This window comes from Gobio gobio (genome assembly GCF_949357685.1).
Source record: "Gobio gobio genome assembly, chromosome: 18".
Lineage (NCBI taxonomy): Eukaryota > Metazoa > Chordata > Actinopteri > Cypriniformes > Gobionidae > Gobio > Gobio gobio.
In genome coordinates, this window is record NC_137111.1 from 36,170,041 (window position 1) to 36,314,219 (window position 144,179).

The 144,179-nt window shown below is 38.3% G+C and overlaps 9 protein-coding genes across 15 annotated transcripts in view; 3 read left to right on the forward strand and 6 right to left on the reverse strand.

Moving 5' to 3' along the window:
• ube2d3 (ubiquitin-conjugating enzyme E2D 3) overlaps positions 1-1,104 on the reverse strand; it is an 11,417-nt gene extending 10,313 nt beyond the window's left edge. For 3 of the 4 annotated variants that reach the window (XM_079842158.1, XM_079842157.1, XM_079842156.1), the window contains exon 1: positions 779-1,098. In XM_079842158.1, the coding sequence (XP_079698284.1) occupies positions 779-802 (24 nt within the window). In that variant the 5' untranslated portion in view covers positions 803-1,098. Of the gene's footprint in view, positions 1-778 lie in introns of all 4 variants that reach the window. The other variant, XR_013818385.1, reaches the window with a different exon arrangement.
• An 890-nt stretch (positions 1,105-1,994) lies between these two features.
• Positions 1,995-12,875, reverse strand: LOC307142273 (RING finger protein 145). Its single transcript, XM_079842974.1, has 11 exons — positions 12,696-12,875; positions 11,976-12,305; positions 11,775-11,883; positions 11,597-11,688; positions 9,930-10,171; positions 9,682-9,851; positions 9,472-9,612; positions 9,217-9,399; positions 7,720-7,867; positions 7,246-7,602; positions 1,995-3,861 (listed from the first exon to the last, which is right to left on the reverse strand). Exons 2-11 carry the CDS (start codon positions 12,142-12,144, stop codon positions 3,400-3,402), a joined length of 2,073 nt encoding a protein of 690 aa, XP_079699100.1. The 5' UTR covers positions 12,145-12,305; positions 12,696-12,875; the 3' UTR covers positions 1,995-3,399.
• A 9,857-nt stretch (positions 12,876-22,732) lies between these two features.
• On the forward strand, positions 22,733-45,621 carry sufu (suppressor of fused homolog). Its single transcript, XM_079842186.1, has 13 exons — positions 22,733-23,078; positions 23,327-23,461; positions 26,034-26,170; positions 29,736-29,878; positions 30,110-30,195; positions 30,611-30,683; positions 32,066-32,222; positions 32,352-32,454; positions 37,261-37,299; positions 37,885-38,019; positions 38,472-38,610; positions 43,575-43,643; positions 43,743-45,621. The coding sequence occupies exons 1-13, from the start codon at positions 22,927-22,929 to the stop codon at positions 43,830-43,832; spliced, it is 1,458 nt and encodes a 485-aa protein (XP_079698312.1). The 5' UTR covers positions 22,733-22,926; the 3' UTR covers positions 43,833-45,621.
• Positions 45,622-47,233: 1,612 nt separating this feature from the next.
• Positions 47,234-82,296, forward strand: trim8a (tripartite motif containing 8a). Its single transcript, XM_079842621.1, has 6 exons — positions 47,234-48,835; positions 74,280-74,375; positions 76,489-76,722; positions 77,297-77,328; positions 77,424-77,539; positions 78,672-82,296. Exons 1-6 carry the CDS (start codon positions 48,242-48,244, stop codon positions 79,298-79,300), a joined length of 1,701 nt encoding a protein of 566 aa, XP_079698747.1. The 5' UTR covers positions 47,234-48,241; the 3' UTR covers positions 79,301-82,296.
• A 12,576-nt stretch (positions 82,297-94,872) lies between these two features.
• arl3a (ADP ribosylation factor like GTPase 3a) lies at positions 94,873-98,412 on the reverse strand. Of its 2 annotated transcripts, none has more exons than XM_079843577.1 (6): positions 98,343-98,412; positions 97,619-97,762; positions 97,202-97,318; positions 96,417-96,467; positions 95,897-96,082; positions 94,873-95,793 (listed from the first exon to the last, which is right to left on the reverse strand). In XM_079843577.1, exons 1-6 carry the CDS (start codon positions 98,343-98,345, stop codon positions 95,746-95,748), a joined length of 549 nt encoding a protein of 182 aa, XP_079699703.1. In that variant the 5' UTR covers positions 98,346-98,412; the 3' UTR covers positions 94,873-95,745. The 2 variants fall into 2 exon arrangements, with proteins under 2 accessions (XP_079699703.1, XP_079699704.1); XM_079843578.1 differs by having other exon boundaries at positions 94,874-95,793; positions 97,619-97,742; positions 98,343-98,372.
• Positions 98,413-98,968: 556 nt separating this feature from the next.
• On the reverse strand, positions 98,969-104,536 carry npm3 (nucleophosmin/nucleoplasmin, 3). The gene is made up of 5 exons (XM_079843579.1): positions 104,378-104,536; positions 104,058-104,143; positions 100,021-100,140; positions 99,818-99,911; positions 98,969-99,701 (listed from the first exon to the last, which is right to left on the reverse strand). The coding sequence occupies exons 1-5, from the start codon at positions 104,448-104,450 to the stop codon at positions 99,592-99,594; spliced, it is 483 nt and encodes a 160-aa protein (XP_079699705.1). The 5' UTR covers positions 104,451-104,536; the 3' UTR covers positions 98,969-99,591.
• A 3,563-nt stretch (positions 104,537-108,099) lies between these two features.
• On the reverse strand, positions 108,100-124,127 carry oga (O-GlcNAcase). Its single transcript, XM_079842116.1, has 16 exons — positions 123,420-124,127; positions 123,160-123,211; positions 122,831-122,928; positions 122,606-122,736; positions 122,344-122,515; positions 122,139-122,237; positions 121,781-122,065; positions 121,199-121,357; positions 120,469-121,100; positions 119,223-119,397; positions 116,155-116,240; positions 115,051-115,155; positions 113,826-113,917; positions 113,537-113,729; positions 110,243-110,402; positions 108,100-109,915 (listed from the first exon to the last, which is right to left on the reverse strand). The coding sequence occupies exons 1-16, from the start codon at positions 123,574-123,576 to the stop codon at positions 109,779-109,781; spliced, it is 2,733 nt and encodes a 910-aa protein (XP_079698242.1). The 5' UTR covers positions 123,577-124,127; the 3' UTR covers positions 108,100-109,778.
• A 1,842-nt stretch (positions 124,128-125,969) lies between these two features.
• Positions 125,970-138,649, reverse strand: pprc1 (PPARG related coactivator 1). 2 transcript variants are annotated; one of them, XM_079842082.1, is made up of 15 exons: positions 138,514-138,649; positions 136,584-136,721; positions 136,346-136,498; positions 136,154-136,219; positions 134,292-135,969; positions 133,749-134,099; positions 133,628-133,681; positions 132,428-132,488; positions 132,094-132,161; positions 130,728-131,406; positions 130,430-130,633; positions 127,316-127,391; positions 127,099-127,220; positions 126,862-127,013; positions 125,970-126,444 (listed from the first exon to the last, which is right to left on the reverse strand). In XM_079842082.1, the coding sequence occupies exons 1-15, from the start codon at positions 138,592-138,594 to the stop codon at positions 126,344-126,346; spliced, it is 3,984 nt and encodes a 1,327-aa protein (XP_079698208.1). In that variant the 5' UTR covers positions 138,595-138,649; the 3' UTR covers positions 125,970-126,343. The 2 variants fall into 2 exon arrangements, with proteins under 2 accessions (XP_079698208.1, XP_079698207.1); XM_079842081.1 differs by having other exon boundaries at positions 133,749-135,969.
• Positions 138,650-143,191: 4,542 nt separating this feature from the next.
• The window catches only part of gng2 (guanine nucleotide binding protein (G protein), gamma 2), an 18,300-nt gene continuing 17,312 nt past the window's right edge, over positions 143,192-144,179 (forward strand). Inside the window, exon 1 of one of the 2 annotated variants that reach the window (XM_079843197.1) lies at positions 143,192-143,526. The gene's annotated coding sequence lies outside the window, so the exon portion shown is untranslated. Of the gene's footprint in view, positions 143,527-143,652; positions 143,790-144,179 lie in introns of those variants that run through there. The other variant, XM_079843196.1, reaches the window with a different exon arrangement.

The following is a 144,179-nucleotide window of genomic DNA, read 5'->3' on the forward strand; positions in this document are numbered from 1 at the left end:
TCTGTTGGGTGGGAAGACACCTGAGGGTATTTCATGACAGGGGGGGGGCAAACTGTCATCATTCTAGAGCTTTTCAATTGCACAACTACGGGCAGGTTTGAATTTCCCAACACACTGAAACACGGGAAAATGTATCGTTTGATAGGTTTACTTCATAATGTGGATACAAAACTGTTTAGGATCCCGAATGAAACCTTGCAGTCCCTAAAGGTCAACTAAAAAGGGGTAGTGTAAAGGAGACATGACGTCAAAACTTGACGTCAAAACTTTTAGATATTGTCATATGAAAAAATAATCAAGACCAGATTTACAGACACGTTTAGTTTTTGTTTCGTTTCCTTTCATAAGACTAACTGGTAAGAATTTAATATCCACATCACTAGACAAAGCGCCAACGCTCCAGTAATCATTTTAATAACCATTATTATTAGTTTAAATATCGATATTGTGAAAGATTTGTCAACTAATACTACTAATTAAATATTTTATAATACGACGTATGGCATCGAGACGGTCTTCGGTGAATAATTTGTAGCTGTCAAGCCATGTATTCACTCCCTGATAATGGCATTAAAAAAGAATAAATAAAACGACAGGTTTGATATTCTTATTAATACACATACCAACAACTCGTTCGTCGCTTGTATTAAGAATAGGCACACACTCGCTTTGTAAGCAATACGCCAACACGCTGCTAGATGACTAAAATAATTAACGATTCCCTGGTTCATAATATGTCTGGCATATATATTTACACTCGACATAATGTCCCACTTACCTTTTGGATTCGTTTAAGCGCCATCTTCCCACAGGGTGTAGTGGCTCCTGAATAACTAGCGCCCTAAATCTCGCTCTCTTTCTCAATATGTGAGCTAACCTGAGAGCTAGCCAGCTGCCTAGATAAAAACTAACATTAAAAATGTCAGGATGTCAAAAATAAAGCTTACATTCAACGTCTAAAAATGATATGGCAATCAAACGTGTGAATACAGACAGGCCCTGATCCCTGTCGGTGACTGTAGTGCTGATGTGTGTACACTTCTCTTTCTGACAAGATGTCCGTGAGCTTGTTGTTAGCCACTTCTAGCTCCTTCTTCTAATCGTGCGGATTAAATGGCGAATCAAAGAGCAATAATGAGCCGAGCGCCACCGTGAGCGCTGGATGACAACCTTAGCAACGTTGAAATGGTATAAATAAAATAAAAAAAAATTATATATATATTTATAAATCATTATTAAGACAATGACAATTGTTATGTTATTCCTTGGAAATGAAAGATTTCTTTTGGACTACATGAAATGTAAAGATAATGGTCCTGGTACAGTTGAACCTAGACAATGCGGTATGGTTGAGGTCTAGATAGGAAATTTGAGAAAGGGAAGTGACTTCACCATTGAGCCTTGGAGAAAAAATACTTAAATTACAATTGTGGTATCAAATGATATGCATTGTATATTTGATGTCATGAAAGACCTGTGGTCATTTGGGATGAAGGGAGACCACTACGGTCACCCATAACATTTTGATCTCAACCTTTTGTTCTTGATTAACTGGATAAGGATTAAGGATAAGGATTTTTCAAAAATACATTTTACTCAAAAAACTACAATTTCTACCACATTAAATATTTTAGCTAGGCATAACTATAAACAAATTATATTCATTATAAAAATGTCCATGTAGTTTTACGATTTTATGATTAATTTACAATTTAATTAGGCTCAGCCAGGTTTTGAGGGGGTGAATTAAAATAATTTATATTAAGAAATGTAAAATTACAATAAGGAATGTCTTGATTTTTAGTTGTTCTGGCTTTTTAATGCTCGTTTTAAATCATCTTGAGGCTTTGCGCTGCGCGCAAGAACCACTGCGCTGTGGGATTTTTTTTTGGTGATGTACTGGTATTCAGCGAACACCATATTCACTGTAATCACATGCTACCTCAAGGTACAAAGAAAGTATAGTATTACAAGGATGAATATACACAAAAAATAACATATTCCCAGATTTTAAACACCAGGATTTGTGTGTAATTGCAACATACTGGGCACGTATAAGTTCAATTACAAAGTAGACAAAAACTCAATTGGCATTTATCAAAGTGTCGGTGAAATGGATTTCCCTCATGATGGGCCCTAATGGACCTTAGCATTGACACCATCTTTGCCTGGTTGATAAATTATTCCAAATATTGTGAAATGTAAAGAATACTGATGCTCATTTTCACCACAAAATAAAAATTAAAAAGGTAATTGCGACTTTTTATCTCACACTTCTGACTTTATTTCTCGTAACTCACTAATTTGACATGATTTCTCAAACATGTGAGATATAAAGTAGTTATTGCAAGTTTTAAAGTTTAAATTGCGAGGATTTTAATTTTTTATTCTGTAGCAGAAATAAGCTTCCATAAAAGGCGGCAATGCAATATGATATGAACTCAGGAGTCTGCAAGTCATTGTGAGTTCTTTAAAAAATCCACCAAGAAAACAGCCAACAATGACTTCAGTTGTTTTAATTATCATACACCATTAAGGCAATTGAAGAAACACAAAACTTGACAGAACGGTCTCCAAATCACACTGACTGGTTTTAAACGAAAACAACGTTTTAATCAGTGTGATTGTATAAGTGTTTCATCTTTATTCTCTGCTCTGTTAAACGTAGTCTCAACTGGAATCTCCCTGTTAACAACGATCTTCACTTTGTGCACACACAACTTCATTGATGGTCTATTATCCATTCATTATGGCAGAACTCATCCATAAACCATATTGTAAGTGAGAGAATAGTCACCATGACTTGGACACCTTCAATACAACCACATAATTTCAGTTCAAATAAAAACACAATTGAGCGATTCAGAAAAGTCAGAGGCACCGATATTAACAGTTCTGCATCACTAAGATTGATATTCACCGATGTATCATAATCCGTTTCTGAAATAACTCAATCAGAAAAGTCCTTTAGATGCCCAAACAACACATAAAAAACTTAGTTACCCGCCAACGTGAATTTGCTTGTGTGTGTGCAATATCTCTCATGTCTTCCCCTGATGGACAATCATCACCAAATCATCCAACATTACGTCTTAACAAATGTCAAGAAAAGATTTTTCAAAATGAATATCATTTGGTATCTATAAACTAACACTGTTGAGGTGCTGTAATAGGATCAGTCCTAGCACACAATCATCAGGACGTCTTCTGAGTAAATCGTATACCTGCAGTCTTTTCCTGCATTTCTGACAGTTATTTGTAACCCTCTTCTGTTATCGCTTCCTTTGTTAGATACCACTTGCTTTGAGCTTTCCTACCGAAGATGATTTCTGCCACTGTCAGACTGTCTTGATGCAATGGCAGTTTCTCTGTTTATGCTTCTCTGGCTGAGCTTATGTTTCAGTCCGCTTCCCTTAGCTCCTGCGAAGCCACTTTAGAATCCCCATCTGATGAGCAGCTTGGTACAGGATCTGCCACGCTTTGGGAATCACCATTTGCACCACACTGCAAGTGTTGGAGACTCTCTGTGCTAAAATTCCTCTCGAAGTTAGAGTTCTTCCTGTTAGACCTATCACAGTTCCTCTCTGGAGAGCAAACATCATCTCCATGTGATCCCTGCTCCTCCTCCTCCTCCTGCTCCTCCTCCTCCTCCTCATGGGACTCAGGACGAGGGTGTTGCTCTGATGGAGGTGGGTTTTGGTGTGTTGGCTGGGCTTCACCTGCCGTAGTCGTCGGATTGGCCGAGGAGGGTTTGATGGAGGCATGGCACATGGGGCATGTCTCTTGCACATAAAGCCACTTTCTCAAACAGTTGCCATGGAAGAAATGACCACAGTATGTTATCACTGCTGATGTCATGTCCTGCAGGTAAGGAAAAAATAAGTTAAAATAGATTTGATCATCATTGTGATGCAAAGTTTCATTTGATTACTTCTTAGAAGATCTTGCCTAGGATCCTATAATGTTATCATTTATGTTACCTTAAAAGTATAAAAACTAGGGATGTAACAATACACTTGTCACAATTCAGTTTCATACATGATACTGATCTCTTACTTTGAACAGAGCCAAAATAGAGTTAAAATGGAGTGCACAACAAATGGAGTTATTGTCTCCCAACAGAAAGACGCGATTCTGAACGGCCTGAAACGAGTTGTCAGTAATTCCAGTCTTACTTCCTGCTCGAACCTACTTGGGTTTGTAACAAAAATGGTCTTTATTGGCTGTCTGCAGACAACAACGCCATGTTAACTGTTCATATCACTGTGTTTACAAGCATGGAGGAAGCTTCCGGAGCTGAAATACAGATATAGTAAATGGGTGTTTCGTTTCGTTTGTAAGTGGTAGAACAATCACAACAGACTGGGCCATCTGACCAATCCGAGCAAAGTAGGCTCTTAGGCCCTTTTTACACCTGGTATTAAGATGTGTTTAGGTAGATCGGATCACAAGTAGACGAGGGAGACACATTCACATTTACACCGGGTGTTTTAACATGTCTCTTTTGTCCCCTTTCAACCACTTCTGTCCTGATTTCTTCGAGGGGAGGGTCTATGAGCGGGTAAAGGTATGGGCTTTTTCAGATCTTTCAAGCTAATGGATGAAAAGCTCACAAAATTTACATATGAACGTGACCGGAGACAACAGAAAAACATACGGAGAGCAGCAGCTTTTGTTTCTGCTCTGATAGAACTGATATTTGACAGAGAACGCTGTAAATGCGTGTTCAAAATCAGGAATGGTAAGAGAACATTGTGCTTGGTATGTTTTTTGTCTTCAAACAAAATGTTACATCAAAGTTTAAAAACTAGTGCGCTTCCAATAACGTTTATGCGTTTGGTCAGTAGGCGGAGAGTGTTCTTCTGTGGCTGTTTAAACACATTCGACCACATGAGTCTACACTACTAAAGCTTTTTCAACTACCTCTGGAAGTGGTCTAAAGTGGACAAGCTCAAAACGTTTTAGACCCTGTTTACACCTGTATTTAGCGTTGTCCACTTGTAATCCGATCAACCAAAATGCATCTCTGGCTTTTGAAAGCAGGGGTTTTAAAGAGACCGAATCCTTGATCAATCTGTTTCAGACACTGTGAGAAAAGAGGCGATGCTCCAATGTATATTATGAGAACATTTAAGTGTTTCTTGACCTTGGTTGCATGTAAACCTATTACAGGTGACCTACAAAACAAAATGAGGAACTTTAAAATAGAATAATAGGTGCACTTAAAAGTACTATTCATTAAAATGCAAATTTGGTATTATATCAGGAATGAACTTGAATGGGCTTAGATTTGGTCCTTCTACCCCAAGCACAGGTCAATGGTGACACTGGAATAGGAATATTCATGATTCTGCCGCATTATGTTAAACCCGTGCTTGTATTGTTCCTGAATACATACAGTGAGGAAAATAAGTATTTGAACACCCTGCTATTTTGCAAGTTTTCCCACTTAGAAATCATGGAGGGGTCTGAAATTGTCATCGTAGGTGCATGTCCACTGTGAGAGACATAATCTAAAAAAAAAAAATCCAGAAATCACAATGTATGATTTTTTAACTATTTATTTGTATGATACAGCTGCAAATAAAAGTATTTGAACACCTGTCTATCAGCTAGAATTCTGACCCTCAAAGACCTGTTAGTCTGCCTTTAAAATGTCCACCTCCACTCCATTTATTATCCTAAATTAGATGCACCTGTTTGAGGTCGTTAGCTGCATAAAGACACATACCACCCCATACAATCAGTAAGAATCCAACTACTAACATGGCCAAGACCAAAGAGCTGTCCAAAGACACTAGAGACAAAATTGTACACCTCCACAAGGCTGGAAAGGGCTACGGGGAAATTGCCAAGCAGCTTGGTGAAAAAAGTTCCACTGTTGGAGCAATCATTAGAAAATGGAAGAAGCTAAACATGACTGTCAATCTTCCTCGAACTGGGGCTCCATGCAAGATATCACCTCGTGGGGTCTCAATGATCCTAAGAAAGGTGAGAAATCAGCCCAGAACTACACGGGAGGAGCTGGTCAATGACCTGAAAAGAGCTGGGACCATCATTTCCAAGGTTACTGTTGGTAATACACTAAGACGTCATGGTTTGAAATCATGCATGGCACGGAAGGTTCCCCTGCTTAAACAAGCACATGTCCAGGCCCGTCTTAAGTTTGCCAATGACCATTTGTATGATCGAGAGGAGTCATGGGAGAAAGTCATGTGGTCAGATGAGACCAAAATATAACTTTTTGGTCATAATTCCACTAAACGTGTTTGGAGGAAGAAGAATGATGATGAGTACCATCCCAAGAACACCATCCCTACTGTGAAGCATGGGGGTGGTAGCATCATGCTTTGGGGGTGTTTTTCTGCACATGGGACAGGGCGACTGCACTGTATTAAGGAGAGGACCGGGCCATGTATTGCGAGATTTTGGGGAACAACCTCCTTCCCTCAGTTAGAGCATTGAAGATGGGTCGAGGCTGGGTCTTCCAACATGACAATGACCCGAAGCACACAGCCAGGATAACCAAGGAGTGGCTCTGTAAGAAGCATTTCAAGGTTCTGGCGTGGCCTAGCCAGTCTCCAGACCTAAACCCAATAGAGAATCTTTGGAGGGAGCTCAAACTCCGTGTTTCTCAGCGACAGGCCAGAAATCTGACTGATCTAGAGAAGATCTGTGTGGAGGAGTGGGCCAAAATCCCTCCTGCAGTGTGTGCAAACCTGGTGAAAAACTACAGGAAACGTTTGACCTCTATAATTGCAAACAAAGGCTACTGTACCAAATATTAACATTGATTTTCTCAGGTGTTCAAATACTTATTTGCAGCTGTATCATACAAATAAATAGTTAAAATCATACATTGTGAATTTTTTTTTTTTTAGATTATGCCTCTCACAGTGGACATGCACCTACGATGACAATTTCAGACCCCTCCATGATTTCTAAGTGGGAGAACTTGCAAAATAGCAGGGTGTTCAAATATTTATTTTCCTCACTGTACATTTAAAACGTTTTAAATATTGTATTTTATTATTAAATAGCGCATTTTATTTTTACCATATTTGGTGTTAAATAAAATGTCTAAACTATACATGATGCATATTGTCGCTATCCTCAATAGAGGATTTCTATTCTCACAACTTCTCCTAGCACATCTGAATACGTTGTAAGTCAACCATGAGAACAAAAATTGATGCTACACTAACGTTTACACACAGAACCTCTGCACTTTGTGCTTGTTCTGACCTGGAAGCAGATGGCACAGACGTCATTGTGATCCTGTAGCTGTTCTGTGCTGGCCCGTGGCAATACATTGATTTTTCGAGCTGCTTCCTGTCTAAGCAAGAAGCTTTTCCAGCCAGCCTGGGCACGTAGCCACACATTGCAGTAGGAGTGGATGATAATGACCGACGCTCCCATCCAGCTCCACTCTCCCCACAGTGACTCCCACGCCCCGTATGCCACCACACACACAGCCACCGCAAACTCTAGTACTCGACACACTCCGTTGATGTAATAAACAATCTCATCCAAACCAGCCAGGGCTGCACCGCGCCACACCTCCACCATGAACAGGCTGTAGATCAGCAGAGTGCCTGTCACCTAAGAGACATATAAAAGATCACTATAAAAGCACAGCATGCTGGGATTTAACTCAAATAAAATGATGATAAAATGAAATTAATTATTTCATTTGTATCACAAGTTCACAGAGCATACCTGCAGTGATGTAAGCATGCAGCTAGAGACTAAAATCAGCAGCCAGAAATCCATGTTGAAAAACTGTGAGATCTTATAGGCCATGAATCCTGGAAACAGCAGCAGAAACCCACACATAGATAAACCACGCAAGTGCTTCCACACACTCCTGTGGAGAGAGAAAGATCATATTGTACGATTTGGATTTGATCAAGCATTAAAAAAACTGAAATCACAAAAAAACTATGTTAAACTCTTAGATTAAACAGACACCCAAAAGAACTCAAACAATTAATCAATCAATAAGTAACATACAGTATAATATTGGAAAATAATTTTTAAATCACAGTAACGGTGTATATGACATTACAGTAATTTTTTCTGGAAATCCGATCCCCAAAGATGCACCAAATTGATTAAACGTGAGTGACTGTAAAGTAACTGACATTTATAAGGTTGCAAAAGATTTCTATTTCAAATAAATGCTGTACTTTCTATTTATCAAATGTATTACTGTTTCTACAAAAAAATATTAGGCAGCAAAATCACTCAACATTGATAAAACATTTGGTGTTTTTTGAGCATCAAATAAGCATATTACAATCAATTCTGAAGATCACGTGAACTGGAGTAATGGCTGCTAAAAATTCATTGTAGTAATATTTCACCACTCACAATGTATAACAAAGTTTATTTTGATAATCCAGTGAATTAAATTCATTATCAGATTTTTTTTAACTTCATGGATGCAACCCAAAAGGAATATAGATACATTTATTCATTCATAAATAAGTCTAGAATCAGTGCAAAAACCGTCATTTATTATTATATAACAACTGTAAAGAGCTAGCCTAGAAATCTAGACGCACCCTAGCGGCAGCAAATCTAATTTCCAGCCAGGGTGTCTAGCAACTCTCCGTTGGCTTGCGAGCTGGAGAAACCAAACTCTGGCCTGGCCAATCACATCGTGTATAGAGTCGGTGGGCGGGCTTAACATAATGACGGCAGAGTTGCGGCGGTTCTGCGTGCTACTTGTAAACAAAGAAGCTGGCGAACACCAGTCTTTCAAATCGGCTTTGGCCGAAGACTTGGAGTTCAGCTTTTCTTTGAGAAAAGAACAAAGAACGGCATTGAGGTCATTCTTAAAAAAGGAAGATGTGTTCGGAGTTTTGCCGACCGGATACGGCGAAAGTTTAATCTATCAACTAGCTCCGCTTTAACCTTCTTCGTTGCTCTGGTTGGTTGTAGAGCTATCCTATTGCGTGCAGAAGGAATTAAAAGACAACCGTTTATACCGCCCCTCGGATTGAGCCCTGCCAATGGTGTGTTCCCAGACCCAACATCTTGATGTGGGTCTGGCTTGTCAGGCTAGTAAAGAGCCACATTTGAACAAATTTCACAAACGCATTTATATGATATTGCATAAAATGTTCTTGCATGTATCAAGGTTTATACTGTCATACCTCCAATCTGTCATTAATACTCTCATTTGTTTAGGTTGTTAATGGATTGACATACCTGTTTCTACTGGCTCCGAGCCCCAACACAACAGGCTCTGTGATCTCACTCATGCTTTGCAGAGTAGATGTGAGAACGATGAAGAGGATGATGAAGAGCAGAAAGCAGCGCTGTAGAGCTGCCATGTCCAACAACCCAGTCTGCAACGCCAGCAGCAGCAGAGTCACCCCCTCTGTCACACCCCTACAATATATAAAAACAAACATTTGAATTGAGCAAACATGCACACAATAAATGTACACTATATTCTCTTACCTGTGCATGACATTATGGTTCTGGAGAGCGTTGAATCCTCCAAGGTAGAACTTACAGAGACTCAGGATTCCCAGAGCCGTATAAGACACCACAAACGTTAGGCCAAGCAGGGAGTATGGGCTAGCACAGCATTCGGATACACTGTAAAACACATACACTTCAGATTCAATTCACATTGCATTATGGCAGATTGAGCGCACGGTCGTTTACCTGGTCAGGAGGTAGAGGAGCGGCCCCTGTTGGACAGTAGCAATACTGCCAAAATTAGTGATAAGTTGCACTCCGAACAGAACAAACCAGAAGACACTAAACAATACAGGCACAGCAAAGCCATGCCAAAGAGACACTCCGACTGCCATCAGTCTGTATAACTCAGTCACCTACAGAAACAACAGAGTTTGAGAAAAGAAGAACCGAGATGTTGTATGTGCAGAGATGCAGGAGTGTTAGTGTTTTACCTCTATTTCCATTATTTCTCTGTAAGTGGCTCTGGCCAGTCTGTATGGCACAAAGAGGTTGGCGAGGAGAAAGACAACAACCTCAACCCCTGTGATCATCATGGACACAGAGGAGAGTGTGAGGAGCCAGCCCAGAGGGACAGAAACCATACGTGCCAGAAGAGGGAGCAAGTGTGCTGAGAACAGCCACACACGTCGAGTCCGCATGAGGAATGCACACAGCGTACTGATTATTATCTGACCTGCAGGTGATCACACAGACACATACAGTAAAAGAGTCATAATCAATACTTACAAGCACAAATATTTCAAAGGTAACTGTGTAATTGCACAAACCATACAAAAATACAATAGAAATTTATTGTGCACTGTTTCTTAAGCACTTACGTCACATCTTTAAGGAAACGTAGCACAAGTTCACATTCTTTAAATGCATGCATGATATGTAAGTACATACACATATGTTTATATTTTATATACATATATAATAAATGCTGATAAATCGAAAAAACAAAAATGTGTTTTTACATATTACATTACACATAGCACAAACACACTTTTCAATCAAAACATTTCACAAAATAAAGGTTGTCATGTTTCAAGGCTTCATATGAAGTAATAGAGAAACTGTTCAAAATGAAAACAAAAACAAGTCTTACCAACAATTGCCGGTTTTGTGGAATATGTTTATTTACTGACTTCATTCAGCCATGAAATATTAAAAAATATTTTTAAAATTATTTTGAGAAGGGATCTAGCATAATTTGTTTGCAGATGCTACTCTGTTATTGTGTATTTAATGCAATACAATTCAGACATTTATAAGTATACCTTAATTGTCCAAACTTTTTGGGGGCCCACTGTATCATTACATTTTGTAATCTAGTGCATTTGAAAGAATACATATTCAAGAGTAGCTTAAAGGGTTACTTCACCCAAAAATTAAAATTCTGTCATTAATTACTTACCCTCATGTCGTTCGACACCCGTAAGATCTCCGTTCATCTTCGGAACACAAATGAAGATATTTTAGTTTAAATCTGATGGCTCAGAAACGCCTCCATTGGCACAATACACTGTACACTCTCAAGACCCATAAAAGGTACTAAAGACGTCGTTACAAAGTCCATCTCACTACAGTGGTTCTACAATAACTTTATAAAGCGACGAGAATAGTTTTAGTGCGCAAAAAAACCTAAATAACGACATATATAGTGATGACCGATTTAAAAACAATGCATCATGAAGCTTCGAAGCGTTATGAATCAGCGAGTTGATTCAGTGGTTTGAATCGCCAAAGTCGAATGATTTCAGCAGTTTGGAGGTTTGACACGCGATCCGAATCATGATTCGCCTCGCTGATTCATAACGCTTCAAAGTTTTTTTGCGCACAAAAACTATTCTCGTCGCTTTATAAAGGACTTTCTAACAACGTCTTTAGTACCTTTTATGGGTCTTTCTTGAGAGTGTACAGTGCATTGTGCCAATGGAGGCCTTTCTGAGCCATCGGATTTCAACTAAAATATCTTCATTTGTGTTCCGAAAATGAACGGAGGTCTTACGGGTGTCGAACGACATGAGGGTAAGTAATTAATGACAGAATTTTCATTTTTGGGTGAACTAACCCTTTAAGTGTCACAGTAAGGGTTGTTATACTCGTAACTTACTGGTGAGTGCAGTCACAAAACGGTTCAATGCTGGCGAGTCCAGAAAGAGTGCACCATCATAGCCATACTGAGCTTCACCTCTTACATAATCTCTGTTAACAAAACAAAACCCTTATAAAATCTTCAAACAAATAACTTTAAAAATGTGCAATGACCAAAATTACGCTCATATTTTCACCTGACAATCTGATGACCCATGTAAAGAAGCAGGGCACAGAGAACATGCAGGTAGAGCTGGATAATATGTCCAAGTGGCAACAGCAGCACCACGGCGCTCACGATGTGACCTGCAGGACAGACCCAACAACAATGAAATATATTGCATATTGAGATAATACTACAAAGTAATGTTGACTCATGATGATCACATAATATTTACCCAAGTAAAATATGTTCCAGATTACATATTTGTACTTGAAGAGCATGTCTTCCGTCCTCGCTTTGAGATGATCCGTGAAGCTGTCAATGTCACATTTATACAGCATGTCCAACACCAAGATACTGGGCACCCTGAGGACAACATTAGCTACCTCTTCTAGTCGTGGCATCTTAACACTGACACAATAACCACCTGCACCATGTAGGAAGTCTGTCACATTATGACATTTTCATAAGATCCTGATCTTGCATTCTGCTCCCTTCTGGCGGTCCTCTTGAAAGCCTAAAGGACATTTCTCAGTGTGGCTAATCAGTACATCCAATGTGAAAACTGTGGGAAGAGAAACGATGACAGATCTTTGTCTTTCAGGATACGTTTCTGATAGCTTGCATGACAAAACAATCTTGTTTTCTGACGTTCAGCAAAAAGACTGCATGCAAAAGGCTGAAACTAACACATCTTAAACTAGTCTTAGCTGCTCTCCCGGCCTACTCAGACGGGTTTTTGGGAACTTTTCAGCCCAAGTCAGGCAGGGAGACCATCTAGAACAACTGAAGACAAGCCTAGCAGCCAGTGACAACACCTTAAACTAGCATAGACCAGCAAAACTTCTTAATACACGATGTAATTCAATCGTGTTTTAAAGCAACTTGAGGGAAAATAACACGACCTGCCACTTTTTAATATCTCATTGTATTTTTAAAGACGGTTGCCTCCCACCTCCAGTGTGTGTGTTGTAGCAGCATGGCAGCTCGAGGTCTTTCGTCTCAAAACAAAAGCTTCTCAGCACAATTCATCCTCGCAAAATAAACAGTTCCCACACCTGTCACGACCACACACTGGTTGTACCGTCAACTGCAAAACATATGACTTCCTTCCTATCCTTTTTTCTTCTTCTTTGATTTTTTACACAGTGGATGAAAACTACACTACTGTGCGTTACCGCCACCTACTGTTTACATTACCTCCGCCTGCCAGCGACTATCTGTAGCTCGCCGCTGGCATGAGCCACTTGAGTCCATCACAGTCCATAGCTATAATAACTATACAATATACATTTGGGTAGTTGACAAATAAGCAATAAGGTTTTTTTGGTAAAACACCAATTTTGAAGAAAAAATGCATATTATTATGTATTGTGAAGTCTGATGTTTGAGAAAATATAAAGGGTCACTTTGTCAAATCTTTCACAGTTTTTTTGTAATATTTTTTACTGAAATGTTTCCTATGGTGTGACATAGAAATAATTAAGAATATAGGGGTGTCATAGAAATTAACACTTTTATAGTGGTTCAACAATTCTGAGACATAATTTTACCATGTGCACATGGCATGGGCTTCCCAGTAACATGACTTTGAATGGGGTTCTTCAACTATTAAACTTGATGGTGGAATTGCCCGATTTAAAAACAGGATAGGGTGTCGCCCCCTAAACCCTCATTCACTATTCCCTACGTTAGTGCACTAATACAGTTTACTTAAAGGAGTGGATGAAAACAAGTGAGTGAATTCGGACAGTAGGCCTACATCGGCTGTACTCGTAATTGTGGTGCAATGTGGGATTGAATGAGTGCACTCAATAACATCCACTTTGGTTTTGGACACCACTATAAGTGGCTGTCCCCTCAGATAATGCCTTATTTGAGGGTATAGGGGGCGATTTCGGATTCAGCCCTGGTTTTCAGTGACAAAATGTATCACGGTCCATTTTAGAAAAAAATGAATGAAAAAAATTATTGTCATTCACTAAAATAGACACTTGTAAAATTATGCCTGAGGTAGGCTATTTATTAACATTTGCATGTTTTTCTTTTTAATTTATAAAAGTTGTATTTTATTGAACAAGGACAATTTTGAGATTCGGCTCAAAAAATCTAAAGACAAAGCAGTTTATAGTTTATATATCAACAGGTCCATGTAAGACAAAATGCCATTTACTGCATTTTAAATGATGACAATATTTTTATCTTGTGTGACAGTGAAACTGTCAATTTCAACAACCCATTTTAGATTCTTCATTCTCCATATTTGTCACATTCTCATACTCAAATCTAACTGTCAAAAAATCCAAAGTTACCTCATATTTATTATCTGGAGCTCTGTCAACACACTCACAACAGCTACTTGATATCCTTCTTAAAATGTCTATAAATTTTAACTTTCAAATAATAACTGATTTCATACTGATCTAAACCGTTGGCTATCTATATCAGAGTCTTCAATTATAGGTCACCCACATGTCCCATGGCTTTTTTTTTATCAATTGTTCATATTAACATTGTGAAGGGCTACATACTGTCAATTTTAGACTTCAAAAAACGAATTGATTTTAAATACACTTATCATCTGCAGAGAGAAACTACCATTCAATTACATCAAAATATAACAATGAACATAAAAGCATCAGGATCATTCAAGATATTTCACTGGATCATTCAATACATTTTTAAAAAATATGTAAAACCCAAATAGGTTATTATAAGACCAGCTAGATAGAGGGGTAAAAAGCATCATATTAATAAATAACATAAAAATAATATTAATGAAAATAAACTATTATTTAAAAGGTTCTTTATAACAGGGTTATAATCATAAATTATAATCCCATCATAAAGCCTTAATTTAGGTAATCAATTTGGCTGTATTTACCGTAATATTAATGTCTTCCATTTTTTCTTTATTCCAATAATGCTGCGAATCAATCTCTGATCTGCTATGTGATATTTAAATATAAAATGTCAATTTGTTTTGCAACAATGTCTGCTTCCTCATTCCTCTCCACTCACATGAAATGTAAAGTACAAAAAAAATTTCTACCTCTACATTTCCTTGATGTAATATATTCAATATATATATGCTGTAAATGTAACCATGTTTCATTTATCTACTGCACGGTCTGCATTTTTAGTATGAATGAAGCTTATAAGGAAACTAGTTTTAGTCAGACTTCCATGGCACCATAGCACATGTGTAATGGTCCAAAACAAATTCATGAGAGCTTTAGTCATAACCACGCAAATATTTAAAGGCTTTTATTTATTCTGCTAGAAATTTCAATCGCTCATCTACACATCACTTTTATTCTTTCAACCAACCGAAGGCAGAATCTATTCATTTACATCTAATAAATTGCACAACATTTGTGAAGTTGTCCTTATTGTCAGCAGAACATTTCCAGTGTTTCCCTATTATTGAATTTCGGTTGTGTTATTTTGAAATTAAGACCAAATTAAGAGCCAAAGAATTCTGTTTAAATGGCAAGTTGTCAAAAAAATTATGATTACATATACAGTGAAAATAGAGTATGCAGCCACATAAAATTTCGAATGAATGAAATATCAAATGGGTAAATAAAGTAAACTGAAGTATTGAACATCACAGCATTCTTGCTGCGAATGGCATTAGAAATTCATCAACTCATGAAAGAAGAGGATGTTAATATAAGTTATGGGCTGACCACTAGTAAGTTTAAACAGGGGGAGCAATAACCAGAATTTCCGCAACCGCATTAACCTTACCGATTTTGCACAAGCAGTTTACAGGAAATAAAGGCAAGGTCCACTTCTGCTAATTTCAGTAATCTTCGCTTTCTTCTTAGTCATGCATCTCAACTGAGACATCAGTTTTTGGGAAGGCACCATCACACCACCAGAGACTGTACCAAATACATTGAACGCTGACCCCGGATAACCTTGACCTAAGGAGACCACACACATCGAGCGTTTTAGAATGGTAACTATTAAAATACAGTGCAGGTAAAAAGCAGTGGGTGCTGTAAAGGTCTGAGTCTCTGTGAGCTAGGGGGAGAGGAAATGGGCTCAGTGACCTTTGCAGCCAATTTCCCCTGTGTTCAAACAGCAGCATGAAAGCCAGGTCTGTTTCTGAAGTCTGTGCAAAATGTCAATTGCAACTTATCCCACCAGCAGAAAGAATTTGCTCTGAAAGTAGATTCCCTTATTGTGGCCGTCAGCTTTCAAGTCATTGCACATGGATGGTTTGACCCTATCCTCGCCCCTACTTAGTGTGTGTTAGATTAGGGGGGAAATTATAGGAAGCACATACAAATGATTTAGAGATTTTCTCAACGATGTTAAATTAAAAACACTTTGAACCATCCTCCATCCTAACTATATCTATAGAAAAAGTACTGAATATTTTCCATATCATCATTTGAAGTGATGCAACGCAGTTGTTTCCTTTGTGGAACACACAAGAAAAATGTCCAAAACAACTGTGTAAGAACAAAAGCATTTTTTCAAAATATCTTCTTTAATGTTCCACAGAAGAAAGAACGTCATACAGGCTTGGAAGAACACGAGGGTGAGTAAATGATGACAGAATTTTTGTTTTGGGGGTGAACTAACCTTTTAAGGTAACAATTGCAGGTTACCGCTATGCTAATAGCTCTGATTCCACCATAAATAAAACATTTCCATCATAATATTAGTAACTGAGCTGATGTTTCCTTTAGATACAAAATGAAATAATGAAAAACAACCATCATATCCGCAGAGCAGGCAGTTTAAATAGCGAGCCATCAATGAAACTATCCGTTTCAGTAAGGAGGGTGTGAAATGCTCAATGACTTCATTTTACAGTAAGCGATAGATGGAAGTATAGTGTGGGGAGTGGAACAACTGTACTCATGGTTTTGACATCACACCTCATTATGATGCAATATACATGTATCAATCAGCAGAAAATTCCATTTGACCATTTTAAAACTATTTTTGTCTGAGATTTTTGTATATGTAAACATGACTTTGCAAATGTAGGTTCCACATGTGCCATTTCCATTTCCTTTATGGAAACACGGCGCTCTGTTTCAGCTAGTCACTGCTCTTGTCATGAAACTGCTCTTTTGCAATAAGGGGAATTCCTGGTTCCTTCGCTGACAAGCCTTTTTTTCTCTCTCTCTCTCTCCGTCTCCCCTTTTCCCTTTTTTTGTTTTATGGGAACTGAGGGCTGAACCAGTGAGATGTTTTTCCTCAGAAGCGCTTTGTATTGATTCATTATGAGGGGGCGGGAGATTCCCTCCCACTGCTTCCTTCTTACTGGGAAGTGATTGCAGGCTTACGGTAGCATGAGGGAGTGAGTGAGTGAGTGTGTGTAAGAGGGAGATAGAAAGAGAAAGAGAGAGAGAGAGAGAGAGATATTTAAGCTGAGAGAAATCAGAAGTCATATATTCAGAAGTCACAAGAACGGCACTCATCTCTGGCTTTACATGTGAGTAACTGAAGACTCTAATGGCAAATAAGGATTGTGGATTTTAAAGCAACAGCTTGATCCATGATAGTCAGAATGAGAGATATGAAGTTGATCTTGACAAGCTGGGATAAGCGTGTCTTTCTCCTCATCAGATAAGTATGGGATGTTTGGTATGACATGTATTTTGGGAGAAAAATACTATGAATTATTATGAGAGATGTGTGTTGTGTAAACATTTTTTTACGGGCTCTATAAAATGTAAAAATCATTATTGTATTGTCATGTGATTTCTAATCATTTAACTGCAATGTCAGAGTTGTAAACTTACACACGTGTAGTTTTTATATCAATTCAAAATGTGGCATGTGTAGTTCATGAGAGAACAGGAAAAAATAATATATTTCTGGTACTTCAGAGGGGGTTTCCAACTGTGCACCCATCAGGGCAGTTCGACTGGTTCAGTGCCGTTTATTGGGAAGAGACAGTTTCCTGAAAGTCCTCAGGTGTGGCAGGTACACAGTTAAGGACATGACGTTCAATGCTTTTTCGCAGCAGTTAAGTAATGATCAAACATTAAACAAATATGTGATGGAGATAACATTGAGACAAAAATCTCTTTGGTTGGATTACTTCACTAACCCTTTGTCCTTCCCGGAGACAGGTGAATTTATAAGCTGTGTTTCTCATGTTCAAAGAAAGGAACAACAGCAAAAGTGTATCGAAAGTCTCTGAAATGGTCAAAAGATCAGAGCTTTCTTTTTTTAAGCTTTGTGGTTTGGGTTTCTGAATGGAATCAACATAGTAATAACCATTTTAAAACACTACATGGACAACAGCGTTTCTATAACATATGAGTGTAACTTGAAAGTTTAGTAAATGTTGACAAAGCATATTTTGAGCACTTAGCCCTGAGAACTGAATTCCATAGATGGTGTCCATAAAGAGTTCATCTATGGGCTCAGTTCTTCTGGCATTGTGTTTAATATCAACAAATAAAAATTTAATAAAAAGTACCAAGAAAACATTAAATACGTTTACCATACTTCAAATTTCCATTGTATTCTATCATTGTAAGAAGTGACTTTTAGTTTTATTATTTAGTTTATATATTATATATTCTCTACTATATATATATATATATATATGTATATGTATATATAAATATGGTTTGAAACAAGTAACTTCTTACCGTGCAGCAAGTTACAATGTCTTATTCGGTGGCAGACTTTTGTGAGATATATTTTTACATGTGTTCCAATAAATGTTTACAAATCATTCAAACCACCTTCTTGTGTTCTGTTTTTTATTTGTTTATTTGTGTATATTTTTTTGAAGTTTTAATGTATGCTACTCGTTCAAATGCACACACATTTATCAGACACTCTGGGTGTGCTTATCAAATGAACAAAGTCTGTCCACTGCTTCCGTGATCCATAAATGTCCCTTTTCAGGTATAGGGCATCTAAAGGTAACAACATAGGTCAAATGTTCAGCAGTGCATTTTAGATGGTGTATGATATGTATTCATCTTACTTATATGTCTATGGGTTGGATATAAATGTATTGCTAGACAACATGGCCAGATTTTCAAAAAAAGCCAGTGGTGAGCTGACGTATTCAAATGATGCACTGACTCCCACGCTGTAACCGCAGGCATGTCTTATCTCTTATTCCCAGCAAATGAGTCAGGATCAATTCTTTGGAAATCTGGAATAATGAACACTTTCTGGAGTCAACACAGTCTTTCAATGCAAAGACTATATCAATGGAGTGGTATTAGTGGCTTCTCCTGACATTATACCTCATTTTTAGAGACCTTATAATAATAGATAATTCTCTTTTTGTTTTATTGAAGGGTTATATGCTGATTTGCAAATTTGTTAAATATATATTTTCCTTGACAATAACAAATATACTAATAAAAACGATATCTATTCTTTTTTTAAATATTGAAAACATATTTTTGTATCAAAAGTACAGTATCATGGGCACTTTGACGATGGGAATATGATTACAGTATATATGTTTCACTGAAAATACTTTGGTGTAGGATTCACTATGAACAAATTTCCACTCAGAAATTGCTAAAAATTTCACAAATAATTACAAAGAAACGGCTTTAATTAAACAGGTTTAATTCAATGTGAAATTAAATGTGACATTCTGAAGCACCAAGGCTGAAATTTTTTTGTAAAACCGAAATTGTGCAACTCTCAGAATGTGACAGATCCGTTTACAGAATTTTACACGATATAATTTACAATAAATTATATTGATATTGTATAATAACATTTTTGTTATGTAGAGTTCTTGAAGTGGATTTTATAAAATTAATTCAAAATATCACGTTCTTGAAGTGGATTTTATAAAAGTAAATCAAAATATCACATTCTGCATCTATAAATAGTTTTATTTCCCAAAATTGAAGTATTCTTATTTACATACTACATTTATCCTCAACATTTACATCTAAATAATCACCCTGGATTTTTAAAAATCCCAAGTAAATAAGCTGACAGTAGATAAAGTTAAACAGAGACATTACAGCAATAGTCACACATAAGATCACTACACTCTCTTTTCCTCTTCATTTTCTTTTCTTTTATATAACTCAAACTACCCCTCTGAAGGACTTGTCTCCTTTCGTAGCACCTTCTTCTCCACCCTGTATTCTACTGTTCACTCACATTAGGGTTCCCTCCCACTAAAAACTCCCAGTTCTGATAGCTGATCCTCACAGCTAAGTGCCATACACCCGTCTTAGATCCTCTTTCAAAAAGTCTGGAAGCTCTCGGTTCACATCGAACACTCTCTGGAGTTTCCCCCAGTGCAGCTCACCCTTCAGAGTGAACCCTTCTGGGCATGCTTCACTAGTTATCTCATGGTGACTGAATCCTGGGGCTTGTTTTAGAGCAACATTTGGCAGAGAAAGCACACTTGATTGCTAGTAATACTAAATAGGACTAAAAGAGACTATTTGGTTTGTTCCATATAAATGGTGGTAATCTATATGCTCAGTTGTGTCCTTAAAGCTCCTGATGCTTTGTGTGTAAAGGGTCATTGGCCCCTGCATTTGACGGTAAACTGGAGGGAAAAAGTGGGTCGTCCAACGAGGTGCCACGGTCAACATGGAATAGCTCGGATGAAAGTTTGGATGAAATAAATAAATCCCAGGTGTAGAACAATTTGTCGTATTGTCTAAACAAAAGATCATACAATCTTACAACATAAACAAAATAAACATTGAAAAATAATTTGGAGTATCAATAAGAAACCAGTGTGATAGTTCTGAGTATGTAATTTTGGATTAAAACGTAAATCTCATTAAAACGGCTGCATAAGAAAAATTGTTCCCACTTTATATTAATTAGGCCTACTAAGTACTAACGTTTAAATTAACCATTTGATACAATGCACTTATTGTGTAAAGATATGTTTTTACATTATACTTACAGTATATTTTAAAAATACCTGAATGTAATTACAGCTGTAATTGATTTCAGTATATAATTAAGATTAAGTCAAAGTGAAACATTTAAAAACAAGTACTTAATGCAGTGTTAATGGGTTAGTTCTTCAAATTAAGGCTGAACCACTGTAGTCACATGGACTATTTTAACGATCTCTCTACTACGTTTCTGGACCTTGAAAGTTGCAATGACGTTGCTGACTATTGAGGGGTCTGAGAGCTCTCCGATTTCCTCAAAAATATCTTTATTTATGTTCCGAAGATGAACGAAGGGGCTTATGGGTTTGGAACGACATGAGGGTGAGTAATTATAATGACAGAATTTTTATTTTGGGTGAACTAACCCTTTCATATTATGAAAATGGAAAATAAAGTACTTACCCATGTCAAGACTCCATTTCTTTTCTGTGTAACACACATTACCTGCAACAAATGGTATAACAAAGGGTTTTGGTAGCCAAGCACCACATAACATCAACAAGATGTTGTAGCCTTCATCTTATCAGCATGCCATAAACAGGCCCGGGATACTGAGCATAAATAATCTGTTCTGACAAGCTGCAGTGTAAGTGAGTGGATATATGGTTGTTAATCTTACATTTCTTCTAATTTCCCTTTAAATGTAAGCACATAATAGAGTAGTACCAGGACCAGGATATCCTGTTGAAAAAAAAGAGCATGCTGGGTAGGTATGTTTTGAAGCATAGCAGCTGGTTTGAGCTGGTTATAAACTGGTCCTGAGCTGGAGCTAGTTTCTTGACCAGCACTTGACCAGCTCATGACCAGCATAAACCAGCTCAAACCAGCTGCCATGCTTCAAAACATAAATAACCAGCATATGCTGTTTTCTTTTTTCAACAGGGATACTAGGCCTACCAGGACAACAATATAGTAACAAAATATTAGAATGTATTCACCAACATACGCAGATATACTTATTTTAATAATGTGCATTATATTATTTTAGGAGGTGTAAACCTAAGGATAAATTGTGTTACATAAAGGATAAAACTGCCTGTAACACCAGTAATGACTAATACCACATGAGGCCGCCGCCAGATGAACTCCCTGACTGCTGCATTTGTGGAAGTGAATGTCATTACATTAGTTTCCAGAACTTATGACACATTGATCTTATCTTTCACCAAACAAAGGACAAGATCTAAATCTAATAACACAGAGCATTCATAAAACAAAACACGAATGCGATACAATTCCTTCTTTGGTTTAGATAAGCTCATTGTTAATTATGATGTGTATTTTTAATGAACGATACTAAAAGTCTTTTACATATATCGACTGAAAAAAAAAAATCTTACTTACAATATTGTATAGGCTATTATAAGGTCCAGAATTATTCCATAGTATGATACTTCTAGTCAGGACGACACCGCGTGCAGGAGTATGTGCAGTCAACAGTCTGTCCAGCAGGTGGCACTAAACTTGTTCTCACTTTGGAAAATACAAAGTAGCTAAACAATGAGATTAACAAACAAATGTAGGCATTAGCGATAAATACAACATAGATCAAATGAAAAAGATTTATGAAAAATATTGTCATATGATTTTTTCCCCCATAAACAATTCACAAAATACAAATAGCCTACACGCACTAGTAGTAGTAAATGACTGAAACAGTGAAATAAAGAATAGAGTAACTTAAACAAATCTTAGTGTGAATGAAATTAGATAATTATATATTTATAATTTATATATGAATATATATGATTTGTTTATGTTTATTGGAATGTTATCAGAATGTTATAAAAAATATTGAATTGGAAGACATAATGCATTTATAATTATTCATAATTATTCAGTTCACAATACATTATAAAAATAGGCAGATCGCTTTTAAATGTCGCAAAGCTAATAAATAAAAAAGAATAACAGAAACAGTTGTGTTCATGTGAATGGCATATTCCTTATGGATGTCTCTGAGCCCCACCTCCACATGGATCAACAGCTAACAAATTCATTGATCACAACAAATTCGTCCAACCGCATCGTGGCTTTCATATCATGTCTTTCTAACGGCTATTCTGATTGGTTTGACCAAGTGTCAGTCAAAGTGTTGGCCACGTCCCCTTTCTGGACATCAAAACCACAGAGGAAAAACTGCAACAGGGGCTAAACAGAGGGGAGAAAGTGTTATAAATCAAATTTCCAATATCAGTGATTGAATCGTCTTTTTGAATCAGGGAGTTAAAAAGAACACCCAATTTTCTTGCTTTTCGACAACTTTTTTTCACTGTTTGGTGCGGCCGTGTGGGGATGGATGAGATGCGGCCTAGCAGCGGAGCAGCAGCGCACCTCGGCATCGCCTCGCTCTTTCCCCCGGGATTGCAGGCCATTTATGGGGAATGCAGGCGCCTGTATCCCGATCAGGCGAACCCGCTGCAAGTCACAGCCATTGTGAAGTATTGGTGAGACGCCTGAAGCATTCCAGTTTTATGTTGCTGCTTGATACACACACACACAAAAAACAACTGAAACAAAACTATTTTTTTTTCTTGAGAATAGTTGTAACTTTATACTGAATGATGTTACAAAGATAAACAAGTTTTAATTGTAAGCAAGTTTCAGTCAGCAGAAGCATTACTAATAGGCAAACTTTTAAGTGGACTTTTTCATCTCAATGTTTTACTCTTTCCACCCATAATCCTATTTTCAGGTTAGGGGGTCCAGATCCTCTGGACTACATTAGTATGTACAGAAACATGGGATGTCCTGGACAAGATGTACCGGAGCATTGGCACTATGTCAGCCTTGGTCTCAGTGACTTGTATGGGGACAACAGAGTTCATGAGTAAGAATGACAGATTATGAGATGTTTACAACTGTTTCATGACATGATAATGCTGTTACAGACCATCAATTTATGTTCATATTTACCTGATGTACAAGTTTCAGGGTCATTCCGTGGCAACTCAACCAGAGGCCCCAGGCAAAATATTTTCATTTTGATCTTTTTTGTTTCTTGTGAAAGAAATGCATAAGTGAAACCAAAATATGAAATGTCATAGATTAATTTACTGAGTAATGCACTGTTTTGTAGAGCAGGATCTTGGATCTGAAACCAAATTTCAGGGAGTTAAAAATGACTTTAGAAAGATGGCAGCATCATTATTTTATATTTGCACAGAGATTGGTAGGTCTAATAGTAAAATCTGGTGACTTTAGCTATTTAATTATTATTATTATTTTTTTGCATTATATGCCAACATTTACTGTTCAAAAATGAGAAAAAGCATCTCAGTGTGGCTCCATGTCCAAATGTTTAATTTTACCCATTTTCAATGGTTGAAAACCTTAATGTGTGTCACTTTTCAAACAGATGATACTTGATTTTTAAAGAAGAATGTCTGAAAAACAAATAATACTTGAACTATCAAAACAATTGCACACAACTTGCCTCTCTGAGTACAACCCCCCCCCCCCCCAAAAAAAATCCAAAGTTTGCATGTGTGTAACTCGAGTAGCATTAAAGATATTTTAATACCGAATATATTTTAATACATTTTAGATTCTTGTTCCTATGAAACTTTTATTTAGGAATCTTCATTTCATCATTCAGAGATATTGTGATGTGTGTAGCTATGAAATTGCGTATTTTAAGAAGAAGCTGAAACTGATTCTAATATAGATTCTGATAAATACACTTTTGAAGTTAATGTGCCTCAATTTGCCCATTTCAGTGTATTTTTGGAGGTGTGTTCTATACGAAACAAGATACATTTCTAGTTTCAACATTATTTATTCTTCAGATATTCTGCTTCAAATGCAATAAGTATCAGCTGTATGCAAAGAGACTATAAAGTGAAATATTTGGTTTTTAACCATTGGGTAAAATTCAACAATTTGAACATGGAGCCGCAGTGAGATCCCCATATCTATGGGATTGAACCATATAGGGCCTTGAAAATGAAAATTTCAAAAGAAATGTTTAAGAACCAGAATCTCAAATCATATTGATATCTTTATTACTTTTTTTTAGTTACAGGCACACAAACTTTGGAAAAAGAATATTTATAGTACTCAGACAGGTTTGTTCTATGCAGTTGTTTTGAAACTATATTTGTAGAATATTATTTGTTCTTCAGCTATTCCTCTTTGGAATAAAACAGTATCAGCTGTATGCAGCGTCCCACATTTTGATTTTGACCCGTGAAAATATGTACAATGTAACAATTTACTCATGGAGCCACATCGAGATCCCAATATCTCAGGAATTGAAACAAATAGAGCCTTAAAAATATAGATACCAGAATAAAAGTTTTAGAACCAGGGACCCTGAAAATCTTCTTTAAGAAAGAAGTTAAGAAAATTCTTAAGATAAATTCTAAGAAGTTCATAATAATGTCCCCAGGTGCAAATTCTTAATAAAAAAATACAATGTTCTTAAGAAAAATGTTTGAGAACTTCTTTAGAAGAAAATGGCAGGCTTTGATGTTTGTTTGAAAGACCGGTATTGCTGAAGGCAGCAGTGCAGAATGAAAAACACCTCTTTTTGCACTGCCTGTGGATTACCGTAGTTATCATAATAAGCGCTCGGACACTATTTTCGTCATGACTGGTTTGGGAGTTAATCGCTCCGTCAGCGTTGTGATTTTTTTTTTTATGCACCGTGTCAAGTTATAGTTATTTTTAAAGTGCCTGTCTCAAGATGCAGCGGTCTTCCCCATTCATTTGCGCACCATCTTTCTTGCGCTCTCTCTAGAGTGAATGCGTCCTGTATCTGTGTGTGCTGTGCTGCCTCGCTAGTTCTAGCTGGAGTGAATACATCATTCATCAATGTTTTAATGATCGATCTGTGTCATTTGTCCGCATTCCTGGCACTAGTAATATGTAGCTTTTGTTATGTTGTAAGGCTTAATCTTTGAAACAACCCAATAAATTCATTAAATATCTTGCCTTTGGGGATTTAAGATAGATTGGAGGTTATCTTAACTTTAAGAAATTATGTTCAATTACTTTTAAGAACATTCTTTTCAGGAATATGAATACTTTTTAAATATTGTCTAAAAAGGATAGTTCACCCAAAAATGAAAATTCTGTCATCATTTACTCACCCATATGTTGTTCCAAACCTGTATGAGTTTCTTTCTTCTGTTGAACACAAAAGAAGATATTTTGAAGGTTGTTGGTAACCAGTTGATGGTAGCCAGTGACTTCAATTGTAGGGAAAACACTACTACCAGCAACTGTCTGGTTGTCTTCCTTCAGGAAAAAATATTAACAAAAATATGTAATTTGGTTGATTTGGCACCGAATGACCTGTCAGCTATTGAAAGAGTTATACGAGTTTAGTTATACGAGAAGAATTGTGTTGACGTAGGTTGATGGTGCTTGATTTACAGCTGTATTTTGCTGCTTTATAGATTCACAGGTCTAGAGGGCCCAAGTGGTTTTGGTTTTGAGCTCACCTTTCGCCTGAAGAGAGAAGCAGGAGAGACAGCACCCCCTACCTGGCCAGCTGAGCTCATGCAAGGCCTGGCTCGATATGTGTTTCAATCAGGTACTGTACCTGCACCCCGTCTAAAGGTGTTGGAGTCTAAACTTTTACAATTAATGGAAGCGTTTTTTTCTGTAACTGTAAACAATCCAAACCCATAAGTCGATTGTTTGTCTTTGAAACCCAAATGAAGGTATATTTAATGAAATCTGAGATATTTCTGTCTTTCCATTGAAAGTCTATTCATTCAAAACTGGTTCAATGATGACAGGTTGTTTAATCCAAGTCTTCTGAAGACGCATGATTGCTTTATATGATGAACAGATTTAATTTAGACTTTTATTTACATATAAACATTGATCAGCGAAAATATATGGAGAACTAAATTATGGTAAACAAAAGCTCAACCATACTTCCTTGACCCTTCGATTCATATGGATTTCTTTTACAATCTCTTTAAGAACGTTTTGATGCATCAGAGTTTTGGGTGAATACAGAAGGAGGGACAGAAATCTATCAGATTTCATAAAAAATATCCATTTGTGTTCCAAAAGTTGAACAAAAGACTTGGAACAACTTAAAGAGGTGGTTGATCAGGTTTTTTCGAAGGCTCGATTGTGTTTATGGGGTGCACTGTAACGGGTTCATGCTTCGTTTTTAAAACGAACACATCTTTTTCACATATTTTACCTTTAATCTACACCGATGTGTCCCTTGTAAAAACGTCCGGAACGCTTCCTGGTTCTATGAAGCCCCTCCCTCAGAAATACGCAATGGGCTCAGATTGGTTAGCTGGCCCATTGAGTTGTGATTTGCTAACCGCCTAGTGCACGTTGTCCAGAAACAACACCCCTTACCATTATGGTTTGTTGCATATGCTCAGGTGTATTGTAATAAACAATGGCGTCAATATCGCCTTATCTATTTGAGCCCAAATCAGACCCAGAGAATATTAGTGTAGAGGATCAGGCAGAACCTGTGCAAAAACAGCTGTTTCAGGACGTTTCAGAATGTTATGTTTTTTTTATTTGTAGTTGTCTCATACTTTATAGATACGCTGTTATTTGCAAATGCTACTAATGTTAGCTTTTGATATACGGTTAGCCTTTGTTGACAAATATCAGTGGCCATATCAAACACACAACCATGTTTAGCGTGCCTGCATTTACACTGATCACTTAAACGCCAACAAACACCAACATTCGAAGTTCGCTAGTGGGATTAAAAAGACCTTTGTAGGTGTTTGTCGGACTAAATTTGAATTTAGCACTTAGGTAACTAACTAGCTGAGCCAAACAGCATTTGCCTTTGTTTACGTCCTTGCTACAGCATAGAAGTAACGATAGAAACTGTTCATGGAAAACGCATCAACAAAGAATAAAACATACTTACAGCTTGTGGCCCATAAACAACAGCTTCCGCTTTTAAAGTGGGAACTGCTGTCCTCCGTAAAATGTGCAGCACAGAGCTATATTTGGATTATAATGTTCAGCGTTTCAACGGCATGGCAACAACACTACTCACGGTTCCTCATTTCAACATGGCCTTTGTTGTGTGTTCCCGGGAGCGTGGGTTTATGTACATTTTAGGGTTAGTGATGTCACTAACCCACGAGAAGCTTGTTGTAGCCCCTACCGGCCGTTTGTTGTAGCCCTTAAAAAGCAATTTCTTTCTTTCAAATTTCTTTCAAAATATCTCCCTTTTCTTTGAACTTTGAGCGTCGTAACTTAGCAGATGTTTATGCTCAAACAGCAACATTACACACCTACTAAAGTTTAAAAAGTGTAATCATTATCAACCATCCCTTTAAGGGTAAGTAAATGATCACAGAATTTTCATTTTTGGGCGAACTAACCCTTTAAAGTAGGGGTGTAACGATTCATCTACTACATCGATGTATCGATTTATTTTCCTAAGATCTAACTACATCGATCTGTGCTCGGCAAGTTGGCCTTCCGGACGACATATATCGATCTAACATCGTTTTAAAAGGTAATCAATCGATTGTATCGATCATAGGAAATAACGCATTGGATTTAAGCACGTCAGACTTTATATGGATATTTTTTCTTAGCACTTTTAATGATAAAGGCGTTAAACGTTACTCGATTAAGTCTGCCTATCTGTGACATCATCGCAACGCACCAGCAGCAGCAGAAGAAAACAAAACATAGCATGGCGGATGGCAGAGAAGCCAACGTGCGAGAAATGAAAGCCACCAGGAGGAAGAGCTAACGCTACCTGTACTTTCAACCCTTGCTAAATGTTACCTGTGCATTCCTGGCACCAGTGTGCCAGCAGAGCGAGTTTTTAGTACTGCTGGCGACATTGTGAACGCACAGAGAAGTGTTCTGCGGTCAGATCATGTTGATATTTTTGAAAAAGAAATCTGTAGAGTCATTGAAGAGTAGTTGGTTACATTTTATCTTTGTTAAATATTGTTTGTTTATTAAACTGAGAGTAGTAGCAGGTTCAGCCAGTTTATTCAACCTGAAGAAATGTTGATTGCACTTTATTTTTGATATTAATATTGTATTTGTATTATTTTAATGTTGTAAAACAACAGCAAAAGTAGCAGGTAAACCTACTATTAATTAAACCTGAAGAGTAGTTAGTTGCACTTTATTTTTTATACTAATATTGTAATATTTTTACGTTGGAAAACAAAAGCAGAAGTAGCAGGTTAACCTACTGTTGAAATGTTGGTTGCACTTACTGTGCTTTTATTGAAAATGTATTGAATATTGAAAATGAGAGCAGAAAAGGTTAACTTCCTGTTAATTCAACCTAAACTGTTGGTTGCACTTTATTCAAATAAAATTTGAATGCATTTGCCATTAATTGTTGTTTACTTGTTTGTTTGTATCCATAATTAATTGATACCTGATTCCCTTACAAGAAACAACAGGAATCTAGAAAACTTCACCTGCACTGAGCAGTATCCAGATATTTATTTCAGTCACACAATTTTTGGCTAAAAAGTTACTGAATCGATTTCAAGTCACTGAATCGTTTCGGATCGTATCGTTCTAAATGAACCAATATCGTCCTTGAATCGTATCGACAACCTCAAATCGTGATACGAATCGAATTGTTGTTAAAACGAATCGTTACACCCCTACTTTAAAGCCATATAATATAATTAATCTAAATGGGCTTCCTCAAAGGGATCATATTTAATTGCTTACAATATTAGTCATTAGTCATTTCTTTCTCCAAAAACCGGCAAAACAGGTGGCCTATGTCAGCATTTATTTTGTGTCCCGAGTCATGCTAAGTATTTAAATATTTTGTTAAGTTTTGTACAGATTTTTAGCATATAAATTTAGTCTGATGGGATTGCTGTTAAAATGGCCAGATTGTGCCATTCTGGTTTATTTAACTAGATTAGTTTAGTAGAAATGCAAACATGCAAACTTTTTGTAGTGTTTTAGTGTAAAAATAGCCAAATTTCTATTGTTTTTCCCATAATAATGTATGGGTAACCGTAGTAACCAGGATTTGTTGTCCCGCAGGAGGTGACTACACTCTATATTAAATATAGAGTCATCAAACTAAAATAAAGTTGAACATATTAATCTCTTGAAATTTTGCAAACCAATCAGACAAGTTGTTTTCTCTGTTACAGAAAATACATTCTGTAGCGGCGATCACATTTCGTGGCACAGTCCGTTGGACAACAGCGAGTCTAGAATCCAGCATATGCTTCTGACGGAGGACCCCCAGATGCTGCCAGTGCCGACCCCTTTTGGTCACGTCAGCTTTCTTCAGGTCAGGCACAACATGCTAGCAGTTTCAACAAGATTGTTGACTGTAGGCTAACGTAATTTCCACAGTAATTTAGTTTCTCTCTTTTTTTTTTAGCCCTTGAGATTGTTTCAGGATATGTTCATATAGCCAGCTAGGTTCAGTTTTGTATGCTACATTCATTAACCTTGTCCTCCTATTCATATATCTCCTTGTGATCAGTGCAAATTAAGTTTTTCCTTCTGTGCTCATCAGATTGTGGGTGTTTGCACAGAGGAACTGCAGGCAGCGCAGCAGTGGAACGGTCAAGGCATTCTGGACCTGCTGAGAGGAGTGCACATGTGAGTAATCCCGCAGCCAGCCACGAGACAGGCCAAGGACACGCTCGTGCTCAATTGGTGGGAAAACTGTGTTAAAGAAACTGCAGGACTGATTTAACCAGCTGAGAAACTAAATGAATTCCCTTGATGTATTACTTTGTCTCTCTCTTCTGGCTGAAAAGCATTTACAGATGGGTGAAGTTGTATGTCTGTACATTTCCCTACAAGCAAATGTGAAAATACGTTTGTCGTGTTACTTAATGCAGTTTCTTTTCTACTCTTGCTGAGGCATTGTGGGCATTGTAGATAAGAGCGCTGTACTTTGAATGCTGTAACTCTATAGTAAGTGGGTCAGGAGCTACTCTGAGATGCTTTGTGCTGTTCTTGTTTTTCATTAATTCTGAAATGTTTGTCTTTTTTGCTGTTTTGTTTGCAGTGCTGGGGGTCCGTGGTTAATCACTGACATGAGAAGAGGGGAAACCATATTTGATATTGATCCACATTTGCAAGTAAGGTTTTCTGTAGTGTGCTTCGTTCACTCACAAATGAAAATGCTTATTTATCCACCCTTTTATAACATTGTACATGTCTTTACTGACACTTTTGATCAATTTAATGCATCCTTGGTGTATAAAAGTATTCATTTTGAACTAGTTTCTGTCATCTAAAACAAGATATGTTTCCGTCCAAAGTTGCAAATTTAGCTTATGCACAAAATTAGAATATCACATAAAACATTTGCGATTAAAGCACCGTTTCCATCCAGTGAGCCAAAGAGAACAAAATCGTCACTTCCTAATAAACTGGCCCTGATATCTCTAAGAAAAATGAAAGTTGCTGCAGTAGGAGAAGCCACTGTATGTATACATTTTGTACAATAAATGACTTGCACCTCAGAGCGTGCAGACGAAACGCAATAAAGTTATCTTGCATTCAGAGGCGGATGCCTGCTGTTTGGGATCTGTCGTGTTTTGGGAGGTAATTATATTGAAGCACTTTGACGACAGACTTTGCTCAGGCATTTCAGGTGCTGTCTGCTGGTTAGTCCAGTTATGCCAACCCACTGCGCAAAGTCCCGTCTTTTTTGATGCGGATCGAGGAATTTAGTCGGTAAATAAGTTTCCATCGTAGTTCATGCGCATGTTTTCTAATGATAAAGAGTTTATCCGACTCAATTGAGCATATTTTTAGAGTTTATGCCCGTCCCAAAATCGCATAAAATGGGTGGATGGAAACATAGCTAGCTATTGACATAAAATCTTTATAAACATGAATTGTTTAATAACACTTTTAAATGTAATCTTTAGCAGATCTTAAAATGAAATGAATTGAAAATGAAATCCATTTTTCATATTGTACATTTATAATGTTGTTATGCCTACATATGCTTGGTTTTGATTGTTATTTAATGTTTTATTTTTAATTTATTTAAAATAGTTTAGAATTTTAATATCAGTCATTTGTTGGTTATTGACCATAACATAAAAATAATGATTGCAATGAATTTTAATATTGTTTTTTTTTGTTAATTATTCCTTAAAATGAAGGGCCTTGTTTACAATGTAGCCTTTCTAGATACTTCACTTTGTGAAGTTTATCAAAGCTAAATTGGTCTTATTTTTTTATTAAATTTTACACATTTTACCTCTCTCAAGTAATGAATGACTATCATTCCTGGTGATTAAGGTCATCTGATAAAGCGCATACTGTGATGCTTCAGGAGTGATGCAGCATGGGAAAAGGTGGAGTTAATTAAGTCTGTGGCTGTTAAACTCAACACCTCCACCTGCTGTTAGTCCTCTGCTCCCTCGCTCTCTGCTCCGAGACGGACACATGTCCAGCCATGCTGCTCCCCTACTGATTAATGCGTGTGTTGATTGCTCATTCCAAGCAGGAACGAGTGGATAAGGGCATAGAGACGGACGGCTCTAACCTGAGCGGTGTCAGTGCCAAGTGTGCTTGGGATGACTTGAGCCGACCTCCCGAGGATGAGGACGACAGCAGGAGCATTTGCATTGGGTCACAGCCACGCAGGCTGTCCGACAAAGGTGAGGAGTTCTAAGGACAGGTGCAGACCAATTTAAAAACAAGACACCAAACCCAGTATGCTTCAGAGAAGTTGTATTGGCTCAAATTACTATGTTGTTGTGTCAAGTATATGTGTATTGTTCATACAGACACTGAACAAATTAGAGAAGCCCTGAGGAAAGGACTGGAGATTAACAGCAAGTCTGTCCTTCCTCCCATCAGCAGTCAGAGGCACAGTCACGACCGGCCACAGTAAGTCCTGCCCTTTCATGACAATCAGAGCTTCAGGAATGCGTGATTATACTGGTCAAGCAGATGTATGGTTTACCCAGTGCTGTGACCTTAATTCTGGAAGTAGCAGGTTGAGGCATTTGTTTCAGGACACCAAACTGCTTTGGTTTGCTTTGCCACCTGTTCGGGACTGGATGGCATTGTTTGTGGATAAGAGAAAAGCTGTTTGGCGCCAGGGCTAGGTGATGTGACTGTATATACATGGTGTGCGAAGTGTGTCACCCGAATAGAGATTTTGCCATATTGTTTATAGCACACAGGGCTGCACAATTAATCACATAAAAGATTTGAGATTTTGATTATGGGTGCTGCGAATCATGAAAAGTGAGTTTCAGTTCATGTAGGTCTACTGCCATTGCATTATAGTGCAGTGGTTGAGCATTGTAACCAATCATAGACATTTTCTGATTTCTTGATTTCAATCAGTCATCATTTTTATGAACCAATTTTAATTCCTAAATCCCAAAATCAGTATTTTAGTCTCTTCAGTTGATGCATGAACAAAACTGCACATTTTTGCAAAGTTAACTGATCATGATATATAACGTTACGTGATACAGTACAGTTATATAAGATTTTAGTCATGCCGCCCACCCCTATTTAGTTTGGTGCTCAGATAAAAATGGCTTTTAAGCAGACCTGTCATTTTAAAGCGATATATATTTGTGTGTGTATATATACATACATACATACATGCATACATACATACATACATACATGCATACATACATATACAGTGAGGAAAATAAGTATTTGAACACCCTGCTAAGTTCTCCCACTTAGAAATCATGGAGGGGTCTGAAATTGTCATCGTAGGTGCATGTCCACTGTGAGAGACATAATCTAAATAAAAAAAATCCAGAATCACAATGTATAATTTTTTAACTATTTATTTGTATGATACAGCTGCAAATAAGTATTTGAACACCTGAGAAAATCAATGTTAATATTTGGTACAGTAGCCTTTGTTTGCAATTACAGTGCAGTTTGCACACACTGCAGGAGGGATTTTGGCCCACTCCTCCACACAGATCTTCTCTAGATCAGTCAGGTTTCTGGCCTGTCGCTGAGAAACACGGAGTTTGAGCTCCCTCCAAAGATTCTCTATTGGGTTTAGGTCTGGAGACTGGCTAGGCCACGCCAGAACCTTGATATGCTTCTTACAGAGCCACTCCTTGGTTATCCTGGCTGTGTGCTTCGGGTCATTGTCATGTTGGAAGACCCAGCCTTGACCCATCTTCAATGCTCTAACTGAGGGAAGGAGGTTGTTCCCCAAAATCTCGCAATACATGGCCCCGGTCATCCTCTCCTTAATACAGTGCAGTCGCCCTGTCCCATGTGCAGAAAAACACCCCCAAAGCATGATGCTACCACCCCCATGCTTCACAGTAGGGATGGTGTTCTTGGGATGGTACTCATCATCATTCTTCTTCCTCCAAACACGTTTAGTGGAATTATGACCAAAAAGTTCTATTTTGGTCTCATCTGACCACATGACTTTCTCCCATGACTCCTCTGGATCATCCAAATGGTCATTGGCAAACTTAAGACGGGCCTGGACATGTGCTGGTTTAAGCAGGGGAACCTTCCGTGCCATGCATGATTTCAAACCATGACGTCTTAGTGTATTACCAACAGTAACCTTGGAAACGGTGGTCCCAGCTCTTTTCAGGTCATTGACCAGCTCCTCCCGTGTAGTTCTGGGCTGATTTCTCACCTTTCTTAGGATCATTGAGACCCCACGAGGTGAGATCTTGCATGGAGCCCCAGTCCGAGGGAGATTGACAGTCATGTTTAGCTTCTTCCATTTTCTAATGATTGCTCCAACAGTGGACCTTTTTTCACCAAGCTGCTTGGCAATTTCCCCGTAGCCCTTTCCAGCGTTGTGGAGGTGTACAATTTTGTCTCTAGTGTCTTTGGACAGCTCTTTGGTCTTGGCCATGTTAGTAGTTGGATTCTTACTGATTGTATGAGGTGGACAGGTGTCTTTATGCAGCTAACGACCTCAAACAGGTGCAACTAATTTAGGATAATAAATGGAGTGGAGGTGGACATTTTAAAGGCAGCCTAACAGGTCTTTGAGGGTCAGAATTCTAGCTGATAGACAGGTGTTCAAATACTTTTATTTGCAGCTGTATCATACAAATAAATTGTTAAAAAATCATACATTGTGATTTCTGGATTTTTTTTTTTAGATTATGTCTCTCACAGTGGACATGCACCTACGATGACAATTTCAGACCCCTCCATGATTGGCTTGCTAGCTGGCCTGTTATTGTACAGCATATATATTTATATGCTGTACAATAACAGGCCAGCTAGCAAGAGTCAGCACTCATGAGGACAAAGATTGAAGGGACAGGCTGTGTCTGTATAAAATAGTGATATATATATAATATATATATATATATATATATAATATATATTAGATATATTGGTTAAGTATGTGGATAATTACCTGCAGGTATTTTGCAGACACAGCCTGTCCCTTCAATCTTTGTCCTCATGAGTGCTGACTCTTGCCAGCTGGCCTGCTATTGTACAGCATAATATTACTTGCTCAGGAAATTAGCTGCAAGTGCCGATAGTCTGCCAGTACAAATGTCCTTTTGAATCGGGTCTGTATTATATTATTTATTTATATTATTAATGAATATTATAATAATTTAAACTTTGCGAAAAATCAACAATTTAGTGCATACTACTTTGTTATTAAGGCCACGATGTTAGCAGTTAACTGGGGTGACTGTTTTAAGCACTCCATCCTCATCTCATTAAACGCTGTGCAATCCAGATCATCTTTGTGCATGGCTTGTCTGGGTTAATCTCACTATCTTGTTGTCTGCACCCACTTGTTTTGCTCATGCCCCCCTGCTGCTTGTAGCCCAGCCAGAGATTCAAACATGCATCCTGGAGCTCAGCCTGACTGTCTGCTGCATGTTGCCTAATCCAAATAATCATGATGAATGAAAAAACATAATGCTGAATTCAAGAAAATTGTGCTCACTTGAATTCACCCATATATGTACTAGTAGTCATTCTGTCTACCTAGATAATGGCATCCTGACACTATTTATTACTTTTAAGCAGTATTTGTCAGAATAAAGCTTTAAGAGAGTTTGGACTGAAGGTGGATTTTGTATCCAAGAAATTATGACAGCTTCATAATAAAGGAATGTAACCATCACAAGCATCACTTCTGTATATATTTTCCTCAATTTCGGGCTTCTGCAGTGACTTTTTTTAAATGAATGAATGGAGATTGGAATCATAAAGAATTTAACGATTCTGGTTCAGTTTCCGATTCCTCTTAGCGATTCCAGTTAACGATTCTTTTTGTACTTGTGATCAAGTTGTTGTGTTGAATTTCAAGTTGGACATGATGAAAATAATGGGAAATATCTTGCAGTTCAGCAAGTAATAAGTTAATACATTTTCCCATCCAACTGATTCATATATGTTTTGATTCAGTAAAAAATCATAAGAATCATTAGTTGGGGAAGCTAGCTGACTATTTTGCTTGTCACTGTATATTTAACTCTATAAATTCGGTAGTGGGGTTATTGTGAATAATAATACTACAGGGAACACTCTCAGCATTTTAGCATGATGTTCTGTCTTAACAACAGATATAGTCATTAACAGACCTAATAAAAATCATTTGATTCCTGTATTTTATATATTATTATCATTATTTAGTGTTTCCCACAGATTAGAAACTAATTTGTTGTGGCGGGCGGACAGGGGCATGGGATGGGGGGTTGGTGATTGGCACAAATATCGATTTCGATCTTGATTCAGTATCAATTCATATGTATATAGCCTACTGTACATATAAGGAAAATAAGTTTGCCTTTTTAGCACTATTCAACTTTTCTTTGGTTAAATTATATTAGATTACATTCATTAATATTCACTTGTGTGTGCTTATATAAGTATCATTAAAAATATTAGGATGTAACTTTTTGAAATTTCACATTTAAAGAAATCTAGTGTTTGATCATGTCTAAATATTTATTCAAATGCAAAACCTAAAAATAAGTAAGAAGTTATGATCTGCAATACTTTTTTGAGCAACCTGACTAGATACATGTATATTTATTAAAGAGCCATACAGGCACCTAGTAGGTAAACCATGGCTTTACAAATGAAAATGATTATTTTTCCAGCCACAAAATGACTCTAATTTGCCTCTTTGCATTGGAATTCTCTATTTTAACCTTAATTACTACACTAATTGTAAAATAAATAATACAAAATATTTTAAGTGGTCATTAATGGACCATAATTATTGCACAAATAGTAGGCCTATTTAGTACCAAAAGATATCCTCAAAATATTCAATACATATTATTAAACTAATTTTTTTTTTTTTAAATATGGATATAAAATGGAGGTGTGGCTTTGGAGATGCTCTGAAGGAAGGGTGGGATCTTATGATTTCAAAGCTAGCTTGCTATTGCTAGCCTCTCCAAAATTGCCTACCCTACCTATAAGTGTACCTTTAATGTGATTTTATGTAATCAGTTGATCAACTTGTTTTCTGCACTTCCTTCAGTTGCCTTCAGAAGCAACTGAATGACCAAATTTCAAATATGTAGATTCATTTAAAGGAGCTCATCAAACCTATTAAAAGAGGGAAGAGTTGCCTTTTTTCTGTTCTAAGTAGCTGTTGAAAGGAATACAATTGATTTGCCATTTGGCAGTAGTGGTAAATGCATTCATTCACTTCGCTGTGGTACAAATCTGCCCCTAATTTCTCCATAGACAATCAGTTGGACATTTCCAGACCCAGCAGATATCAAGGTAAGAGCCAACTACGAGTGAAACTGAAACTCTTTCTTCAGCAAATGGGCTATGGAGACAGTTCTTATTCCACTTAGAAAATGGGTGTTCAGTACAGTGTCTACTAGTTACTTTTTTGTTAGAACAATGAGGAGACACAAAGCTCTGCACTGCAGTATTTCTGTTTTTTTCTTTACACATTTACAGCGGCCTCAAAATGTATTTGGACACTTAAGTTACAAATGTATGAATTATTGCAGTATCAGTATCTGGACTGTTTCTGGTTGTTAAATGTTAGTGGATCATGCGATTTAATTCGATGAATGGGGTTACTCTTCTAGGACACCTGTGTGAAATTGAAAAATAACCTTAAGATTTTTGAAGTTCACTGTGAAAAGCTCTAGCATTATTTGTTTGCAGTTGCCATTTGAGGTTTAATATTTCATTATACTAATGCGATGACATTTATACAGTTTGATTGTGCCTTAAGTGTCCAAACGTGCATATTTGACACAAACTGGACTCAACTCACATTTCAAATTGATTTGTTAAACTGTCCCCCTTATTCAGTTTTTTTCTTATATTTTCCTATTTTCTATATCCCAGGAGTCGTAAGGACAGTCTGGAGAGCGAGAGCTCAGCTGCTATTGTCCCTCATGAGCTAGTGCGAACGCGACAGCTGGAAAGCGTGCACCTGAAGTTCAACCAGGAGTCTGGGACTCTTCTCCCACTGTGCCTCAGGTAGGACATGCACTGTATTTGCCATGTATTTTCTCAGATCCACTGTGCTGAGGCTTTGACTTTATGAGGGGCCAGAGGTTGTGGATTCACTCAGAAGTGAAAAATAAAAGTACACATGTACTAGTCTGCTGGTTTGGCCTTTGTTCATATTACCGATATATTACAGTTTTACAAACAAACCGAACTCACTAAACTGCTAACAGCTCTGATTTTGCTGGCACTAAAAGAGTGGGATATGAGTTTTATGTAATCTCCTTGTTGGACAAAAACAGAGACGCGGCTCACAGTGAAGCCTTTGTTTAAAGTTTAAATGAGATCAAGGAGAAAGTGAACATCAGGTTGCTTATAGTTTTAGCCTTTGATATTTTGCGCTTGATTTAAAAGATATGACACTTATCACTGTCTATGTAAATGATTCATTAAGCTTTTTTCTTTATAACCTTTTCTTGTAGAGGCCGGCTGCTTCATGGCCGACATTTCACATATAAAAGCATTAATGGAGATACTGCAATCACCTTTGTATCCACTGGAGTGGAAGGGGCTTTTGCCACAGAAGAACATCCGTATGCTGCGCATGGACCATGGCTACAGGTAACAGACACACATTACTATTACATCCCTTAAAGAGGAGCCCTTTTATGCTTTTTAACATTTTCAACTTTCTTTAGTGTGTAATGTTGCTGTTTGAGAATGAAAAAGGTCTGCAAAGTTACAGAGCAAAAAAGTCCACTCCGAAGGGAGTTCTTCTCTATATCAGTAAGCATCAGGGTGTAACGGTACACTTATTTGTACCAAACCGTTTCGGTACAGGATTTACGGTTTGGTTATTTAACAGTCGGCTTGTTTTACCCGTGGAACATACTTAAATCCGAGTTCCCAAACGAACATATTAAGTATTATGTCCATTTTATCACGAAATTCAAACGATAAATGCAGTTTTGACACCCTTTAATGTGAGGTGACACTGTATAGGCGTGTCAGTTCAAGCGGCGGCGCGCGAGTAAACGCGATCTCTTCCTAGTCAAAGAATAAACACGAATCAACATCTGAAGGTATGTTGAGGACACATTACAACTTACTGAAACGTGTCTTGTCGTGTAATCGCTCAATCAGTGTTTCAGTGGTGGAAAGACGCAATAAAACCGCTTGTAAACAATGTCATGTTGCATTACATTTACCTCAGAAGTCATTCAGTGTCCTCAGCTGGTTAGTTCACTTGAGAAATGAATTCTAACAGAATATATAGGCTAATATAGTGCATATATTTAGTGAAAGTGATGTCTTGATTATTTAATGTATGTTTAAATAAATCTGTCATGAAACTGACAGCCACTGTGTATAAATGATTATATTTCAGCAACGAATTGGAGTAAAACCATAATTTTATAATTAGATTAAGAAGTTAATGCAAAAACTGCCTTATGTAATGTTTACATGTTTGCATACAATGTGTTATTTGACTGTTGATTATTATATCTGTTGTTATATTATAGTAATGTGCTAGTAAGGGCTCCCTTTATAGTTTACTAGGGCTGGGTATTGACACAAATTTCACAATTCGATTTGATTTCGATTCACAAGCTTTCGATTTGATTCTTTTCAATATCGATTATTTTGGATATGTATCAGGTATAATACATGGAAAATTTTCTCAAGGAAAACTAATTTCTGAACTAATGTTGTAAACTATGGGAGTCAGTTAATACTACATTAGCCTACTAATATTGAAGGTAAAAAATAACTGATTTGTATACAATCACTTAAATGACACTAAATTATGTTTTTTTTAAATATAATAATAAAGTTATAATATTAACTTTACAATTACATAATCATAATTCTACTCCAATTATATTTTTTTAAATATAAACATTTAAAGGGTGGCTGTCATAACTTGCCAGATTTATTAAATATTGAAGAACATTGACAATGAATATCCTATGTAATGTGGTGCACATAATTAGCAAAATGCTCCTCTCTAGAGTTAATTTTTCTAGCTGACTAACGAGTTTATGGACACTGGATATGGTTTTTCTGAGGTAATGACATTACGTGACATTTACTTATAAGCCGTTTTACTTGCATCTTTCTGCGGTTGAAACACTGATTGAGCGATTCTATGTGACATGAAACGGATTTCGGTAAGTTGTCCTGTATCTTTTTAACACACTTTCAGAAGCTCATTCGGGTTTATTTCGCGCTGTTACTGGTATTAAAGCGGAAGAGAAGATCCATTCATGTTTGCTCCGTGCTGCTGGTTCTCTTGAGTTGAGCTGCGGCAGAGCGATCTCACGCCTAGGGATGAAACGATTACCGGTTTCACGATAAAATTTAGTGACCGTTAGTAATATTGTTTAAAATTTTATTATCATTAAAACCGTGTGTGATTATCACGACTTTGAAAACTTAAAAATCTAAATCTACTGGTAAATCTTGACCAGTCAGCGTCAGTCTGGTGCAGGTGCAGCGCGCAGCTGTTTTTGAATGAGAAGAAATGGCAGAAGGCAGAGACAGCGCCTGGAGATTTTCCAGCTTTCTAAAAGGACCAAATCTGAGGTGTGGTCATATTTTGGCTTTTACAAAAGTCCCGAGGGAAACTTAATCGAAGATGGTCATCCTGTCTGCAGAACATGCCAGAAGAAAGTCGCTGTATTGGGGGAAACATTTCAAAACTACGAACGCAAGGCAAGTGGACTTTGACCTCAATACCGAAACCACGTCTGGGAAATAATAACGTGAAGCGAACGAACAAATTCAGACAAGACTAAGGTGACATTTAAGGGATAATAATCAGGGCTTGACATTAACAACCGCCATTTGCGGGTGTAACGTTATTTCCGCTGCACACTAGCCACTAGGGATGAAACGATTACCGGTTTCACGATAAACCACGATAAAATTTAGTGACGGTTAGTAATATCGTATAAAATTTTATTATCATTAAAACCGCGTGTGATTATCACGGTTGTGAAAACTCGCGGTAAATCTTGTCCAGTCAGTCTGGCTCAGCGCACCGCTGTTTTCTGAATGAGAAGAAATGGCAGAAGGCAGTGACAGCACTCTGGGGATTGTTCAGCCTCTAAAAGGACCAAATCTGAGGCGTGGTCATATTTGGGCTTTTACAAAAGTCCTGAGGGAAACTTAATCGAAGATGGTCACCCTGTCTGCAGAACATGCCAGAAGAAATTTAGGGACCGTCTGTAAAGTTACATACAACATTGGTAACGTTATCCAAGTTTCAAACTTCACTAGCATTTGAAGAGAATGACAGTCATAAAACTGACTGTAAAGTGATCATTTAGGTGTCAGGTATGATGCACACATTTTGATATTTAATAAAATAAACTGTCAAATCATATGGAAATATGGATATGCATTATTTCACTTGGATACTGTTTGGGCTCTAACACAAAATATGCTAGATTTAAATGTGTCTGATAGAACACTGATGAGAATATTGCTTGAGAATATATTTACAGTGATAATATTAGAGATTATATTTACGACAAATTATTTTTATTTACGAGTTATGCGTTGCTATTGATGACGGCCATTAAGGAAGGAAATCCCACGGAATCTAGCTTAAAAAAGTGCTTAGAGCTGCTTTAGTTATTTGTTGTTTGTTGAATTTCAAATATAAAACTTGTTGAAATGTTTTAAGTGTGTGCATGTGTTCTTCTCGTATGAACAAAACCGTGATAATATTGATAACCGTGATAATTTGGGTCACTATAATCGTGATGTTAAATTTCCATACCGTTTCATCCCTACTAGCCACTTTGGCGGTTGAACTTATTATAGTCTTCTCAAAAGCCATCTGGTATAATCGCGTTGCGCATTATAACCACTCACACGTGTTTCTATTGAGTTTATGAATGCAATGTCTTCAGCGCGCTCTCACTTGCTGAAATCTGCACTTAAAGCGGAGATGTGTGTGCGATGTATGCAGGAGATTCATTCATCATACAGAGGTTGACTGTTTTTGTTCTATTTCAGCAGCGAAAATAGTTTCAAACAAACACAGCAGAACCACAGCGCATCTGATATGACTGGCATAAAGTTGGCGAATTAGGGATCGTCACTAAAGTTACATACAACATTGGTAACGTTATACGCGTTTCTAACTTCAATAGCATTTGAAGAGAATGACAGTCATAAAACTGACTGTAAAGTGTTCATCTAGGTGTCAGGTATCATGCACACCTTTTGATATTTAATAAAATAAACTGTCAAATCATATGAAAATGAGAATATGCAGTATTTCACTAGGATACTGTTTGGGCTCTTACACAAAATATGCTAGATTTAAATGCATCATAGCTGAACACTGATGAGAATATTGCTTGAGAATATATTTACAGAGATAATATTAGAGATTATATTCGCACCAAATTATTTATGAGTTATGCGTTGCTATAGATGACGGCCATTATAAAGGAAGGAAATCCCACAGAATAGAATCTAGCTTAAAAAAGTGCATAGAGCTGCTTGATTTATTTGTTGTTTGTTGATTTTCAAATATAAAACTTGTTGAAATGTTTTCAGTGTGTGCATCTGTTCTTTTTGAACACTTTCATCTCATTTGAACAAAACCGTGATAATATTGATAACCGTGATAATTTGGGTCACTATAATCGTGATGTGAAATTTCCATACCGTTTCATCCCTACTCACGCCACAGCGCCAAAACGGTATTTATGTTTTTGAATTTCATGAAAAAAAAATAGACTAATCGATTCATGGGATTTAAGAATCGATATTGTTTTGTAAAAGTTAGAATCGATTAAAATCGAGAAATAACTATTTATTTAAATAGACTATTTTTTACCCAGCCCTATAGTTTACACTTACAGCATTAGCAGAGATTTAAAAAATGATCTTTAAGAAGCTTTGTTATAATTGAATTCCTTTAAGGACAGACACAATTTGTTCAGTAAACCACTGCAAAAAAAAAAAAAAGCTATTTTATATTTAATATAAATAATATTCTCTCCCCTGCTGTGCTGAACCGTGGCTTCAAAACCGAGGTACATACCGAGCCCTCAGGTTTGTGTATCATTACACCCCTTAAGGCATTTTTTCTGAATTCCCTGAAATGCCTTGATTGTAATCTTGAGTTTTCTTCTGGGAATGTACACATTACAATATCCCTCATTTAAATAATTCCCGCCCAAAGCAATCACAAAGAAAAAACAAGGCAAGGTCTGGTTGAGTTGTGTTAGTAGTGTGTTGAAACTTGTGTTTATGGTAAGGAGCGTGACATTTCTGAAACACGCTTGAAGTGATTGACCAATCACAACGAACTGGTCCAGCCGACCAATTAGAGAAATGTCGCTTTTTCGGAAAAAGGGGCTTCATAAAGGTAGAACTAAAAAGATGATTACAGACAAACTGGGAAGAGAGGTGCTGCTATAATGTAAAATTATAGCAAAAAAACAACTTGGAAGCATAAAAAATTATTCTAGTAGGCCCCAAAAACAAAATCAACACTTTGAAAAGGGCATAATTCAGTGCTGTTCCTTATGTGAGTCCTTGTTCTGATCTCCTTGATTTAGATATTACTTACTGAGGAGTTTGTAGAGCAGATGCTAGCTGACATTCAGGATTTGAGCATCCGTGAAATGGTAAGGTTCTACCCACACCTCACATTATGTGATTTGACTATGATTTTGTAAAGTTTTGAATATTTTAACACGCTGTATATCTATTTACCCCTTACCCAGTCTAAGCTGCCGAAGGAGTACAGCTGGCCTGATAAGAAGCTAAAGATCTCTGTCCTGCCCGACACTGTGTTTGACAGCCCACTGCAATAAGACTGGGAGCTCGCTGTCCCTGATTACAAACCCATGTCTCCAGAAAGGAGCCCGACTCTTTTGCCAGACGGTGGAAGGAAAGAGACATTCAGATGCTTTCCTTTTTCCCAGAGAGCATTGTAAATGTACAACATTTTGTATTGTCCATTATACCACTTGTCTTTGTATTGCTCTACCTATTCACTCTTAAGGAAGCTTAACTAAATAGCGATTGTTTTTTTGGTCCGTTTCAAAAGACACGTTATATTTCTTGTTGAATATTTAGCAGCACAAGACAATGTGCAAGCACTGGTGCCTTTTCCCCTTGGAATGGACTGAAGTGACTTTTTGAGAGAAAATCCGCTCTTCTAAATCCTGCTTGTAATGTGAAGGAAAGCATACTAAGGAAAAGGCCTTTTTTAACCATGTTTTTCTAAAAAATACTGTTAAGTCTGAGTATCGGGTTTTACTCAACTTACATATATAAAATACAGTAGTGCCTATTTAAGGTTTATGATCTTAAGGTCTTCATTTAATTGTCAAACAATAGGTGGTTAGTCAGTTCACCTACACAATACCAAAGCCTGTACAGTACGGGTGTTTTTAAACTATCTAATGTAAAGTTGAGAAGCATTAATTAGTTCCCTGATCTTTGTTTTATTTTGTTTTATTATTTTTTTTAAACTATTTTCCTTTTCCTTTGACTTTATGATTGCATTCCAAGTCTCTATAGGGAAGCAAACTAACTGGTTCCTGAACGGCAATCTATTTTCTAGAATGTGCATTTGTCATTTTTGGGATATGTGCTCAATAATATAGGTCAAAGTGTACAAAAAAACCTCTATTAGTGCTTTTTAAAAGGTGAATTAGAGTGTACTAGTGTTTTTTTTTTATATATATTCTGGAGAATCCCTACACTGCCTGTGGTTTTGTTACCCTTAAGTGCATTAAAGTTATTTACATAAATCGGGTTGTTCGTGTTCATTTTGATTTTTTTTAATAGTACATATACTATTTTATGATGACAACTTGTGATTTTTTTCTTGTGACCAAGGCACCAAAATTCCTCATGGAGAACCAAGTCTGTCTCTGACCTTTAGAATTGTATGCCCTGTATTTTGATGCTGTCCCTTCAAGACTTGCATGTAAATGCCCTATTTGCATGTGAAATAATTAACAGCACTCTGATGGGCTGTTGAGATGTCAATGTCAATTTTATTTGTATAGCACCATTGAACACAACCAAAGTTGACCAATGTGCAGCAAAACAAGGATAATGAAAACATTACATAACCGATTTAACAGTATAATATCATTACTAAAATATAGTGTTATAAAACTTCATCACTGATTATATGCCAAATCAAAGAGATAGATATGTTTTTATCTTAGATTTACAAACAGAAAGATTAAGCGGATCTAATAGAAATGGGTAGGGCATTCCAGAGTCCGCTACCAAAAAGGCAGTCCCCTAGGCAATCTCTGGTTGGATGACTGGAGAGCCCTAACTGGATGAGATGCTGGATGGTAAATTCAAACAGAGCTATTCAGAATTTCAGTCCTAAAACCCAGAAGAGAACATGTTCAAGCCATGGGTTTGAGTTCAAATGTTTATTTACTTTTTTATTTTTTTTATTTGAGTAAAATAAGGTGTTGTGTTCATGAGTGAATTATGTTGTGACTACTATTTTAAAGTGCAATGTGTGTGAGAATGGAAGTGAAAGAGTAAACAATATGGTTTATTATGGAAGGCCATCTGGACTTTCCCATCCGAATATTTATTGGTAAATAAATTTAAGGAAGTAACTTTAAAAAAAAAAAAAAAGTACACAGATACCCAGTAAATAATGTTCTTGGTCATTTAAAAAAAGATATGAATTGGACTGTTCTTTTTGTAATACGCTGGCAGAAACCTTGTTTCATTAAGTTTGGCATTGTGCTCATGTAAGGAAATTTGATAAAGATTTGACTAGATTTATAATTGAAAACATTGACTCCACTTTGTATTTAGAAAATGCTATATTTGAGTTTACTATCCCCTCAAATAAAAGCAAAATACTATATTATAAATTTAATATTTTTTTTGCTAAATTTCATATTCATAAATGTAAGTACAGTAGAACCCAACCTCTATTTTTGGTTCTTGATAAATAAATTAAAATATATATCAAGACTATTTTTCATCCACATTATAAGAAAGCAATTAAACCCATTTCTGTGAGTACTTTAATATATTTACATAATGTTTAGCCTACCCCCTTGGCTATATGTTCTTCTATGTATACATTGACTTTGTTCGAAGTTTAAGTTTAAAATAAAGAGTAAACAAGATGGATGAAGTTCGTTACTCCCGTCTCGTGTGGTTTATTACTGCTTAATAACTCCTGACAGATACCACATAAGGTCTGTGGTTAACATTAATTCAATACCATAAATAAATACTTGAAAACTTCTTAAGCCATTGCTATTAACGAAATAAGTGCTTAATTTACTAGAGAGAAACAGAATATCAACGTTGGACAGACCACACAAACAAAAAATAAATCTAGAGGTGTTCCCCTTTAAATTAAGCCCCGCCTCTGTACATTAACCCCTCCCAGTTTTATGTGTCAAGTCCGCGCTGATCACGTGATCGGGGAAGGGGGAGTATGTGAACTGTATCCTGAGTTGCAGTCCTGTGTCTGCATTCCTCTCATCTAGGATTTGCTTGAAAGGAAAAAAAAAATCATAAATAATAACAGACGCAGATTGGAATACGGCGGTAAAGCATCTGTTTTCAATCAGGACTAACATTTTAAAGGACGTGATATCCCTGGATGATCGCTGAACTGGATTTTTTGCTTTACGTGAAGCGCCTATATAAAGGGCATACAAATGAGAGGAAAAGTAAATAGATACGTCGTTTTTAATTCGCGTTAAACAGGAAAACAAGATGGCTGATAAGCGATAACAAGGGCCAAACGATATCGTCTCCTTTAAGAGCAACAAAGGTATCTGGGTTTAATGCATGAATATTTTAGGCGAGTTAGCGTCGTCAAAATAAAATACATGACATTAGGTACTAAAAATGAATGCAATCCGTCTCTGGTAAGTGCGAGCAGGTAAACATCAGGCGAAACATGGACAGGGATCGCGTTATGGATCATTCTATAATGTTCAGCCAACACAGATAGCGAGAGAATAGCTTTGACAACGATACAATCGCTGCTCGTTGGGGTTTAATGATACGAGAGCATGTTGGCATGCAAGTAGACGCGTCAATTGTTTGTTCATTCAAAGTCGCGTCACGGCAATAGATAAATTGTGTTTCTAGCTTTACCTTACAGTTGTAGGGGACAGAAATCCTATCGATATAGTGTTACACGAGCAGCACAGAGGCTCAGGTCTACTTTTTTTATATTTAATATATATATATATAATTCCAGCAGGGCAAATGTCATGTGCCCTGAGCACAAATCAAATGCGTGATCGACTGCTTCAGTAAATGCGTGCGAAAGGACGTTTTCAGAACTTGTGGCGTCACCCTTTTCCTGTCAAATGACTCTATGCTTCCGATGATGAGACCTTTTACTTGGATTTAACTGATCTTATCTGGACTGACATTGGACTTTAGACGATGCCGTAGCCTTTAACTAGTAACTTAGTTTAGTTATCGTTCAGGCATCTGTCAGTGAGGGGTTTAACGTCTGTCTCTGGTGTTTGGTTGCCATAATTAAAGATAGACCGAGCATTGGTTTGATCGATACTTTTTATACACATTCACCGGTTCTTCATTAACGTTTTTTAACGATATCTAAAGAATAGCACATTTACAGGTAAAGTACCAAAATTAATATATTGATCGATTTTTTTCCCCCATTTATTCTGAAGGGAGAGATGTGTAGCTTAATCATAGAAAGCCCAAAACAAAGATGAAAATGTATGTGCCAGTATTTGGGTCACAAAATAACTTTGCATAAATTAATTTTAGTTTTGTCCGAATAAACTATTCAGAAGGCATATTATGGTTTATTTGTTTCATTTAGTTATTGGTCTGTCAAAAAATAATTCAAATCGCTTATAAAGTTCGTAAGAAATAGACCCAGTCTTTAATAAATTAAGTCATTTTCTGTTTTCGCTTTATTATTTGTCGATAAAAAGGGCACGTTACTCTCATTCCAAAAACGAGCCCTGGCCGTCAGATTCCTTCATTCACGCCCGGCTTTGGTATTTGATTGCTGACTAACTTTGCCAGGAGCAGAAACGCTCCCTTGGCATATTTGGGTCTGATCAACAGCTGTTTCTCTGGGGCTTCTGTGCTTGTATGGTCTTCATCGACTGACCTAACATCTGGATATAAATGAAGGAGTCACGGGAATGAGCGAAACGATGTTAGGACGGTGCTAGAACTTGATGTTTGCCTTCCAACGAGCGGATCAACTCAAAACTAGATGTCTGATCAAATGGCCGAGATGGCCGAGAGCTGGCGGAACTGCTTTGAGGAGGAACTCATTTGTCCCATTTGTTTGCATGTGTTCGTGGAGCCGGTGCAGCTGCCGTGCAAACACAACTTCTGCCGGGACTGCATCAGCGAGGCCTGGGCCAAAGACACTGCGAATGTGCGCTGCCCGGAGTGCAACCACGCGTACAACCAGAAACCAAACCTGGAGAAAAACATCAAACTCAATAATATTGTGGAAAAATTCAACGCGCTGAACGTCGAAAAAGCGCCGGCCGTTCTGCATTGCATTCTGTGCAGGCGAGGGCCTCCTCTTCAAGCGCAGAAAGTGTGTCTTCGCTGTAATGCACCGTGTTGCCAGTCTCACATCCAGACGCATCTCCAGCAGCCCTGTCCAGCTCCTGGACATCTACTGGTGGCGACTGAGGAGGTCCGGGCCTGGAGCTGCCCTCACCATGACGAATACAGACTCTATCACTGCGATGTGGAACAGGTGGCGGTCTGCCAGTACTGCTGCTTCTCCAGATGTGCGCCCAACCATGGGCATGCGGTGCGCGACGTGGAAGTACGACGCAATGACATTAGGGTGAGTGCTTTGCTCCGAACTTCTTTGTAGAGGTGTTACTACACCCCGCCTGCGTCAGGGACTGAGCCCATAGTCCATTTTGGACGTATGGGTTAACCTGGTAACTCAGGCCCTGAACTTGTTTACACCCTTGTTAAATGCATGACCCCTTTTGGAATTGGTATATTACCCATAATTAACTTTGATATCATGTAATAATTAAATAGATGGTTCTTAAAGTGAAACAGAAGAGAAAAGAGAAAGAATGTAGGACAGGACTGCATTCATTGGATGTTGATTGGATGGAAAGTTTGCATTCGATAGTAAAGGGGCGGGATTTACGCAGATTTGAGAAGTCTGTCCTTTCACCAGAAATTCGAGTTATGACATTTAAAAGAAAGAAAAACAACATGTATGCATAAATTATTCTCATCAGATAATCTCTTTAAGAGATCTTAAGTAGAAAATAACCAGGCATGCTATAAAAAAAAATGCACTATAGAGTGGTGCAGGACAGGTATGACATCACAATAGCCCTGTCCCAAATGGCACCCTAAACCCTTACGGTCTTCCTCTGAGTCCCCACTTTCATGACGTAATGCCGCTTTGACTGCCGAGAAGAAGTCCGCTGCAGTGCGGGCTCGGCAGAAGTGCGCATCGAGGGCGCATATCAACCTCAAAGGGGGCGCTCGCGAGCACCGTTCTGAGACCTAAAATGACAAATGGGACACCCTGTGGTCTTGTGGACTTACCGCACATGCGCACACATCAGCCATTGTAAGTCCACTAGACCGAAAGTGCACATGAAATGTGCTATTTGGGACAGGGCCTTTGTAGGCCAAAACGCGGAAACGAGTTAGCATTTTGGCACATCCGGTTCCAATGTCCCTAAGTCAATGGGTTTTTTGAATGGGGTTTTGGTTAAATGGCTGAAATAAGGTCTGTGGTGAACACAAGCTCAAGCCACTTTCACATTTTATTCTACAGCATAAAATATCAGTATTACCCCACTCGTGTCTTGAAAAGGTTACTGACAAGTAGCTAAATGGGACTACAGAGGCTGTCGAGGAGATTAAACGTCATCTTGCTGAACATGTTAGCTCAGTCCGCTTTTACAGCTTCATTATGCTTATTGTGCTCTTATAAACTATTCTAACTCAAACGTTCTGGGAAAATGTTTTTATATAAATCTGAAAGAGTTTTCGGAAGCTTAGTGATGCTGACGTTGAAGTCGTGGGACCGTGGTGTTTGTTTATAGCCTACCTTTAGCTTTTCGCTTCTGGCAACTGCAATTATGCTTCAAAATTAAAGGGATAGTTCACCAAAAAATGAAAATTAGCCCATAATTTACTCACCCCCAAGTCATCCTAGGTGTATATGACATTCTTCTTTCAGACGAATAAAATCTGAGTTATATTACAAAAGTCCAGGCTATTCCAAGCATTAGAATTTGATTCATAGTTGCTCTGTTTTTGAAGTCCATAAGAAGTGCATCTGTCCGTCAAATAACGTGCTCCACTCGGCTCCGGGGTGTTAATAAAGGCCTTCTGAAGCGAATCGACGTGTTTGTGTAAGAAAAATTTTCATAATTAAAACTTTATCAAGTAAACTTTCGACCGACCGCCTTCCATGGAAAAGTGTTGAATGTTGAAAGTGAAACTCAAGATGCGTACTAGGGGAACTTTCAACAATTTTTCCATAAATTGAACAGGGAAGGTGGTCGGTCAAAAGTTTACTTGATAAAGTTTTAATTATGGATATTTTTCTTACACAAACCCATCGATTCACTTCAGAAGGCCTTATTAACACCCCGGAGCCGCGTGGAGCACGTTATTTGATGGACAGATGCACTTTTTATGGACTTCAAAAACAGAGCAACTATGAATCCAATTCTAATGCTTGGATTAGCCTGGACTTTTGTAATATAACTCAGATTTTATTCATCTGAAAGAAGAATGTCATATACACCTTGGATGACTTTGGGGTGAGTAAATTATGGGCTAATTTTCATTTTTGGGTTAACTATCCCTTTAATAAAAGTTGTGTTCATCTTTGAAAAGTATCTTGGCGGACAAAACGACAAAGGTCACAGAGCTTGTTTTTTTGCGATAATCCAAAAGCCAATGGAAAAATCCTATTGGGTTGTTGTCGAGGGAATCAGTGTGATGCTAACTGCCGGTTGGCCTACAAATCATGGATGAAATATTTTAGCATCACCCTGGTTCCCTCGACAAAACCAATAGTATTTTTTTTTCATTGGCTTTTAGATTATAACAGAAAATAAGGTCTGTGACTAACAATAGATTACACGTTCTTACATGTTTTGTTTCTCGTGATAATCTTCACAAATGAACACAACTTTTATGAATTTTGAACCGTAAATAAATACAGTCGCAACGGTCAAAAGCTAAACGTAGGCTATTATCGAACTACACTGCGTTCTTGTGACTTCAATGTCAGCATCACTAAGCTTCCGACAACTCTTTCAGTCAAACATTTTAAACAAGAAAGTGCAAGAACACGATTATAGCACACAACAAGGCTGTGAAAGTAGACTAGTGAGTTCCTGTTCGTCTGATGACGTTTAATGTCCCAGACAACCGCTGAAGTCCCATTTAGACACTTGTTAGCAACCGCTTTTACAAGACAAGTAAAAGCTTTAAAAAAAAAACACAAGAGGGTATTACTGGTGTATTTTATCATAGAATAAAATGTGAAAATATCTTATGTTAACCACAAACCTTATTTCAAGCATTTAACAAAAAACCTGACTTCAGGACGATGGAACCACAACTTTTTGATGACGTGTTAACTGGCATGAGGGCAGAGCAACCTGTCACTTTCATAAGATCACAGCAATAGTAAACCACAACCATCCAATTTATTAAATTCCCAGTGGAAAAAATCAAGTTTTTTCTTGTTCAAGAAGCCATTTCACTTGGATATACGTCACAATAGGGAAGAAAAGACTATTGCCACTTCAGTTTCATGCTCTCTTTAATAAAACTTGCTGCAGCATTCACACATTATTAGCCACCTCTGCCACAAAAAAAGGAATTTAAACTAGTGATGCACTGAAATGAATCTTAAACCAAGATGAACTTTTCTGTAATTAAATTCAAGTAACAGGGTAATTGAACTCTTTTTGCTGTTCAGGGTTTCCTGTTTTGGGTCAAAAATTCAACCAGTTTTAGTAAAGTTCTTTGGCAGCAAGGATCTTTTTTTCTTCTTTTTTTTTTTCAATTCGGCTGAATATTTTTTGTTAATTTAAATAAAATGTCAAAAAGCTTGTTTAAAGGCCTATTTATTTTCTATGATTATATTGTGGGAACTTTTTATTTGTTTATTAATGTTTCATTGGCCATATTTATTCTCCATTAATACTTTAAATATTGTCTATTTATACTGAGAAAGAACTTTTCATTAGTATTGCATAGTACTAATATATTTACTCTGTAACATTTAGTTACTGTAGTGTAATGGTTAAGCTCTAATGAGGAACAAAATGTAGCCTAATCATAGCAAAAACTTCAATTAGACATATTCAGAGTACTGAGGACTTGAAGAAACTGAACTTTGTTTTCCTAATTAGTTTTACTTATTTCATCGGATAGGGAGGGGTGAATAAGAGTAAACTTCCTTTCAAAGCCTGTCACTTCCTCTTGAAACATTCGTTCTGTGCTGGAACACGAGTATATACCCAGGTAGTTTTGTCATATCCTGAATCTGTGCCCTGCCAGCTGAATGTTAACACCAGTATAATGAGACTGTCAACACTCTTCAGAGCGAGAAATATGGGGTCTTCTGCTTTATTAAGTTAATAGTGAATAATGGCCCAAAAGCCAGTCAGGATAAGTGTGAAAAACTAGCTTTAGTGCCACCTGTAATGTTCAGTAGCCTAGGGCTGTAATCAACCAAAGAAAATCTTGGTCGACTGAAGTCCTGAAATTTTCGACTAAAAATCGACTAAAATAACGTTAGGAAAAAAAAACCTTAAATGAATAAGCTGCACACTGTGCGCAGTACTTGGTAGCCTTGTTGTCTCCCTAAATTAATTATAAATAAACATAAAAAACTATTAGGCTATTTGCTGTATATTAAATAGTTTTTGAGCTGATTATTTTGCACTGAAATGAGTCTGACACACGAGTCTGTCGGCTCTGACAGCGTCGCATCGCATGCACCTGCGCAATATCATAGACTATGACTTCCGAAAATATAGCACTATGTGTTGTCAACTAGATATCATCACAAGAACTTTTGAGGAATATGCAACATAATTTAGACAATTGTTTTTGTCATATGTATTATAATAACTGACAGACACTCATTTCAGCCGCTCTGTGCAGCTCAAACATATGAGCTCAGCTTCGCGGCTGAGACACGAATAGACTATTAACTTAAAGCTTTTACTCTTAAACACAAAAGGCACGTCTTCTTTAATAAAAAAGGAATATTTATTAAACAAGCCAGATCAAGAGCAGAAAAAACGCTCTCACAATTAAATAAATAATATACAAGAAAACTAGCCTTCTTCAATCTGTCTCTCTCGCCAGCGGGTTGGGCTAATCCAAAATAAGTGAAACAATGGGGGTGTTCTGAAGACAGACTGTTACCTGTGAAACAGGGGTGCTCTGAAAACACCCCCATTAGCAATTAGTGCTTTCCACCTGATGAAATGAACGCGGCGCGGCAAAACTAATGAAATTAACGTGGCTCGGCAAAACTGATGAAATGAACGCGGCAAAACTGACAGTACAGATCCACTAATAGCGCGGTGTTGTGACGCTTCCCCTCATGTGTATGTTGATGGGCGTTCCTCAAGTTTACCACTTTGGGTGTACGTTTGAGCCAGCGGGGAATGAAACACAAAGGACCAGTGAGAGACTTCTCTTCGCCAGTGGGTTGGGCTAATCCAAAAGAAGTGAAAACAATGGGGGTGTTCTGAAGGCAGACTGTTACCTGTGAAACAGGGGTGCTCTCAAAACACCCCCATTAGCAATTAGTGCTTTCCACCTGACGAAATGAACGCGGCGCGACAAAACTGATTAAATGAACGCAGCAAAACTGATTAAATGAACGCGGCAAAACTGATTAAATGAACGCGGCAAAAAATCGACCAATCAGAATTTTGGTCGAGCCAGAACGTATCGACCAATAATCGACTAATCGACTGGGAGATTACAGCCCTACAGTAGCCTTATCAGGGCAACTAAAAAATCTTTGGTTATCTGTTCCATCCGTTTATCAACCTAAAAGAAACACCTAATTATTTAAGAACTTTATTATCTAAAAGCTCGTTTTAAAGGTAAATCATATTAAAAGTGCCTCCAGAGAGGTTTATTCTCCGTGATTTGAAATGTTCACTGCCTGATAAATTCCACCTACACATTTTCTCCTCTCCTTAAGATTCATTGCCAAATAGCAGCAGTAAGAAATAATGAACATATCCATAAAACAGGTTTTACAGAGTAGCACTTCACTGAGGAATACTTGTTTTGTTTGATTTATAGATAAGACTGTTTATATAGACCTGTCTTTATATGTAAACATCAAGCTCTTGAATTTTGGAAAATAGGGGTGTAACGGTATATGTAATCGTCCCGAACCGTCACTGTTTGGTGCATACAGTCAGTCACAGGCCATCCACACTACAATCCAGTAATGGGCGCGCACGGTAATGGAACACTGTTTGCTAACCGCCACAACAGGAAAAAGCAGTAGAAGAAGAGACGATCTACGCACCAACCCAAAACAAGTTCAGATGGCACGCAAGTGCTTGCTAGTAGCCCAGACGCTAAGTTTCAATTCATTTTTGGGACATGCTCCACTAACTTCATGGAAAGGAAACCGGGACGGCAGAAAGCGACATCCTGTTTGTTTTATTTATTATAGAAAAGCACGTTTTGATTTTATTGTGAGCATACACAAATTTTGTTCCAAATTATCTCTTGCTCTTATCTGTATGACCATAAATTATGGAGTATTTTAAGTTGTTTCCAAGAAAAATAAACTATTTTCTTGTTTTATTTTCATTATTCTATTTATTTTGTACATTTAGCTATAACACAAGAGATGCTTTCCAGTTTTATAGCTGATTGTGACCAAATCATTTTAGTTTTTTATCAGGCCTACAAAAAAATATGACCATTACAAGAGTGCATTCTGTTTAGGGCTTATTGCTTAATGGGTTAGTTCACCCAAAAATGAAAATAATGTCATTTTATTACTCACCCTCATGTCGTTCCACACCCGTAAGACATCCGTTCATCTTCGGAACACAAATTAAGATATTTTTGTTGAAATCCGATGGCTCAGTGAGGCTTGCATAGCCAGCAATGACATTTCCTCTCTCAAGATCCATTAATGTACTAAAAACATATTTAAATCAGTTCATGTGAGTACAGTGGTTCAATATTAATATTATAAAGTGACGAGATTATTTTTGGTACGCCAAAAAAAAACTAAATAGCGACTTATATAGTGATATCTGATTTCAAAACAATGCTTCATGAAGCTTCGAAGCATTATGAGTCAGTGTGTTGAATCATGATTCGGATCGCGTGTCAAACTGCTGAAATCATGTGACTTTGGTGCTCCGAACCGCTGATTCGATACAGTGATTCATAGTGCTCCGAAGCATTGTTTTGAAATCAGCCATCACTATATAAGTCGTTATTTCGTTTTTTTGGCGCACCAAAAATATTCTCGTCGCTTTATAATATTAATATTGAACCACTGTACTCACATGTTTTTAGTACATTAATGGATCTTGAGAGAGGAAATGTCATTGCTGGCTGTGCAGGCCTCACTGAACCATCGGATTTCAACAAAAATATCTTAATTTGTGTTCCGAAGATGAACAAAGGTCTTATGGGTGTGGAACGGCATGAGGGTGAGTAATAAATTACATGATTTAAATTTTTGGGTGAACTAACCCTTTAATACACTAAAGGAGGCTGTACTGTACCAACTACCTTAGGGGGGAACTACATGCCGCTAGGTGGAACAAACTGTATTTTCACTACTGTCTGTTCAAAATAAATAGAAGAAGAAACCTAGCATTGGGGATTTGTTGCTTTTTCCTGTTGTACCGAACTTGTATCGCTCCGTGACACCAAAACCGAGGTATGTACCTAACCGTGACTTCTGTGTACCGTTACACCCCAATTGGAAAACCAAATGTCTGATAATCATATACTACAAAAGACTTACAGTGGGGTTCAAAAGTCCACACAGACTATCAGTTTTTACTTAAATATGATGCATGTTCTATACAGAATGAGTGTGTGTAGTAGGGATGGGCGATATGGACTTAAAAATTTATCCCGATATTTTCTAGTATTTATTGCGATAACGATATCAATGACGATAAATGTAGTATCATTCCCCATGTTTTTGGATACAAGTGAAAGCTGCATGCATTCTTGCGAGTTTCAGAAAAACAAACAATGATCTAAAGTAAAACGTACATGTCATCAAATAGGCTCCTATAATACATAAAAAAAAAAAAACATATATAAAAAACCTTATAAAAATATATATATATATTTAATTAATGAATTATTTTTTTTATGTGAAATTCCACACCAGCCTTTTCAGAAATGGAAAAGTTGCAGATATAATTGTCTTCTGTAAAAGTGCAGGTAATGTTTAAATAGTGCAACTGTGCTAAAAAAGTATAACACAATACAAACAATAATAATTTTGAAATCAATGACAAGTTTTACATGTAAACCGATTCTGTATTTATTCATACATGGTGCAAAAAGTGGTAAAAATAGCAGAAACAGCAAAAGTAATTATCCCAAAAATGTCTTCAGATTACAAAAAAGTTTAAAATAATGATTTAATGATAGAACTTCAGTAATTTGAGTTAAGATAATAATACCACGAATTCTTCTACTAATAAAAAATAAACTGCACTAAGGAATAATGAGCTTCTGGGTTCATGAATATTAATCACGTTGTCAGCGCTCATTCAAACTGATTTGTTGAAATCAAAACACAGTAATAGGTGCACGCCAGCCAATGAGATTCCCGTTTGTGCATTCGTTTCTTCCTGTTCATGAAAGGCTGAATAATTCCAAATAAACGCCATTATTTTACAGGAAAATACAACAAAGGATATTGTTTACATGTAGCAGGTCAATTCTGTGTGGTATAAGACTCTCTCGCTCTCTCTTTGAGTGTGTGTGAAACACGGAGCGCTCTCAGTCGCGCGCCTCACACTGTTTACTGTGCGTCAAATACACAGTGCGCGTTCATTGAGATGAACTGAAATAGTGTGCTTTACCGATCGATTGAGACAGAATCTCTTATGGTGCGTTCACACCGGACGCGATTCGCGCGATTCGCGCGAGTGATTTACATGTTAAGTCAATGCAGAGACGCGAAATGGCATTCTGCGGCGCGATTCGCGCGAATGAGGCGGCGAGATTAAGCGCTCAGTCCAAGTGCTCAGCGAGTGAAAATACATCTGTATGTACAGGTTCAGCTTCCCCTCAGGTAGCCCCTCGTTTAGATATGAACGCTTCCGCCATAGTTGTTTTCGCTCTGCACGTGAGAAGCGGATTCAGTGCCGCCGCTCCCATTGCGTGGCGCTTAGGGCACCGAGTGCTGCGGGGGGCACCACAAGACAATTCTCTCTCCAACCCCCGTTCAGCCATACAAATTGACAGATGCAGCCATTGCTGCGGCCATCATAAAGTAATAACGGCCAGCGGCGGCACTGTGGATGGGCGTGCCATCAACTAGGCTTTATCGTTATTATCGCGGGAAGACAAATTTCCTATCGTGGGGAGAATTTTTACCGGTATATCGCAAACGATAAGATATCGCCCATCCCTAGTGTGTAGTATGACTGTAATCTGGATGTACTACATTTGCCATGTTGTCATTATCATGTGACCTACCATCGTCAGTTGCGTTACTTCTCTGCCATTCACAAATCCGTGGCCTCATGGGATAGTAAAGTGTCCATTCTATGCACACTTCAGAATCTCGCCAGAAGTAGTAGGTCATCTGGGTACTTTTTGCCTACTCTTTTAATACTGAGTACTGTGAGTTTGGACATACTACTTTTGTTGCTTACTATATAGTAGGGAAGTATGCAATTTCAGATGCAGCCTTAGAGCTTAACAGGAAGGTGTTCTGGAATGAACTGCAAAAGCAAATGGAGAAATTCTAGTATGAAATAAGGAAGTAGTAAGCAAGCTTGCCTTATCAGCTAAGCACGAGGTATGCACCTAACCGTGACTTCTGTGTACTGTTATACCCCAATTGGAAAACCAAATGTCTTATAATCATAGAAAAGACTTACAGTGGGGTCCAAAAGTCCACACTGAAAATCAGTGTTTACTTAAATTGATGGAAGTCAATAATATAAGTAAGCTTGTGACATTTATTATGTGACTCAGATGTTCTTCTTCCATTGAACTCAAGATGCTCTTTGGATCATCTCAAATCATGGTCATCAGGTTTCACACAAACTTCATGCAGCTTGAGTGCAGCAGTCATTGTTTTTCTTCCCTATTGTGACGTATATCTGAGTAAAGCCGGGTGCACACTGTGCGATTTTGGCCGTCTGAGACAAATTTAGCAAATTCCTAAAGATTCCCCTGATCCTAGGCTAAAATCTGAAGTCTTTGATCGTTAGTTTGACATATTCTCCGGCAGCCGATTAATGACCGATGCAATACAATTTTACCTCAGACGAAATTCTGGCAGTGTCAGAAGATTTGGTGCAAAATCCTGCAGTGTGACTTCTCCTACGACGACTGTCAAATTATCTCAGTTTTTCAAGACAAACTATGACCAAAATGAGCACTTGAGATTTCTTTGTAGCCACCATTTCAATCCCGCATGTAATGCAGCTCACTGTCACCGAACGCGTCACTGATTGATGATATAAAACTCCGGACAAGTTTTCTTGCATGTGCGCGCCTTGACTATCATACAGTCTGACATTTAATGACAACTTAGATCTTACAGTGTGACATGGCTTAGAGCGGGGATCATGTTTGTACAGCCTAACAAGGTACAATCGTGAAGGACTATTATAAGTCGCACAGTGTGCACCCAGCTTAATACACTTCTCGAACAAGAACAAAATGTAGGATGGGACTTGATTTTGTCCATCGGGAATTGATTGGATTGTTGTGGTTTGCTATTGCTGTGATCTCACAAATAAACCATTTATAATAAATACTGCAATATTCCATTTACAAAAAAAGAAAGTATTGTCCTCTCTGATTTCATGGAGACTTAAAGCAAAAGAGAGAGAAAACAAAGACTAAGGCCCAATCCCAATTCTATTTTATACCCCTTCGCCCACCCCTTCCCCTTGCCCCTTGAAAGATAGTGGCAAGGCATAGGGGTGAAAATATTCCCCTAAGAAATGGGACACCACTACTACACCATTACACGTCATCATACGTCAGCATACCCCGTTTCAACAGCATTGAAGTGCGTCTAACAGAAATCTGGCGCAAGCACTTTAACAAATTACTCACTCCCAGCATTGTTTTGCGCTGAATTTGGACTTAATAAAACGGAGCCTTCGAGTTTCTTAAGACGATACAGAATGATACAGAACATACAAGACTGATGAAGCCGCTTTTCCATCAGGCCAAACTGTTTTCTTTGTTTGTTAACCGCTCCATTCCATGACGATCCGAGCCGGACGGAACAGATATGGTTTCATTTTCTACCGTGATGCTGGGATAATGGAGCTCTTTGCAATGTACTACAAATAGGGATGAAACGGTATGGAAATTTCACATCACGATTATAGTGACCCAAATTATCACGGTTATCAATATTATCACGGTGTTGTTCAAATGAGATGAAAGTGTTCAAAAAGAACAGATGCACACGCTTAAAACATTTCAACAAGTTTTATATTTGAAAACAAACAACAAATAAATCAAGCAGCTCTATGCACTTTTTTAAACTAGGTTCTGTGGGATATCCTTCCTTATAATGGCCGTCGTCAATAGCAACGCATAAATAATAATAATTTGGTGTAAATATAAACTCTATTAGCTCTGATGAGAATATTGCTTGAGAATATATTTACAGTGTTCAGCAATGATGCATTTAAATCTAGCATATTTTGTGTAAGAGCCCAAACAGTATCCTAGTGAAATAATGGATATCCATATTTCCATATGATTTGACAGTTTATTTTATTAAATATCAAAATGTGTGCATCATACCTGACACCTAGATGAACACTTTACAGTCAGTTTTATGACTGTCATTCCCTTCAAATGCTATTGAAGTTTGAAACGTGCATAACGTTACCAATGTTGTATGTAACTTTAGAGACGGTCCCTAAATTCTTCAACTTTATGCCAGTCATATCAGATGCGCTGTGGTTCTGCTGTGTTTGTTTGAAACTATTTTCGCTGCTGAAATAGAACAAAAACAGTCAACCACGGTATGATGAGTGAATCTCCTGCGTACATTGCACGTTTTGAGTGCAGATTTCAGTGAGTGAGCGCGGCGCGCGCTCTGAACAAAACTCTGGCTAATCTGAACGCCTCTGATTATGAGACATTGCATTCATAAACACGTGTGAGTGGTTATAATGTGCAGCGCGATTATAACAGATGGCTTTTGAGAAGACTATAATAAGTCCAACCGCCAAAGTGGCTAGTGTCGTGTGCAGCCGAAATAACGTTAACTTACACCCGCAAATGGCGGTTGTTAATGTCAAGCACTGATTATTTTCCCTTAAATGTCACCCTAGTCTTGTCTGAATTTGTTCGTTCGCTTCACATTATTATTTCCCAGACGTAGTTTTGGTATTGAGGTCAAAGTCCACTTGCCTTGCGTTCATAGTTTTGAAGTGTTTCCCTCTATTACAGCGACTTTCTTCTGGCATGTTCTGCAGACAAGGTGACCATCTTTGATTAAGTTTCCCTCAGGACTTTTGTAAAAGCCAAAATATGACCACACCTCAGATTTGGTCCTTTTAGAAGGCTGAACAATTCCCTGAGTGCTGTCACTGCCTTCTGCCATTTCTTCTCATTCAAAAACAGCGTTGCGCGCTGTGCCTGCACCAGACTGAAGCTGACTGGACAGTTTACTGCGAGTTTTCAAAATCGTGATAATCATACGCGGTTTTAATGATAATTAAATTTTAAACGATATTACTAACCGTCACTACATTTTATCGTGGTTTATCGTGAAACCGGTAATCGTTTCATCCCTAAATACAAATGAGTCAGTTGTTGCCTTGGTAACGCAAGAGTTTACGGTTTACAGACGATACAGACGATGTAAATATCGACTACGTTATGAAGGATGACCAGATATTTCTTTGAACTGTATTATTAATTTGTGTTTACAACACTCGAGCGTTTAGAAGGTTACGGAGAAACTGGCAGCCAGGCAACACATAAATGATCGATCCCGAGTGGCAACATCACCCATTCTAGCAGCTGCAGCACGATAGTCTGTGTATGCAGTGAAATTCCTCATACCCCTTCGTTCGAAGTGTGGTCCTGAAAAATCTTCGTTTGAAGGGCTATCTGGCCCTTCCCCTTACCCCTACCACTCCAGCCAAAAGAGAATTGAGACACCCCTACCCCTTCACATGAACGCGCAAAACGAAGGGGTAGTGGAAAATGAAAGGCTAAGGGGTAGAAATGGGATTGGGCCTAAGTTGACATTCACTTTTCAGTTAAACTTTTAACTGAAATTGTAATGCTGCTGATAATGTAATATATGTAATGGGTAAATGTAAAGATATCTATCCTTTTATATGTCTTGCTTTTGATCCTCAAAGCTACTTAAGCTCTTTTACCTATCAATTAAACTGATGAATATGCTAATGAGAAAATTAGCTGGGACATTCTGCAGTGTAGGAGTGAAAAAACACGCTGTTCTTTCAGCTGCCTCCCAAAGAATAATGAACTGTTGTGAGTTGAGCTGCTGCTGCTGCTGGACTTGGCAGGGATGACTTCTGGATGCGTGGAGGAATGCTTTTTAGATGGCCAATGTGTCATGGCTCCTAAAGCAGCCAAGTGTCTGTAAAAGGAGGGGGAAAGAGAGGGAGGAAATGGACGCAAGGCCTGCTCTACCCACAGCTGCTGTTGAAAGACACACACATCCCTCTGTTCTTTCTTTCGCAAGTGCATAAATTTAGAGAGTGTGACTCAAGTGGTCCCACAATAAAACGGCCTGGCCTTCTTTGCTCCCTCGCCTCTTGTTCAGGAATAGGACGTGGGTTCTCGGCAGACACAGGAAGGGAGTGACCTCAGTTCCCTCTCTGCTCCGTTCCCAATAATCCGCCTCCTGTTAGCAGGAATTACATCATGGGAGATCCAATGGAGGATCACCCTACTATCTCTCGTTCTCCTTTTTTATGCTGTTTAATATGACAGGAGTCTGCTTGAGACTTGTTTTCTCTTTCGGATGGTCCACTGACATTCACGCTCCGTAGAATAACTTCCACCATTAACTGCATTTTTAAATATAGGACCCAAGCAGTGAGGAATGATATAAATGTGGCTCAGCCCACATTTGACCATTTTCTGCGAATTAGTCATGCTTTCAGTTGGACCGGATCATTCGAAATGTAAATGCCCTCCAGATTTTGCTCTAGAAAGACTTGAAAATTGATTGTGGTGTCACTGAATAATTTGAGAGGCCATTCTTATCACACCGTAGCACGCAGGCAAGTCCGGACAGCGTTATATGACTCTCACAGTCGGCCTTGAGGAACGTTCAGTACAGTCGGATGACTTCAGATGTTTGGAATCACAGCCATATTATTGTGAATGTGGTGAATATGATTTACTGTTTGCAGCCATGTCATGCTTAATCATATGGGCTGTGTCCAAAATCACACTCTCTTGAGTAGATACTTATTTTAAATAAGTAATTACTTCGCCACTGCTAAAAAGTATGTTCTATATAGTATGAGTTTGTGTAGTTTGACTGTAATCTGGATGTACTACATGTGACAATGTTGTCATTATCATGTGACATACCTGCTTACTTCACAGCCATTCACAAATCCGTGGCCTCATGGGATAGTAAAGTGTCCATTCTATAGTAGTAGGTCATCCGGGTACTTTTTGTCTACTCTTTTAGTACTGGGTACTTTGAAAACGGACATACTACTTTTGTTACTCTTTTTCGCCTACTATATAGTAGGGAAGTAAGCGATTTCAGAAGCAGCCTTAGAGCTTAACAGGAAGGTGTTCTGGAATGAACTGCAAAAGCAAATGGAGAAATTCTAGTATGAAATAAGGAAGTAGTAAGCAAGCTTGCCTTATCAGCTAAGCACGTTGCGGGCAATGTCCTTTATGATGGCGATTCATCTGGACAAAGCTGCTGCTGAGGAATGCACATGGCGATTATATGGAAGCAGTTTGTGTTGTAATATGGTGCTTTGCTTCATCACGCCATTTCCCATTGTCATCATGCCTCGCCAAGATGAACAGATCTCTTTGGTTTTATTTGATAACCTGTTCAGATTTTACAAACCGTGTAACAGAATTCTGTTTTTGCAGTAAGGTAACTTCCATCTGCCTTTCATGTTTTGTACTCTTTTAACTACACGTTGTTGTATTGTTGTAACTATAACCAGGTAATGGTAAATACTGAGATACAAAATTACTTTATTTTGAAATGGATCATGAAAACTTGATTCAGATCTTAAAGAGTTATTTCACCAAAAACAAATTTATTATCCCATAATTTACCCATCCTCAAGCCAGCCTAGGTGTATGACTTTCTTCTTTCAGCCAAACAAAATCGAAGTTATATTAAAAATATTCTGGCTCTTCCAAAGCTTTATAATGTCAGTGAATAGTACCTTTTTTTGAAGGCCAAAAAATCTCTTCCATCCATCATAAAAGTAATCCATACGGCTCCAGGGGGTTAATAAAGGCCTTCTGAAGTGATGTGTTTTTGTAAGAAAAATATCGATCATTATAACTTTATATACTATGTGAGTGACAATAACGTAATGTGTGTTATCAAAGACGCGATCTGAGGGAAGTGCTGATGCGTCGCAGATGCCGTGAAATATTTGGCATGCTAAATATCTGGACCTGTCTGCGACTCAGAGTCATGCAGTGTGAAATGTGTTTTGACTGGAAAGGACATTGGCGACAACCTACAGCCAATGGGAGCACGAGATACAGGGCAAGGGAAAGTTTAGGGAGGAGTCATAGACCTGCAGCAAAACATTAGCAAGCATGCCTTCTGCAAGCAACCATTCTCTCATTCATATTCTTCTTTTTCGCTGCAAATCTGTGCATGAACAATTTGGATCCCAAGCTTTTTGCATGCATTATTTAACAGGAAGAAATCCAGTCTCACGCATGATTTTGTTATTTCATGTATCAAATCTTGCGCGTGTTTGGTTGTGAAACATGTACCAGTGATTTGGTGATTCCTATTCTTTCTATTGTAATGTTGCCAATCTGTCGGCATTACAACTAATGGCACCCCAGACAGTTATGTAGTGAGAAGAACAGGGATCCGACGACTTAAAAAAATCGCATAACCACAATTCAGTCAGATTCAGTTAATTCCGTGAAGGATTCGTCAGGCCATCATTGAACTGGTAACTTGTAACTTCTTTTTTTTTTTTTTTTATGAATTTTTTTATTTATTTTGCGGTGGTGGCGGTGCTAAAACAGTACAAGAAACTCTGGTGTAGTCATACAGATCACATCTAAAAGTAAGGTTGTTAAATATCTAAAGATGCTCTATACATACAGTAATCAATCTCAAGATGAACATTTAGGTGGAAGATACAGTTCTGTCAGCAATTACTAAGAAGCTTTTAGATGAATTCACTTATTCCATTTTGAATCCATCCTTAGTTACAAGAGCCTCTCCACTGAGATAATTTAGGCCTGTATAATATCCATGTCCAAGATATCCATGTCTTTCTGTCTTCAGTCGAAAATAAATGAAGATTTTTGATGAAAAGATTTCAGGATATTTTTCCATATAATGGAAGTTAATAGACCCCATACGGTTCAAGGTCCAAATGAGGGGTTCAGTACAGCTTCAAAAGGGCTATAAACCACATCAAACGGTACCAGACGATCAATAAGGGTCTTATCTAGCGAAACGATCGGTCATTTTTTTAAAAATAAATAAAGTTTAAGTTTTATAAGCACAAATGCTCGCTGTGCTCTGTTCAGTGATGCACGCTATAATAGATAATAGAAGTAGGCTATTATCTGGGGACCTCGTGTGATTTAGAAATTACTCCCCCACATCTGCATTTTGCGTAGCGCATTCGCACGGGATAAGCTGTGATTTTACTCGAATTTACTGACTTATCTCCCGGATATGATGTAAAGACTTGAAAATGTTTTTTCGTTATATAGCTGTATGAAATTATAAACAGTCGTATTGATATCATTTTGATTGTTTTATAGTAATAAAAATAATTTCGTTCAGTTAGAGAACAGATGCAATTAAAAACGTAAGCAATAGGCTATAATAACAATATACGACGGAAGGTTCAGTTTCAAAGCTAAATGTAAAAGTGCCCATTTAAACGAGTTGTCATTTTACTATTCTGTTTTTGTGTTTTTCATTAAGAATATTATTAAACACACCATTCAAGCAATTTAATCCCAAATTGGTGCTCATTCTAAAGTTAGTAGTAGCCTATATAGCCTAATCCGCGCGGCCGCACGGGAATTCATAACGGTGCGCATTATATGCAGCCTAGCTCCATTCTTCGTGAAAGATAAAGATAGAAATGCACATAGGACACAAAAACCTTGCAAAAATTATATACGATCCGCTTAATCCCGCCCAAATCACAGAGATGCCGATTCGCACGGGACTAATGTTATCACAGGACCTCGGTGTTTGGCGAAATATGGTAGGTCATTTGCGGGGGAATTTTTACTTTACATATTACAGATATGGGCGATTCACACAGGATTAAGATCACAGACATTCTCTGCAATTATTACAAATCACCAGAGGTCCCCACATATACTAATCCCGTGCGAATAGGGAAGTAATTATAAACTTCAGTGTTTATTTTTGTGAAACATGGACTTCAATTGTTAATTTGTGTGACTTTACCAAAGCATTTGATTTGTAGGCATATGTATTCCTCCAGTTGCGAGCCTGTGCGCTTTACCTGACGGTTCAAGGTTAGGCCCGGCAGCTGCGCACGGACTGGGACTGAAAATAATTCAGACTGACAAAATAATACAAATTACATTCTTCTTATTTTAAATAATAATAAAATAAATAATAATAATAACAACATTCTTCTTCTAAATAACAATAAGCGTCATTAATAATAAGAATCATAATAATAAGAAGAAGAATCTTACAAATTGTCATGCAATTATATTAATGTGAATGAATGGTACTCCACATCACATCATCATCACTATTGTACACCCCAATACATGTGATGTGATACGAAATTAAATGCTAATTATTTCAAAACACCTGCTGTAAAATAATGAATTGTCATAGGTAATTTCTCATCCAAACAGCTATTTAAACTGGATTTCCACCGTACACCTTTTTGTGGGCGCCTTTAATCCCACTCTTTAAACTCCCAAATAAAACAATTTAGTTTTTTTCCACTTCCCTGGTGATGGTCTCAATCTCCACGTCAGAGAAGTTTCGCTTCTTTGCCGTCTTCCGTGTGTCCATGGCGTAAAACGAGGGCGTGGGGGAGGCAGAGACTTGAATATATAGGGGCGTGTTATTCTAATGACGATCGTTTTTAGCCGCGGCATTTATCAAGGGCAGGTATTGCGTACACCTGGATTTCAGAGGTGCGCACAGCTTCATAAATCAGGCGGTGAGAGGAGTGTAAGCATAATCTTACGCCAAGTCGCCAACATATACGCCTGTTTCTACGCAAGATTGGTAAATGAGGGCCAGTATGTGTAAAAATGGATAAAACAGAGGGAGATGCCATGCTGTTGAAGGGGTCTAAATGATATGTAAATGGTGTCACAATTTTAAGGAATGTTATTATTTTGTAGCAAGGAGAAAATCATATGATTACAGGTATGTGCTCAAAATGTTTAAAATTATGATATTGTCATTAACAATTAATTGAATATCAGTTTGTCTGCGTGTTAGACAACGGGTCTTCGCAGGCCCGCTGTCTCAAAATAATGACATTGTTGCATGCTTTTTAGGGCTGCCTCATCTAAAGATTTTCCTTATCATTCATTTAAGCCATTAGTCGGGGAGAAATACTAAACTATAATAATAGGCATTTAAAATCTTAATTAAGTGTGTGCATAAAGCTTGCCGCAGAGACACAGGCAAACATTGTATGAACTTTTCAAGATTTATTTTAAAAAGTAGGACATAAATATAAATTATGAACAAACGAATATGCCTAAATGAATATGCAGTAAGGTAAAGCACATAAAAGAGAAATATCAGTGCAAATACAATCAGACCAACGGACAAGTAGCCTTAACATTGAATGAAAACTCAGTTTTTCGAGGTCAGAACACAAACAAAAGAATTGTACATTATATAAAAATGAATAAATAAAATATAGCCTATAGCAGCTAACTGAAACACTACAACAATATGGACAATTTGACTATTGCTAACAATGAAGCCGGCCTTTGAGAAGATGCGTCGTGCACAAATTTATCTTCTACACTCCGCTCAAACACTTGGATATGCACATAATATTAATACACATTTAGGCCTATGTAGGTTTACGTTAGCGATAGAACGAGTGGCCATGTACAGTGGATAACGTTAAGCTACTACTTACTTTTAAATGACAAGTCCTGGTCACGCGTCACCTTTTTGGGGTCATTCTTTACCCTCTCGAAATGTTCCAACACTGGATTTTCTGCCTTACATTCTCCCCCGGTACACAGGCAAGGCTTAAACCTAGTCCCAGACTAAAATGCATGTTTTGTGCTGTTTTAACTTAAAGACGTATATTGAAATATGTCAGTGCCATTGTTTTGTCACCAGTGATGTTTTTTTTTTCTTTTTCTAATACACATTTATAAAAGCTACTTAAATGCCCTAATTGAACTAAGGACTAATCCTGGCTTAATCTAAGCCCTGTCTGTGAAACCGGGCCACTGTATTAATGCATGGATTGGCCTTGTTAGTGATTTAAAATTTAGTCGACCAAGCCTCTTCTCGTCGACTAACATTTAGTCTACTATGATTTTAGATTTAGATGTATTTAGATTTGGACAGGCCAATCGCTATTTTAAGAGGCGGGGGATGTCAATGTTATATATGTTCATTCTCTAGCTACTTTTCATGATAACAGGTTAGTTTTATGTTAGATAATAGTTTATGAATCATATCTAAATACTATATTCCTTATAGCGCACAAAGGCTTCTATATTAATGGAACATGCCAGAACTGAACGTGTCTATCCTTTTTGAACGGATCTGTACTCTCATCGAGTTGTGTGGTTATGAATGAATAAAACTGTGAAGTACAGCAAGTTTTTTCCATTTTATAAGTGAATTATTAGTAATCTTCACTATGCATTCAGAGCAGTGTGCTGTTCACACATTTCACATTTAACTACCAAGATACCTGACCTTTTGTCTTTGCTGTGAATGTACGTAGGTTGTTTTGAGTCACTTACAAACTGCTGAAATAAATCAACTCCTATCCAGCATTTAGCTGTGAAATTCTCACACGCCCCTCACACTACCCCACAAAACCAGATTATTTTGGTCTCAGTCTGAGCTTGCATTTTCTTCACCTAAAAAGCTTAAAAAAGCCATCAGCAAGCCTATCATCAGGCTTTGCATCTCTGCAATCAAATGGCTTACATTTATCACAGAGACAGTTAATTGTCTGTAGAAGCCTGTAGATTCTTTAGATGCTACCTTCCGTGCTCCGAATCAAAAGAGATTGACAGATCGTATCTGCACATCTGCGCGTTTTGAAACGAGAAGCGCTCGCACAGATGTATAGCACACGGATACGTTCATCTGTACACCCACAGTTGTAACAAATTAAAAACCTTAAATATTTTTTGATTGCTGATAAGCTGAATGGCACCAAGAGTGCAGTCATTTTCTGTAACTTCCTGCTGGCTTTTTTTCGTGAAGCTTTGGCCATTGTTGAGCTGAAGATGTACAGTTTCCTGTGCTTGTAACTGTGTGTAATCAGTGACTAAGGCTGATACCACTGCTCGAAATGCCAATCTGTAAGACCAAAGCAGTGGTACACTCATCTGTTAAAAACTATTGATTTGTTGCAGAATGTAGTGAGCTGTTTTGCTCTGTGCTGCTGCCTACATAGACTGCTGCCTTAAATGACAGCCTGCTAACTGAAACGAAATGCTCTACATGGGCTGCTCAACAAACAAACAGAGCTCCTCTCATACAGCTTAGGAGAGATCAAATTACAATTGGCGTTGAATTTGGCGTTAACATGCTTCTAAGCGAATTAAGTAATGCACTAATAAGCACAGAAATGCATCATATTTTATCAGTACTTGATTAAATTGACAATAAACATTAACAAACATTTTGCACGCTTTGTCCACCATCTTGGATTTGTTCACGGAGCGTGTTCACAATGCATTATGGGATTAAAGCATCCTTTGCAGAGAAAGTAATAAGGTTTTTTTTTCAGTAAAACCCAGTTTTCATTTTTTATGAATGTGCAAAAGTGACCTCCCACTTTTTTTAGTGGCGCTGATATTTTATTGCTATTGATTATAAAACATTTAAAATAAAAAATACAATTTTAAATAAAAAATAAATAAAACTCCTAGACCAGAGATTCCTACAGTTTTGTCACCTGAATCCTTTTGAAAAAACATTTTCTCCTGAGATTTTAACGGGAATATTTTAATAATTTAACAACACATTCATATGTTCATAGTTCTCTGATGTCAGTTAACGGTCACATGACATTCAGATAAATAATTTAAATGTTTTTGTTTTAGAATTATTTATTTGGAGTATAGGGCTGCTCGATTTGGTCACAAAAAGTACTTATTTAGCTTGTTGCAATTTAAACTATGATAGATAAACATTTAATCTCATAAGGAAGCATATTATATTTCTTCTTCTGAAACATCCATGACAAGAGAATGTTATTTTTTTATATTATTTATTCTTATTATAAATAACTCTAATTATTAAAAAAGAAGACCGAAATAAAGTACTATTGTAATAACACACTTGAATGCACAAATTAATATGGTTAATTATACTAATCATTGTATTTTATACAATGTTACAATACTAAGGGCCAGATTTACAGTCTTTTGGCGTTAAACTACTGTGAGGATTTACTAAAGACATGCAGTGAAAAATTAACAATGAAAAGGTGTGGACACTGGTTACTTTTGCAGCTGACATTATTGCATATGCATTTGTAGGAGTTTCCCTTTCAGACACAAAATTTATGGAAGGAGAGTATTTAAATTAATCGCGCAAGGTGATTTACTAAGGTTTGCGCTCGTCAATTTACTGGTGTTTCCGCCATTATTTACTGCCAAAAAAGGCATGTCTTAAACCAGATGCTTATTTTCTCTGCTCTTAGTCAATTGTGTCAGTAATTATGGAAAAGATCCATCTGTATTCTTTAATTTGCACGTCGTCAGTAGATCACGTGCAGAACTTTCCATTCCCATTGGCACTTTTATGGAATTGCACTCTCAAGCTAATTTTCCCTGTTTAGTAAATCTGGCCCTAATAGTCCCTCCAGGACACCTGAGAAATCTGTTTAGTTGAGATTTCTAAACGCTTCTCAATATAAATTTGGTAAAATGCTGCAAATTTACAGCAACAATAATGTTAGGCATGTGAATGTGAAAAAAAATATAGTGATGCAGTTTTTGTGGAGCAGCATTTACTGTGAATTGAGCTGCTCTGAGACACTGAAAACACTGGATCATGAGCTGTTAGCGAGAACGTTTGCAATTTGATAATCATTGTAATTTAATTTTGATTCATTGTGCAGCCCTATTTATTAATTTTACATTTTTATGATTTATTTAAATTTTTAGCTTTCCATCAACTTACAAACCTCAGAATGTTCTAGTATATCAATGTATAGTGATACAGCAAGTTCTCTGATTGGTGATCGCATTTCATAATTGTGGGTAATGTAGTATTTTATTGTTCATTTGACATTTAACTTTTGTTTTATTTTTTAAATGAATGTAAAATGACATTGTGAGCTCATGGCATGTCTGGAGAAAATGAATGAGATTTTTACTTCTGGACTGTTGCGCTGTATCTGTGTCCATGAAGACCAGTGAATACTGTTAACTGTTGACTGTAGAGATGCTATTTATTTGGCATCTATGCAGGGGCTTACAGGAGCCCGGTTGTAGGCCCCAAGAATGTGTCTCTTCTCATGTGACCTATAGATCCTGCAGCGGTCTCGTGCACATCTCACTATGCACGGATAACATGACAATCTGTCACTGACACTGAAAGAAGCCCGTGCAAACAAAGGGAGAGATAGAGAGCAAAATGAGAGCCTGAGACGGCCTTGCCCCCTTTCGCTCTGCTTCAAATTTCCACACTTATTAATGCGCACACTCGTGCATGCACAATGTGCGTTATTGTTGTCATGACAGCTGCATTCTCCCTTTGCAATCAGCCTTTTGAATGCTGCATGGACATTTGTGTGATTAAACAACTAAATTGGCTTGTTATTCAGCATCCTATGGACTTTGTTGTGGTGAGGTACAGTGTTCTTCTCGTGGGCATGTGAAACCGAGTATAAAGGGGATTATAAAAGCTTCAGCACACTGTCAGGCTTTGATTTGGCTGGGGGATGGGGGAGCTTTGGGGTTAGTGGCTTCCTCTGAATCCAATTTAAAACCTGTCCAGACACCTAATAGCAGGCAGAATCACACAGCAAACGTGATTCTGATGAATTAGTCTCATTGCCGACATGTTTTGTTTCACTCATTTGCTATAATAAGATTTTTTTGGGATGTCATAGAAAGGGCCTGCAGGATGTTTGGGATTGTATTTTGTAGTAGATGGAGAATACATAGCTTTTGTTAGCCTAGGTTTTGCTAAAATTAAAAATATTTAAATGCATTAACAAAAAAAAAGCTAACAATTAACAATACATTCCTGACAGTATTTATTGATCTTTGTTAACATTAGTTGAAACAAATGCAACTGTTCATTGTTAGTTCATGTTAGGTCAGGTCCATTAAATAATATTTACAGACACAAGTTTTGATTTTAATAATGTATTCGTAAATGTTGAAATTACTATGAACTAGAGTCAATATATTTTTTTGGTTACACTTTATTTTAAGGTGTCCTTGTTATAGTGTAATCACACAATGAAGTACTAAGTAATATTAATTAACAACATACTTACTATTGGGTTAAGGTTAGGAGTAGGGTTTGCTTTAGGGTTTGTTGCTTGTAATTATGCATAATTTACTGGTTTGCCATTTATTTTACAGTTTGTGTACTTAGTGTACTTACCTAAGAAAGTACTGATTAATATAAGGTAACTACATGGGTTAAGGTTAGGTTTAGGGGTAGGTTCAGGGTTAGTACCTAGTTATTACCCAGTAGGGATGGACGATATGGACTTAAAGACATATCACAATATTTTCTGGTATTTATTGCGATAACGATATCAATTTAGTACCATTCCCCATGTTTTTGGCTACAAGTGAGAGCTGCATGCATTCTTGAGAGCCTCAGAAAAACAAACGATGATCTAAAGTAAAACATACCCATCATCAAATAGGCTCCTATAATAAAAAAAATTACATAAAAGAATAAAAAAAACAGTAAAAATCCAAACACCAGCCTTTTCAGAAATGGAAAAGTTGTAGATATACTTTTCTTCTGTAAAAGTGCAGTTAAAATTTTAATTGTGCAACTGTGATGAAAAACATCACACAATACAAACAATAATAATTGAAATCAATGACAAGTTTGAAATGTAAACACAGATTCTGTATTTATTCATATGCTCATGGTGCAAACAGTGGCAAAAATAGTGCAGACAGCAAAAGTAATAATCCCAACCATGTCTTCATATTACAAAAAAATTGCAAATAATGATTTAATGCATAGAACTTAAGTCATTTGAACTAAAATTTTGTAATCATGTGAGAATGAAAATGTATTGTGCATATTCGTCATTTTAACTGAACTGGTGGTGCTTAAGACATTGTTGGTCGTTTAGTGTTTCTGTAAAAAACTAACAATAATACTGATAAGAGAATATTTAGGATTGATGAGCTGCTGGGTTCATGAATATTAATCAAGTTGTCAGCGTTCGTCCGAACTGATTTGCTGAAAGCGAAACGAGGACAGTAATAGTAGCCTAGAAATCTAGACGCACCCTAGCGGCAGCAAATCTAATTCGTCTAGCAACTCTCCGTTGGCTTGCGAGCTGGAACAACCAAACTCTGGTCAGGTCAATCACATCATGTATAGAGTCGGTGGGCGGGCTTAACATAATGACGGCAGAGTTGCGGCGGTTCCGCGTGCTACTTGTAAACAAAGAAGCTGGCGTTCAGCGTTCTTTTGAATCGGCTTTGGCCGCGACTCTGGAAGACTTGGAGTTAAGTGCCGTTCTTTGTTCTTTTCTCAAAGAAAAGCTGAAGTCATTCTTAAGAAAGGAAGATGTGTTCAGAGTTTTGCTGACCGGATACGGCAAAAGTTTAATCTATCAACTTGCTCCGCTTCACCTTCTTCGTTGCTCTGGTTGGTTGTAGAGCTATCCTATTGTGTGCAGAGGGAATTTGAAAGACAACCGTTTATCCCGCCCCTCGGCTTGAGCCCTGCCAATGGTGTGTTCCCAGACCCAACATCTTGATGTGGGTCTGGCTTTTCAGGCTTGTGTAATAGGTGAGTGCCAGCCAATGAGATTGCCATTAGCGCATTCATTTATGCTTGTTCATAAAGGTGGTATAATTCCAAATGAACACCTTTGTTGTATTTTCCTGTAAAATAACGAATACAGTATACATGTAGCACGTCAATTCTGTGTGGTATAAGACTCTCTGGCGCTCTCTTTGAGTGTGTGAGAAACACTGAGCGCTCTTAGTCGGGCGAATGGGTCGCGTCATCAACTAGGCTTTATCATTATTATTGCGGGAAGACTAATTCTTATCTTGGGGAGAATTTTTACCGGTATATCGCAAACGATAAGATATCGCCCATCCCTATTACCCAGTTATTGTAATAACTATAAATAAGTACACAGTATGTACATGGGGCACAGGACTTTAAAATAAAGTGCTACCATTTACTGTTTTTATTAAAGTAAGTATGTTTAACGTGTAACAAGGTCACTATAAAATAAAGTGTTTCTATGTTTTTCATTGTTAGTTTGTTTACTAATGTAAATGGAACTTTATTGTTAAGTGTTACCAATATTTCAAATAGTTCACAGTTCAAATGTTTTTGTTTTAAGTTTGGCAGATAATGGTTCTGTGGAAAAAGGTTTGATTTGTGTTGTCTTTGTTCTTCCCTTCAGCATATGTTAATGAAGCAGCAGGATCGCATTGACGATCGAGTGAAAGACCTCGAGGAGCAGCTGTATAAGTTGGAGTCTGACAAAGTACTGGTGGAGGTAAAGACACATTCATAAGACATGCACACACGCTTCCGTCTTACTCTGTCTCTCTGTCTGCAGGTCTCTCCCCTCACCCTCTACTGCAGCTAATGAATATGTAAGAGGCTGGTTTTGGGATGACATTGGCAGAGTCTGTGCTTAAACCGCATGTAGACCTTTTCTCTGTCTGCAGTTTTATTTTTGTGTTAAGGGAAATGTATTAGATAAGCGTTGTACTACAAAATAATACTGTCAAGGAGACGTCTGGTCAAATTCCCCAGTTTTCCAATTTGGTTAGCTTCTACAATGGCTGCTGTTCTTTCAGAGATACACATAGAAATATGAAAATGACAATGAATATTCAAGGTAAGTTAAAATTAAAATCTAAGGAAGCAAATGCAATCAAATACATAAACACTTTTCGTTCAACATGCTTACATGAACCAGAATAAAATAAGTGATTATTTTTTAAAACAAAAGTGAAAGATGACATATAGAGCTAAGTTGTGCTGCTATGAAATGAAATTATCAAGAACAAAATCATATCGAGTGACATAATGAGCTGCACTTTTTGATGCAAATGATGCCAGTGTTGTTATTGTTAACTAAAACTATTAAATATTGTTTTTGTCAATTTAAATAAAGCTTAAATAAAGTACAATATAAATATTAAATGAAAAACCTAAACTTAAAAAAACGAAAATTTAATGAAAGTAAAAATAAAATAAAAACATGACAGCACATAACAAAATGATTTCAACTTAAACTAAAATGAAAATAAACTGATTAAAACCAATTCAAAATATATATATTTTATATAAACACTATAAAATAGGGTATCATTTACTATTTAAGTTACTTCAACTATAATGTTTACTATATTAATAATACTAATATGACACTGAATATGAATTGATCATTTGATCATTTTATGTTCATAAGGACAAATATATCAGCTAAATACAGTTTAATGGTCAGTAAAGTAAAAAGTAAGTTTTGGACCCTGTATACAAGCTTTTCTAAAATCAAAAGATGGTGTGTGGTTACAGATGATCTTGTGAAAGTAAATGAAGATTTTTGAATATCATTTAGATGGCACATATACACATTTCAATCTTCTGTGCATCTCACAGGCTATTAAACCTTCAAAGATCTGTTCAGAGAGCTGCTCTACAAACACTCTTCTGAAACTCTATAGCAGATGTGAAATTACTTGGGATTTTTCTCAGGATAAACATAGAGAGAAAAATAAACACAGAAGCAGAAAAATTTAAGCGCCCATATTATGCTATTTTAATGGTTCCTTGTTTTGTTTTGGAGGTCTCTTACAATAGGTTTACTTCCATCTAAGATAAAAAAACACTTAGATTTTCTCATAATATACATTGTAGCATCAACTCTTTTCTCACAGTGTATGAAACGGTTCGATAAAGGATTCGGTCTCTCTAAACCCTGCCTTTCTGAGAGTCTACTCTGCTCTGATTGGTCAGATGGCTCAGTCTGTTGTGATTGGTATACCGCTTACAGCGCATGTTGGAAACGAAACGTCCATTACCATATCTGAATTTCGGCTCCGGAGCTTCCTCAGCGCATGTATACACAGTGATACGAACAGTAACAATGGCGTTGGTTTTACAGTATCAATTTGAGCTCATCGTTTGACCAAACTCTTCCAGGCCTCAGCTACAACTACAGTGTTTGAGGACAGGTCAAAGTAGACATTGTTTGCGTGCAGCCATTATGCATACTTGTTAGATACCCATGTAGGTTCGAGCAGGAAATAAGACTGGATTTACTGCTGACTCATTTCAGGCAGTTCAGAATCGCTTTTTTTTGCCTCTGGGAGACAGTAACTCCATATATCGTGCATTTTGCTCTTTGAAATTTTGCAGACCTTTTACATTCATAAAGAGCTAAATAAAACACTACATTAAAAGTAATATCCGAGCGTAATAGGGGCACTTCATTCATTTATTCAATTTCACTGCTGTCTGAGCAAAACGACAGAGACATTAAAAAAATAACTTGTGTGATATTATTCATTTCCTTTCCTACAGGGAGATATTTGTTCAAGTTTTCACATTTAGGGAGACTATAGAAATTCAGTGTGCACCCTGTGTTTGTTGTGCAGGATAAGGTACAGCAGCTGAAGGAGGAGGTGCGCGTGCAGTATCACAAAATGCACCAACTCTTAGAAGATGACCTGGGGAGAACTCTGGAAGTGCTGGATAAAGCACACTCTAAATACTGCCAGGAGAACTCAACCCAAACCCTGCAGCTCAATGCACGCCGTCAGGAGGCCAAGAAACTGCTCAGCTCTGTCCAAGTTGTGTTTGACAAGGCGGAGAATATTAACATCATGAAGGTGCGGTCGATTCTCTTTTTAACCCTTCACAGGTGCCTTCATCTGGTCATCCTTAACTGCCACTGATATCCTAGTCCTGTGTAATTGATGAATGTCATGTTTAATTCAAGTAAATTTTAATTCTTAAGTTTTCAATGTTTCATTCCATGTCCAGCAAGAATAAAATAGTGGAGTCATTAAATATAGCCTTAAATTTGTTTTTGATTATTAAACACAATGTCGTGTTTTCTTGGAAGTCTGTCTGAAACCAGTTTCCTTCTATAAAGGTGCTGTCTGTCTGACTGGTCAGTAAGTCATTAGTCTTGGGCTTCGGACATAGTGAATATTTCCTTAAGCACACTCTCCTTTGACTTTTGCTACAAATCCCCTTGCACTCACCCACATACTCTCATAAATACACAGTGTGAATGTGCCCATACCTGTGAGAAATGCTTCCCTGTCTGTGTGTGATTGTTATCAGCCGATCTGCACTTCCAGATTTTTCCATGTTTACAGACAAAGAGGCAGTCAAGCAGGAGCTTGTAGACTGCTGGAAGATTAATATTGTGCTGTTTTGTTTTGCTTTGCTTTGTAGAACACAAAACCAGTGAAAATACTCATGGACAGGTATGTCATTTATAAAGTGCAGAAATCTATTGAATACTTATATTAAATCTTTTTTGAAGATTTAGTAATCTGGTGGTCAAATGGTCTTTTTACAGATCAACATCGTGTACAGGCAGTGTTCTGCCTCCTTACAAAGTGGGTCATCTTAATTCCAAAATATTCCTGTCTGAAGTCTCAAAAAAGGAAAAGAACTTGAGAAAAATACTGGAAGGTGAGTAAAAACTCAGTGGCTCAGTAACTGGTGGGTCACACAACTTTTCTAATTGGGTCATGGATTCTGGTATAGAAAGTTTGCCAAACCCATATGAAACCAACATGAATAAAAAGATTATTGACACATGATTTAACTAAATTATAAAAGATTTTTCATTAGGGCTTTTCAAACTGTGCTTAACCCTGTGTTATCGGCGTTCTAAACACCACTTTTAACCACGGTTAAAACCCTGATTTTAACCCCAATGAACCCTGCTCCGGAGAAGGGTTCGCACTGCTTTTGTGGTGCTTTTGGGTTCGTACCGCGCATTGTGGTGCCAAACTTATATAGTGTAAGTGGTGTTAGAATGTTATGACTTGATGCATGTGCTTTGGTCAGTCACGGAAACACTGCGTGCTGTATAAACAGTAGCTTCAGCATTTGAGGAGAACAATTTCAAATGGCAACAGACAACGCAACAATTGTAGTGAAGAGACTTTCATTCTTACCTTTATAGTCCGAAAAGTCCATTCAGGATAAACTTAATAGTACAGTGGGCAAATATATAATATGAGGATGCACAATGCTAGAGCCCTTATGTAAGCATATCGCATGCAGCGTTCTTCCAATCAGTGACACTAACAGCGCAAACATGCAAATAAGGACGTTAACCCAGGAATTAGGAATGTACAGTGTAAAACAGCAGCGTATGAATACCCAGGATAAATTATGAGCAGTGTGAAACTTGAATCAAGATAACCCGGGATTTAGAATGACCCAGGGTTAACTTTTTCAAGAGTGAAAAGCCCTATTATCTCTTATTCGTCATTGTCCCTGGAATGAGCTCATCCTCAAAAATCTCAAAAACCACTAAAACATTGAAGAAATAAGGGGCCGTTTACACGAAAAAACAGAGAACTTTTTTATGCGTTTTGGTAAATGCAAAATAAATATTGGTTTTGAGGACCTTTTTTAAACTTTTATATGATAAACCCTTTTTTTTTTTTTTTTTGTCTATTGATGTCCAAAGTAAAATCTGGCCATTGAAGCCCAACCAATTGAGAACCGTTGACTTTGCTTGCAAAAACAATTCTGTACAACATGTTTTTTTCACAAATCAAACTCTTTGTTCTCGTCCCCTTGTTTCCAGCACCATTCAGTACTCCCGCACACTTCCTCCAGAGCATATCTGTCCACCCCTCCAGTGCGAATACCTCCGGGGGTGAGAAACGCAAACACTCCACAGCCTTCCCTGAAAGCAGCACCAGCCTGCTGGATTCCTCGTCAGGCCCCATGAGCAAACAGCAGTTCCTGGGTCAAGGTTCCAGCTCCACGGACGGGCCGACGTCACAGCCGCCCATGGCTCCCTGTAGCTCCACTCAGCACATTGTAGGCCTCAGCAGTAGCAGCAGCGCCCAGTCGGTCCATCATTCCAGCTCTGTTTTTACTCCAGCTGACTACCCCAATCCCAGCTCGTCCCAGCAGGCCATGCTGCCGCAGTACGGTGGCCGTAAGATTCTCATGTGCACGATGGACAACTGCTACTGCTCTAGCGTCCCTTCCATATCGAACCACCGCGGCCATCCTCCCTACCCTCGCTCGGGATCTTTCCCTTGGACACAGGATTACTCGCACCCCCTGCCCTCCACGGCCTCAATGTCCCAGCCCCTCCAAGGGCTCTCAATGCACGACTGGATCGACGCCTCACAGAGCCACAGGCACCCTGATTTCTATGGATTGTACGGGCAATCTTCCACTAAACCATATGTCACCAGTTAACCTTCCACTGCATCTCCGATAACTCGCTCATTTCCTTCCTTCATAGACCTTTTTTCCCGCCTGTCTTTCAAAATCAGGCGTGTTAACATCACAATTAAAAGGAAAACAGCACTTTTTATCATGCAATGCAAGCCTCGAGGCTTAAAAACTCCAATCTCTTCCAACTTAAGCATTAAACCCCTGTCTGTCCCTGTGTAAAATAATAAGGGAATCTTTCTTTGAGAAATGTGGAGGCGGGACCCAGCTGAGTTTTTAAAATTACAAACAGATTTTGGATAATTGCAGAGGGTTCTGACCCAGAGCAGATAATGATCACTTGTAAATGGAGTTAGTTTTAACTCCTTTCACCTCCCCTCTTCCTGCCTTTAGGGCATCTGGAATCTGGTTGGTTTTTATTATGTGCTGAAGATTCCTTTTAACATTGCTATTAAACTTCTACAGTTTTATTTTTAGTAGATGGGGAATATTGTTATTAAAAAAAGAGGGATAGTCTTTTATTATTTATCATATTTCAACTCTACAGCACCTTCAGATTTTGGGCTTAAGTTTCTGCCGAACGGCTCCACAGGTAACCGCGATTATGGTTTGACGTGTTACTTACATTCCTTAGAGGCCAGAGGTTCTTATTTTTCTGTTATGTTTACAATTATGTATTAATATTTTTCATTGATTTTCAGTAGTTCGAAAAAGATCAATCCAGGTTCTTTGGAAGCTTCACTCAAAGAGGTTCCACCAAGCATGTCATGAGCTATTGCATCTGAAGTACTTCTGGATTCTGCTTCCTGTCAGATAATGTTATTTCCTGCATTTAAGCAAATGTGAAGCATGTTCAGGATGATTGGTGCCTACACACACCTCCGAGTCTTATAACGGTGTAGATATACTGTACTTCCTGTTTTAGTCGGTGACGGTGAAGCCCGAAGGGGTCTGCGGTCGCCGTGGAACACTGATTGTCGTGAACATGCTGGAAAAACTTCCTGTTTGTGTTTGTAGGCATGCAGGAAAGCCTTTCGGTGCACTCAGAACTCCAAAAAGACTCGACTGAGTGAGACAAGAGAACAGTTGACTTTTTTTCCACATATTTTATACAAGAAAACTGGATGGACTGCATACATTTGGAAATCAAAATAAATGTGCTTCAAAAGAGTATTAAATGCTGGTTTAAACAGATGTGTGCGAAAACTCTTTTGTCATTTTGTAATGTAGTTTGTTTTTGGCGGAAGAAGTCATGGTTCAAAAAACTACGGAGCTTCTAATGCAGTGGTTCTCAACCAGGGAGCCTCAACAAACTTCGTGACTTAAAACAAGAAGACCGAGGCAAAAAAAATCATATTTATCTTTGAAGAACCAGTTACCACTGAAAAATCTGTATATATGAGGTAGCCTAATTTGACAAATGTGATTTCTAGAGCTGGAAAAGTCATGTAAATTAACAATATTTTATAACACTGGACATTTTTATATATTTTATGAATATACCTTTTATTTATGCCAAGCTCCATCGAGTTGCAGATCCAACAAAAATCCCATAAATCAAGCACGACCCTGTTCGTCTTTGGCTTGGATCATTTGCTTAGACCTTGTTGTTGATTATCAAAACAGGTTTGGAGGTTATGTTTAAAGTGAAGTTAATCATTCGTGAGGGAGTTTAATCATTTGTTTACAAGATAGTAACGGCACTATGGGCAAGTCCGAAGCGAACACTTTAGCGAAATATGTGGCTTCCTGAAGAAAAATAAAAGCCAAGACCACTTTTAAATCATTTAAATATAGCAGCCTATGGACTGATGCCAGACTTTCCAGCTCTTCCTCATGGGTCAATGGGGGGCATCAGTCACATTTTTCCATTAAAGCATGGAGGCATGGGGGCGCAGGGCCGGCTGGGGTAGAAAGGGGATGGGGGAAGTAATCAGGCTTGAAGAACAGGTCATCATTTATTTATAAAGTGTAACGTTCCAGCCCCTCTCCTCCCTCAAACCCCATACATCCACCCTTACTGCGCTCTCAGACCAGCACAGTCAACATTTTGTGACCAATTAGAAATCTGACTAGACTCTACCCTCTTTTTCCCCCCTTTGCTTGCTGTGGGTGGACACGCCATATGCTCTGAGAGCTCTACAATGGGTTTGTTTTTCTGAGCTCTGCCGTCCCATGATGCTAATCACGCTGGCTGCTCATGCTGGCTCATTGCAACCCGTGGGAGGACTGTAGCCTGCCGGAAGGATCGATTGCAAAACACAACAGAGGCTGCCTGGCTCAGCTCCTCTATACATGTGATCACATAAGGATGTATGTAAGGCCTGAAGTGAAAAGGAATATAAAAAGCACATGGGAATTTTTCATGTAAAGGAGTTGGTGTGTGAAAATTCTAGGATTTGGACATCTTTGTACAAAGGCATCAAGGTCTTCTGTACCCTTTGAGCCCAGCACAGAGCATCTGTAGTCTAAAGCCTCCTGTTTTTCTGCAACAGTCACATTTGCTTACTCTTCTTTTGACATCAATTATTAAAACCTGCCCAGTTATTAGGGGGAACAATGTCCCACGATGATGGCTTTGCTGGTGTTGATCACACAGCACTTTTCAGATTTGTATTGCTCCGTGTTTAATGTAGCTTGAGAACTTGCGGATTAGAGAGCGGACATGTTTTTTTGCAGACTGAAGGCCTGTTCACACGAACATAAATGTTCAGCATGAAAATTTTCGTCTGATTTGTCTGTTCCAGATTCTTGCAATTAGTCTGTTCAGGATTCTAACATTTTCATTTGAATGAACATTCTCTGTTTATGAATACATTCAGAAGTTCTCTTTTCCACCGCACTGCGAAGAAAACTGGCCAACCATTCGGTTCACACTTTTGGTCATATGGTGCTATTCACTGTCACTTGGTCAGCTTTTATTACATATATTTTGTGACAGAACATACCGAACACCCAAGACAATGCTGTGTGCTAGGCTAAATGCGCTTGTTGTATGTGCGTAGCCTACATTTCTTTATTCTGCTAAACACAAAAAAAGATATTTATTAAGAAAGATATATATATGTACAGGTGCTGGTCATATAATTAGAATATCATCAAAAAGTTGATTTATTTCACTAATTCCATTCAAAAAGTGGAACTTGTATATTATATTAATTCATTACACAGACTGATATATTTAAAATTTTTATTTCTTTTAATTTTGATGATTATAACTGACAACTAAGGAAAATGTCAAATTCACTATCTCAGAAAATTAGAATATTACTTAAGACCAATACAAAGAAAGGATTTTTAGAAATCTTGGCCAGCTGAAAAGGATCAGCATGTACAGCACTCAATACTTAGTTGGGCCTCCTTTTGCCAGAATTACTGCAGCAATGCGGCGTGGCATGGAGTCGATCAGTCTGTGGCACTGCTCAGGTGTTATGAGAGCCCAGGTTGCTCTGATAGTGGCCTTCAGCTCTTCTGCATTGTTGGGTCTGGCATATCGCATCTTCCTCTTCACAATACCCCATAGATTTTTCTTAAACCAGGTACTGGTTGCTTTGGCACTGTGTGCAGGTGCCAAGTCCTCCTCAGCAGCAGGAAGCATGAAGTGTTTTAAAACTTCCTGGTATATGGCTGCGTTGACCTTCGACCTCAGAAAACACAGTGAACCAACACCAGCAGATGACATGGCACCCCAAACCATCACTGACTGTGGAAACTTTACACTGGACCTCAAGCAACGCCTCCCCTCTCTTCCTCCAGACTCTGGGACCCTGATTTCCAAAGAGAACATAACTTTGGACCACTCAGCAGCAGTCCAGTCCTTTTTGTCTTTGGCCCAGGCGAGACGCTTCTGACGCTGTCTGTTGTTCAAGAGTGGCTTGACACAAGGAATGCGACAGATGAAACCCATCTCTTGCATACATCTGTGCATAGTGATTCTTGAAGCACTGACTCCAGCTGCATTCCACTCTTTGTGAATCTCCCCCACATTTTTGAATGGGTTTTGTTTCACAATCCTCTCCAGGGTGTGGTTATCCCTATTGCTTGTACACTTTTTTCAACCACATCTTTTCCTTCCCTTCGCCTCTCTATTAATGTGCTTGGACACAGAGCTCTGTGAACAGCCAGCCTCTTTTAAAATGACCTTTTGTGTCTTGCCCTCCTTGTGCAAGGTGTCAATGGTCAATAGCCTACAGAACTAGACTGAGAGACCATTTAAAGGCCTTTGCAGGTGTTTTGAGTTATTAGCTGATTAGAGTGTGGCACCAGGTGTCTTCAATATTAAACCTTTTCGCAACATATTCTAATTTTCTGAGATACTGAAATTGGGATTTTCCTTAGTTGTCAGTTATAATCATCAAAATTAAAAGAAATAAACATTTGAAATATATCAGTCTGTGTGTAATGAATGAATATAATATACAAGTTTAACTTGTGTAACTTGTGAATGGAATTGTGATTGCACAACTGCCCTGTAGGTGGCGATATGCACTAAGAATGTAAATCGGTATTAAACAAAAGAAGAAGTATGGCGCACTTCTTATTAGCTTCCCTTTCTGGCCCTGTCCCAAGTGGCATACTTCATGTGCACTTTCGGTCTTGTGGACTTAAAATGGCCGCTGCGTGCGCGTGCCCGGTAAGTCCACGAGACCGCAGGGTGTCCCAGTTGTCATTTTAGGTCTCAGAACGGTGCTCGCGAGCGCCCCATTTGAGGTCGATATGCGCCCTTAATGTGCACTTCTGCCGAGCCGGCACTGGTGCGAGCTACGCAGCGGACTTCTTCCTGGCAATCAAAGTGCCGTTACGTCATGAAAGTGCGGACTCGTAGGAAGACCTCGAGGGTTTAGGGTGCCATTTGAGACAGGCCCTGAGGAGGCTCAGCGCTCAGTTGAGATTGTCTTTGTGTGGTCGACCGTTAACTCTTCCGTTTCATACTACGGGTTGACTGGACTTACTCAATACTATGGTTTTGGAAACTGGCTGCATACCTCAAGTAAGCAAGGTTTGGATTAATCAATCGAGTTCCGGGTATATTTGATGGTAAATCAACCTTGCTTTCTGGATTACCCCCCTGAAGGTGTCAGAATGAATACAAAACACGTTGTCATCAGTTAATCCCATAGACAGTAAAAGAAATGGACAGAGCGACTCCATAGACTTCAACGGGGAGAATTGAAGTCAGGGAGAAGCACTCACTTCCTGATGGCTGATGTACTGCGCAGCCTCAGACTGAGCTTGACGACGTAGATGTGACGTGATCAGCCTGTCCGACAGTGGCAAATCTTCTAGTAGTTGTGCAATGTAAAATCTGAATCACCGAATCTTGCAGAGACCGAGACGGTGAGCAGGAGCAACTTTTGATGAATGAAGCAGGATCTGCAACATCTCTATCTGCTTTTATGCCTCCACGTCCCCCTGATTGCCTCGTTAGACAGTAAAAGATTGCCTACGAGCTTCTCCTCGGGTCTATATGGTAATTTGCTCAACAGTGCGACACAGTCGCGTGTTTATGACGCAATCGTTAGCCTATATTTTACAAAAACAGCTTCAACGGGGCGATAGTGTAAGATACAAGGTAATGGAGCCTTTTATACATTGTCGTGTTTGTTTAGAAATAAACAATGGACGAATGGAGTCTTTAAACGCCTCAGATGTAAAGATATTCACTGTCAAAGTGAGGCCAAAATGAATGGGAGTCAATGGGATGCTAACAACAGGTGATGGCTTGGTTAGCAATGGCCGCGCCTATGGGTGGTACGCTTTCCGGGGGCTGGGCTACCCCCTTGGTTAATCCTGCCAATCATGAAACAGCTGTGTCGTCATTAGAGCTTGTGCAGACGCTATGTAGAAACTGGGCTAGCCGACTACTCTAAAAATCTCTCTTGCTCTGCATTGATGCCATACATCCATACAGCACCGTCTCAAGTCGGACAAAATTTCTAAGCGGCATTCATTGCACCAAAATTAGTCACTAAACATTCATCTTGCTTTGTGAACAGGCCATGAGAGTACTGAGAGGTGAACAACAGAAATGATAAATAGCACTTCCTCAAAAACAAAACAAATTCCCAGAAACCTTCTGAATCTGCCTGAAACGGAGCAGGCTGAAGTTGCTGACTTTTCAGTGCTGCCAAACTCTATGTGCTTCTTTTTGATAAGATTGTTATTTTCCATAAAACAAAAGGTGAGTAGGTCATTCACTGCCATACTGGATGTATCAAAACGGATTCAAGTTTACCCTACAACTGTAGCTAATATGTTCACATGCATACCATCAAATGTAGTTTGACTGCTCGGATCATAAGACGCCGTGAGCCCTGTTTACACCTGTATTGAGTGCTGACCACTTCAGCTGTAAATCTGAGACAGATGTTAAAACCAGATGTATGTAAGGCCTTTGTTTTTCTTGCTTCTCATTCTCACGTTGCTTTACGGCGATACCATAGAGTGAGAAGAAAAGACAGAGAGGGGGAAGGGATAACGTTTTTAAACGATTTTCAGAAAAAGAAAACACTGAAAGAGGAGACGATAGGGAAGAGAGGAGGCAACATCTAAATTGGAATGTCTGTCAGTGCCTCACATGCTCAATAATCTATTTACCATGCAGAATTAAGATTTCTGCTATCCAGCACATTGCAGCTCCAATCCCTAAAGCCAGGACGGATAATCCAAAATCCCTCTTAGGGCCTGTGAGGCCAGTCCTGGAGCAACAGAGGCAAGAGAGCTGCAGGGGCCTCTGGGTACTTCAGAAATCAACCCGTGGCAACAACTTAAAAGTAGCCGAATTATGCGGGGAAAACCGCGGATTTATGGTAACACTGATCTTCACACCGATCTTTTCCATACATGTTTATAGTGGGCAGGCTGTCAAACTAACCAGAAAAACACCCAAAATGAAACAAAATAGTTTACATATTAGATAAAATATGATACAGGAACAGTTTAAATTTGTCATTATTCACTGATAATCTTCCCCTTTAAGGCAGCTCTCAAATGATCTATTCCTCATACAATACTGTTCAAAAGTTTGGGGTAAGATTTGCATGTCACATGATCCTTTAGAAATCATTTGTGCTCCAAGAAACACCATACAGGTTTGGAACGACATGAGGGTGAGTAAATGCTGACAGAATTTTCTTTCTTCTTTTTTTTTAAAGCGGTGACCTGCTCCTTTAAGAAACTGCTATTTCTATCTGTGTATTTTGTTAATACCAAGGATTTCAAAATTGGCATTCAATATAACATTGAACTAGGCGTAGAAGTAAGGCTTAGAGAAAACACTGCATGTCTGTTTGAAGGCTGAATTCCCAGGCTCCAGTGTTAATAATTTGGAGACACTCGGGTAACAAAGAGGGCAGCCAGAGCTGCAGATTTCCCTCTCGTCTCCAGTTACTCATTACAGGAATATGAAACCAGAAGATCTCTGTAGCATTTGCTGGCCTGACAAGCCCTGCACTGTGTGTGGATGTCTTTGATTAGGCTTTGGATTTAGAAGTGTGATGTGTCATAGAGAAGATGGATAAATGCGCAGGCCTTCGGGCCTGCTAATGCAACGGCAGCTGCACAACAGCTGACAGGCTCCCGGCGGAGCGACAGCAGTAAAACACACCTTCAGCGAGGCCCCTACACTTAGGCATGTGCACACACACACACACACGGTTGCCATGGTAACACACAGCTGTCAAGTGCATCAGACCACACCCCAGTGAACAGGCAAATACACACCAATGAGGTGATATAGTGATGAGTTGATGCTCACAAACACACTAGATCTCCAGTCCTCGCTCTCTCTCTTACACAAACAGACATGAGCAAACTTGCGCTTGAGCTCCATATGGAAAATTATGACACATGGGAAATATTAAGCCGTTCAAACTGAAACAGTTAATGTGATTGTGTTCTGTAAATGAAAGATGTCATCATCTCATTAGACACTGGGAGTTGAGGCACAGCTCTCTTTTCCCATCATCCTTACAATTACAGCTATGTATGTGTTGCAATGTTCATTTAGAAATTTGTCTAACCAACTTTTACTGTAAAAAGCACAAATTGCTACACATACATGGTTAAGAAACATCAAGCCAGGAGAATTACTAGAAAAGACAACACAGGCTGAAAAGGAAAGAAATGGGAAGTTAGTCATCGCAACGTCATTGGATGCTTTCCATAGGATTCATTATTTCTGAATGTCCAGCGTTAAATACAAAATTTTCCACTTGAATACAGGAAATTGCTTTTTTTAAACAGACTTAAAGATCGACATGTATAAGAAATTGTGATAGGCTGCATCCGAAATCGCATACTTGCCTATTATATACAGGTGCTGGTCATATAATGAGAATATAATCAAAAAGTTGATTTATTTCACTAATTCCATTCAAAAAGTGAAACTTGTACATTATATTTATTCATTACACACAGACTGATATATTTCAAATGTTTATTTCTTTTAATTTTGATGATTATAACTGACAACTAAAGAAAATCCCAAATTCAGTATCTCAGAAAATTACTTAAAGGGTTAGTTCACCCAAAAATGAAAATTAAGTCATTAATTACTCACCCTCATGTCGTTCGACACCCGTAAGACCTCCGTTCATCTTCGGAACACAAATGAAGATATTTTTGTTGAAAGCTGATGGCTGAGAAAGGCTTTAGATAGGCCTCCATTGGCATTCAGTACATTTACACTCCCAAGACCCATAAAAGGCACTTAAAACGTTGTTACAAAGTCCATCTCACCACAGTGACTCTGCAATAATTTTACGATGCGACGACAATAGTTTTTGTGCGCAAAAAAAATCAAAATAACACCTTTATCCAACTTGTTCTTGTCTTCCATGTGTGCCTCCATGACGCATGCGCGAGAATATTACGCAGATCCGGCATTCGAACACATGACCCAGAAGCGATTTGTTTACAAGCAGAGGAAGACGCGCGTATCTAAGCTGTTGAATTCTACATTGATCGTGCTTTAGGTCTCGGGGTAGTTCTCAAAATGGGGTTAAAGTGTGCATTTCATGGATACCCGAACCCCGGCGCTACGTCATATTCTCGCGCATGCGTCTTGGAGGCACACACGGAAGACAAGAAGAGGTTGAATAAAGTCGTTATTTTGATTTTTTTTTGCGCACAAAAACTATTGTCGTCGCATCGTAAAATTATTGTAGAGTCACTGTGGTGAGATGGACTTTGTAACGACGTTTTAAGTGCCTTTTATGGGTCTTGGGAGTGTAAATGTACTGAATGCCAATGGAGGCCTATCTGAAGCCTTTCTCAGCCATCAGCTTTCAACAAAAATATCTTCATTTGTGTTCCGAAGATGAACGGAGGTCTTACGGGTGTCGAACGACATGAGGGTGAGTAATTAATGACAGAATTTTCATTTTTGGGTGAACTAACCCTTTAAGACCAATAAAAAAAAAGGATTTTTAGAAATCTTGAAAAGTATGAACATGGAAATTATGAGCATGTACAGCACTCAATACTTAGTTGGGGCTCCTTTTGCCTGAATTACTGCAGCAATGCGGCGTGGCATGGAGTCGATCAGTCTGTGGCACTGCTCAGGTGTTATGAGAGCCCAGGTTGCTCTGATAGTGGCCTTCAGCTCTTCTGCATTGTTGGGTCAGGCATATCGCATCTTCCTCTTCACAATACCCCATAAATCTATTTTTGCATCTCCATAAATTTGGTCAGCAGCAGCAAGCATGAAGTGCTCTAAAACTTCCTGGTATACGACTGCGTTGACCTTGGACCTCAGAAAACACAGTGAGCCAACACCAGCAGATGACATGGCACCCCAAACCATCACTGACTGTCAGGGACGGACTGGGGCTAAAAAACAGCCCTGGACTTTCTCCCAAATAGGCCCATCATCCGGCCATTCGCCCCTAGCCGTGCGCAACAGACACTAGCAAGGATGCACTATGCCACAATACTGTCAGACTATCAGACAAGGTATTCACAACAAGTAACATCTCAAAACCTATGGCTAGGCCCTATTCATTTTGTCTGTGAAGCTTTCACAAACAACCACCAGGTCTTTGCCAATTCCACAATAATAAACACAAATTTGAAAGACAAGGAGAAACTGCACTCTGATGGAAGACAGACAGAAAGTGCAAACTAGGATTTTTTGGTTAAACAAAAATGTAGTCAATTATTTAGCCCCTTCCTTGTATGTTAGCATGTTTACAGTGGTAGCAATGCATGCCTGATGTTTTCCCGTTTAATTCAATCCCTTAGTCTTCATTCCACCAGAAAATGTGAGCTCACAACAACCTTTCATATACAACAAAGTGAATGAAAGAAATGAAAACCAATGCAATACGATGATGAATGTCCAAAAGATGACACCCACAGATGGGTTTATATGGGGTTAGATACATATTATTTGCTTTTAAACTGTGTGTGTGTGTGTGTGTGTGTGTGTGTGTGTGTGTGTGTGTGTGTGTGTGTGTGTGTGTGTGTGTGTGTGTGTGTGTGTGTGTGTGTGTGTGTGTGTGTGTGTGTGTGTGTGTGTGTGTGTGTGTGTGTGTGTGTGTGTGTGTGTGTGTGTGTGTGTGTGTGTGAGAGAGAGAGTGTGTGAGTGTGTGAGTGAGTGTGAGAGAGAGAGAGAGAGAGAGAGAGAGAGAGAGAGAGAGAGAGAGAGAGAGAGATTTTGGTTAGATGACAGTTGTAGGTTACAGTTTGACAAAAGCACAATGTTTTGTGTTATTGCGAGTGTACACAAATATAAGCAACACTTTGCAGTTTGAATGACAAAATGAAGTAGGCCTATGTAGCCTATTGTTTTTATGTTTCCACTGTTCGATCGCGGCATCGCGCCCGCACCTCTCTCTCTCACACACACACACACACACACACACACACACACACACACACACACACACACACACACATCACGTCTCTCTCTAACAGTAGTTCCGCATTACATTAATTTTCGCGCAAGTTTTATTTATTTTTATATCGTGTATTCTCCGTGTAAATTCATGCACCGAGCCGTGACACCCGTGCAAATTCGGTTAAAACGAGTAGGTTTTTTTTCAGCATATAAGTGATCGTATTAGTGCCCCTGCTGTTGGCTGTTCATATTGCGTTATTAGACTTTTTTTTTTGGCTTTTTTTTTGGCTTTTTTTTTTTTTTGCCGACGGCCGTGTGACGGCCCTAGGTTGGACGGCCGTTCTGGACTTTTCCAGAATGCACAGATTGTCAATCCGTCCCTGCTGACTGTGGAAACTTTACACTGGACCTCAAGCAACATGGATTGTGTGCCTCTCCTCTCTTCCTCCAGACTCTGGGACCCTGATTTCCAAAGAGAACATAACTTTGGACCACTCAGCAGCAGTCCAGTCCTTTTTGTCTTTAGCCCAGGCGAGACGCTTCTGATGCTGTCTGTTGTTCAAGAGTGGCTTGACACAAGGAATGCGACAGCTGAAACCCATGTCTTGCATACGTCTGTGCGTAGTGGTTCTTGAAGCTCTGACTCCAGCTGCAGTCCACTCTTTGTGAATCTCCCCCACATTTTTGAATGTGTTTTGTTTCACAATCCTCTCCAGGGTGCGGTTATCCCTATTGCTTGTACACTTTTTTCTACCACATCTTTTCCTTCCCTTCGCCTCTCTATTAATGTGCTTGGACACAGAGCTCAGTGAACAGCCAGCCTCTTTTGCAATGACCTTTTGTGTCTTGCCCTCCTTGTGCAAGGTGTCAATGGTCGTCTTTTGGACAACTGTCAAGTCAGCAGTCTTCCCCATGATTGTGTAGCCTACAGAACTAGACTGAGAGACCATTTAAAGGCCTTTGCAGGTGTTTTGAGTTAATAAGCTGATTAGAGTGTGGCACCAGGGGTCTTCAATATTGAACCTTTTCACAATATATTCAAATTTTACTGATTACTGAGATACTGAAATTGGGATTTTCCTTAGTTGTCAGTTATAATCATCAAAATTAAAAGAAATAAACATTTGAAATATATCAGTCTGTGTGTAATGAATAAATATATTATACAAGTTTCACTTTTTGAATGGAATTAGTGAAATAAATCAACTTTTTGATGATATTCTAATTATATGACCAGTACCTGTAGTAGACGAAAAACTGTGTGTGACAAAAGTGTGTCTGAATTCACAGTAGGCCAACTCATAAAAGAGTAGGCAAAAAAGTACCTAGGCCTATACTTCCAGCGAGATTCTGAAGTGTGTGTATGATGGACACTTTACTATCCCAAGAGGTCATGGGAGAGGATTTGTGAATGTCAGTGAAGAGACGCAATTGACGCTGGTAGGTCACGTGATAATGACAACATGGGCAAATGTGGTACGTCCAAATTACATTCATACTACACAGATTCATACTATATAGATCATACTTTTTTAGCGGCCGCAGAGTAATTACTTCTTCAAAATAAGTACCTACTAATTTGGATGCTGCCATTGCCTGTTTACCTGTGACCTATATCTGAGTAAAACATTGAAAAAATTGGACGGGGCTTGATTTTATTCATTGGAGATTGATTGGATAGTTGGATTATTGTTGTTTGTTAATTGCTGCATTCTTATGTGAGTGACAGTTTGGAGGGAGGAAGACTTTCTTGTCCAGCCCTCATGGTGGTTTACACATTGGCTGTATTTAACTTCACTTTTAGACATACACTCGCAAACTTCCCTAAGCACTTCCCCCAAGGGAAATCTCCGCCGCCATTTTGAAGTGTGTTCAACTTTGTCAAGTAGGCGAGGGAAGTGTATTTGGACATACCCTCAACCCATCAATTTTGATCAAGAGAGTCTACTCAACATGTACACTTGCAGATCCATAAACCACAATGCAACAAGATTGGGATGTCACAGCAGATCTCGCATAATTGACCCCCACCCCACACAACTCTAGTGTATAAAGTGTATGTAATTTTTTATATTTTCTCCAACATCCCAAGCATACAGGCCTATAGAATGGTGCGTAAAACAAATTCATGAGGGTAAAACCTGTAAATAATAGATCAGCTCCGTTGCTGATCAAGTGGTCAAGGGCTTAGGGCGTTCCAATGCTTCCGCCAGTAGTGTTGTTCTCAACCAATAGTGTCAGTACAGTTAAATCGATGAGTAGGCCTAATTTTGTCAGTGGGGTCCTGTGAGTTTCACTGTATATGGACAAAAACAGTTAAGACATACTTTTGTGTTCTGGTGATGACTGTTTGTGATTCCCTATCAGCTTCTAGGTCTTATTTTCACCTAGAAATTCTCCTTATTTGGACTCAGAAGCCTGCGGTCGGCCTCACCGGCAGCTGACGCACCTCATCACCATGTCCTTCACAGCCCAGGTGGCCTCTGTGCAGAGTTCCGGTTTGGTGTCATTCAGTGGACAAACTCAAGAAGAGCAAATGTCTGTTGCTCACTGATTTGCAGGCGAAGGTGCTGACAGTCCTGGTGCATTAATACCCACCCTTTGTCTCTATTTTTTAAGAGTGCAGTGTTTGCTGAGTGCTTGGACTGAAGACTGGGCAAAGCAAGGAGTTGAGTGAATGTATACTCTGAGGAATGAGTTCTTTTGTGAACCCACAACATCTCTGAGTGCTTTGTCTGTCAATCAGGAATTGGATTTCCAAGTAAGCTTATGAATTTCAGTTACCACGAATAAAACATCAATAGTTATTTGTAAGTGCACTGCCAGCTCCAGAGAAAAGCGTGGACTGAGTGCCTTTACGCATTTATGAAACAGCAGGTATCTATGCATTTAACAGTTCTGACATGACCATAAAGCAGTTGGAGCAGTTGCCATGGCAACATAGGGTTTGACGGAGGTGTGACATTAGCCCTGCCCTCTGAAGGGGGAGGAGAGCCCCAGTGGAACACAAGGTCAGGGTGATACTACCACCTGCCCACATCTGCCTCTCTCCATAGAGATGATAGATAGATAGATAGATAGATAGATAGATAGATAGATAGATAGATAGATAGATAGATAGATAGATAGATAGATAGATAGATAGATAGATAGATAGATAGATAGATAGATAGATAGATAGATAGATAGATAGATAGATAGATAGATAGATAGATAGATAGATAGATAGATAGATAGATAGATAGATAGATAGATAGATAGATAGATAGATAGATAGATAGATCATAATGCACTGGGCATGTTGCCATCGAAGGCCACTCCCACCATTCTGCTACAAATACGCTTACCAGAGTCAAATACCGCCTTGCTTTAGGAAATACTTTTTAGCCAACTTTTAGTCATAATGGTGTTGCTTGTATTGTTCCGGGTTGCAAGAATATAAAGAGTAAACGTTTAGCGGGTGTGAGTTGATTTCGGTTCTCAGTGAAGGATCATGCTCGTTGTAGGCAATGGTAAACCCAGCCTGATCTGCCGGTGATTTGATTTTGCCCAGCAACTGTCTGGAAACCTGTACATTCATTTCTACTGCTTCTGTTACACTTTTGCGGGAACCAATCACAGACTGGCTTATCCACCTTGCGCGCTATTGGCGGGTTTAACACGATGATGGATAGAGAAGTGATGGGTCATTGCCCGTTGATCACGCCTCTTGTGGTCTGTTTGGTTGATGGACTATCCAATTGCGTACAGAGTCATTTAATTTATGCTCGTTTATCGCGCCTCTTGTGCAGTAGAAAATACACAGCAGACTCCCCGTACCCAGACCAATGTTCAATCTTAAAATGAGCTTGGTCTGGTGATAGCCAGACAAGCTAAAGCCTGCAAAGAATCGTAAGTATGGAGATAACATCATGACAGAAATGAATTTTAGTCTGTGCAGATTAAAAGGTAACTTCAGTGATTTAGCATTAAGCTTTGTATCAGTAGAAATCCGGTAGTATATTCAGATTATGGTCCTTTCCCCCCTCATATCCCCCTGAGACGAGATAATTATGCATTTTATTTCTGAAAAAAAAAATCCTCAGATGACGCAAATATCATCATTTTGCGTCATCTGAGAATTTTTGGCCAGAGCCTAGAGACTACAGGAGCTAGTTCTGCATATTTTCAACCCGCCCACAGGGGAGGGATCTCACTCGCAGAATGTAAATGCACACGGCCGCTGCTGCTTGGCTCGGGTATTCATAACGGAGTGGTGCGGAGCAAAGTGGGTGTTTCAACTTTTCAATGAATTCCTATGAAAGTTTAGCTTCCACATGCGATCTGAAAACGCACCAGACTGGACACGCATCAAGAATGACAGCCGCGCTTACCTCAGCTCTTCGCTCTCGTGATGAATGAAATCTGACTCCTGCTGCATCTGTGACGTGACTTTCGTTCGGCTCACTCACACTTTATCGAAAAAACACGTTCTGTTTTTAATTGTAGTGTCTGTTCTCTGACTGAACAAAATTATTTTATTACTATGAATATCAAAACAACGGTGGGGCGGTGTCATGGTGGGCAAGTGATAACCAATAGCCGTGGCTTTGGGAGTGGCCTCGTAGGGCAGCGAAGCAAGTGCATTCTGGGAGTTGTTGTCTTTCATCCACATGAGACAAAAATACATTTTCTGTCTTTTCTCAGTCTAGAAGGCACCAAATTCAAAAATAATTTAACATTTCTACTACATAAATGACACAGTTTGAATACAAATTCATCTTCCCAGCGCTGAAGTGCCCCTTTAATCTCTGGTTGAAAAATGTAAAAAATAACTCGGTCGACTTTCACCATTAAATATGCACTGGCTAACATTTATACATACATCAAATATTCATCTATACAATTGAAGCTGAAGTGTTGAAACCAAGAGAAACGAGAAATGTCATTTAATGTTCATTTTGTATACATTTCTTAAATATTTATTTTCATCAAATCTAATGTATTGTGTTTTGTAAAGGTGCTTCAGGCTTCTGACTTTTACAGAAAGCGTGATGTGAATAAGCATATTATGCTCTCAATATCATGTCATCATAAATAGAAAAAAACACTGCCACAGCCCCGTGCTTAGGCTTGCTAAACATGTAACAAGCACACCTGTGTAGCAACCCTGCTGGTTGTTATACACGTGTATTGTGATTTAGCCTGATGCTCATCCCACAGTAAAATATTTATTCAATGGTTCAAGCCAGTTAAATAACACAGACTATGCAAAAAAAACAACAACAACATTTATTTAAAAAAAAGTCTAGCATAGTATAAAACATCTAAAAGGAATAAATCACAGAAATCCAAAATATTGAAATAGATTCCAAGATCAAACAGACATACTGTAATATTCTAATGAATAATAATAATGCAAGAAAAACATTACACTCAATTCAGTGGTTGATTGTACATTATAAATCGAATTCATTCAGAGTATAATGCTATTGCACAGTGTTTATGAAGTAACTATGAGTGGCAGAAGAATGGTTCAGAGGGGTCAGGGGTTAGAAAAGCCTCCTCATATCCCTTTAACCTGGATGAGCTGGTAGAAAATCCACACAGTTTGCTTTTCACATTCCCTTTACAAAAAGTACTAGGCTCACTACTTCTTCTTTGCCATAATGTTCTTGCAGACCCAGTTCATGCCATCCTGAAAGAAAGAAGCACTTTAGCTGAAAACCAATCGCTGATGGGAAGGTCTGAAAATCTTCACGGAAAAATAAAAGAAGGCTAATATTAAAGCAATGACTCACCTGGACTCCCTCTCCTGTAAGTGCAGAGCAGGACTGAATTTGCCACACACGGTCCCGAATGGTGTGCAGGTTCAGTCCCTCTGCGATCTCAGAGGCTGGAGCAGCGGTCAGCAGGTCTTGCTTATTGGCAAAGATTAAAACAGGTACGCCACTCAGTTTCTCCTCATCCAGCAGCTCCGCCAACTCCTGCACACCACGTAAACAATTCAAATAGTAATTCAATAGCTCATTCAAATACTTTCAACATGCATGTGCTTGAACAAATGCATATCACGAACATATACACATTTCTTTGGATCATTTTAGAGTTTCACTTCCAATCAGTATGAAATATCAATGCTGCAGTGAACTGTATTAAGCAGGAAAATGTAGCTAGACTTAGACCTGAGCAAATGTGAAGTGAGTGAAATATCTTACAGATGCCTTAGATGGTTCATAATCTCAATTACACACATTATGCACACACAAACAAAACGAGTAACAATGAACAGATTTGCTATAATGATAGATTTTTTTTTACCTGTCCTGTTTCCTCAAATCTCTTCCTGTCTGCACTGTCTATGACATAAATCTAAAATGCAAAAACATAATGTCAAAGTCACACAAACAAATATGGGAATTATCACATACTTAAGAAATATATATACACTACTGTTCAAAAGTTTGACACTAGTAAGTTTTTTTATTCAGCAAGGATGCATTAAATTGATCAAAATAATTTATCAAAGAATTCTGAAAAATAGACGGTTTTCCGAAAATATTACAGCTGTATTCAACATTGATGATAATAATAATTGGTAACTGGATGCTGCTTTGAAAAACTCAACTTTGCCATCACAACATTTTTAAAATATATTCAAATAGCAAACTAGAAATATTTCACAATATTAGTGTTTTTCCTGTATTTTTGATCGATTTTGGTGAACATTAGAACTTTTGAATGGTAGTGATATATGAGAATGAACGATGGCTATGCATAACTTATATAAACATATCTCAGTAACTCTTTACAATAGTTAACTACTTTAGTTAACATGAACTAAGAATGAACAATACTTCTACAGCATTAATTCATCTTAGTTAATGTTCATTTCAACATTTACTGATACATTATTATCAGAAGGTGTATTTGTTAACATTAGGTAATGCACTGTGAACTAACATGAACAATGAATGACTATTTTGATTAATTAAAATGAACAAAGATTAAATACTAGTTAGTTTGTGTTAGTTAACGCATTAACTAAAGTTAACAAATGAGACCTTATTGTAAAGTGTGACCCATATCCATGAAGAAACACTCACAAGCATGTCAGTATTTTCAAAGTAGTTTCTCCAGTACGGCCTAATCTTCCTCTGGCCTCCAATGTCCCAGACATTCAGTTTGAAGCCCTGAGACTGCACGCTCTTAATGTTAAAGCCCTGGCAAGGACAGAAGAATTAAAACTAACTGAACAAGGTTGTATAGTGCCAAAGCAAGAGAAAAATAAAAGCAAAAACACTTAAGAGCTTATTCTATGAAACAATGGAGGAAGCTAACCTTTTACAGGGCAATTTGTATTTCCTGCAAAAGGGATATTACCAATACAAACATTTTGTGTGTGTGTGTGTGTGTGTGTGTGTGTGTGTGTGTGTGTGTGTGTGTGTGTGTGTGTGTGTGTGTGTGTGTGTGTGTGTGTGTGTGTGTGTGTGTGTGTGTGTGTGTGTGTGTGTGTGTTATACCTGTGTTGGGGTGATGTGACTAATATCCTCAGAGGCTAGCTGTTTGAGAAGTGTCGTCTTTCCACCATTGTCTAATCCGAGGAGCAGAATGCGTATCTCCTGGTCTGGGGCACTCTTTAGTTTTCTAAGGATTGACAACAAACCCTGGAATAAACATAATATGCTCAAAAACAGATTTTAAACAAGACAACAATGACACTATGTAAGGACATTTGTGTGAGAGAGAAAAAATAAACTACTTCTCTCAGCTAAGAACCGTATCTAACAAAGTAAATAAAAGACAAAGATATTTGTAGATTTACATTTTATTCAGTTGGTTATTTTAAATACAAAATAAAACTAAAAAATATGAAAGGCAGAATGGCTGTCACCATTCACTCATTGGTTATAAAAATGCAATGAAGTGAAAGGTGATTGAATGATGACAATTTTTTCTGCTATTCCTTTAACATTGGTGGTTACAGTATCATAATTAATAATTTCTTGAATGGGTTAAATCTTTACAGCTTAATTATTCAGGAAATAAGTAACGTTAACGAGCAAGAGGAAGGCAAATAACGGAGACTTAGCGCCGCTGATCCACCAGGCTTCACTCGTACAGAAAACCCGCTACTGCAGCTACTCACGACTTCAAATGCTTGATAAAATTATGCGTATCTCCAAAGTATCTAAAATCTAACTACAAAACACACAAAGATAGGAGTAGAGGCAGATAACTTCTCACCATCTTTCTTCCTTCCGAGACGCCGACGATGGTTACTAGGGGGAGTTAAGTGACGTCACCCGCCGTTGGCGTCATTTTAAAGGAACCGCAGTTTTTACATTTCTCTGTTTAGATTTCAAAGTCAAATTACGTATCACAAACGTTAAATAATAGCTACTGAATATTTCCACCGTTATTTCCCAGGACAAAAATACTATTCACACTATATTGGGTAAGTTGTCACAACAGAACCTGTCTATTATAAGATTTTCAGCTAACTTAAAAAAAAAAAAAAAAATTTAAATGTAGAAGAATTGTGAATCAAAACGATATATTAAACATCAAAAACTAACGTAAAAAAGGGAAAGAACAAAAATAATGAATAGATGTTAAGGTTAAAATCTTCATTATACAAGACTCTTGTCTGAATGCATACATTTGTGGTTTAATTGTTCACGTTGCCTGTCTCTTTATGATTATCAAATGTTCTATATAATTATACTCATATTATGTATCATCATAATAAAATGATAATACTTTAGTGTGTGTGTGTGTAGTATTTGCTGACTGCAAAACCAGGTTCACCCTGGTGAATTTTCCAAAACTGTTGGAAAGTGAGCTTTTAAAATAAAAGTACCAATTGCACTGATTCTTCTAAAACAACTCATTTTATTTACAGATTCTTTAAATAAATCTGTAAAAATACAAAATTGACAACCATGGCAAGTCCTTCTTGACTGATTTCAACATCAAATGCATCATGCAAAACTATCAGTCCTTCAAAAAGGGACAAAGATTTAAAAACCCTGATTGCCAAAAAAAATTTACAGTTCAAACAAAACCATGTGTGATAAGAGGAAAATCTGTAGAGAACAATGCTGGTGCTTTCCCTAAAAGCAGATGCAGATTGACAGGCTGGGTCAATCTGGGGGAGAAGTGCCTCATTTGAGGGCACAGTGGCGACAGGACTGTGAATTTGTGGGTCTCCCAGCTGAGAGTGAACCTGAAGGTTGGTGCTGGCGGTTACTTACATGCACATAAGTAACGGTATTAACTAATATAAACATTTTTAACATGAAGTAAATGTTCACACACACACACCTGGCTGTATTGAGGCTTCAACCTTTCCATTTAACATTTGCAACAGTACAAAATTCCATAAAATCCTTCACCACACTCCGCCATGTCTCATAAGAGAACATTAAATCTAATATTGTATAAAACGTATAAAGGTCTGATGTAAACATCTCAAATTCAGCTTCCATGATATTTAAACCTTCTGCTTTTTCTTGGCTGGTTTGACAGAGGGCATTTCCTCCTCACTAACATCCTGATCCTCATCATCTTCGTCTGATATTTCAGAATCTTCATTTTCTGTGGCTGAAAAAGGAGAACTGATTAGCATCTTTCAGATTCAAAACAAAGGGGAAACAATAGCAATAGCATGTTCTGTGTGTGATTTTTAGCTTTAAATGCAACTGTGTGTTATTCCTCACCAACTAAATGTAACCCACTGACAGTCACTGGTCCAGATCCAGATTTCAAGCGCAGCGTGACAGGAGCCATCAACTCAAACTCCCCAAGGCTTACCTGAGTAAAAACAGATGATTTAAAAATAAAACTTGATACATATTTGAAAACCTTTACAACAGTTTGATAAAATAAAATAAAAAAGTAACTCAGAAATACATAGCATTACCATAGGAAGGCAGGAAATGTTGAGATTAGCAACAGGCACTGATATTTTCTTTCCTTGGTGATTCATAGCAGTCACTTCCACAACATTATTCTCCTCTTTGGCACCATCACCCAGACAAATCTAATGGTTTGAGAGAAAGGTAAGTAGTGTTTAAAAGTGCAAGTCATCAAGCTCTTTACGCATCTTAAAGTCACGATTAAATGAAAGTAGCAACAGATAATTTTGTCTGTTTTATGACATACACCGACCATGCATAACATTATGACGGGTGAAGTGAATAACACTGATTATGTCCATTAGTGGGTGGGATATATTAGGCATCAAGTGAACATTTTGTCCTCAAAGTTGATGTGTTAGAAGCAGGAAAAATGGGCAAGCGTAAGGATTTGAATGAGTTTGGCATGGGTCAGATCATCTCCAAAACTGCAGCTTTTGTGGGGTGTTCCCGGTCTGCAGTGGTCAGTATCTATGAAAAGTGGTCCAAGGAAAGACCACTCCAAGGGTCCAAGGCTCATTGATCCACGTGGGAAGCGAAGGCTGGTCCGTGTGGTCCTACTGTAGCAAAACATTTTCAAGAAGTTAATGCTGGTTCTGATAGAAAGGTGTCAGAATACACAGTGCATCGCAGTTTGTTGCGTATGGGGCTGCATAGCTGCAGACCAGTCAGGGTGCCCATGCTGACCCCTGTCCACCGCCGAAAGAGCCAACAGTGGGCACGTGAGCATCAGAACCGGACCACGGAGCAATGGAAGAAAGTGGCCTGGTCTGATGAATCATGTTTTCTTTTACATCACGTGGATGGCCGGGTGCATGTGCGTCACTTACCTGGGGAACACATGGCACCAGGATGCACTATGGGAATAAGGCAAGCTAGCGGAGGCAGTGTGATGCTTTGGCAAATGTTCTGCTGGGAAACCTTTGGTCCTAGCCTGGATGCCAGCCGAACTTAGCCCCGCCCACAACATTTTTACTCGGGCAGTTCGGTCTGGACTTTCTCCATAGAGGAGTAATTATGGCCGAACAGAAACTGTTCGGACCAATGAAATTGTCCGGGCGGGCTTTAGACGATGATGGACAGATGATCAACAGTAACGTAATCATCTACGTCATCAAAGGCGCTTGGGTTGAGTTTGTTCTAATCCTAAACGGAGAACTTGTTCGTATATGCACATTCACCTTTACTATTTCTCTCAGAAATGATGATCGTGTTGGTAAGTAAACTCTGTGTATCCTTTTTTTTACAAAACCGGCAAAGATCGTTTACACTCATATTTTTCTTCTAACGTTAGGCTACTTATGCTGCCTTCACGTGCTATCGGAAATGTGATGATTCTGACTTCTGAAGTCGTGATTACGAGCGCATTGCATTCAAGTTTCAAAATGTGAGGGCGTTCATGTGCAATGTTTACCCAGGAAACTCGTATTTACAATAATTCAGAGAGCATGTGAAGGCAGCATTATTCCAGCGTGCGTGCAGACAGGGTTGCCAAGTTTTTACAACAAAACCCGCCCAATTGCTAACGTTCCTCAAAACTAGCCAAAAACAAGCCCGATAGCTTTCCAGGGGGGGTTCTCCGGGAAAAAAAGGCATTTGGGGGGTAAAATATGTGTTATTTTGGCATGGCTGGCAGTTAAAAATCGCATTCCTGGGTCTGTATATCACATAATTGGGGTCGCTTCAACCCGCGGACATGGCAACACAGTGCATTTGAGTTCTGTTGACATTTGATAACTAACGTTATGCGTCGCTCCGTTGCTCTGATTGGTTGTAGGTCTATCCAATTGAGGTCTTTCCTGGTTCGGTTGAAACACGCCCCATAATCACAGCCCAACGGAGCAGTATCAGACTCATATTCTGACTAGAATTGAGTATGACGACGTCAGGCTACTTTGGTCCTGCCATCCATGTGGATGTTACTCGACACGTACCACCAACCTAAGCATTGTTGCAGACCATGTGCACCCTTTCATGGAAACGGTATTCCCTGGTGGCTGTGGCCTCTTTCAGCAGGATAATGCGCCCTGCCTCAAAGCAAAAATGGTTCCGGAATGGTTTGAGGAGCACAACGAGTTTGAGGTGTGGACTTGGCCTCCAAATTCCCCAGATCTCAATCTAATAGAGCATCTGTGGGATGTGCTGAACAAACAAGTCCAATCCATGGAGGCCCCACCTCACAACTAACAGGACTTAAAGGATCTGCTGCTAACATCTTGGTGCCAGATACCACAGCACACCTTCAGAGTCCTAGTGGAGTCTATGCCTTGACAGGTCAGGGCTGTTTTGGCAGCAAAAGGGGGAACAACACAATATTAGGAATAATGTTATGCCTGATTGGTGTACATGCGATTATTATGCATTTTCGTAAAAAAAAAAAAAACTGTTGGGTAGGAACTTGGTTCTATGCATTCGCTGTCGACAGGATTTTAAGATGTGGGCGTTACACTCCAAAAGTTGAGCTTGCAGGAGCAGCGTTTATGCAGACTTAAGGGGCGGACACATTTACTGTTGTTTGGCAAACTTTCATGAGCGAAATCCAGCTATTTCAACAGGAATCCACACAATCGAGAATTTCGCATAAGGTTGAAAGTTTCCCGTACAAAGATTTTGCATTGGGTTCACTGTGTTGACCTATATTATATCATACATCACTACACTAATGACAATAGACATGGACCTTTTCGTCCCATGAAATTGAGATAATGAGTTCCCTTAAATGACTGGATTAGTCCTGCATACATCAGCAATGAGAAATCTTGTCATTTCACCAGAAGATCGAGTTGGGACATTTTGATGCAAGTCGGCATGAAACAGAAGTTGCGATAGTCTGTTTAGTTTAGTGAAATGGCTTCTCAAACACACACAAAAAATGTAGGGCGGCTATTAATTTTGTCCGTCTGGAATTGATTGGGTGTTTGTGGTTTGCTATTAATGTGATCTCATGCGAGTGACAGGTTGTCCCGCCCCTTTGTAAGAGGGAGGGGAAGTTATTTTGATGAAAGATTATGAGGGCACATGAATTAAAAATAATGATGTGCATGGATGAATCATTTATAATAAATAGCTATATTCCATAAAAAAAAAGTCAAGTTGGATTTCACTGTGACTTCAAACATTAGAAAGTGAAATAAAAAAAGAGAGAAATAATTACATGGTTACTAGTGCAAATGTCAGTTCTTGATAACAATTGAACTGCTAATAGTACAAATTTTAATTTTAGATATCAATAATTCGATTGTCAATAGTGACAATGTGATTGTTACTTGTAAGAAAGCCATTTTAGATATCAATAATTAGGAGAGTAATTTCAGATATCAGAAATATATTTTCAGATATCAGAAATAAATGTAACATGTTGAAATACATTTACAGATGTCAAGAATTAACATTTCAAATAGCTTCAACTATGAGTTCTTAATCTAAGGAATTTGTATTTTTAAGATTATAATTTTTTACAAGTAAGAATTGTATTTCTGATATGTGAAATTGGAATTTCAACTAGTAAGAAATCCATTCTTGATATCAACAACTGAATTTGAATGGCATCCTATGGTTTTCACTAGTGAAAATACAATTACAGAAATCAAGAATTAGAGTTTTTACTAAATTAAATTAAATTATCAAGAATTCGTATTTCTGCAAGTGATGGTTGCATCCTTGTTGATATCAAGAATTAACATTTTTACTAGTGAAAATGTAATCGTTGATATAAAGAATTTATATCCTGGGAATGAATAAGTCAAAACGGCTTGCCATACACACACAGACGATTTGCACAAAATCATATAGATGAATTATTTCATTTGATACCGACTTTAAAAGTATAAAGCAGCCAAAAATGAAAATATATCATGCTTTGATCAACATTATATTACTCCACACACATAGGTGTGTCCTTTGTGTGTGTGTGTGTGTGTGTGTGTGTGGAACACACCAGTCACCATTCACTGGCGCTGTATAAAAAAAGCGCAATGAAAGTGAATGGCGACTCAGGTTTGGAACAAGGCGAACTCTTCCTTTAATAAAATATTCTACGAACCGTCCTGAGCTCCAGAAAATGTTCCACACCCTCGTCTTCGTCTGCTTGAAATGTGTAAAATGGAACTTCAGAAGACAACTCACAACCTAGGGGAATTCAAAATCACACTATTAAATAAGTCGCTATATTAAAATTACATGCAGAAATGAATGAAATTACAGAAAACGAGGACTTTTGAACGGTATGTTGATGTACAGTAATCCCGTTTATTTTTATGAACGTTAAACATCCCAATTATTAAAGAAAAGGCTGACAATTGCAGCTGTCCCACGTGTGTTAGTAAATCTACAAAGCATGCGGCGCGTCGCAGTTGATCTTACTAAACACATAGCTTTCCAATCGCGAGCGTGAGTCCACCCCACTGTCTGATGTTTCGTCCTCCAAAAACGACATAACTGTTCAAATGTTACTAAAAATCACTTAAAATATGCTACAACGTACACTGTGCAAGTCGCGTTTCCAAAACACATGTGACGAGTACGCGAAAACCGTCGCAGGGATGATGACGTCATCAGCATTGACCTAAAAGCTGGTCTTTAATTATGTTACAATATCTGAAAGACATCGTAAAAATTAAATATACAGTACAGGTCAAAAGTTTGGAATAATTAAGATTTTTTCACGTTTTTGAAAAAAGTCTCATGCCCACCAAAGCTGCATTCATTTGAAATATACAGTAAATATAGCTGCAGTAAAACGGTAATATTGTGAAATATTCCATAGTAAAAATGTCTTATAATGTAATTTATTCCTGTGAGTGCAAAGCTGAATTTTCAGCAGCCATTAACTACTCCAGTCTTGGTCAATGTCACATGATCACATTCACATATTCGCTTATAGCCTATATCATCTCTGGTCTTTTGAAGGTCTTACAATTGAACAACAACAACACAGGACATATTACACCGTGTCATTATTTATTTAACAAAAATAACATGACAAACTAAGTACACTCTTTTTTTCAGCCATTCTGTTGTAGGATTGCTGGTGTGCTTGCCATCATTGTCCTTTTGCATGACCTAATTTCGGCCAAGTGTTAGCTGTCAGACAGATGGCCTCACATTTGACTCTGGAATACTTTGGTATACACAAGAGCTCATGGTCGACTCAATGACTGCAACATGCCCAGGTCTTCTGGCTGCAAAATCCCAAATCATCACCCCCATGCTTGACAGCTATGAGGTGTTTGTGCTGATGTGCTGTGCTTTGTTTTTGCTGTGCATTATGGCCAAACATCTCCACTTTGGTCTCGTCATTGTTTCAGAAGTGAAACCTAAGCCTGCCATGTTCTTTTTAGAAAGCTTTCTCCTGGCAACCCTTCCAAACATGCCATACTTGTCCAGTCTTTTTCTATACTGTCATGAACTATAACATTTAACATGCTAACTGAGGCCTTTAGAGTCTGAGGTGTAGCTCTTGGGTGTTTTGCGATATGATCTCGGGGTGAATCTGCTGGTAACACTGATTATCTGTTCATCACCGCACCTGTTAGTGGGTGGGATTGATTAGGCAGCAAGTGAACATTTTGTCCTCAAAGTTGATGTAGAAGCAGGAAAAATGGGCAAGCGTAAAGATTTAAGTGAGTTTGACAAGGGGACAAATTGTGATGGCTAGACGACTGGGTCAGAGCATCTCCAAAACTGCAGCTCTTGTGGGGTGTTCCCGGTCTGCATTGGTCAGTCTCTATCAAAAGTGGTCCAAAGAAGGAACAGTGGTGAACCGGTGACAGGGTCATGGGCTCATTGATGCACATGAGGAGCGAAGACTGGCCCATGTGGTCCGATCAAACAGACAAGCTCAAATTGCTCAAGAATTCAGTGCTGGTTCTGATAGAAAGGTGTCAGAATACACAGTGCATCACAGTTTGTTGCGTATGGGGCTGCATGGCCACAGACCAGTCAGGGTGACAATGCTGACCCCTGTCCACTGCCAACAGTGGGCATGTGAGCATCAGAACTGGACCACAGAGAGATGGAAGAATGTTGCCCGGTCTGATTAATCATGTTTTCTTTTACATCACGTATACAGTGAGGAAAATAAGTATTTGAACACCCTGCTATTTTGCCAGTTCTCCCACTTAGAAATCATGGAGGGGTCTGAAATTGTCATCGTAGGTGCATGTCCACTGTGAGAGGCAATCTAAAAAAAAATAATCCAGAAATCAGAATGTATGATGCTACCACCCCCATGCTTCACAGTAGGGATGGTGTTCTTGGGATGGTACTCATCATTCTTCTTCCTCCAAACACGTTTAGTGGAATTATGACCAAAAAGTTCTATTTTGGTCTCATCTGACCACATGACTTTCTCCCATGACTCCTCTGGATCATCCAAATGGTCATTGGCAAACTTAAGACGGGCCTGGACATGTGCTGGTTTAAGCAGGGGAACCTTCCATGCCATGCATGATTTAAAACCATGACGTCTTAGTGTATTACCAACAGTAACCTTGGAAATGATGGTCCCAGCTCTTTTCAGGTCATTGACCAGCTCCTCCCGTGTAGTTCTGGGCTGATTTCTCACCTTTCTTAGGATCATTGAGACCCCACGAGGTGAGATCTTGCATGGAGCCCCAGTCCGAGGGAGATTGACAGTCATGTTTAGCTTCTTCCATTTTTTAATGATTGCTCCAACAGTGGACCTTTTTTCACCAAGCTGCTTGGCAATTTCCCCGTAGCCCTTTCCAGCCTTGTGGAGGTGTACAATCTTGTCTCTAGTGTCTTTGGACAGCTCTTTGGTCTTGGCCATGTTAGTAGTTGGATTCTTACTGATTGTATGGGGTGGACATGTGTCTTTATGCAGCTAACGACCTCAAACAGGTGCAACTAATTTAGGATAATAAATAGAGTGGAGGTGGACATTTTAAAGGCAGACTAACAGGTCTTTGAGGGTCAGAATTCTAGCTGATAGACAGGTGTTCAAATACTTATTTGCAGCTGTATCATACAAATAAATAGTAAAAAAATCGTACATTGTGATATCTGGATTTTTTTTTTTTTAGATTATGTCTCTCACATTGGACATGCACCTACGATGACAATTTCGGACCCCTCCATGATTTCTAAGTGGGAGAACTTGTAAAATAGAAGGGTGTTCAAATACTTATTTTCCTCACTGTATGTATATATATATATATATATATATATATATATATATATATATATATATATATATATATATATATATATAAATGGGTAGCTTTATCTTGATCAACACCAAAATTTTATCTTGACACTCCACCAATCTACTAATTATAGTACTGAGGAAATTATGCTGCCTTCACGTGCTATCGGAATTATTGTAAATACGAGTTTCCTAGGTAAAAGTTGCACATGAACGCCCGCTGATGTCGTATTTACCACTGGGAAGTTCTGAAATAATTTTGATACCCAAATTCCCGAGATGGGAATACATAAACTTTAAATATGGTGGCGTCCGGGGGAATGCTAATGCTGTGACAGGAGTTATTAGTTTTTCTCCCAAAACAGCTAGATTGTCCTATCATTAATGTAATTTACATATACGAGTAATAATTTGAATGTTGTTTTATACAGAGCTAATTTTTTTTTTAAATAGCCTAAAATCTGCAGAAAGCTGACTATCTGGATAGCATCATAAATGTTTTTATGGTTGTCAGTGTCAGTGCATGTGACACTACATATAATTTTGGTTTTAATAAGATTTTCTCAATAAATAGGAAATAATAAACATGATTCCTGTTCATTCAGACAACAAAGCACTTGAATAAAACAAGCTCATAATCACGACTTCTGAAGTGGGAATTATGAAATTTCCGATAGCACGTGAAGGCAGCATTATAGTGTGTGTGTAGGCCTACTAACATGCAATAAAATCCAATTTAGTTTAATAGCACACTAGGGAAAATAATGGGAAATGGAAACAACTTTCAATTTGTAACTATTTAAATGCACCACCTGCAAAGTTTATAGTGAAAGACAGAAATAAGAGTGTTCACCAGGGGTGGCAATTGTGGGTCTAAACAGCATTTTTCCCATTTCACTCACTGACCAGATTTTTTTTTTCTATTTAACATTTTAATAACCATCTTAATTACATACAACCCTTACAGAAATTACAACTATATTACATATACATTATCATAATACATCAAAATACAGAAAGGTCTTCATATTTTTAAATGTATGCACTGTATATGACCTTTTTTAAAAAAGGAGGAAAAAAAAGCCCTTTACATTGTATGTGATCAACAAAAATAAACTGATCCTAGCAACAGGCCATAGAGATAAACAATAGCATTTTTTGTACAAATTCCCTTAAATGGGGTGGGAAAAAAGTGAAAAACTGCCTAACACATGCACAAAGTATTTACATTTTTCTTTTACTTCGTCATTATTTCAAACATTACATATGGGAATCTGTAAGATACTTTTGTGCTCATCTAGTTTTTCAGGATACAGCACAACAGATATTACAAAAAAAAAAATAAAAAAAATCTGTCCATACTTTTGGTTAAAAAGGGGGAATAATGACAAAATAAACCGTTTATGTTGTGGATTTCAGAGAAACACAAATTTAACTGTGAGACTTTTAAACATTAACAAAGAGGCGAACCATTATTAAGGTTATCATTCTCTTCAGGCAACAAAAAAGGTTGTATGTAAAAAAAAAAAAAAATCATTAATCTACCTTATTTTTTATTCCCATTTGTTTTAATTTTCTAATTAAAGACATGGTGCAGAGCATTGGTCTTGAGGTTGAAGTTACAAATTGTACTTTTTTTTGTAAACAACAGAATTATAATGTAACCCTGTTATGTCTAGGAAATGTATAATTTACCACTTTAAACAAAAGCAGAAATGTAGGAAAGTATTTTTTTCATTATCCTCAAATATATTACAGAGAAGGGCAAGAGCCAAAAGGCATTTTTGTACAAAATGAACCAAATGTATCATTAAAAGATACACATGCTAAAGGTTTACACAAAAGTATCCCATGCGGTCTTAAAGACAATGAACATAATGGTTTAACTGTATTTACTTCTGCCCACTCTTTTCTAAAGCATCCCAAACCTCAAAGGATAGCTTTAGCCTGCTGCATTCTCCATATGAGCTCACCGACACGGTTTGAACCTGGAAAACTGCAAAATTTATTACAATGTCCTGAAAAGCAATAACACAAACCCTGACTTAAGTCGTCCTTCTGGATTATTGCTTTGAACACTGTAAAGCACTGAAATAAACTATTAAAAACCGTAAAGTGAAGATCTCTTATCAAGTAATGGCATGTTTTTTTTTGTCTGGATAATCTAGACATTAACTTAAACATGCACATATGCTGAACACAAACTGCAACTCGGCCACATCTAAGAGATTTAGTAGGTTCAATGGCACTTGGCCAACTCAAGCAACCCATCTACCAGAAAAAAAGTGAAAGTAACTCATGCGTCCTGAATTACTCTTACAGACTCGCTTCACTTCTTTTTCCAGTTCTCACTCCTCCTGAACACACAAAGCACTTGAGCATCCACTACAGACTGGCAAAGTGAATGAACAGCACCTACAATTCTAGAAGTGCATTCGGCGTAATGATGTGAATTAAGCTACTGTTACAGGGCACCAGAGTTGCTATTACAAAACATGTGATATTTACATGAACAGGTAGCGAAGTGTGGGCAAAAGCTTTGTGCACTTTCTAGGAGGCTCCTTCTGTATGTTTTTTTTTCTTCTAGGTGGCTCAGACTCACAAACTCCTCCCCATTAAAATAACGTCTTTTGGGAATCCTTCCATTTTGGCCACTTCAAAGCAGCCCAGTTTGCCATAAAAGTCCAACATCCTTTTGTCCATCTGCCGGACCTCACAGAAAGCACCATGCGAGCCTGACAAACGAGGAGGAAAAGATGTGTTTATGAAAATAAAATCATTCAATAAAATCACTGCAGCTTTTAATGTTTTCTGACAGTAAAGATCATCCCTCTGTAATGTCAGTATTTGAAATGTATGAATAATAAACATTGTTCTGCTGATTAAAGTTAAAGTAAAATGTGGTGAGAGGGGGAGCTTTACTGTACAATTAAGTAGTAAGTGACTAATTACTGTGTAATAACTCATTTATTACTATAGCAATGAATAATAGCATCATGTGTAACAGAGACACTGTTAAATAAAAATGTAAAGTTCATGTCACACAACATAACTCTACCTACCATTAGCTTTCAGTGATGAAAGGAGACATCCCATCATGCTTTTAGCTACACTGGGGTCAGTAACCTTTGCGTGAATGTCCACTTTAATAAGCGATGGGAAGTTACTGAGAAACGATTCTGGCAAAACCTCCTCCTCCTCATGGAAACTTAACATCATCTTCTATAGGGAAAAAGTGATAAAAGTTGCCATAAACACGCTCCAAACATTTTTACCTTATAAAGCCTACTGTATCATATTTCATATGCAATTTTCTAATAATATGCATTATATATTATATTGCATTATTTGTTGTTCTCACCAAAATGAAAACAGAGCTTTGATCATAAAACTAAGCATTTAAATAACATCTTAGATGCATTATAGGCAGATATAGAGTGACAACTGATATTTCTAAGTATTTTATGCAAGAAGTCTGCTATATTGTTATACAACCTCACTGATTTAGATTACAAGCTATCAGAATTCAATTTTACTTTTTTTACATTTAAATAACAGCAACTACAAATTGCAACTGCCTCTGAATAAACTAGGGATGCACCAATACCACTTTTTCCAGAACGAGTCCGATACTTTCGTTTTTAGTACTTGCTGATACGGAGTAAAGATACCTGCATTTTCACTGCATTTGTAACTTTTTTTTAAATATTGGGCAGAGAAACCAAAAGTATATGAAGCAAATTAGTTGGCTTAGCAAATAGATATTTCCTTCAGTTATTTTCATGCCTAATTATGTCTTAAAATGTATTGTAGGAGCTACGGTTACTTTCATTGTTCATATTATTGCTCTATCATAATTTATCTTTAAGTTAATAGCACAGTGAATATTTAGAGACGGATTTTCTCTGTCTTTTGTTACAAAGATAGGACAAAGGCAGCAGTAGGTTTATTAGGCTGCTGTCACTTTAAGAGCTGCACGTATCCAACATACTGTTACACACGTTTTCTTTTTCAACGGTTTATGTTCACATAACCCCCTAGGTTTCGTTTTGACATACGTTTGTGTGAATTTGTCTATTCAAGCACAAGACGACGATGAAAGAGAACTGAATTTAATAGGCCAGTCGCGCGCTGTCTAAGAGGCAGCTTTCTGTCCGCGAGCTTCGGATGTTTGCGCATAGAAAACTTGAAAATGTATGCGATTACTTTACTGCCTAGCTGTAATAATGTAGGGAACCACTCATTATAAGCTACATAAATCATCTTACAGTTCATGTTTTCACTTGAAACCAAATGACGCATGTGTGCAGAGTACGCGATCAGCAATCAAGAGCATGCAACAAGTGTGTGCTCTCTCTCTCTTTACCATCAGTTAACGATAGTGATATGCTCTTCATTTTACTTTCTTTGCTATTGCCATATCCGACCAAAGTACAAACTTGGTTTGCAGCAATGTCTGTAAAAAAAGGGATGTGCGATCGACAAATCCAATCAACTCTGTGTTCCGCTTATCAGCTTGCACACAGCAGGTATAGCATGAACATTTAATTTGTTAAATATTATATTAATTAAATTGATACATTTAGTTCAAAAGACATCCTTCGCTGAGATCTCCATTGTGCTCTACGTTTGCTCTGTTGTCTGTTTCTCTCTGTCACAAGGACAGTGTACAGGGCCCAATACTGATACTGGTATCAGCGCATCCCTAAATAAAAAACATTTTTCCTCGAGAATGAGCTCCATATTCTTACTTTATCTTCCTTTATGAGCCAGATATTCAACAACAACACAAAAAACATATGCAAACTTTTTTTAGATTCTGTCTGAAGGTTCAATAAACGGTTCCATTAAAAAAAAAAAAGTTATTTTTCATATGCCCGGCTTTTAACCCTTAATCGCCCCTCAAGTAGGGTTTACGTTTGAGTCCCTTGGGGTCAGATAGACCCCAAACTTTTACAGAGCGATTGCATAAGGAAATATTATTTTTTTACATGGAAAACTATATATCATTTTTTTTATTTACTTCTCAACTATACATTTATGCTGTGTTTTTGTGGGTATTTGGTAGTTTTTTACCTATTTGCTGCACAAATACCTAACTATGTCATAAATTAGCTCATTAAAAATTATTTTTTTATGAAAAAATCACTTGAATGATGATCTTAAATAAATATAAATAGTTTTTGGACATTGCTCTATGTGTTAGGGATAGAATACCGCCATCTGTAGGTTTGTGGAAAAACTTTAGGAATTATAGTTAAAGAGAAAGAGAGTGCAATGACCACATTATCCAATAGAGGTCCATAGGGAAGTTATGCAAAAGTTAAGCTGCCTTTCATCTTTCTTTTATTTGCCCTTTTCCCTCTCTTTCTCATGATTGTTCCATGTTGCATTTGTGCTCTAGTATTTGTCCTTCATTTATGTATGGAATTTTTTCAGATTTATGCCAGTTTTGTTGATTTTATTTGCCAGTTTCTATAAAAATGCTCTCTGTTGCAGTCACACACATGTGTGTGTTTGTGTGCGTGTGCGTGCGTGTGTGTATGAGACAGAAAGTTCGTTCCACTTTGTGTTTATGCTCTAGGACCAGATCTTGATATAAATGTAGACATTTTCAGATTTATACTGGATTTAGTTGATTTTTTTTTACAAACAAAGTGAAAAAAAAGCATTTTTTACATTTTCCCATTCATTGCCAAAATCCAAAAAAAATGCTCCAGACACCTGTGTTTGTGTTTGTGTGTGTGTGCGTGTGAGTGAACATGCTTGTTCCATATTGCATTTGTGCTCTAGTATTAGTACTTCATTTATGTATGAAAATCTTTCAGATTTATGCCAGTTTTGTTGATTTTATTTGCCAATTTCAATAAAAATACTCTCTGTTGCAGTCACACACATGTGTGTGTTTGTGTGTGTGTGTACGTGTGTGTGTACGTGTGTGTGTATGAGATAGAAAGTTCGTTCCACTTTGTGTTTATGCTCTAGGACCAGACCTTGATATAAATGTGGAAATTTTCAGATTTATACTGGATTTAGTAAAAAAAATTTGACAAAAAAAGTGAAATTCTCATTTTTTACACTTTCCCATTCATTTTCAATGTGGGGTCAATCTGACCCCAAGGGACTTAAACGGTAACTTTTTTTTTACACACCCTTAGAACAACCAAATCAAGCCCAGATTTTTTGTGCATGTTTAGATAGATTATTTAGGAAAAGTCACAGAGTCTCATGGCCCTGAGATGAAGGGAACACTTTTAAAAAATGGAGGAAAAGTCCAGTGGGGTCAGCTGGACCCCAAGGGACGATTAAGGGTTAAGGATGATTTGTATGTAGAAGAAATGATATGGCATGCAAACCTCAGCCTCTGACAGGTCCTTCTCTGTGTCGGGCTTGATGTATTTCTCCTGCATGAACGGAATCCAACTCATCTGGCATTTCTTCACAAAAGGTTTGACATCCACAGTGCCCAGAGCATAGCCGCAGATACCTTCTTCATCCTCAAGCACAAAGCCATAGTCTGGGCTGAGCGACAGAAAACCTCCCACTAACCTGCAACGATGGAGATGATGGCACAAAGTTCACGTTATTAATCAAGCATGCATAACACATTAATGTGACTAAACAACGTGGACGCTCAAACTTCACCTGTCTCCAATAAGGTCCGGTGACTCATCTGGGAAAGAAAGGCCATCACAGCCCTCAGTGAACATCTCCTTGCAGACCTTATAGATGGCAGACTGAGGACAGAAAGTGAGAGAGATGCAGTGTGAGACGGCATCTGACAGCTCTCATTCCACAAAATGTGAACCTTCTAAAGACTAACAGGTGGACCAGACTGCCGCTTCAGCAGAATGCTTCAGATGTGCTGCAAATAAACCTAAAAGCACAGCTTAAACTGGGACACCTCAGCTGGGAATTCAAGCAGCCAACAGCAAGGCTGTATGAAGACAGAGAACATCTACAGAGATTTCATACTACAGACAGCTTGCCTTAGACAAGCCATGCCCTCAACATAAAAGTACAAAACTAACATTCCTTGGGTCGGTTGCACCAGCTGTGTGCAAGTTTCAACATAGGGCCCCTTTTCATCGCAACTATGCCAAGTCACAAATTAAGCACTACTAAATATTTTTGTCTTGCGCCATCACAACCGATAAACCACATATTTACATAAGTCTGCAACCAGGTGTAATGGTTGGAATAAAACAGCAGATTGATTGAATTACATCAAAAAGCTAATGCTTTACCTGACAAACTTAAATCCTTTAGACATGTTGACATTTACATCGTTTACATTTTAAAAATAGAACATTATGTGAACACATGACTTATTGTCAGCTCTTCCACATGAACCCAGCCCACCTGTGTATGCATCAGTCTGTGTAGTGCATGCCAAATTAAAATAAATAAATGTAGTTTTATTTTTTTGTATCAGCATTTATTGCTCTTTATTAATTTCAAATAGTTTCTGAATGCTGTTTACATACAAAAACGCCTATTGTGCCATTTCATCATTAAGTATCAGTGGAAACAAGGCCTTGCCTTGCCTTCATTAGTTATTGTAAATGAGACAAAAATCAACTATATCTGGATAAAATTTCTTCTGCTCACAAATTTGAAAGCTGGATCACTGAAGGTAAATCGTATATTATGCGACAATACCATTACTTTATGGAGCTTAGCTTCGTTCTGCTTTAAGAACAAATGGTGCAACCAAATTAAGTACAGAGTTAGTTACAGTAGTCACTAGCCCCTAGTGTGGACTTTATGTTTCAATTTATGTAAGAGCTTAAGAACCGCTGCCACCCTTCCCTGTTGACCATTATTTTCGTAAAATTGTAAGCAAGTACAAAATGATGCCAAAACCTACCTCGTCTTTGGGAAAGTAAGGCCTTATGGTATAGATTTTGGAAGTAGGCATTGATGGTGGTGGCTGGTAGAAAAGATCATTTGCCCCATCAATTGGCAACAGTCTCTGTGGAGACCAAAGCAAAAGTATATAATAGTTTAGTATGTTTCTAGATTTGACCATGTGACTGCACTGCTACTGAAACTTCAGCACGAGTTTACCTGCTCAAGCTGAACCAACCTCACACAGGAGTGGAGCAAGAATGCGCCTAATACCGGCTTGGAAATAAATGCCTTCTCAAGTAAACTGGCTTCTCTGGTTGGTCAGTTTTCAGCAAAAGCATGTAAACATCATACTTAAGATGCGTACCATTGACAATCATTTTCCACCTTTTTTTTTCTGAGAGAAACCAAAAAGAAACAAAAATGCGCAGGCTTGGTCTGAGAAAGGCTTAACTGGCTAAAGGAGATGCTCCTTTCCCGCTCTTTTTCGCTGCGCGAGAACTTCCTGTAGAGAAAAGGAATGATGCTAGAGCGCAGAGCAAAACTCCATGACCAAAAATTTCCGGCTTAAAACATCACATATTTTCTATGACACACCATTAGAGATAATCAAATTATTTTAAGATGTTTAGAATGTTGAGGTTATGGATTAGTAATACTTTGTTCATGGAGCTTTGAGTAGGCAGACTCGCAGTCGCACACGCAGGCGCAGTATTGTGGACGCAGGCGCAGACAAAATGTGGAAATAATTTTTGCGCTGTTTCCTGCAAAGAAACAAGATGTCATAAAATAAAACCTAGCCATGCTGCGCTGTCGCGGGCGCAAGGGGAAAAGCAGCATCTCATTTGGGCAGTTGCTGAAAGAAATCCAAATTTAGGCTGGGTTAGAATACACCATCACCCCAAAACACTGGATCTGACAATCGGCGTTTGACCATTTCAATTGACACTTCAGAAAAAGAAAAAAAGACCAAGTGGCTCAACACCCCTTTGTTTTTCTATGCAGCTGCTGACAGCTCACCTTAAACAGACCAATCCGTAGCGTTTTGCAACCACACCAACATCTAAAACAAACGAAAATATATCTTCGTGTAACATTTTGCTGGTAATTCAATATTGGATACCTGGAACTCTCCTGCTAGACCGCCCCTAAAGGCCCAGGGCTCTTGGTCGCCACTTAAGAACTGTGCTGACGACTGACTACGACACCCTGTTGAGATCAGATCCAAGCGGAAAACATTATGTGAGGGGCTTTCTGGCATAATGAGGGGGAAGGGGTATAGGGCAGAGGGGTCTTATTTCCAAATAACGCATTGAAAATAAACGTAGATACTACAATCATGGAAAACGCCTCAAGATTAACCTGCCTAGGGCTCAAGCAGCTTAAGCTTACAACGACAGAGGGCTTACACTGACTGCAATGTCAGATTCGGGCACATTATTGAAACTATTTGTTTTTCCACATGATCCTCAAGCAGTTATAAGTGAGGTTCACGATGCAATCTAGGATAAGGTTTGGTACTAGCTCTTCAACTCAATGTTTCTGTCTGTTAAAGAGATGAGATGTAACATTTTTAGCTGTAGCGCTTTCCTACAACAGCCTGTTTGGGGATTTTGTTGGTTATACGTCATCAGTTCGCTCGCTGGTACTAAATAAGCTTCAGCTGTTTAAGCCCTGAATTCTAACCTTCATCTGAAGTCACATTTAGACCTATCTGCCTTGTCACATGACTATCGAGCATTGTTCATCAGCCACCACTGTGGACGCTTCCTTTTCGATCAATTGAAATTGTTTGAAACATGACTGATGGACCCTTCAATGGGCAAGTCACAAAAGAGGAACCTCTAATTCAAGAGTCTGCAACAACCAAATCTATCCAGTCATAACGCCTATTTGCTCTTGCAGCAGATATCTACCATAAAATTGGGCACATTTGAATTGCCGTTAAGCAGACACAAGCTTTATATTGCAATAAGAAATCCATTTGTTTCTAAATAGCAGTACCACTGTGAGGGGATGAGAACTCAGTGTCATGTAACAAGACAAATGCAGCGCAGATCCAGGAGACAAAGTTCCCGTTTCCAATCAGTTTGATCATACTAACACATCCTGTGGTGAAATGGCAGGACACGCAGCACACACACCACCTGAGGGGAATTTCATCACTTCCTTTACTTTTTTTAAAATGTATTTATCCATAAAATTATGCTCTTCTATAATGAATATTCTTATTATAAAGGGGTTTAGAAAAGGCAAAACTATCAATTTTCCCCTAAGATGGTGTGGTAAAGCTGGTCTGAGCCATTTCAATTGGGCCTACTGATAGAAACAAAATCCATGTTAGAGCTGCCAGAGAAAAAAATTGGGGGGTTAACACCTAAAGCTTGAGCTATCGCTGCGCAAATGTGACTTCATCCAAAAACCTTTCCTTTCCTGAGACATTGACATAAATTAAAATCATTTGGGCACATAACGAAAAATAAAATATATCTATAAAACCCCGGAGAAAAAAAAAACGATAATCGCAGCACTGTGCATACATCGGGCACTGTCCATCCAATAGCAGTAGAAACTTGTGCCGAGGACTCTTCCATCTGTACATAACGAAGGGAAAAGACAATACAAGAGCTCATTAGTAAGTGATCTCAGCACAACAGCAGTGAGCCGCTGACTGAATGCCATCTGCACTGCTTTGGACGGGGCAGAAATACACTGGGATTCGGACTTCAGAGGCTGAAAAGCATATTGAGAGGGGACAGTCCGCACAAAAACCTAATAAATTTACTTTAAAAGGCACAGTTAAATCAACATCACATTTGTTCAATGGGTATGTTGATGTTCTCACATAAAGAGAAGCCTTTACGGGGTTTTCTAATCAAACGTTTGATTCCAGTTCTATAGAACACACTCATTAGTGCAGCATATTATACACTTGATTTTCCCCTCCATCAGCTAACAACTTAGGTGTGGCATGCCAGTTTTGGTTGCTGCCTGCTGTGTTGCTTTGTTATAAAGCTGGACAGAAACCTGTGAATAAAATGTGGTTACCAAGGTAACCCAGGCCATGCTGGTGCTATAATTACTCAACCAACTTCCAACAAAAACCTCATTTAGAACAGAATCCATTACTCTAACTGCACTGTAGCGATGCCCAGAAGCTATATGGATAACAAACATGGGCATTCTCAGTAAGTGACAGGTCTCTCAATAAAATCATCGTAAATAAGAAGGCTGGCTAATGACCCAAGCATTTCTCTCATGAGAGACCCTTCAGTTCACTGACTGCACAAATGAATTTAGGATCATGAGAACCGTGTACAGTTCACCGGGATGTAGTATCACTTAAAAAGTATTTTCTGACTGGACCAGACCAGTTCAGTTAGAGTAAAGCATACGCTGAGGTTGTTTGTGGAGTTTCTTCCCGTAATGCACATAATTAGCAGATATGATTAAAAAAAATAATCATATACAAAAGTAATTGCTCATGGTGCACCAGAATAGCCTTACACAGCCGCCTTGCTTTTCAAGTTCGCATGCGCGGCGCGCTAGGGCGTAAGGAGCTTATTTTCCTTCACGATCACACCCTTGATCGAAAGAGATTGCAACAGATGTTGCCAAGTTAACGCACAATGATACTGAATGCACAGCAAGCAGCAGGACCCACCCTGGCAACTGTGACCACAGCCGTCCAATTCATTCTACCAGATTGAGTGGCTTGAAGAAGAGGCACTAACTAGCAATGAGGACAGCATCCAGTCAGTAGAGGAAAACAGTATTTACACAAAGTGAAAATAAGTACGGAAAAGCGAGTGTACACTAGACTTAATTTCCCATAAAATGGCAGACTTCGCCCAAGAAATTTCAAGTGGAAGCCGATCACACTGTGAGTGAGAACTGAGGTCTTATGATAGAGTAGAAATTGTAAATTTTCTAAAGTCTAAAAAATATGCACTGCCATCTGTTAAGGAATGCATTTTGAGCACCTGAAATTTTAATGATGTCACTATAAAAAGGTGCAATAAAGTTGCTGAAGTGTAGATGTTAATTCTTTAATGAATTTTATGATGAGGATGTGACTATTGAATTTAATGCTCATCGTTTGGGATTCTACTGAATGACTTAAGCATTTCATGGGCTCAGCATGGTTAAAAAGCATTGAGGGACAGCAAAGAGATATGTGGCCATACCTACCTAACCACTGAACAAATGATTTCACCATTGAGATGATACTCTTTATATCCCAGATATAGGGATACAGGTCATACAGAATGGTCCTGTTGGCTGAGTTGGAGAGCCTGGTGAACATCTGGATGACGGAGCAGCACATCTCCTCAAAGTTTTCCGCTCTGGCTTGCCATTCAGTCACCTATGTGAAACATGAAAACCACCTTGTCATTACAACACCATCAAAGGTCTACAGTCTCAATGCAGCTCTGCAGCAACTGCTAAAAAATGTGTAGTTACCTACAAAGTAAGTATTTTGTTCTTATCATAAACGCACCACCATGTGGTGCAAATAATTACTGCATTGCCACCATTTTGTCTGTCGACTGAAGAAACATTTTTACTTCCTATTTAATTCAACATGGGCAAAACAAGGCCATGACAGAGAGAAAGAGTTCCCAAACATTTTGACCAACAAATTTCCATGACTTTTAGACTTTAAAATTTCCATGGATTTCCAAAATCACTCAGATTATTTGCAGATTTAACTCAGACTCAAAAGAATGATTAGCTCACAAATCAGACAAAGGATGTTTTACGTTTTACTCAACACAAGAGCAATGCCTAGTCTGTTTAGTATTTTAGTGTGGAGCAGAAAATGGGAATTTCCAGGAATTTATGATTCTTTAAAATTCTATTTATCTTTTTAAAAATTGTCCTAGGTTTTCCATTGTCCATGAAAGTAGAGTTTTTTGTTCAGTTTGACACCAAATCGTACAAAAGCACTAAATATTGTCCAGACTGTAGTTCCATCCATTAAAGCCTTGTTTTAAAATATGACATGATTTTGCGCATGATCGACCTGGACCCGGTGACCAGCCTCCGCGGCCTGTCAGTCTTACATCTTTCCGATTTCGAGCCGGTCTGTTTTGTTGCCAGCAGCACAAGCAATAACAAAAGCGCGCGAACCACTGATCTATATAAGTCGAGCACACATAAAGCCGCCTCTCACAGCTTGCGAGTACAAAAATGAGTGGCTTAAACCGCTTAACCAGTCAAATACATAAATTATGTTGTGCTGTTGTTTGCAATGTTTATTTGTTGTTATTTTATTTTATTATGACTTTTTACTTGTAGATTTTATATGAAAATAAAACTTTGCGTTGAAGAAAAGTAGATTTTTGTTTGTATACTGTCAACTATAGTTCTTCGAAAGAAAATCAGAATCGGCCAAAAAAGCAATCAGTGCATCTCCAATTATGACATTTCTCACCTTCTCTGGCTCCTTTGCTTTGGAATTAACACTGACATAATTGCTATTGGCTCTCAACCAGTTAAACTCTTTTAGCATCTGTACTGCTTTTGGACCGTGTTCGTATGGCAGGTAGAAGAGTTCAGCCAGCAGGATTAAATCCTCCAGAGTAAGTGCTTCAGCAGTGAACATTGGTTTCTCATTGGGACATGGAACAAACACTTCCTTATTGAGTTGATCATCAGTCTGCATCGGTGCAATATCGCTGCCTGAATCCTCTTGAATGGACATCTCTGGGGACTTGGACTCTGTCAGGCTCTCTTTGTCTGTGTCCATGGGTTTGAGATCTTCGGTCATCTTAGCCTTGACAATCTCTGTGAGGATCTGGTTGACATTTTTATTGTCCTCCACCTCATCGTGTTTCTCCACAACCATCTCCATGGGTTCTTCATCGGACTCCTTCTTCTCCACCTCTACCTCCACCTCTTCTTCTTTGCCGAGGACGTGCAGTTCATCGCCAAGTGGCACGGGTGGACTCATGATAGGCTGATGGAAGACTGTAGTCACTGTAGTGGAAGTGCCCATGCTAGGAGAAGTGAGCGCAGCAACATCCACAGAAGTGCTTTTAGTTCCACTGTGAGGAACCTGTCGACCTGCAACAAAAAGGAGAAAGGTTAAGATATATATGATTCCAAAATTCAAAACAACTGAGATCACGTTACAAGACATCACACAAAGAAGAAATAATTACTGTTGTACTGATGAGGCACTCTAAACTCGATTAGCCATTCAGTGAGAGCCAGCTTGAGCGCGATCTGTGGGCTATAGAGGATGTCCGTTTCTAGCTCCTCATCACTGCCCTCGTTTTCCAGCTTTATCTGGATGGACACAGTGCTGTCTTCACCGTCCGCTAAACACAGAAATGAGAAGCAATGAAGCTACAATCTGACTAAATTAAATACACAAATATAAAGTTGATGAAATACAGTCTCTTATTGACATGGGAGAAACTAAAAATATTAACACAACTTTATTGTAGAATATCAAAAAGTAAGATTTTCCTTATGACTGCTAATTGTGTCTGCATTCTAGCTGATTTAAAAGTTGCCAATTAACAGAAACTGCAATTGTCTTTTCTTCCCTATTGTGATGTATTTCAGAATGAAACTTGGGTGGAATTTTGTCCATCTGGAATTGATTGGATCATTATTGTTTGCTAATTGCTGCAATCTCCTGTTTATCTCCTGCGATTTATTTTGATTTCAGGGTGCTCATTTTTATAAATATACAGAATTTATTATAAAAAACAATGTTTCCATAAAGACATACTTACTCATGACAACATCTTTTCTCACTCCATACATGTTAGACTTATACCACGTGGCTAACGTGTGAATGGCCACAAAATTAGACTCAAATTCACAGTTGGGGTTGGTGAGTACTCCCTTTAGCCGAGGAATGAGCTCTGTGGACCTGCCTTTATAAGGCCCCAAGAAAAGTCTCTTCTGATCATAGTCATTAGCATGAATATTGTCCCAGATGACAGGAGCTCTCCTCAGTATCTTCGTGACTTCTTCAATAGATTCAACAGTTATGTCTTTAGAAACTACCTTTGGACCTGTCAAACACAAAAAGGCATTTTAATATCTTCAAACTATTATTCCAGCTCACTCAAAGAAAATACAACTTACCAGTCCACAGCACCTCAATACCAGGAAGCAGCTTTTCACCTATTGTGCGCAGGTAAGGCGATTGTGGCACATTTGGATAGCAAAATGTTCCACAATACTCTGAGGACAAGGAGACATTAAATAATTATGACATGGCATATTATATAAACAATACATTTGGTAGAATCACACAAAACAGCATGGTTAGTTGATAACAACATCTTACCTGTGGGGCAAAATAGAAATACGTCAGGTTCTCCCAAATATTGGAAGATCTCATTGGTGATAGACACTTGGGCATGTGCAAAAGAGCTGAATACCTCCTTGTCAGCTGGACACATGTTATGATCGATGTCATCAAACAGTAAGGCAAAGGACTTGCACCCAAAATGAGAGACCTGCACAAAAGACAGACCGAGATTAAGGATGTAGGTCACAAAAACACTGACATCAGCGCTGTATAAGCCTCTGAATAGGTTAATTCTTACCTGGTCTAACTTTCTTTTAAGTGTCGACACTTCCTTCTGATTTGAGAATGTAATGTCCAGGCCAGGGGAAATGGCATAAATGAACTCAATCCCATGCTCTTTAGAAGCACTTATTAAAGTTGTGAGTTGGTCTTTAAATGAACAAGACAGAAAATTACACATCCATTTTAAACCATACAAAAGCATAACAAATGTTACCATTTCAAATGACATCGGATATATCACCTGCTTCCTCAACAGAATACATTTCTCTCCAAAACATTCTGTGTTTGTAGTCATCTTTTGGGGCATACAGATAGGTGTTCAACCCCCATTTATGCTGCCTGAAACACAATAAATATTAGTTATGATTTTTGTTTGAGGTTAATCTTGCAAAAACAATACTTGCATGTTTTGACTTGTCTAACAAATAAAATAATACACACACAACTAGACAAATAACGCATGTACACAAAATATATGAAGAAAAATAAAAAATAATCTATATACAGATACAATTATGCTAAAGAAAGCGAATAAGTAGGGGACATGATTTTTGCACGCTTGCACAATACCTCCTGAAAAGCTCTTTCCTTTGTTCCATAGTCCATGGCCGTCCATAGAAACCTGTGGTGAACAACATAAATGCAACAAACGGTTTTGACAAACGCAACACATTTCTCTCACACACAGATGCTACAATCAATCAGCCAACACCTAAAGAATATATAACTATGAGTTCTAATTAAACCGTATGTAATTAATTGAAACAATTTTTAACTGCTGAATATATGTGATGTTTGACATTAGGTTGGATTAGTCTAAATGTTCTTACCCTCTACTACACCAGTGATGAATTTCCTTCGGCCTGTTCGCTCAACTATACTGGGCTCGTCAACTGGACACTCCGTATCTGCAACAACCTCGGTTGGCAGTGGATTTACCTCAATCTCTGGTTCTGACGACTCGATTATTTTGTCTTTCTGAACCATTTTGAATTGTACTAAATTACCGCGTTTGGAAGTATCAGACTAGTCGTCAGCCAAAGCCTTTCTTCCGCAGGAAAACTGACCCGTAACCCGATTCACTGGGTTAGTAGGCCATTGAGTCACCGGCAGGGAGCGGAATTCAATCGGACGCAGATTATCTGCATGAACTACCTGCAGATATCTTCTTTGACAAACACGACAGTCATTCACGTACAATGATGAAAGCTTTCTGGACTATATATGGACTGTCTTCTTGCTTTCTGGCAAGTGAACGCGATCTGTCTCTAAACGATGTTTGTCAGAACCGCAAGTTAGCATTACCCGATGTTTTGTCTATGAGCTTTTGTTGCCTCGCGCTACGTCGTGTGCTAGACATAAATTAATAACGTTTAACCGAGCTTCTTACTGTACACCTGCATCTCGGCTTCAAATAGATAGTGTCAATGTTTCATAACGTTCATCGACACTATTTAATGCTGCACTCTTCTTCCTGTTTACACTCACTGCGCACTCTCAGAAAACTGGTTTGAACCAGTAAAGGACGGTTTGCGTGAGTCTGAAAACAAATCTCCAGCAAGGCTCTTAAAGAGACAGCAAGTATATCAGCCCTCGTCCAGCCTGCATGAGAATTTTTTTAATTAACATTAGAATTATTTTGGATACGGTATACATATACATGTATATTTAGAAGTTAAAACGAACTTTATTGCGTTACTTAAAAGATATTGACAGTAGAGACTCTTTGAATAAAATAAATCAATATCAAGTACTACTTTTGAAGTTGTAATAGTCTTAGTTTGTCTCTTAAACTCCGTGTACTTTTCCTTGTTTATTAAGTATTTTACTGTAAAATATTATTGTCTGAATTAAAAACAAAAACAAAACAAAACACAGAATAGAAGACGACTGTATTAATAAACTCGGTGGATTTTAGTGAAACTGGACGTGCATTGAGATGGACATCTCTTCCGTCTACAGTCTCTGCGCAGACGAGCGCACACTTAAAGTCTGGCTAATAATACTTTTTGTTAATGTTAAAAAAACATAAACATTTAAATGTCAAAATTGCAATGTTATATTTTAAGATAATTTAATTTGGGTGGGGTATATTTAATCGTCACATTCAGCGGCCATTGGCCTGTCGCGTAGGAAAGGTCACCCCTCTTTGTCGTGAATGGTTCGGTCCATTGTTTTAGCGCAGGATTCAACAGCGTTCATGTAGAATACGTAAATGATTCATCTCTGTACTCCCGTCCACAAACGGTGTTATATGAAACGCATGTAATCGGATGTCAATTTTACACTAGTTGCTGTAAAAACCACATTATATTTGAAAAGACATTTCACTTGTATTACCCAACCCTCCACATAAGCCGTTGGTGCTTGGACTCCATTCTGCAGGTTTTATGAAGGTAAATTTAGATTTCGGAGTAAAACAATTTTAAGTAATAAATCGAATGGAACACCATTTCAATAATCTGGGGAGAAATACAATGAGGTGTATTAGCAACACTTTAAAGCAGGGTTCCTCAAATCTGGTCCTGGGCCACTATCCTGCAGAGTTTATTTCAGACCCTGATCAAACTCAGACTACCTGCAATTTTCTAGCAACTTTAAAAGACATTGATTAGCTTGTTCAGGTGTGTTTGATTAGGGTTGAAACTAAACTCTGCAGGCAAGTGGCCCTCTCAGGGATCAGATTTGAGAAACCCTTCTTTAGAGTTTTAAAATACCACTTCCATCAGATATCCATTTTTCCTAAATTAAGATACATTTACTTGAAGTGCAAATTTACAAAACATGGAAGTCTTGTTTTCTGTGAGTTTGTGCTCAGAAAAATAAACTTAATTAAAAATTTTCAATTTGTGTCTCAAGTAAATGCATCTTGATTTAAAAAGATTTAGATATTTGTATTGGGAAACAGGACAAAAATACTGATGAAGATAATTTATTTTGCCAATTGTTTAATGCCACGATTTCATAGACAGGGCGGATTAGGCTTTAGTTCAATTATGGCATTTAAGTAGCTTTTATAAACACACCCTAGAAGAAAAAAATACTGGTGTACATCTCAAGAAAAATCAATGGCATTAACACATTTTAAGATAAGTCATTGCAAGTTGCTTTCAGTTTAAACAGCTCAAACATGCATTTTAGCCTGGGACAAGGCCTTAATTTGAGTAAGGGCAAATTAAGACCTGCAGAAACCCTGCTTATTCATATATTCTAGCCATGATTTTTAAGTCAAGACAACCCCCAAAACACCATTTATTTCAAATCAATGTCACATATTTTGACAACATTGCACATGCTTTGTTAATCTACTGCAAAGGTCTGTTCAAGAGGAATGAAACATTTTGAATCTATAAAAAAAGAAAAACCCAACAAAATATTTTATATCATAGGTTTATTTAGGTTGAAATAACTTCAGCATTATAAACCCATCTCCCCCAACATAATGTTTCAATTCAATTCATTTAAAAATGTATCCAACATTCAGCAAGTCAGATTTAAACATTTAAATAAATGTAATTCTTTTAAAAAAATTCTATTTTTTTTTTATTCCACAGTTTTTATATTTATATTCCATGATCTTTTTTTGCACTTTTTTCTTTACAAATCTTCACTTCAATAGAAGGTGTAAACTTGCAGAAACAAAAAACAAAGAAAAACAAAAACCAAAAACAGTAATTGAGAGGCAACACTGGAAGTGTGGGGCAGCATTTTGCTCCGAGGTAATAGGTCTTCTCATCGGTGGCTTGACTAATCGTTACCTTTTCAGATTCCTCTGAGCCTGCTTGAGTAAAGTGTCAAAGTCTAGTGCATCAAATTTGCCCTTTGTAGGTTTTGCATCATACTCCCGGTTTGAATCTGAAAGCAATCAAAAAGAAACGGTCACGTCTGGGTGCTTTAATAGGAATCTTTTCAAAGACTGTAAATTAGTGATGCACCAAAATTTCAGCAAGAAAAAAAACTCCCTGAATTTTGGTTTCAGCCTATATAGATCTGAATAGCTGAAAGCATTGACCGAATCAGTGACATTTAATTAGCACTTCTCCAAAGACTCATTTTGACTGCATCAGCATCCATTTCATGGACACAATGCAGATAATCTACAACAGGTATACATGTCAGCAGTGTGATCAATTCACCAAAATGATGCTAAGGAATTTGTTCATCTGAAATGTTCAGTTCAATGAAAGCTTTCATTTTGGTTTTGGTAATAGACACATTCTGGTTCATCACTACTTTGAGTTGACGGAAAAGAGCTAATGATGCGAATCTTACCAAGATCAGCATAATTAGATTTGCAAAACTGCCTCCTGCCTCCAAAGCACAGGTCAAATGGAAGCTCATTCTGCTCCCTCAGCTTGCCTCCGTTCTCAATGGCATTAAACGCATCCTTTTTGTTGTAGTATGTAACAAAGCCATAGTTGTCTCTGAAATAACAAGAGTGTCAGGAATCCTCCTTTCAATGGTAAACAATACATCAAATTAAAAAAAAATTGAGATTAGAATCCATACCCATTTTCTCTAAAGTGCACCGTGCACTCCTCAATCTTTCCAAAGAATGAGAAGCGTTCTTTCAGCTCCTTGCGAGTCATACTTCCACGAATTCGACCAACATAAACAACTCTCCGCTCCTCCTAAAACATCATTTAATATGATGATATGTCAGAAATCAATTACCAAGGTGCCTTTAGGAAAAAATTAAGATATTTTCCTTGATTGAAATACTCACAATGGCTTTTTCTTTGCGTATCTTTGTATCCTCATTGCAATTTTGTGAAGGGCGGTATTCAGGCCTCTGATTAGGGCTGTCAATAAAGTAAAAAAATATCAGGGTTAGCTTGTACTAAAACACATATACATATACATATATATATATATTAGGGGTGTAACGATTCATCTACTACATCGATGTATCGATTTATATGCCTATGATCTAACTACATCGATCTGTGCTCGGCAACTTGGCCTTCCGGACGACATGTATCGATCTAACATCGTTTTAAAAGGTAATCAATCGATTGTATCGATAATAGGAAATAACGGATTGGATTTAAGCACGTCAGACTTTATAAGGATGTTTTTTCTTAGCACTTTTAATGATAAAGCCGTTAAACGTTACTCGATTCAGTCTGCCTATCTGTGACATCGCAACGCACGCACCAGCAGCAGCGCTAAGAAAACAAAACATAGCATGGCGGATGGCAGAGGAGAAGCCAACGAGCGATATTATCAAGCCACCAGGAGAAAGCGCTACCTGTACTTTCAACCCTTGCTTGTTACCTGTGCATTCCTGGCACCAGTGTGCCAGCAGAGCGAGTTTTTAGTACTGCTGGCGACATAATGAACGCACAAAGAAGTGTTCCGCGGTCAGATCATGTTGATATTTTTGGGAAAAAAATCTGTAGTCATTGAAGAGTAGTTGGTTACATTTTATCTTTTGTTAAATATTGTTTGTTTATTAAACTGAGAGTAGTAGCAGGTTCAGCCAGTTTATTCAACCTGAAGAAATGTTGGTTGCACTTTATTTTTTATATTAATATTTTATTTATATTATTTTAATGTTGAAACAACAGCAAAAGTAGCAGGTAAACCTACTATTAATTAAACCTGAAGAGAAGTTAGATGCACTTTATTTTTGATATTAATATTGTATTTATATTATTTTAATGTTGAAACACAACAGCAAAAGTAGCAGGTAAACCTACTATTAATTAAACCTGAAGAGAAGTTAGTTGCACTTTATTTTTGATATTAATATTGTAATATTTTTATGTTGGAAAACAAAAGCAGAAGTAGCAGGTAAACCTACTGTTGAAATGTTGGTTGCACTTACTGTGCTTTTATTGAAAATGTATTGAATATTGAAAATGAGAGCAGAAAAGGTTAACTTCCTGTTAATTCAACCTAAACTGTTGGTTGCACTTTATTCAAATAAAATTTGAATGTATTTGCCATCAATTGTTGTTTACTTGTTTGTTTATATCCATAATTAATTGATACCGGATTCCCTTACAAGAAACAACAGGAATATAGGAAACTTCACCTGCACTGACCAGTATCCAGATATTTATTTCAGTCACACAATCTTTGGCTAAAAAGTTACAGAATCGATTTCAAGTCACTGAATCGTTTCGGATCGTATCGTTCTAAATTAACCAGTATCGTCCTTGAATCGTATCGACAACCTCAAATCGTGATACGAATCGAAGTTAAAACGAATCGTTACACCCCTAATATATATATATATATATATATATATATATATATATATATATATATATATATATATATATATATATATATATATATATATATATATATATATATATATATATATATATATATATATATATATATATATATATATATATATATATATATATATATATATATATAAGGGCTGCACATTATTTACGTTCTAGAATGGAACAGAAGATCTAGAATAATGGCGGCTTCTGATCCCGGGCATAGTGAAAATGATCATGTATCATATAAAGCCAGACCGCGGCATTCAAAAGTGTGGGAGTACTTTAAACAGAAGCCGAAAAAAACTGTGCTTTGTTCGCTCTGTAATGCCGGTTTCACACTGCGCGCGGTGGCAGAGCAGGAGCTGTGCGCGTGGAGAGCGGGAGCTTTCACACTGCCAATCAGTGTTGCCAAGTCCCGTTTTTTCCCGCGGAATTTGGCTACTTCTACACTGTTGCCGCGGGCTGTGTCTCATGTCCGCGGGTTGAAGCGATCCCAACTATGTGATATTTAGCCCCGGGAATTAAATTTTAGCAGGCAGCCCTGCAAAAAAAAAAACACATATTTAACCCCCCGAACGCGATGTTTACCAGAGAACCTCCCCGAAACGCGATTGGGCTTGTTTTGGGCTAGTTGAGTAACGAATGGGTGGGTTTTGTTGTGAAAACCTGGCAACCCTGCTGCCAGTGTTCTCTCCATGGTTCTCTCGCGCACTTGAACCGTGGCGCGTGTATTTCAACAGACGGTCACATTTTCCGGGGTTCTTCTCCGACCCCAGTACGTCTCGTGCTTTTATTTATTATGGGCTGCATATATCCTGTTAATGCGACCTGGTTCCCCTCTGTCCCAAACACATATGCATAATAACATGCTGTATATAGGTAGTTTGCATGATTAAAGTAACATTAAAGTTAAGATATGCCTCTAGCTTTAATCATTTAAATGTGTCTTTGAAGTTTGGGCAAAAACTTCTGGCAGCTTTAGTTGTTGTTTATGCACATGTATCTTCAAAATAGACGACTAGTTATACTATATTAAAACTATGCTGAAAGCTCCTGTATGTGAACCTTTTGCAGATAAATACAAGTGTATTTTCGTTTACTATTGACACAAATCAATAAGTAAATCATACTCAATTATTATAGTAAACAACTTTTCCTAATTAGGCCTACTCTGTATACATTTTATGATGAATAGTATCATTATATATTATGTTTAAAAAGCTTCTTGTGTTCATATTTCATTATAAAATGGCATACTATATACACTACCCTTCCTGAAATACAATTAATATTGTCATCATTCATTGATTTCATGTTAAAATAATATACAAATTCACTACCCTCTTTGAAATACAATAATCAGTAAAAAAGAATCATAAGATTAATCCGGAAAAATAATCGTTAGATTAGTCGACTAATCGAAAAAATAATCGTTAGTTGCAGCTCATATATATATATATATATTTTTTTTTTAAATCTTATAATGAAATAAACTGAAATAAAACGAGATTGAAATATTGCAATATTTATGATAAAATGCACAGATGACAGCACATCGTTCCGAATTCGAATCCATCGTTCAAGCCAGTTCTCACCTTCTATGACTTTTCCAACGCCGATGTCCAGGAGAATCAGAAGAGCGGGACCTGGATCTAGAGCGGCTGTGACTCCAAGATCCAGAGCGTGAGCTTGAATAGGAATATCGACGCCGACGAGGTGGGGAAAACGACCTGGAGCTGGATCTGGAAGAAGACCGAGATGACAAACTGGATCTGCTGCTTGAGCGACGAGACCTGTATCTGTAAAAAACAAAAAAACATCCTTTAGAATACTGGCCTTTCAACATTACTTTCTAATTATAATACACGTGTTTAACTAAATGTCAAAGCAGACCTTTTACTGGGTGGTGAGCGTGATCTGGAGGAGGAGGAGGACGACGACTCAGAGCTGGACTCTGAACTACTAGAGGATCGGGCTCTGTATCTTCGTTTTGCCCGGCCTCTGTCCTGCTGGTACTGTCTGGAGGAACACTCAGAGTAGTCCAGAGGTTTTTGCTGGTTGCATTTTGCTTCATCCAGTAAAGTGCTTTCGGAGTCAGGCCTGTTTGGAGAGGCATCAGGAGTCACCAAGGTGGAGCTGTTTAATGTGCACCTTGTATCTGCAGAAGGTTGACTCAAGCTGAGATTCCTTTGGATTCCTTCTGTAGCTGTTGGAGTTGATGAAGCCTGGGAGACACTGTTCTTCACTGGCTTAATGGAAGACAGCTCGACAGTCTTGATAACAATGCTAGGCTGTTGTTTGACATTCCACCGACTGCCACCTTCACTTTCATTGGGTTCTTTTGGAGGGAGGCAGTAGTCATGGTCAAGGGAGAAAGGTTGAGTCTGCACAGTGGTAGTAGGGGTCTGAGGCTTGCTGCGCAGCTTATTTGAAGGTAGTGGTCTTGCATCTATCTGAATGGCCTTATTAGGAGTTGGCTTAAGGACCTCTGACTTCTTGGTTTTCCCCAGTAGTGAAACCGGTGCAATAGGTTTCCACATCTGGTGTGGGGGTGTGGCAGGTGGTGTGAGGCCTATGGGAAGAGTCAGTTAAAGAGTTGACTTTTTTACTCATTTTACACTTTTATCACTTGCTTATAATATAGGAATATGTTTGCATTATATAACAAAATAGATCAAATTATGCACCATTTACATTTATTTAAATGAACATGCTATAATATCCATATAATATACACTACCATTTAAAAGTTTGGGGTCAGCCTTTTTTTTTCAAGAAATTAACATTTAGGAAATTAACACTTATTCAGCCAGGATGCATTAAATGGATGACAGTAAAGACATTTATAATGTAACAAAATATTTGTATTTCAAATTAATGCATAAAAAAAAAAACTCTTTTAAATTGGGGGTGGGGTGTCACTAAAATATTAAGCAGAAATGTTTTCAACATTGATCATAAAAAACATTCCTTGAGCAAATCAGCATATTAGAATGATTTCTGATGGATCATGGGACAATGAAGACAATGGAGAAATTGCTTCCGAAATTTCAGCTTTGCCATCACAGAAAAAAAGTGTACAAAAATTGTAATTATTTTTCACAATATTGCAGTTTAGACTGTTTTGATTAAATAAAATGCAGCTTTGGTAAGCATGAGACTTCTTTTGAAAAACATTTTAAAAAATCCTACCAAACCCAAATTTTTGAATAGTGTGTATATAAAATATATTGCACACTAAAAAAAAAAAAATGTTTACCTGCTGTGCTTCCCAGGTCATGGTTGCGGGTTTTCTCCAGGGCCTTAGTCTCCACCTGCTGCTCATAACTGAATTAAAAAAATAAAATAAATACAATTTGCAGTGGCAACAACCTCAAAAGCTGTGAATTGCTGATGTTGTTAAAACATCACTCAGACTGACACAAGCTATGCTTGTCCACCTTCACATTCTGAAGTCATGATGAGAGACTTCATTTGTTTCGGCAGGTCTTGGTGAAATGTGGCTTAGGGCCACACACACAAACATTGAGTTTGGTGCAAGAGCAGCACAAGGGCTGTAGGGTAACTCCATCACTCCGCCTCATGACACTTACCTGGAGTTTCCTACAGCGGCTGCTCTACCACAGACCTCCGGTACCCTTGGCTCTTCTTTTGCTGGAAAGAAAAAAGGAGTGTTATGAATGACCAAATACAGGAGGTTAAGGTGGGACAGACACTTAAAATAGCTGCAACAATCAAATTGTTCAGCATTTAGCAGAACACGGCCACAACAAACAGCATGTATTGTGATACTCTACAAAATTGCACCACAGTTCCCCACTCAACAGCTGAGAAACTGCAGCCTAAAGATAAACGCTTGTTTAATGAGAACAGTCAGTATTAAGCCCCCGCGTGTCCTCGGACAAAGACAGCCAACTGGTTTTAAAATGGTTTTGTTAACAGGGCAGAATTCCAGCAGTTCAATGAACATGAGCACATAGCAGCTGTTTTCATTATAGCCACGCCCTCTCTTAAAGTAACAGACCCTCCTCTAAAGGTGTGGTCACATTAACGCAATTTCAGCCAATGGTTGTGGGCAAAAATGTTCATTGTCTATTGTTAAGAACGTAGTAATGTATAAAGCAGAGTTCACACAGAAGTCACTTTCAAGCAAGAGCTTTCTGTTGGTCAGTTTAGTGAACTCACCAACTTGAAAATGCTTTAAAAAAAAAATTGACCTCAAACAAAACTCCTAATCTGGCAGATTCCAATTGAAATGACTGGATTTTGGCAGCAAAATTGTCACACAATGGTAAATGTGACCACACCTTTAGGAATACCACACCCTCTTTTTTAAAGCTAGACTGAAATAGCCATTTTCTTGACCAAAAATATATACTATCTGCATAACTTGTCATCACATTTTACCTCATTTGAACCGAACATCTATAATACATCAAGATAAGATGAACACGGTTTTGTGACAACAGTCTTATCTAACCCACTGGGTCATATTAAACTGTGAACTCTGTACTTGACCTGGCAACATGGACACACAAAAAAAAAAACCTAGGACTGCCAACTTTCTCCAAGCTCCAAATGTTAGTGTGGCCTAGTTGCATACACACTAATGGTCTGCATTCTGAAGATGGCAGTATTGGTGCATGTTCACTAAGAGGGCACATTTTTTTCCAAAGAAAGCTCTGGTGTTCAGCATTAGAATCCTTCAATTAGTCAGCTTGACTAGAAGCATGATTTTAACCCTTGTTGGTAAACAAATACTTTAAGAAAAAGAGCCAAGACATATCACTTACGCTGAGATTCCTCAAACTGCTCCAGTAGGCTTGTAAGATCAGCAGCTTCAATACCTGAAAGAAAAAGTTCATTATAATCCAAGCCACAGAAACGCTTAATTACATAAGGAAAACTACTCACCAATTTCATTTGTGAATGACTCAATCAGCTCAACTGTGGTGTTCTTTGGTTTGGCGATCTCAGAAGAAGCCATCCTCATCTGCTCTGCTAGTTCAACAACTCTGGCCTGAACCTGAGCTGAGAAAAACGGCTGAGCAGCTATTGGTGCAACATGAGGCTGTAACCGTGAGGTCAGCTTTTTAGAATTAGTTGGCAGGGTGTTTTTGGTTTGATGAGAGACAGGGGCCAAAACAACCTGCTCAGTCTCTCTCTTTGCAGGCACAGCAGCACTAGGTTTAAGAGGACTGGAGTGTAAGCTCTGAACTGGTTTAGTGATCATCTGAGGCCTTGAGGGATCTTTAGAAGGCACACCTTCACACACAGCACTGGGTTTAAGAGGACTGGAGTTTGAGCTCTGAACTGGTGTAGTGATCATCTGAGGCCTTGAGGGATCTTTAGAAGGCACACCTTCACACACAGCACTAGGTTTAAGAGGACTGGAGTTCGAGCTCTGAACTGGTGTAGTGATCATCTGAGGCCTTGAGGGATCTTTAGAAGGCACACCTTCACACACAGCACTGGGTTTAAGAGGACTGGAGTTTGAGCTCTGAACTGGTGTAGTGATCATCTGAGACCTTGAGGGATCTTTAGAAGGCACACCTTCACACACAGCACTAGGTTTAAGAGGACTGGAGTTCGAGCTCTGAACTGGTGTAGTGATCATCTGAGGCCTTGAGGGATCTTTAGAAGGCACACCTTCACACACATGAGCAGCATTGGGGTTACCATGTAAACATTCCTTAATACTGGGTGTATTGAGACCGTGGGAGTCTCCAGATGTAGTGGGCACTGGTGGTGAAACCATCCTTTCAGGAGGCACCTCAGCCACATGACTGACCGCGGTAGAGGTCTCGGTATCAATAGTGTTTTGTGGCACACAGCTGGGAGCAGGTCGTTTCTGGGGTGATGAGTGGACTGAATGGGGTAAACTTTCAGATGATGTACCTGAAGGTGGAGGGGTTGATGCTTTAGAAGTCGCAGGTTTCTTAGAGGAACCCATCAGTGAAGCTGGAGGGATGAGCAAGGCTTCAGGTGTTGGGGGAGCAGCAGGGCCTCTCGGGTGCCATGCAGGCATGATTTCAGGTGCAAGGTCTTTTTTAATAGGAGTATGCAAGGTTTTACGTGGATCTCTGAGGTTTGGGTCGGGCAGGCAGGGTATTGGGGGAAGTTCCTTTGGCGCTTCAGGCAACTTGGGCCATTTAGTGCTGTAATCCTCAGTTTTGTCCACCGGGTCTGGTTTCTTCTGCTGGCGGAGAAGACGGTACTGCTGCAAACTGAGAGGTTTAGGCTTGCTTTCATTACGCTGACAAACAGCAGGCTGCTCGCTAACAGGCTCTTGTTTTGAAAGTGGTTCTTCCTCTACAGACTTCTCAAGAGGTTTGCTCTCTGGCTGCGAGTCAGTGATTTTTGCTTCAGTTTGAGGGGTCATGATGTGCTCCTTCTCAACCTGTGGCTCAGGGGTCATGATGTGCTTCTTCTCAACCTGTGGCTCAGGGGTCATCAACTCTGTTGGATGACCAGTTTTAGGTCTCTCAGGCTCTGCCGATAAGAGAACAGGTGAAAAAGTCACCTTTTTCTTCTTTTGTTCTTCCTGCTGTTTCTTCTGGGGCTCCTCTTTAACTCTTGAGCTTCTCAAAATTCTCTGTTCAACCAGATCAGCTTTAACAGGTTTACATTTCTTTTTTCCTCTACATAACTTGACAGCCTTTTTCTCCTCTTCCACGGGAGATTCTTCAGAGGGTGGTGGGACTTTTTCAGCACTATCCTCAGGCTTTGGTTCCGGATCGTTTATGCTTTTCACCGGGACTCTTTGCTCTCCTTCTGCAGAGTCTGTGTGAGAAAAAGGGAGGCCGAGGTCTGGGATTGCCAGGATGGGCTCTCCATGCTCTCCTTGATCAACCACTTCTAGCACGAGGCCCCTTTCAGGCAGGATATGCTCTTGTCCCTCTTCTCCTTCCACACATAATGTCATGCAGTAAGGGTGCATGTGTTTTACCAAATCGCTCAGAGTGACAGGCATGCCCTCTCCATCCTGCTCCAAGGACACGGGGAGGCACCAATCAAATTCCTCCAGTGACGACAAATCAATATTGGCAATTGGGTTTGAAAAACTAGCATCCCTATCTTCCTCCTCTTCTCCTTCACTGTTCTGCTGGGATACTCTCTGCATTCGTGGCAGACTCTAAAACAAAAACATAATGTCTCATTAGGCATTGAAAACAAAATGCAATTACCCCCCCCCCCCCCTCCCCAAATAATGCAGCCCCATTTAAAAACATGTTGTGCTGCCATCAAAAACAATCAGATCTAATCATGAACTACATACATTTAGTCATATTAAAAAAAATGGATGAGGGACAAAATACCTTTCCAGGAAATTGTCTTGCATGAATCAATGACTCTGGAGGAGACCGTGTAAGCAACTTTCTCAGCTAGAGCGGATTAAAAAAAAAAAGTATTAAAAAAAAATCTGTACATGAAAGCATCAAACTGTTTAAAAAAAAATTCTATTGCATTCCTGACATGCTTGGACAGGTGAAGACCAGCTGGAGACTCACCGGAGAGTGTTCCTGACCCTTTTGCCCTGAGAACAGGTCTGAATCCGGCAGAGTGTCAAAAGGGGACAAATTCTCATCATCAACATTGTCAAGTATTTCAGTGAGAGCTGTGAGCAGTGTCGCTTCACTTTCCTCATCAATATTACATTTAACCTGAAACACAGGAAGCATTTTATAAATACCATTGCTGACACATGAAAACTAATGCAATGAACAGTTTTTTAAAGGCATTATTTACTTCTCCAGTGGGGTTGTCCTCAAAAATGGACAGAATAGAAGGATCCAAGCAGCCATGTAGAACCTCCAGAGCATCTCCGTTGTTGAGGCCAGTATATTCCAGACAGCTACCAGTGAAGCTTCCCTGAAGGAACTCTGCCTGCAATATTCCATAAAAAAAAAAACCTCAGTTATAATTTCATGGAGACCATAATGTTTGGACATCACCAGTCCACTCCATAGAAACATCAACTGAAATGTAAGACTTCAGGCAGTCTTTCCATTAGTTTACTGGACAGTCTGGCTGATGCTACACAAAAGGAAGTATTAATAATATGTTTTTAAAACAATACTTTCAGAACTAAATATGCTTCTAAAACCAGAAATCACTGCGAGGTTAAATATACATTAGCTGAGTCTGTAAACAAGTTCATGTTCCCATATTTAACAACTGCAAACAACATGCTGTCTTTGAGGCTTATAATTGCCAACTTGTTCTGCAGCAGCTGATATGGTCAGCTTTGGTGTTAATTCAGCTAACAGAATCCTTTATTCACATGACTTCAAGTGAAACATTGTTAATCATCAACTTCCTTTGTATTAACCATTTTAATATTGCTCATGAATCTGAAAGCAAAACACTAAAACTCGTAGGGCAGGCGTAGATAAGCTATTAGAAATTTAGCAAATGTTAATAGGCATTTGTAACGGTTAAATACTAAATTGTAGGCATGCTCAATTTATAGGCTAAATGTTCAATTCTAGCTAAAACCACGTGTTGCGCACAGCGCGTCATCCTGCCGCAGTGCATTACTGGGCAAACCCAACACCGGCACAGTTCAAAACACGCTTGCTACCACACATTCTGCATGACCACTGTCATTTTCTTTAAAGAGATCAAGATTTCATCTTTAAGACAGTTTAATGATAAATCGTTCTCGATAAATCGTGCTCTTTTTTAAAAACCTAACGCTGTCAGTAAACACACATGGCCCAACATGACTGACCCAATCATACCTGCACCACGTGCTGGACAGCTAGTCAACGCAAACCGCATTGAACAACATGGTGCTAACTTTGCAATTCCCAGTCACGACGATGCTAAATACGAAATTATTAGGTGATAAAACTCAGAGCATAAAAATAAAACAGGCTTTCAAAAATCACAATGTCTCAGTAGCCAGAGTTACTTGTCATGACATCTGCTGAATTACCAATCAGTATGGCACTTTAACTTTACCAGGTCCAATGCCTGATAATAATTGCCGTTTCAGTGTTAAATGTTTAAGTTGAAATGTACGACCATGCATAAGCACTGTTAGATTGATTCTTAAAATGAATCAACCACGTGGGCGTGAGTCACTTAAAAAATTTTTAACAAACAACAAGAAAGCCATATTTAAGCAACAATTGTACGTGTATTAAAAAGTTACTAATAAATAATATCAAAATACATATACATTAAATTAGATTTACTTTTCAGATCTGACACATTCAAACAGCTAACAATTTCTGGTTACAGGTTATCGATAACATTAAAACCACAAAACAATGCGTTTATAGTTTACGAAATGCAAAACTTTCCTAATAAAAAAGAAACTACCCTGTGTTATTTAATAACTGGTCTAGAGTGATATAATAAGTTCTTATGAATGCAAAAGCATAGCTACATCAGCTAGCACGACCAAACTTTTGCATCAATCCCTTGACAAGAGAGTTATATAAACACGCAAGAAATCAAGCAACACTTGGAGAGTGAAACATCGCTCTTTGATAAATCTCAAAGTTTGTTTTTTTTCCCACGTGCAAAAAAATGATGGTGCATCACCATCCACGTGTCACAAAGTCCTGCACATCACACATATTTACCTCGCATATTTGACACAGTAATAAATGTCATCAATTTCAGTCTGCCACAACATTATATAAGTATCGATATGTGCAGTTCTTACCTCGTCAAGATTCACCGGTGAGAACATTTGAGTATTACAGGCTTTTAACATCTCCTCGCCTGTTCCCCACCGCGCCGCCATCTTACAACTCAACTGTATGTGGGAAAAACGTGAATCAACTGCAGGCGCAGCAGCCGGCTGCAAACCACGTGCTATTTGCGTTCCCGGCAACTGAACGGTTTAGTCCCGCCCCAATTATGCGTCATCGAAAGTCAGTTAACTCGCAAACTCTTTAGTTATGGGGTAAGTGGCAACTTTTTCCTTTCATGCTTAATATTTATCATTTTATATCATATAATGTTATGGTTTATTATATAAACGTTTGTTCAGTATAATGACATTTCAGAAGTGTGTATTGGATGTGTTATTTTATTTGGAACAGTTTAGTCACTTAGGATATAATGGGAACTTTGTAAACCATAACATCGATTTCATATTTATCTGAACCTAGACATGATCAAAAATGAATTAATTTCGAAACTTTAATAATTGTTTTCGGGCAAGATACCAAGTGAACCACTGTAAAATGCGGCTAGTCAGTTTTAGTCCAGACTTTATTGCCCAGTTTTGCCTTTGCGGGCTAAAGATACATATACAATACATTGACATATTTGCAACATTTATAAAGATCCAGCTGGCAATACTTCACTAATCACAATTATTCAATTTCATAAACACTATAAAATATTGAAGCATAGGCCTACTAGACTTTTATTTAAAAGAACATAAACACTGCTTTAGAAGGCAAAAAAAACGTAATTATAATTTATAATATGATTTTTATTGACAGATTATAGATTTGGTTGCTTTCAAGGAACTTTGTCTTCTAATTCAATGTGTGCTAGTAGAAGTGTCATTGCTTTCTTTGCAATGACACATCTTAGCCAGCAGATGTCCTCCGTGAGCTCTTCAAAACATTGAATCAGTTGGGTCACTCAGTTTAGTATGCTATAATAAGCTATATACATACTATATGCTATACAATGATTTTATCCCTTGTGTAACTTTGGTAACATGGCACATGCTTGTTACCATAAATTCCTGTTGCTCCCATTGGTCAAACGCTGTCCATTTCTTGTAAAACTGTTTTGGCCTCCACACTTTATGCTGCTAGTCACTAGATGGTGCCATTAAATCTTGGTTTGGCTTTGTTGTCCACCCTGCTTTCCTTTCCCTTTAGTGAACTATTAATTGAACGAAATTTATTTTGTCCTTGTCAGAATGCACTGTTGTCCTTGTGTCACCGTTTTTATGTTCTTCGCAGAGTTATTGTGTAGCCTACAGTTTAAACTTTAACTAACATGTGATTTGTAAAACATATTGTAAATCAATGAGTCCAAAATACTCCAGCACTGTCAGTGTCAGCCCTTATGTTAGTGAAGATACATATCAGAGACTCACGTTCAAAGCTCTGCAGTTTTAACCCAAATTACAGTTGGTTAGACTTTTATTAGCCTTCAGTTTCTTTTATCTCTAAAGCTGCACCATTAAGTATTACAGGCATAACTGACTATTATTAATACTGAAAATATATAATACAACTTAGGCATAAAATGAATCACATACTTGCCAAATTTGCCTTTTTTTAATTTGTAGTCTTTGTTGTCTCTTCTATTCCAAAAGAGATATGAGTACCTGGTAACTAGCAAAATGTGCAGCATGTGATCCTTCCTCTTATACATTTGGTGTGCCGTGAATTTTGTTCCTCAGGGGAAGCACCAATACTAACAAATAGTTTCAAGAGAACGTCTGTATGAGCACTGAAGACGTCACTGCATCATCTTGAGGGTTTTGTTTGCGTAAGCAGTGTTTGCGGGTTGCTTTCATTGAAAAAAAAAAAAAAAAAGCTCCTGCAACTATACAGTCTCTCATACAGCTCTGTCCCAATGTGGGTGGGCGAGAACAATTACAATGAACATTTTCAGGAGCAAGAAAGTGCTGCTCCACCTCTTTAAAGCTGCGCTGTCCTGTTCTCCAGCCTATTCCTCGCAGCTATACCTGACTGTACTGAAAATCATTCATCCGCTACCACTGTTGCCATGGTAACAGGAGGGGAAATCCATTTCATCTGTCTCTTCGTCACACTCCCTCCTTCCGTTCCTTCTCTTTCTCTCTCATTCCCTCCCAACCATCGTTTTCTTTATCGCTCTATACCATCTCATGTTATTCTTCTTTCTTCCTGTCTCAGTCAGAGGATAGACAGGCGGCAGAGGATGCAGCTCCCTCAATAAACAGAACCCAGCTATGGCATCAAGCTGTTATAATACCTTTATTTAGAGATTCATATCGTTGAATCATGCTGTGTCACCTGTTGTATTGACTGCAGTTTGACACTTTTGCACTATATACTAGTTATCAATCATGATCCTCTCTGTTTAGTTGAGGTAAATTACATTCAAGCTTTTTTTTTCTTAAAAATTATAACTATAACTCGTATAACTATATATTTTAGATTGACATTAATATATCTTATATTTTTAACAGACTAAGTGCACAATAGGGGTTTGCAGAAAGCATATTTCAAGATAAGTGAAACATTTACTTAAAACGTACGCTACCATTCAAAAGTTTGGGGTCTGTAAAATTAGAAATTAATACTTTTATGCAGCAAGGATGTTTTAAATTGATACAAGTGACAGTAAAGACATTTATAATGCTACAAGACATTTCTGTTTCAAATAATAGCCGTTCTTTTGATCAAATAATCTTGAAAAAAGTATCATGGGTTCCACCAAAATATGAAGCAACACAACTGTTTTCAACAACATAATAATAAGAAATGTTTCTTGAGCAGCATATCATGATATTATAATGATTTCTGAAGGATCATGTGACACTGAAGACTGGAGTAATAATGCTGAAAATTCAGCTTTGCATCACAGGAATAAATCACATTGTAATATATATTAATCATTTATTTTAAATTGCATTAATATTTCACAATATTACTGTTTTAATGTATTTTTGAGGAAATAAATGCAGCTTTGGTGAGCATAAGATACTTCATTCAAAAACATTACAAATCTTACCAACTACAAACTTTTGAGTGTATCTTTTATTCCATGTGTTTAAAGTATGATACTGAACTGTAGTGTAAAAGTTTGTCATTTTAGTTCAATTCAGGAAGCCAGCCAATCACTGAATGCCAAGCAAGTGCTGCAGTTATTTCTATTTGTCTACAAGGAACGTTTGAACAAGTGTTCATGTCAAATTCAGTGTTTGTTGAGTACACAAACAAAACATTAGTATAAATTATTGATTAACATCTTTGTGCAGGGAGCTTGTGTTGAGATCTGGGTGATAGTGGCTTCACTGACATCCTCATGGTAATCCCATGGGGCAGTGGGGCAGGCAAGCAGCTACTGGAGGCACCAGATGGCCTCAAATTAGAATTGAAATCATGCACATACGCATATTCTCTCTCAGTCTCAATTGCATCTTAAACTCGAAATAATAATGTGTTATTTCACTGAACGCCGCGTTTTGTGGTGATGTTGATGGGTGGGAATATTAATGTAATTCTGTTTTAGTGAGTAATCCAAAGGGTTAACTCCGTAAGATGATTCCATTAGTTCACATAATGAAACTGTAATCAGATCACTGACAAATTAATTCTATTAAATTCCTCTAAAGCTGTTTAGCCCAACAAATGCTCTACCCCTCTCACAATGGCTGATCCCAAATCACTCCACTTTTACTTAATAATTAGTTTTCTCAGTTTTTCCACTCAGACTCTTTATTTCTTAAAGCATGAATCTAAATGTACGGAACATGCATCCCCATTAAGCAGCACAACTGTTGTCAACAATAATAATAATAAGAAATATTTATTGAGGAACAAATCAGCATATTACAAAGATATTTGACGGATCATGTGACACTGAATTCAGCTTTGCATCACAGGAATAAATTACGTTTTAAAATATATTAACTTATATAAAATATATTACTGGTGAGCATAAGAGACTTCTTTCAAAAACATTTTTAATCCTACCGATTTCAAACCTTCGAACGATACTGTACCCTTCTGAAAAGTAAGTCTGATTATCCCCTAGAGTAAAAAACTAAAAATGTCATTTTGAGATATAGACACATTGCAACATTTAAACTTTCAATTACAAGAAATAAATTCACAATACGATAAACAGTCACATTGTGGCATATAAAGTTGCAGTTACAATTTTGTTTTGTAATTGCTAAAATGGCCTCCCATAGAAAAGAGCAGCTCAGACCACCATGGTGGTTTATCCCAGAAAATACTGGTTTGATGCTGTTCTAGCTGCAAAAGCAAAACCGAGATGTTCACCAGTGAATAGTATGTATAACCAGCATGAAATTTGGCTGAACACGAGTCAAGCTGGTGAAGCTAGTTAGGAGGCCTGGTGGTGACAACAGCACAGCAGCATCCCAATGCCAAAGACCAGCATCCAAAACACAACATATGCTGGTGACCATGCAGCAAATGGGATCCCAAAGTGGAAAACCTAGACTCAGTGGTCTCAAGAGAGACACACCAGACAGTGTAACTGTTTTATTTCCAAATATAGAATAGCAACAGTTACACACAAATCTGCAATTATGTAACACATTGTCACCTCAGCCGCCACTGTGTATGTGTGTTTATTGAAAAGTTGCCAGTTGCAATTCCTTTTTTAATCTTCTGTCGCTCTAATATTGTGAGACTGAAGATTAAGCTTTTGATTACAGGGGCTCAGGCTGTGTGTGTGTGTGTGTGTGTGTGTGTGTGTGTGTGTGTGTGTGCACAATGACTCTGAAAGGGAGGTTTTCTCGCTCTCTTTCTTTTAGACACACATACACATGCTTTGGGGGAGGGGCAGTTGTGGATATTTATCTGTGCTCCTTGTCAGCTCTGTGCAAGAACCTCCGTGCTGAGCTGCACATGCATGCTCAGGAGCCAGAGAGCAGAAATAACACACTGCTGTGCACCAGCATCAACGCACTAAAATCACAGCACTGCAAGCCAGCGAAATGGTCTGACTGGGGTGGCAGCAGGTAAATAATCTTGTTTTTCTTTTTAAACAATGTCTTTGTGTGTGTTTGGGAGCAAGAGGAAGTGGCTTTCAGCTGGCTTCCTGAGCGATTCCACTAGTTGATGGGCGGAGCGAGAGGAAGGCTGTCAGCTGGGTTGGTGTAGCAGGCGGTGAGAGAGTGTGTGTGTGTATGTGTGGGTGCCAGAGTGTCATATCAAGGAGTGTATGTGTGCTACTGTTAAATACTGCTCTTGTATTATTGAAGATTCTACACACACTGAGGAGGTGAGTAGAAAATCTTTTAATGGGCTCATTTCCTTTAGAAATACCAGATTGAGGTTTAAATAGACAGGCGTGAAGATGTGTCAGTGGGGCAAGCTGTCTAAATGAAATCATCTGTTTTTTCATTTAGAAAAAATTACTCTTATCTTGTATGTGTGTGTTTACTTGTGTATTTTTAGTGCACACCTGCACTAGATTATTGTAAGATGTGTAGTGTTTTTTCCAATGTGTGGATGGGTGTGTTTGTTCTATCTGACTAGTCTTGCATGGACGGAAGGCTTGTCCACAGTCGTTGCATGTGTGTCAGTCTAAATCAGTCTTAAATTGCTCTGGGGACGAATATGTTTGCTTGTGATTTACAAGAGGATGTGTTTGTTAGTACGCATCAGAGTT

Excerpts from the sequence above, each read along its gene's own strand:
- sufu (XM_079842186.1), top strand. The coding sequence starts at position 22,927 with ATGGATGAGATGCGGCCTAGCAGCGGAGCAGCAGCGCACCTCGGCATC. Across the intron at positions 30,684-32,065 it reads ATATTGATCCACATTTGCAA|CAGGAACGAGTGGATAAGGG; the intron begins GTAAGGTTTTCT and ends GCTCATTCCAAG. Across the intron at positions 37,300-37,884 it reads CAGACCCAGCAGATATCAAG|GAGTCGTAAGGACAGTCTGG; the intron begins GTAAGAGCCAAC and ends TCTATATCCCAG.
- oga (XM_079842116.1), bottom strand. The coding sequence starts at position 123,576 with ATGGTTCAGAAAGACAAAATAATCGAGTCGTCAGAACCAGAGATTGAG. Across the intron at positions 122,066-122,138 it reads TATTGAGGTGCTGTGGACTG|GTCCAAAGGTAGTTTCTAAA; the intron begins GTAAGTTGTATT and ends TGTGTTTGACAG. Across the intron at positions 116,241-119,222 it reads ATCATTTGTTCAGTGGTTAG|GGTGTCGTAGTCAGTCGTCA; the intron begins GTAGGTATGGCC and ends TGATCTCAACAG.
- arl3a (XM_079843577.1), bottom strand. Across the intron at positions 96,468-97,201 it reads TTGAAAATACTGACATGCTT|ATTTATGTCATAGACAGTGC; the intron begins GTGAGTGTTTCT and ends TTTGCATTTTAG. Across the intron at positions 96,083-96,416 it reads GATTTGAGGAAACAGGACAG|GAGTTGGCGGAGCTGCTGGA; the intron begins GTAAAAAAAAAT and ends CGTGGTGTGCAG.
- trim8a (XM_079842621.1), top strand. The coding sequence starts at position 48,242 with ATGTCTGATCAAATGGCCGAGATGGCCGAGAGCTGGCGGAACTGCTTT. Across the intron at positions 48,836-74,279 it reads TACGACGCAATGACATTAGG|CATATGTTAATGAAGCAGCA; the intron begins GTGAGTGCTTTG and ends TCTTCCCTTCAG. Across the intron at positions 77,540-78,671 it reads CTTGAGAAAAATACTGGAAG|CACCATTCAGTACTCCCGCA; the intron begins GTGAGTAAAAAC and ends CCTTGTTTCCAG.
- npm3 (XM_079843579.1), bottom strand. The coding sequence starts at position 104,450 with ATGTCGTTTTTGGAGGACGAAACATCAGACAGTGGGGTGGACTCACGC. Across the intron at positions 100,141-104,057 it reads ATTTTCTGGAGCTCAGGACG|ATTTGTCTGGGTGATGGTGC; the intron begins GTTCGTAGAATA and ends TCAAACCATTAG. Across the intron at positions 99,912-100,020 it reads ACATTTCCTGCCTTCCTATG|GTAAGCCTTGGGGAGTTTGA; the intron begins GTAATGCTATGT and ends GTTTTTACTCAG.
- LOC307142273 (XM_079842974.1), bottom strand. The coding sequence starts at position 12,144 with ATGCCACGACTAGAAGAGGTAGCTAATGTTGTCCTCAGGGTGCCCAGT. Across the intron at positions 7,868-9,216 it reads CTCGGAGCCAGTAGAAACAG|GAGTGTGTGGAAGCACTTGC; the intron begins GTATGTCAATCC and ends CTCTCTCCACAG. Across the intron at positions 3,862-7,245 it reads TCTGTGCCATCTGCTTCCAG|GACATGACATCAGCAGTGAT; the intron begins GTCAGAACAAGC and ends CCTTACCTGCAG.
- pprc1 (XM_079842081.1), bottom strand. The coding sequence starts at position 138,594 with ATGGCGGCGCGGTGGGGAACAGGCGAGGAGATGTTAAAAGCCTGTAAT. Across the intron at positions 135,970-136,153 it reads CAAGACAATTTCCTGGAAAG|AGTCTGCCACGAATGCAGAG; the intron begins GTATTTTGTCCC and ends TTTTTGTTTTAG. Across the intron at positions 133,682-133,748 it reads GTCATTCACAAATGAAATTG|GTATTGAAGCTGCTGATCTT; the intron begins GTGAGTAGTTTT and ends TTTTTCTTTCAG.